The sequence below is a fragment of the Phymastichus coffea genome, unplaced genomic scaffold (genome assembly GCF_024137745.1).
Source record: "Phymastichus coffea isolate CEN01 unplaced genomic scaffold, Cenicafe_Pcof_1.1 PCOF00045, whole genome shotgun sequence".
Classification (NCBI taxonomy): Eukaryota; Metazoa; Arthropoda; class Insecta; order Hymenoptera; family Eulophidae; genus Phymastichus; species Phymastichus coffea.
Window position 1 is genome coordinate 1,311,685 of NW_026706856.1, and position 144,179 is coordinate 1,455,863.

Here is a 144,179-nt window from a genome sequence, read left to right on the forward strand (position 1 = left end):
AGAAAATTCATTTTTAAATTTTTGTAAATCATGAAGTAAGTTATATTAATAAGCGTTGAATAACTATAAATGAATAAGCTTTTTAGAAATAAATAAAGTATTCTACAAAGTTCTTTATTATACTGTATATATACATATCAAGAGAATAAATGAGGAGCTTAAGGTGAAAATTAAATGTGTAGGTTTTAAAGAATACACTTTATCATTGTTTGTATGAAAGATTTCAATAGCAGTATTGATAGAATACTCTTGAACCTTTTTCATTGACATTGCTTTCGTTGGATTTTTAAATGTACTTTTCATCTTTTCGCCAATATTCAGTCAATTGCAACTTACATTTATTGTGCTATTCTAAAGTGAGACTTGCAAATATCCCTTTCACATCGCTGTGTCACGTGCCTAATACATACGTGATCGCCAATAAAAGTTTTTACATTTAATAATTGACATAGATTACAATTTTACACCTATATTATTGTCACATATGTCTAACCATTTAATACTAAATACTTAAAATAAGTTTTTAATAATAATATTTACAGAGAGTTTCTCGGATTACATGGAAGAAACAACAAGCAAAAACATAATTCGAACTAAAGCGTGAAAAAATTATTTACATCTTCAAAACTTTAGGTCGGATTGGAAAAACCAGTAAAATATTTTAAAATATCCGTCGAACAAGATAGTATAGCTTACCCCTGCAGAGCAGCAAGAGTTGAAACGGTGCGCCGGCGTCAGAGGGCAGTTAAGGCGGGGCTTGGGGTACGAGTGGTGCGCCAGTCGCGAGGAAACCGCCGCGACGTTCGCGTGCGTGAAGCTCGTCGCTCTTCTCTTTCTTGTGGTGCATCCGCGTGCGCGTATACTCAGTGCTTGTGTGGGTTCACAGTGATTAAACAGTGACGGCAGCTAATATTACAACTTCCAACCTTAGTCTGTCTGCTGTGATTGTACGTGTTGCTTTCATTCCTTTCTTTTTGCACTTCATAAAGCAGCTTCGTGAAAAATAGTGATGAAGGAAATATTGTTGGCTTTGTGTTAGAGATATTGTGGAGACTCTTTGATTGATACTTTTGTAGACGATAACTCAAAGTATACGTTGTTTAAAACAATTGCAATTCAATTGCTGACTGACTAAACGAGAAATAACTATGAAATATTACCTACGGTTTACAGTGTGGTATACAAATGTTAAAGGCTTGACTTATTACGATTAGATGATAAATCATTCTTGACATGCCGGTATGAATTTAAATTGTCAATTAAACGGGGCGCTCTTGATGCTCGCAGAGCATTTAATCGAGCTAGGCAATGAAGCTATTTATTGGAATTACGTTGGGAATCCCTTTGTTAGACTACAACGTGCTTCCTCAGACCTTTTTCATTCAAATATAAAGTAAGAATGGTGTTAATTTCAATGAGTTCTATATTTCCTCTAACGTTCAGTAGATAATACAAGTTCCCGATTAAAATTCTTTATTAAAATTTTAACAATGATGAGAGTGCGATCTTTTTTCCGTTCATAAAATCTTTTCCCAAATAAAGTATATCAAGTCTTTAAGGAATCAATTCATCAATATCTCTTGAATTTGCATTATATTGTTTGCTTCAGTGAAACCGAAAAGCTACGCAATACTCAACAATCTAAAACTTTAACACTACAAATGTTTACTATTAATCCAATAGCAAAAATATAGATAATATTAATTGTATTATTTTTAAAATCTGGAGAAACATTTAAATATTTTCTATAAATAAACCAAATAAATTCTTACTGTGTAATTCAAGGTATTGTACGTTATATTTTTCTCTTGACAGTATCAATACGTTCATCAAAATGCATACTTATAGTACACCTTATTGTTTTTAGAAAATTTTGTTTCATTTATTCATTCATATCATCCACAGAATTTTTAAATCAAGTCGGAGTATTGAAAAATAATACATTGTAAGCATCGAAGGAAAATCAGTTCAATCTCATATTGAGCGAATGTGTCATCTGATATATTAATTTTTAACATCCAATTCCATTAGTCTTTATCAGTTAAAGATGCTACCAATCACCTGCGGCAGTTAAAAACTATGCAGTCTCCATGTGTACAAAATAATTGAAATTCTATCCATTTATGCATTCCAATATACGTTTTCGTAGATGGTTCAGTTCAAATATAGAGCAAACTTTAATTTTTAAATGACAAATCGAATTTTTACAATTATAATAATAATTATCAAGATATTTATGAAATCTTAAGCTACGAATAATCAAACTTTTATGTACATTAAAACTGTCGAAAGTACGTCTTGTTGGTGATTCAATTAGCAAAATTCACGAACAAATGAAACATCCAAAAGAATAGGAATAGTCTTTCGAGATAGAAACATTAAATAATTAAATGTTAATTATAATAATTAACATTTAATAATTTTTGACATACATATTTCTAATAGTTGAAAGAACGAGAAAATACATAAACACAGGTATAAGAATTTAAAGACCTTGGCTATGAATTATTATCAAAATTTTTGATGATGGAGTGTAATATATGAATGCTTGATAATGAGAATTAATTAATCATATTCTTCAAACGTCGCGCATTATTGAATAAATATACTTTATATTGTACTCAAAAAGATCTGTGTATCTGAGTAATTTAATTATTGCAAGTGGGCAGTGGTAAAATCCATGAATTAAAAGTAAAAAGTCTATGCAAAAAGTAAATCGAATCTCCAGGCATTAATTAATTTAGTTAATAATAAATATAAAAATCATAAATTATCGAAGTAGCTTTTCTTGCTCTAACTTTCCTTCAGTGGAAAAAAAAACCGAACAAAATCTACCAAATTGAAATAATGATCAATTTGTAAAGTTTTCAATGTAAAAACGACTGCTCGGGATTGTTATTCCCACTTTTTGATCGTTTTCAAATCAGCTGTATAACTGTAAACGTCAAAATTTCTTTACTGCTATGTGTAATTTATAAGAAAACTACAAAACTATCTAAATGATTAATTTTTTTAATTTGGGTTCTATAAAGGTCATTTTAAGTCGTCTTATATTGTACTAGCTTGTTTACTTACCATTACTTTATATTATTGATGTTTCTTGGACGAACTATTATTTTTTACTGTGTTCATCCTCAAATCGTGCACTCTTTATTTTACCTTTTTCTAGAAATGACCCAAAAACATAATGTCTAATTTATATTTGTTATAGTTGTTATATTAAATTATAACACTCGTCGATCATTACTTTTGCAAGTTAATCCCTCACAGGAGTGCCTCAGAGGTGACATTAAGAATGCAAAGATTTCTTGTTTTTTGAAACTAATCATTTCAAACCAAACAATAATAGATTCACACTACCACCATTGTTTTGTTAAAAAATTCTAATATAAAGATTTCTTCTTTTTATCGAATTACTTGCTTTAAGGAATAATTTAATTAAAAGCATAACTTGAAAGTATATAATAAAAAATGTTAAAAGCTTTATAAAATATACTTTTTTTAAAATAAAATAAGTATCAATAAAATAAATCGTACTTGGATTTCTGATTTTTATTAATTACCTTTTTTTAGTTTCTTAAAATTGAATGTCTTACTATAATATACAGAATTTTTTAAACCAATTTATTCTATTTAATATTCATTTTAATTTTAAGAAAAGAAAATTGTTCAATATTTCATTATATTTTTCCTTTGTGAAAATACTTCAATCAATTTTGCAAAACATCAACATAGGACTCCGTAAACTATTGATTATTATAGAGATTGCCTAAGAGCTAATTTGAAATAATGCAATAATTACTGGATTAAACGAAAGTTAATGGATTATATAAATAAATATCATAAGGAAAGAAAGTGGGTTATAAAGAAATCTATGGTCTATATAAAATTCTATAATCAAATAGCGTTTGAAATGGTATTTCTGCATCGTTTTCGGAATGATTTGGTCGCCATGACCGTTACATTCATTTTCCAATCTTAATTGAATGCCACCCTGCCTATAAAATCAATCGCGCGAGACTCTTCTAAGGAAATTGCTTATGCCAAGAAATGAAATTCCAGGCACGGATTCTGTCACGTAACAAAAATACCGCGAGCTTTAGAATGCGTGTGCCCGAATTTACGATCACTTCTTTCGTCACGTGCGACTTCTCTGTAAAAAAGCAAAAAGAAAGAAATAGAGAGAGCGAGAGTGAAAGAGAGAAGCGTGGCAAGGTAAAATAAGATGGATCTTCCAGTGGGATTTAGTTTTGAATTGGATTCTATTTGACATAAGATCTTGCAAATAAAGAACTCACAGGTTTGTTAGAAAAAACCATTATTGAGTATTTGCATATTTCGTTAGAATTAAAGGAAATTAAAAGTAAAGTAAACAAACTTTTTTGTAATTGTTTTTTCTATTTTTTGGTATCTTATAGAGAAAAAATAGCTGAGAAATATCAAGACTTTAATATTGAGAAAAATATATTTTTTGAACTAGTGTTATTTCAAAATTAATTACCACCAGAACAATAGTATTGCAAAATAAGAACTGTTAGTTGAAAATTTTTTGTAACGCAAAGATGTTCAAGGAACAAAACTGAATAATAAAGATAGGAACATTTAAATTTCCATGTTTGATCTTGACCAGCTTCTCCGCTGTTCAACAATTTCCAGTAATTATTATATTGTTATATCAATGTTACAACTTTAGATTGTTGAGATTCTTCTTGATGCGATGGGATTAATTTATAAAATTGATTTATTGAGACGATAGCAAGAAATAGGAAATACAATTATCTGAACAGGAAAAGGAGTTTTTTAAGTGATTGATCAAGTTTTTCCCTTTTGGATCCTTCCGAGCCGATCTTTATTATTAATTTCACCAATGTTTTAGTGACGTTTTAAAATCACCTTTCTCAAGGCTACAATATATAAACGAACGTACAAGATATATTTGATTATTTCTTATCGTAAATATTGAGTGAATGTCATTCTTGTCAAAAATATTTTTTATGCATCATATCCAATAGGAATCGTGAAAGTAATCAGTAAACTTTAAACATGTCAAACGGAAATACTGAAATGTATTTCGATTTGCACTAATAAATTAATATTCTAATAATTAGTTTCCGTTGCTAGCATACATCTTAATTTACAATGTACAAAAGATAAAAATGCATTTTCTTCCAATTTATTATATTTACATTCTTTCACTTCCAATGAAATTTTAAAACAATAATATTAATTTTAATGTCAGATATCAATTTATAAATTTATACTAATAATTTCAAATCATAACCTTTTATGTTCTCAAAACTATTTATTAAAGACGTATTTCCAATTCTCACAGATTATTATCTGTATTAATCATTTATAAATTAAATTTACTGCTGAAATATAAATCTCACACTTCTATATATATAATAAAAATATTTCAAAGTACAGGACAATTTAAATATTTCGTGCTCTTTTTTAGCATCAACCAACCAGAACGCTGGGATCTAATTGATATACAAGTATCTAGTCAAATTCTAGTGACATCTAGTTTTAATTCTATTGAATTGCATGCCGAATGTTCTGATACTGGACAACTTTTTATTCATATATTTTTATTTAAATTAAAAATATTATGAAATTAAATTAATAAAACATTATCAAATATTCAGTTCAGAATTGAATTATTCTATTACCACAATTAATTTACAATTTTTCAATTGCAAGTCTGTGAAGTTACTAAACATAATTTATTTAAATAATTTATTAATTATATAACCATGTTGATATAAATAATTGTATGCATCTGTAAAAAACACCACTGTTAAAAATGAACATTTCTACAAATTATGTAAATTTCATCTTCATTAAAATATAACGTCATGTTTGTACCTTTCAAAAATATCGTCTACTTTTTGTACCTATATATGTCACAACTAGTAAGTTAGCATATTCAACATAAACCTCCAAATTTCGATGATCGAACATGATTAATTATTCTGCTTGAATCTATTTTATTGCTCAAGTTCTATCAGCTAATTTTTTCATATTTACAATGTTCATAATCGATTCACATATGATGCAAAAAGCGTTTAACACACGTATGTGTGAATAATTGATATATGTATGTGTATTACATACATTATTTAAAAACTAAAACGTCTTCCATATTTTGTTAAAAATGTACTTCTTTTTTAAATATAAGCTAATAAAAGTTTGTTTTATTAACCATCAACATTTGACTGATGCATATAAATTAATTTATATGAACATAGTTATTCAATAAATAAATAGTTTTAATGAATTATATTTAATAACTTCGCGGAATATTACAATCTTAAAATATCAATATTAATTACGTTAATAGAGTAATTAAATTCTTAATTAAATATTTTACTATTTTATTAATTTAATTATATAATATTTTAATTAAAATAAATGTGAATAAATAGTTGTTCAGTATCAAAACATTCGGAACGTAATTCACTAGGATTCAAACTGGATACTTCTATATCAATCGGACCCCTGGATGTCAACTCATTATAATTTTTTAAGATAGGATAGTATGTTCGCTAATGCGCACGGCCCATTGGCACTTTATCTGCCATACGTACAACATATCGCAATCATTACAATGAATTTTATAAATTACTCCACATGCTTTTTTCTTATTCTTAACCGTTAAAGGACGGGAAAACCACTATAGTGGCTCAAAATAATTTCTCAAGATAGTCTGTAAAATAGGTTAATTCTGGGGTTTTTGGACATACTGATTACGAATTTGATATCATAAGTTCAAAATTACGAAACAACCATAAACCAACCCTAAAATAAGGTTAAACTATCCTTTTAGTCGTGAAAGTCAACTTTCTATAGTAAGGGAGTGTGAATATAGTTTTCTGAGGTATTTTTCAACGCTGAATCGAATTCCAAGGTCAAAATTACGAAAACTTATCATATCAAATACGATAACAGACAATATTTATTTTGTATATTTTGCTTTATTAGAAATCTATTTGGTGACATGATGATTTAGTGAGATACAAAGTATTTTTAACTAACATTTTTTTCATATAATGAAAACCTCTTCCATTGCCATTTTTAATTAAAGTTTTTTAAAAAGTTCTTTTTACAATTTTTTCACAAGTATAAAGTGAACTTTTACAGAAGTTTTTTGTTTTTATTTCTATAGATTTTAATTTTTGCCGTGCTCTACTTCCCCGTAACTTTTTATTAATCTTTATAAATAATCAAATGGTATGAAATTTGCCTTGTTTAATTAAAATAAATGTTATCGACATCCGCTTGACGCGGAAACCACTTCCACGATTTTTTGACTTTCAGTTAAAAAATCAAGTTTCTCTCGTTCAAATGTCATGTTCGACTTTTTTCAAGAACTTTCACATGTGGAGACCATGCTACATACATATTCGCTTTGCTGCCCGACTCGAAATTCCCCGGGCGGAAGGTGCTTGCCGAGCTGAGACTTGTGGCTCCACATTCCTTTGATACACTGTACCTTAGTTGCTACAGAGTACTTTAAAGAAGTTGGCGAATGCCAGGAATTTGCGATGAGATTGAAATTTTTATTCCTTCTTTAACGTGTCTATCAATGAGACTTTTAATTATTCTTTGTGTCTTCTTAATAAACGCGCATGTTGTTTCTCTGATAGCAAAAAAGAACTGTATTTCTTGCTATCGATATATTGCTTTGATCTAATTGCCGGAAACTTTGACAGCTCTAGAACAATCAAATTTAAAGAAATGGAAAAAAAATTTTCAAATTAAATAATATTTGTAAGAATAGAATTATTCATAAATTTTCAAACACAGAATTGAAAATATTATGGCTATAACTATATTCTCAATCATTTCAAATACAATTATTACTGTTACCTGCAATAGTAACAACATTTATAAAAATTTAATACTATACAGTAATTCAATGGTGATATCTTTAGCCGTGATGAAATTATATGATTTTACATCCATAAACACATTCAATGTTTGCTGAAAGGGATGAAGAACATTGAGGTGGAAAAAGTAATTTTATAACTGCAAATTTTCGAAAAGTCATCAAATGGAAAGTTTTTTTGTTATAGATTAACTTTAGGTCACGCGAAGCTTGTATTCCTAGTAATTTCACGTTTTGCCGACATTCATATCTCAATGTAAAAGCATAATTTATGGTCAGTTAAAGTTTGTTATTATATAGGTCGCCCTGTGCTTTTACGTCAGTGAAGGGAATTTCATTGTAATTAAATACAAGTACTCATACCATATTCTTTGCTCTGGTACTCTATTACATTATAACTATAATATAATTCCTAATAAAACATTTGTAATTGCTACTGGGTCATGCACAAAAAATACAAAATAAAATAACGTTATACTAAAGAAAAGCCAAAGCAATAAAATATGGAATCAATATTAATCAGAGTTGAGGAACAATGTACGACCAAGAAAGAAGGATGAAATAAAAAAAAACAAAGCATAAAATTAGACGAAAATTAATTGAAGGATAAGAAATGGAAAAAGCTACGACAGGGAAAGAAAGAAGTGGACTAGACTATACAACGTAGGCAGTATAGGACATTGGGAAAGGAGGGAGAGGGAGAACTAGCACAGTTAGAACGTAATTGCTAGAAGCTCGAACGTCGGCCATCCAGCTTTTCCATGCAATGAAGTCCGGCTGGAGTTCCTCCCTCACCACCCCTTCTCTTTCCATGTCCGTGCCAACTTTTCGATCGTAATCGAGTCAGCGAAGAGGCTCTCCCACTTGGCTCAGCACTTTAATCCAGGCCCATGTGTGTGCCGCCGACGCGAGCGCTCGAAAATTGCTGGGGCTACGCGAGAGGACCCAATTACATCCCGTCGCTTTATAGAAGCGCGCCTTTCGTATCTCTCGCCCCCTCGGGGACACCACCATCGCGTGGATTCTTTAGCTACGTAATACTCGGATTCTTCGTGCCGCGCAAATTGCTTGTGTCCCTGCTGGGACTCGCAACTTTTTTTCACCCTTTTTGTTTCGCACTGAACTACACATATACTTATTCATATCTCAAATATTGTTTTCTTTGCTTTTGACGAATTCCATGATATTTTTATCAAGTTTTGACATTTCCCCCCGAAAAGAGAATTATTTTAAGATATCAAAACAGATCTTTTATAGGTGATTTCTCTCTAACTAGCTTAGTTTGCATATCGGATACAAACAAAAGTAAAAACTGTGGATTGAAATGTGTTTGTTCGGTGGCTTTATAGATTTGATACAAGAGGTCACGGAACTAATACTGGTTAGCGCTAAACAAAACCTTCAATTCCAGTGAAATGGATTTATACCTTATTATAATCTGAGATACAATTACCATTAGCCAGTTTATCAATAATTTCGTTGTTCGGTATTAATAAAATTGTTTGACGATAACTTGATTAATGAAAAGAAAAATATTGTTTTTTTTCTCTTGTAACTCTTTCGAATCAATCTAAAAATAAAAAGCTATAACAAATAATTTTCGTTATATTTATTGCTTAGAAAACTAGTTAGTAATTATGAATCATTATTTGAAAATCAACGTTATTAGTTTGAGAATGGATTTAATATTACTGTCCAAGGATTTAATTTTCAAATAAACACGAGAGTCATGAATACATGTAATTATCTACATCCTTATTTCAGTGCGCTTATTAAACATTTATTTGAATAAAGAAAATTAGTTAAAAGTTGAGTCCAATTTACAGGTACTATGAAAAATACAATTCAATTCTTTCATTAGTTGGTCGTAATTAAAAAATAATTGTTTCCGTTATACACCCAAATATTGGAAAAATCTTTTTAAAAGAATCATTGTGATCTATCTAATAAAAGCAATTATGACTATCAACGAATGGGAACATTAAAGCATAAAATATAGTTAATTATCAGTTAAATAATATTAAATTTGTAAATTTTTTTTCGACCTTTTTAAGCCATCCATCATACTACGTTAGTTCTCTCAGTACAGTTCTTTTTATCTTGATGACCATCTGATCGTCTTCGACTTATATTTTCTTCTTGTTTCTCTCGTTCTCTACTCTCTCACGACGCACTTCCGTTTCTGTCTTAATGATAGAGGGTAAAAACAGATATACTATCTGAATTATCTTGTCGGGTGTGGCTCTTCGCTTAGACATTCAGTTTGTCTTTTCTAATAGATTTGTCAAGATTCTCGAAAACTTGTATGTAATTTCCCGATATATGATTGACGTTCACCATAGAAATTCCCAATATGCGTCACTAGGCTTTATTGAGATAAATGGAGATTTCGCCACCTGCGATCTTATTTTCTTTGTCTAATACCAACTCCGTCTTTATTTCTCTAGCCTCTCTTATTTTATTATACATTATGGTTGTTTTAATAAAACACGTGGAATTGCTAAAGTTTCAATTCGAAATCTTTTGTATTTTTTTGTTGCTGATTTTATTATTTATTTTCGCTATTTGTACCTGAAAAAAATGAAGTATATTGCATCAATATTTTTAATTAAAAAAATCCAGCTAACCAATTAATTAGTACTTTTCAGTGCAGATTGAAATTTTAGAAATCAATAGAATATTCTTTGCAGACAACATTTCCTCCAACACATTCCCCCTATACAATATCATTCAAGTACCAAACTAAAATCGTAAAAATTGATTGTGTTACAGGTTCACAAAGGGAGAAATCGAAGCGTTGAGATTTGGCATGATGCCCTACAAAGCACTCGAAGCCAACAGCGAAACCAGCTCCAGACGACCCTTCTCAATGACAATCTCCCGGAGCTCGTAGTTTTTGTGTGTGAATGAACTTGTCTTGTTCGATATATCACGGAGTAGCAGAGGGAGAAAGAAAGAAGTATCGACATACACATTCACATCTAGAAAAAGAGACTAACAAAGTGATATGTATGCAAATGTTTTAATGCGCCAGCTCTGAGTCGAATTTGTAGTGTAGTGTGACGCTCGAGACATTGCTAAAAATGTAAAGGTGAAGGTGGTGTATTAACAAGGTAAAAGTATTGCTGCACCTACTTGTTTTGACAAGGAGTAGAGAGTGAGCTGCTAGGAACAAGTGGGAGCTGAAAATTAATATATCGATCGAGCGCGCGCACACAGTTATCAGTGAAAAGAGCAAGCGTTTAGTCAGCCTCAGCGACAAAGTGCAATTGTAGTAGTACTAGTGTGGTGGAAAGAGAGGGAGAGAGAGAGAGAGAGTGCGTGCATGTGTGTGCGTTGGCAATGCCGTAAAATTGAATGCCCGGCTGATCGACTACAGACTAAGGACTCTGACGTCTTTACCAGTGAATCGAGTCAGGATGGACGGAAACCGACGGAGATGGCTGTGCGCTCTATGGTCGTTGATAGCTCTACTCTCGCATCAATCAGGTAAGCTCTTGCTTTCTACCCTCAGAGAAATTGCGCGCTGCACGATGGAAAGAAGTACATTAAGAGAGAGAGAGAGAGAGAGAGAGAGAAACTGAGAGGGAGAGAAAGAGAGAGAGCAAGTTTAATCGTTTTTCCTGTCGAAAGACTGTTGATAGCTTTCGGACTTCAGGCGCTCAGGCTTGAGCTAGTAAATATAACTCAAGAACTTATTTCTCTTGGTTGGCTTAAGTCTGAAAACTATTGAAAATCTTCCTGTTAAGTATAACTCGAGTACGTATAGCGTTTAATACGGTAACCTATAAATGTCTATACATGTATATGATTGTCTTATTATTCGGTGAAAAAGGTAGTCTGTTAAGTTACTTACCTTGTTCATTGTTGGATTATTTCCGGTTGTCCAAGATCTCGGTAGCAAAGTTTGCCTTTGAGCCGTGCACACTGCCACCTAGGCTATCTAGCAACAACAGAAGCAGCTATATATATACAGCTGTCCAAGCTTGTGCGACACTAGTTGCCTTGTACATACGCGTACACTTGCTTTTAACGAGTCGTCTACGCTCGACTTCACAAAGCTCTAGAAGTCGTGACCCTTTAATTCGTTGTCGAGGCGCTATCTCTCTAATACAATTTTCACTCGGCTCCGACAAATTCAAGATTTCAATCATCTACGTTTGTCAAAGAGAAATTCAATTAATTGCAGTCTGAATAATTGGTAAGCTGCTTTCAATATTCTTTCAATGAAATTCGATACGAGATATCCTCAACCATATTATATACCTACAGTGTATCCAAACGACACTTGTTATCATATGCACGCGTTCGACATAACTACCTAGAGACAATTGCATATAATAAGCGCAAGAGTACAATGCAAGTTCATAGCTGCCTCCTGGATTCGTGTCCTATTGGCTACAAAGTTCTGGAGAGCAGTCGGAGCAAAACGACACTGGCCTACTCGCCTCTTCTTCTCTCTTCTCTCTCCGTCTCTTTCTCTCTATGTATATAGCATCTCCTTGCAGTTGTGTGCGCCCTTGGGCATTCATCTTCTCTCCTTATGCGATTACGCCAGACTTGCCGCAATCGCGCGGTGCTTTGCATAATTGCCGCGTGATTACCCGTGTCTCCACGCGCTGAATTGCCCAAGTTTTTACCGATTCAACAACCTGCTGCGTCTGCTTTAATCGTTCTCAAAGCTCTACTCATCTTGCTTATAATGTCTCAATCTGCTTAGAAATTTAAGACGACGATACTGGCCGAATGCTTTTTACACGATATTAATTTTCAATAATTTCGATGCTTCCAATACTATTACACATTACATTTGACAAATCGGATTAAAAGAGAAATTTTGTGCACGGGCGATCCTTTTATAAAATTATAAAAAAGAGATGGGCCTGAAAGTGAAGCTAGTTTATTCATGATTTGATTGACTAAACTATAGTCATGTCGTATAAGTAATACATGATGAATGGAAATGAAACCACATCAAAGGAGCTCGCAGTACGCCTATGTTTGTCTTGTTTTAAAAAAAAATATTAATCGTTTGGCACCACTTGTTACAAATATTCAATTAGTGCTCTTGCCAATTTCAATAATGCACGCTCTTAATTTTCAATTTTATTATACGAAATGTTTCTTACACCATAAAAAATTCTCTCATCGTTACGTATGCTTCTAATGTCCTTTTCTTGCCTATAGAAATGTTGCTATCGTTGAAAATGAAAACATCATTTTTATGTTTCCTGATCGTTTTTTTTTTGCAATTTAATAAAATACAAAATAGATAACATTAAACTGTTTTTCCATTCGAATTTTACCTATGAAAATACATCAAAAGACCTATTTTTGATTATTTTCTGTTCGAAACGTTGACCCTTGCATAGTTTTGAATACATAAATTATGCTTAAGGTAGCTCAACCGGGACGGGCTGTATCACATTGGAGCACCGTTGGGGGTTTCATAAAATTGACATCTTTCCAACCGAAATATATGTTAAAAATAGTTTTATATTTAACTGCTCCTTCAGAAATAAACCAATTTAATCTTAATAGTAGACAAATAATGAAAAAAATTTTTTCGCGTCGCTATTTTCATGATTTCGCGACAATTTGTAATATATTTCTTCAATATTTTTTTTATTACTTCGGAAACTACTACTTTTCTTTTCAGATACATTAGTTCAGTTTCAGATACATTATTTCTTTTTAGATGTATTAGTTTAGTAGTGGGGTTCGACAACATTATGATTTCTGAAATAATCTGTCATTTATTATTAAAATAATTAGAGAAAATGTAAAAACGCAAACCTACCCTCCTATGTCATCGATGTATAACGTGTTCTCTATGAATATCATAGATGGATGAAACCGAAAATTTAATATTGTAAATTCAATTTGAAAATTTGATAAAAACTACGTTGATTATTTATTGTTTAATACAATATACACGTTTTTTAAGATAATATATATGCTGTTGTAATGATCGTGAAAAATATTTATTAAACTATCATTTATTCTAGTTAGTCAAAGTTATGATTACAAAGATGGTCTATTTTATAAACTTACTTTAAAGTTTTAAAAAACTGTTTTTAAAACTTTGAAATAAATCAGTTTATATGTAACGAATTTACATATGCGAAATTTTGTGAAATGATATTACAACTACCCAAAACTTTCGGTAATGACACGTAAATGTATGAAAACTAGGTTATTCGTTGCGTTTGCTCAAGTTATCAAATTTTTTGTTAGACACAAAAAATATACCGCATGTCATTCCACGAATAAATGAATTTTTATTTCAAAAAATGAATACTTTGCTAAATGAAAATAATTGAGACATGTAAAACGTATAGTTTGTTATATTTTTTTTATATATATTTGTAATATTTGACACATTACCTATACTAATTCGATTTCTTATTTTACGGATTGCTAGTGGAGTGAAAGTAATTTTCGCAAGACAACAAAATTTAATTGGAAATGGTATCATTTTTAAGGGCGAACAGACATTTGCTGCTTACATATTATCTTATTAAAGAATAAACTAACCGTGGAAACACAAATTGTAAAATAAAGAATGCGACCGTCATAAAAGACCTGCTGCAAAGCACAGCGGAGAACTCATTAATGAAACATAAAAACGTAGACTCATAACTTTGATTTGTCGCACTTAGTCGCGTCAAAAAGCAAAGTGAAAAAAAGCCTGCATCGTAATAATCAACGACAGTGGTGTTAGCTTCCAGCTGAACGCCAGCGAGTAAAAAATTGAGTAGGAACGAGCGCGTACGTGAACCGAAGCCGTGTGATAACGCGCTTTTTCTGTCTGCCATATCGACCCGCCCCCTACAATGCTGGAACAGTCACATATCCGTTTTTTTTCTCGTTCACAGCACAAACTGATGGACACTCTGTATTCCATGCGACGCGCGAGTTTTGATCGTAACGATGATCCCTGACCTCGAGAGAGCGAGAAACGAGCCAGTGAAAAAAAACGAGAAAAAGCGAAAAATGGAAGACGTTTGGAAAGATCGCCGTCACAAAAATAGATAGCTCCAGCTGGGATTTATGAATGCTACTATCATCGCACACTAGGTTCAGAGAATTTTACGAGGCTCACTCGCTTAAGTAATTGCTAGCGATTATCTTGTCGCTTGCACTCTACGAGCAACGTTCTTAGGATTTCCGGATTATACCGTAGTTTTGGGGGAAAACTGTTCAAGAGTGCTAATTATATGATAGAGCGTATTGATTATTTGTGAAAAAATGAAGCGATAAAGTTGGTTGCTTTTTCATTAACGGCGAGGCGCATCTTTTCTTTCTACTAAATTTAAATTTAGTAGAAAGCAAAAAATGCAAATTAATTTCGTATAATCAAAAGTAAGCTGTTTGTATAAACTTACGCCACATCTCGTATTATAATCTTAATTGAAATATAATAAAATGAATATTACTTTATGACGCCTCATCAAAAATGCCATTTATATCCTATTCAGTAAAAATCGTTAAAATAATAATCGTTTTCTTTCTTTGTCTCTTAAACAATATTGTTTTTCATCGAATACTTTAACGATTGTCGTTATATCGATCGTAAAAATAATTTGTTCAGTTTTTCTCTTTTATATCTACCTTCTGCAAAAGCTTCGAATAATCGAATCACATAAAATATAATCATCACGTGATTATATCTGTGAATTAGAAATGTAAATTTTTAGGTAGAAACGACTAGTTTTCAAAAATAAAAAAAAACAAAGTGAAAATTTTTTATTCGATAAACTACTTGTTCGGGAGTCCGACAGACAAGGAAAAAAAGGATGCCAAAAGCGTATCATCGTAAATTTTCCGTAGCGCTTTGACACAGTGCTATCGGGGTGCGAAACGGCAGCTCCCCGATAACTCAGCTCGATAAATTTCTCTCTTAAAACGACGAAACGTCACCTTACATTCCAAGTTACGCGCTGCGACAGTGCTGACGAAGTGCCTTTTGCTAGCTTCGACGAAAGGGCCGCTACTCAACATTTTGACGTTGCGAACAATTTCACGGAGAGTCGTTTTAGCGTTTGCTCTTTCTACTAGTCCCGACATTTACTCGTAAAAGTACGGATGTACCTGCGATATAAACAGAAAATATAAAAAAATAAAAAAAACATGTTTGTACTTTATTGTATAAGGATTGAAGTCTTCTTTTATGCATGAGCTTATTACATCAGATTATTGTACTTTAAATTATGTACTAGCCATTAGTCCAGTGCTTAAATAACTTATTTCAATAACAGTAATGAAAAGTGGTGAATATGAAATTGTTTTTTATTTAAAATCCCGATTGTCTTTCACGAACAACTTTTAAGAAGGTTTGAATAGGAACTACTAATTTTTTTGAACTACATAACGAAGATGTCGCCTATTTTGTTAGTAGTACTGACGGGCTTAGCACATTTTCCAGTATATCTAAAAATTATATGTGTATATACTAATTGCTTGCAACAATCAAGGACTTAAAAACGGTTCTGCAGCCTACTTACGTTTATCTTTCTGAAAAGGTATTTAGGAAGAGGAAGTTGTTTTAGATAAGTTCAAAAAGGAGACTAGTAGCCTCGACTAGATTATCCTACGTGTTTGTCACGTATTTGTGTTATATATTGTATATTCATTAATGACGTCTACGGCCCAGCCAATAATATACTACTTATACCTTTTTAATTTGTAATTCATGATATTGATTGACATACTGTTGGTAAAAGACGCGCCGTAAGCGATGTTTAATAGAAGCGAAAGAATATAATGATATTGCGAATTAAACAAATGCATTTGAAAATCGTACCTCATAACTCGAATAATGTAAGGAATGAGGTTTGGAGCAGAAGGTTCTATTATCATTATTGTTCTTTGATTTGGTCTCTTTTTATTAATAGTAATTACCGACACAGATCTAGTAATGATAATAAATTACCAAAAATCTTAGTCTAAATAACGAGGCATAAAAAAACCCAGTGAGAAAAAAGCCTTCGTTGTTTTACAAGGATGGGACAGTGTTTGTGAGAGTGATACAAATTCGAATAATGGCGAAAACAAACTTGCCTAAGCGAGTCAAGAAGCCCTACTACTGACTGACTGTTTCATCTTACTCCTGTTCGAATTTTCGTTAGCCCCTCTCATTTTCTTTCTCGCCCCCGAGAAATTTTTCACGACTGGCCTTTTCATTGGGCCTTCTATTTGCGAAGGCAGTGCCCCCGCCCATGCGCTTTGTTTTTCTCCCCCCTTGCATTCTCTCTTGCTGGCCTACTAGACCGGAGTTCAACCTCGTGACTTCCCATCCCTGTAAATTCAGCGAGGTGACCCACAATGGCCCGGGAAAGAAAATCCCTCACGGGGTCTGAAGCCTCTAAGGACTCATCATTCGGAGCTGGAATGTTGTTACGGCGACAAAAACACATTTCTCGACGCTCTTCCACGTTGATGGCAAGTCCGAGTGCAAGGTGGTTGTTGGCTTCTGGACGTGTCACAGGCTCTTTACGCATACATATCGCTTTTAATTAGATTTACTATAACCGGTCTTATAATCTACACTTTACAATACATGTGACGCGACAATCGGATATTGCCGCGTTTTCCCCGCGTTACCTACCCAGTACAAACTATTTTTAGGTTTTCCCCAACCGGTCGCGCCGCAATACATTTTCAGATGGTCCTGATGAAAATTATCGGCTGTGGCAGACGGGGAACATCGCGTCTACACGTACTCGACTAAAAAAAAGGGAAAAATTCTTGTGGTAGTGAGCCAGGTGCGTCTGGTCTGTTGCTCATCTGTTTCGTCTCGCCATTTGCTTTTGGTCCGCGTTGAGAGTGAAAGCTCGTACCCTGAACGTTTTCTACAAATAACTTTCTCAAGATTTCATTGATTGAAACAGAACCTACTTTTAGATAATAGCTGCCCGCATGAAAATGTTGTATGAAATTCGTTTTATAAAAATTTTATAAAAATTATATAGAGAAATGTTATAGAATATTTTTTGTATGTAACTTTTTTAGCATATACAGAAAATATATTTTTTTAATTTAATACATTATAGATACAGCAGTCTTCTTCAGAAATTTGGCGTACAGAAAACTTTTTATAAGTGGTACGAAATTTAATCGTCGATGCAACCTGCAAAAAATCACCTAAGTTCTATAGATTATAAACAAATTGCAATCGTGAAGTTCATCTACGTTTCTAAAAATTTTATGGCTCAGTATTCACGGAAAATGCAAACTGCATTTTGAAATCTAACGACGTTCAACTGTCAATAACGCATGCGGTATGTAAGCGGCTTTCACTTGAGCCTTTTTGTCAAGAGCTCATTACTCACAGATAAGTATGTAAATTATTGTTTATTCGATCTATGTCTCCGCATAATATGAAATTAACATTTTTTGACCTCCACTTATAACGAACTCTCTAAGCATATTTTATGGAGCAATTGTAAAATAGTGAAACTGAACGCTTATTTTAATTTAATAATTAAAGTTGAACTAAATTTTATTATAAACATTGATACGATGTGGTAAGATTATTAGGTTTTCGGCACTTCTGCATTGGGTTTGTTAGCTTACCGGGGCTGAGACGAAAAGTCTACTCAGGTGAAAGCCGCTTATATACCACAGGCTTAATTAACAGTCTAACATCGTTGGATTCCAAAATATAGTTTGCACTTTTCGTAAATACAAAGCAATGAATTTTTACAAACGTAAATGAACTTCACGATTGCAATTTGTTTATAATCTATAGAACTTAGGTGATTCTTTGTAGGTTGCATAAAAGATCGGATTTCGTGCCACTCATAATTTTTTTTGTACGTCGAATTTCCGAAGACTGCGGTACCTAAAATATATTAAATCAAAAAAATATATTTTCCGTGTATGTTAGAAAAGTAAAATACAAAAAATATTCTATAACATATATCTTTACCTATATAATTTTTATAAGAATTTTATATAACCTTTTCATATGGGCAAATACATAGCTTTTAAATGTAGTAAGTAAAAATATCCACAGTAAATACGTGAAAGATATAAACTAATAAATTGACTTTCGTAGGAGCCCGGCCTGACCCTAGTCATATATTGAAATATGGTATTTTGTCACAGCTACGTTGTACCTATTCGTATCTGGCTCGTGACTATACTCTCAATGAAAATATTGCTTAATTCTACTACGAAATTACAATTATTTGTACAAAAATTGTAAAAATAATAGCGAGCGTACAGCATGTAGGTATATAAATAGTATTTCAACGGAATTATTAAAATAAAATATGGTTTTAGTAATATAACACGAAAATAATTGGAAAAAATTTTTAGCAAATTATTATTTGCCATAAAATCTATAATATTTTCATTATTTCTTAAATCAAAATGATTTCAAATTACATGGATAATCATAGATAGTTCATAGTTTTTAATACAATTGCACATTATTTCCTTTGCAATTTGATTAAAAAGAAAATTACATAACTAAATGTAAGTACACTTGTGAATTCAGAAACCCGATAATATTAAAAAGAAAAGTAGGTAGGTCTCTATCACATTATGAATACGGCGCTAGTGACACAATTTTCACGACGACACGTAGCTTGCAAATAACCTTGATTAAGGTCACAAGTAGTTGATGCTTGTGGAAACTGCTCGAATCAGCTAAAAAAGAAATGAAGGAGAGAACTGGCGGAGAGAAAGACAGAGAGAGCGAGAGAGAACTGTACAAGTAGCTTGAGCTCTTAGTGTGAACGATAGTGTCTCGTTCCGTTAGTTTACCCTCGACGCGACGTAGAAGGGGAAGGGACGAGGGTGAAACAATACTTTTTCTTTCCGTGCCAGAGCACCGCCGACACGGTTGGACTAAGAACCATCGTGGAGCGAAAGAGAGACAGAGAGAGAGAGAGAGAGAGAGAGAGAGAGAGAGAGAGAGAGAGAGAGAGAGAGAGAGAGAGAGAGAGAGAGAAGGAAGAAGGAGGAGAGAGAGAGAGAGAGGTAGAGAAGAGGAAAAAGAGAAGTTATGTAGACCCGGAAAAATAGGCACTTAACCCTTGCCAGTAGCGGGACAAGCAAGAAATAAAGAGTGTAGCGGCAAGTGCTTATGGTCGAGTTGTGAGTTAGCCCGTGAGAAGGGGCACGACTAACTTTGCACTTAAATGCCGCTCTAGCCCATCGATGCCTGCTTGACCCGGAGCCTCGATCACTCACAAAACTTCAATGCAATAAATTCCCGAGGCAATTTATTTTCAATTTTTCCCGTTGCTTTCCAATGCACCATTAATCTGTTCTTTCCGTTCTAGCGTAACTAGATTATTGTTACGCTAGATTATTGTTATTTTTCATTACTATCTTATGATTAAGGTGAGCATTAGTAACCCATTATCGCATCATAGTTGTGATCATAAAAATCGCTTTCATTTTACGAATTAATAAAAAGGAAAAAAATAATAAACTGTTCGGACGTTAGCTAAAATAGTTGAAGATAGAAGTAGTGCAAACATTTATGTCAGGTATATAAAGATTAAATCATTGTATGTGCGACATCATTTTTATATTGAAATTAAAAAGAAAAAAAAAGTATATCAGTTTCTTCCAAGATGATTCTGTAATATTCGGAATAAATAAAAACACATATCCGTGAGCTTTTACCGATCCAATAAGTAAAGAATAACTACCGTAGAGTTCAAAGATTTCCGTAGCGCGAGTGAATACGACAGAGCGCTCGAGTGAATACTTGTCGAGAGGGAAAATCGGTGGATCTGGCGGAGTGGTAAGGTTCGTGCTTCGTGTAAACACACTTGTGCCATAAGAAACAGCCGTCCAATACTTCGTTTATTTCAATGGTTCAAGGTATCCGCTATATGTGTAAAATTAATTTCCCCTTTGAAATACATCAGTTATAATGGATCAAATTAACGGTTACACAAAAATCCTGCTGGCATTTTCTCAAAGTATAACTGTGCTTCTAGTAAAATTATCGTATGGCTGCATTGAGCAATTTTCACAAGCTCTTATTGACGAACATTTCTATATCACTGAACAACGAAACTCTTATATTACAATTCTCTTATCGATGCTCTGTAATATTATCGATTCTATAATTAAAATATTTATTTATCATAGATGTGCAACTAAATTCAAATTCTTACAATGAATAGTAAGGTACAATTATTAATCTTTGAGAGTGTTAGTAATGCTGGAAATATTTTTAAAACAAAGCTGCTATTTTGAATAGTTACTTCTAAGTCTTTTTAACTTTGCAATAGCCAAAAAAAAGCACGAAGACAATCCAATACGAATGAAGAAGTGGTAAAGAAAACTCCAATAAACGTACATGTAGCTTGTACATAATACACACGTACATCTCGAGTAAAGAGGTTATCTCCAGCGTATAATAGATTGTACATACTTGTATCAAAAGCTTGTGCTCTTGTTTCTTACATTATACGGCTATTGCGCGCATGTGCAAGTGAGAAAGGGAGAGAGATGTAGCCTGAAGAATGGCCGCAATCTCAAAATGTCCAGAAGCAGCGCAACGGTATGCACTCGCTAGCTACGTAGAGATGCTGCCAGTTTAAAAGCTACCCGCCTCTTCCATCTCTCTCCTGCATTCTCTCTCTCTCTCTCTCTCTCTCTCTCTCTCTCTATCTCCTTCTCTCTTTTTCTTGCAGTTCTCGGTCTCGGCCAAAGTTTTTGCACTTCTCGTAACAAATTGTCGGTGCTTTTTCTGCGGCGTAATTTGAGCTGCTGTATTCGCTGAGAGCTTTCCGCAAAAAATGTAGGCCAGCAGCCTGTAGCTACTACGCACCTCCTACACTCATTACGCCTCAGGGTTATGAGCTTGAGTAAGATCGTACAAGAGAGGGAGAGAGAGAGCCCTAACGTCAATTTAATTACTCGTCAGACTTCTGTTCTTTCTTCTTCGTGAAATGTTGTTATTCGAGCAACGAACTCTCCAATATTATAATAATAAACGATTTCATACTCAGTTTTCATTGTTTCTCTTTTGCTCTACTTTTCGAAATTGATTTTATTCCGGAAGTTAACTTTAGCTTTTCAAACATAGCACGAGTTAGTAGTTAGCACAAAATCAAAGTTCTACGCATATGTTGAACATATTTTTTCATTAAAAAATTCCTGCATCATTGAAACGTAACGCAACCAAAATTAAATTGACATCGTCACGCTTTGTTTTATGAAATTCCTTATAATATAGTTTTTACAATATAGGCAATAATTTTTTCCACGTAAACAGGAAACGAAACTTGCTAAACTAATTGTTAGCATTTTAATTACCTGATCATCTACAATAACAATATTGCAAGCCTAACTGTAATTAATTTTGAAAGCTTTAGTGCCAAGATCTATTTTTATCAGTAATTATTATTTATCATTTTTAAAAGTTGAATTATTTAAGGCCTAAATCTACGGATTTAACGCTGTAATTCTGCTGGCGACATTAAGCGCATTAGGCGCCGGCCTTATTAGGCTACACGACTCTGCTATAAAACTTTTTATTTATTTCCTCCGACATTTCTCAACAGCATATAACGAACAGCAATTTATTTTTCTCAATTCACATATTGTAAGCCATTATCTATCATTTTTCAATGTGAAAATTAAGAATAAAAAAGACGTTTGAATAAACTTTTAGGTCGAGATTGCATATTTTCGATCAAAGTGATGTTTATAGCGTGAAAATGCAAAAACATGAAGACTTTATAAAGCTGCCGAGAATTCAGCGTTTAAGAGCGCAGGGCGACTGTAATTGGAATGTGTCTAGGGAATGTGCATGCTCTCTCTCCTTTATAGATAGTCACGCTAGCGCTCACGCAGCGTTCGCCCGAGCGAGACGCGTTCCGGCGCATTGTACTAGCGTTTCAGTATGCGCCTGCGGATATCCATCGATGAGGCCGAGATTTTAGTGCGAACGTTTGCCAGACAATAAAGGTCAGTCCTATAAGCCTCTACCTATTCAAAATCCAAATTGCGGTTCGATCATCAGTGAGCGAAAGGGAAGGGGATTTTCATCAGTTCCACACGAGATAGATTCGAGTGCACAAGTGCAGAGTATTGGACGTATTCCCTGATTGAACATTTTTAATCAAATTCTATTTTGATTTTATATGATAGAATGGATTTGCTAAGTGTAGATATGTTCGCATATTTAAAAAATGTTACACAATGCAGTATGTGTTTATTAATCAATATGTGTTTATTGAAAACATACATTGATTAAATTACCGTCATTGTTCGTGAATATACTGACATTCCAAACAACATTCTAGAAATATCGTAACATCATACAAAAGATGCATTACGATCAAACTATTCAATCAAAACAATCTCGTTAGAATATTTTTTAAGAAACCTAAATATGTCTTCAGATGTATTAAAAAACATTATTATCTATCGCATCAAATCACATAAAATAACGCTAAGAGAGATAAAACTAATATTAAATTTTCGGTAAGCCAGATGATTGTGCACATAATAATTCTACACATAAACTACTGTACACAGTAACATAGAATAAGAATTGATTCATGTCATATTACTGCATACAATAATTTAGGTGTAAAATAATTATGCGCACGATCGGTGGCTTGCCGAATATTCTTATTATTATACTCGAATTTTGAATTTATATGTACATATTTTTATATATGATTATATCTGTATGGCACTGTGGCACTATGTTCATGATATCAAACACTGATAGTGAAATCGATTTGAATTATTTTCAAAATCTAAATCCGTTTTTAATCGTCGTTATAAGCTTCGATGGCCGAAATTTTTCTAAATTTCTTTTTGGTAAATATGTATGTCATTTAAGCTATCCAAATATTGTTATTGTGACTTCAAGAACTAAGTTCACGTGGAACGCTGTAGAGGTACACTAGGTACTTGTACGCATCCAGGTCTTGGTTCCTTATAGCCATGAGTAGATCCACATCCCCCATCATTTATTAAGAATGGTGTAAAAGGAGAAAGTTTTACGCGCATTATTACTGTAACAAACGCATGAAAATTTCATTCCTGAAAATCTTTTCATGCTCGGAGCTCGAACCCATGACCTCTTGCACAGAAGCCTATACTTTCAATTATACAACTATAATACACCATTCATGTAATACACTCATCAGAAATATTTTACAGAAATATTTTAGCGCATGAATAAACTAAATTCTGCTCCAAATACTTTTGTCGGTCGAATATACCCAATATAAGAATATACCGAAAATTAATAATGAATCATCAACAAATATTGCAATAACATTTTTCTCGTATTTCAATTTTTAATTCCTGTACATAGTTAAAAATAAAAAGTTAATTAAAGGAAATTTAAGTATTTCAGTTATCAAAATTAAAATATTGATTTTTGTTTTATTATTCAGAATTAATTTTTATGCGTAACGGCTACGTTGCCATCTCGTACTAATTAGCTAATAGCGTTAAACATCTCAGAAATAATGGTATTATAATTTATTTATATGTTTTCACATAATTTCAATACGTAAAAACGTTCTTTTCTGAGTAGTCTGATATTAGATGAACTTCCTCTGCATACTTCGAAAAGGGAGAGTTTTTTTGGAGTGCCCTTCCTGAGATTAATGATCGTTAAAGCAATTATGGAATTTTCGAGGTTTCCTTAAACTATCAAATGAACCCCCATACGTTAATCGATTTACTTTTTTGTTAAATTAATTGTTAATCGATTTACTTTTTTGTTAAATTATATGTCAAAAGAACGCTAATACATTTTATAGCATTGCGTGACTCAATTTAACACTTAAACTTAATAATAATCCATGACTTATGGATCAGTTTTGTCCTGTAACGACAAAACGCGTTAAACGTCAAAACCCTAACAATAATAAATATGGAGATAGTTGTATACACGCGAAGTACGCGATAAGCAAATAAGTGAAATAAGGCTGTTTCGGACGAGTGACCGCGAGAGTGCGGGAGAGAATGTTACCACTGGGTTTACGACCTCCCGGCATCTGTAAATCATATGCTACCCTTGTGCGCGGTCTCAAATAAAAAGAAAAGTAAAAACAGACTCTGAAATGCGAGCGGTCATCGAGCGCGATCGTGTCGAGGAAAGGTCGCGCCATACTTCACCAAAAGATAAGGTGTGCACGTAGAGTACATCTGTGCGTCTTCCCTCGCTTTCAACTGTCTTCTCAAAAATATGAAAATGTACCGTAACCGTTCATATATAAATGTATCCAGCGTGAGACTCGGATGCTGCTGCTCATGCAACGAAAAGCGAGCGAGAGAGCGCAGGCGGCGGGAAATCATCTCTGGCGAGGGTGTAAAGTAGTTGAAGGCGGATGTGTGTCGACTGGACAGGCACCTGGGCGTTGGAAGAGTTGGGGGGGAGGGGGGGGGGGTGCGTTCAGCGGGTGGCTGTGCCGAGGGAAGTACGAAATTATTAAGAAAAAATGTCTGCCCGAAACTCGTATGAGCAACGTCGCCACCACCGCCCTCGGGAATTGTGCACGAGCGCTTACCAGTAAGAGGACTCATACACAACATAAACAAGACAAACCAGAATCGATATAATTCCACGAAAAAAAAAAAAAAAGGGACAAAACATATCTCCTCAGCGGGAGTATTGGCCGCATGGTCACAAATCGAGCCACAAGAACTCACTCGAGTAGCGGGATAGTAGACCAAGCGGCTATTGGCCAAAAGACCCGGGAAAATCACGCCCTAGACCTTTAGGTCCGAGCAGGAGTAAAGGTGGAAAACTTTTGGGCGGCCGCGCGCCGGACGCTCAACGGCAGAAGCTCTCTGATGCCCGTTAAGATAAATACCTTGTTTTTCGCTCTCGCCTTTGACTATTGCTGTCATCTAGTTTGCATTGTCAAGCGTTCGCGTTAATCGAAATTATACTCGCGGTATTTAGTTAAGACGTAATAGTAGCGTTAAGTTGCATTTGTTTTTTCTCGTACTTATTACTTTAAAATTGAGTTTGTTTATGCGACACTTGTAAGCTACATTAAAAGGGCATGAGCGCTTATCTCTTAAACATCATTTTGATTAAATATTATTTTGTTATTATTATTGTGTTGTTGTCATTCATCCATCCCGGAACAAAGACATCTCCACTATTAAGTGAAAGTGAAACGAACTCCAGCTCATGTAAAGTACGAGCCGAAGCGGACACTCTGACATAGACCTCGAAACTTAATAGAGTTCAAGCTGGAACCGGCACTCAAACAACAACGGACCCAGTCGTGCTTCTAATCCTTATATATTTTCGAAATCCAAACCTGACGAAGTCCTTAGAGTAACGACGAGTCGCTCCGCCGTTCTACAACGTAAGGTGTAGCCACGAAGTAGCAGTTTCCTCTCAACGAAGTCACGAGAGTTCTTCCCCTTTTTCCATATTAATAGGGTCCAGAACCCAACATTGTAAAGTAGCAACGCTACAGGCCCGTGCTTAGAGCCCTCACTAGCACTCGCGCCCGGAGCTCACGGTGCAAAACTGACACATCTCAGGTCATGGATAGACAAACCTTTAGTGCTGATTTACGATCGACAGTACTATAAAAGATTGTACTATCCTTGTGACTTCAATATCTCATTGTTGCATGATATGATTATCGCCGTCACTTGCACGGGAGCTATTATCATGCCGTGCAATAATCGACTACATAAGTCACACGTATTGTAATATACTATATTATAATTTAGAGATTGCAAGTATAACCTAGTAAGTGCAAATTATTCAAATAGCTTAAATATATTTTTTTTAATTTTTGAAACGTTTTTTGATCTGTCACTTTTCTGATCTGCATTCTATGAAAATACTTCAATAAGAATCAAAATCATCTTCTAGTGATAACGTATTCTCAATATTGGTTGGTGAATTTATCATTTATGTAGAATACAACACTTTTCCGAGCGGAGCTTCTCGTGAAAGTTTCTTGGAGGTTGAGTCTCCATTCGCAATTCTATGCTTTTCAAAAAAAGCATAATGACAGTTAAAATATGTTCCACAAAGTATGTCGAGCTTTCCATTCACGAAATGTCAACTCCGATGCCTATGAGGGCTTTCACGTTCTTCACATGCCTGATCAAGGATATGTCACTATATATGCCTCAACTCAATATTGAAAAAGTTTTTTGATTCAATGACGTAGCCATTATCAATAATAAAACTTGTACCATTATATAACAACACGTTGGACCTTAATTGTGGATTTCTACACTTGAATAATGGAGTAATCATAATGACAATTCACAAATAAATAGAAGAATATTTTTCATTAAAATTTTGCAGCAAATTCATATCAGCAAAATTTCTGATGTATTGAAAGATTTCCAAAATAAGACAATAACTAGAAATAATTTTCTCTTTTGTGAATTTACTAGATAAAAAAGATAGAGAATAGCAAAACTGCGACTCCCTCGCGTATGATTTTACGAGCATGCATTTTTCAAGCAACTTGTTGACTTGGCGCAGCAGCAGCTCCGCACTGGTCTGTTGATTGTTGTGGCTCGTTGGTCGAAAATAAATGTTCAGCACCACATGCGATTCGAGTATTTTAGCGCCTTTTTTACGCCTTTGGTGAGGTGCGTCCGAACGGTGCTCTTGTCTCTGCTTCTGTTTATTTGCTTTATGAGCGCTTGTTTTCCTTGCTCCTCGTTATTTCTATTTTATTCTTTTTTTTCAACATCTATTTGCCGGAATAATTTTCGTCATTTTCATTGCGCGAATTTCTAGTTACCTAGTGTACTGAGAATAGTTTCATCAACAGTAAATTTTCATGAAAAACTTATTACCTACGGAGAACAATTGAGTAAAAATAATTAGATTCAGTCAGATGAAATGAAAGTTGTAAGCAAATTTTTCATGTTGAGTGCAAATAATTTGGAGAAATCATAAAGTAATAAATCTGACAAGTTGTATGCATACTAAAGCACTAATTACCAAAGTTTACGTAAACTGACTGAACATTTACCTTATCAATGCTTCAAATACTTCATGTGCATATATTCGAGCTTATCAATTAGAATAACTCATTCGCTGAATTCTAATACAAAAAAATGTATAAAGCTAGAATGGAAAACTACAAGAAATATATATATATATATATATATTTCAGTTCAAAGGAATCAAAAATATCATATACATCCTTTCGGCTCGCCTGACGCTATTAGTGCGTCGATGAGCAAACAAATTTCCGCTTTGTTTTGCTCGACATTGCAACCAACAGAACTGGCACACACGTATACCGCGGTGTGTTTTACCATTCGTTACGAAAAAAAAGCGCACGTACGCACCGCGCTTGGGGTATTTTATCATGTGTGCTTGGCTAAATTCCAGCACCGCATTCGTTGGTTTCCGTCTCGTTAGGCAGCAAATCTATTTCTTTTCCGTCGCACGCCCTATAAATCGCTAGTGAACATAGCCTCGTAGCTCGCGAAGCAACAACTGTCGCACGAAGATTTCAAATTTTTTATGCGTATATGCAACCAATATCTTTCAAACGATTGTCCATCAAATAACTGCTTCGATGTAGTATATCCAAGATATCTGAATATTCTTTCATCATCAATGAACAACGAATTCCCATCGTACTCTGTGAAATATAAAAATGGCTATCCGTGGGTGCAATGAAACAACGAAAATTGCATGAAGCTTGCTTGGCAGATGACATCGCATTAGAGTGATTTAGCATTTGGCCAACTTATACGCCAAAAGTTTAAACATGAAAGCGCGTGGCAGACTTGCTCTGATTCTATATGTAGAGCATACAATGGACCTTAGGAAAGTCGTAGCTGGCGGCGCGTGCAGGTGACATAACGCGGTGCGCCAAAAGTAGGGGGAGGGCGAGAATATTCTCCAAGCGAAATTAGCGACCACGCGGGCTCTTTCTCGCTAGGTCTTTATTCTCTCTGGCTTGGTGTGCTGGTATTCCAGGCACGTAGTTGGCGAGTGAACGGCCGTAACGCCTCTTTCTTCTCGGCAGCTCTTCGACTGGCCTTCGGTGCGGCTGCGTTCAAATGAAGATCCCCCTCCGCAGGGGCTTGCTTGCTCGCCAGATAGACCCCGAGCTTGCTCCTTATTTCACTCTCTCTCTCTCTCTCCCCAGCGTACTTTTTATCTCTTCAGTTGGATTTCTCTCTCTGCCTCTCTCACTCCCGCGGTCGCTCTTATTTAAAATCTTCTTTCCCACAGACCCGTGCGGGTGCGGCTTTGTAGCTCTCCAATGCCTTTCTTCTCCGGGAGCTCTCCTTTCTATTTATAACACGCATTTTCCCGCTCGTTTAACCTCGGGCACAATGAATGCACTTGAAATAAAACATTTTTCAAAGATATCTGCTTGTCTACTTGCAATCTTCATAAGAATCTTTGTCTCTTAGCAGGTGAGCGGCAATCCATATCGCTCGCTCCACCTAACTTTCTCATGAACATTTCATTTTAGTCAATGCAATAACGTTTTAAATCTTATGTGCCGTACAAAAATAGACTGGCAATCTTATCTTATTTCTAAATAATATTTTTTCCGCTTAATGAATTACATTCGATATAATTCGACTCTATTTCAGACAAGACCATTTTTTCAGTAGTTCTGTATTGTATGAAAAAAAAGTTTGTTTAGCCCATCCAGACAACAAAATTTTCTTGTAAAATTGATCGAGGCACATAATGATCAAATTCAGCGGAAACAATATCACTTGACGGAGGCACATTTCTATTCGGCGATGCGGCGATAGGAATTTATGGTAGGAGGTGTAATACCGACAAGGCTGCAGCTCGACCCGATAAATGACCACTTAGCGTTGACGTCGCTCGGTGACGAGCAGCAGGTCTCAGGGCAACTTGAGAACGCAATGTGCGAGCGAATGAGCGTGAGTACGACGATTGCGACGGAAATAGTTGAGAATGGATAAGCCAAATTGCAGAGTAATTACGAAAGCGAATCTGGGTCGTGTAGCGACAGATGTGCACGAGCGCATGCGCACTGCATGATTTCGATACCGAAGCATCAACTACATGCACCTGTCGAGATATTACTGCCATATGTACTATCTTTATTGCGATCAGAAGTATGTTAAGTATTACAACTATTTGAATACTAGTAATGCTACATTCATGATTTTATCATTTTTATCCTCCATACAATGTAACCAAAAATAATGGACGAGCATGTACGACTCCTAATGATTTGAAAAGAAATTATGAAATTTATTTGTTCAAAATTTGTTGAATCATCATTTGCAACTTGCAATGATTTTTCCAATTGTTTTTTATAACGATTTTGTTTGAAAAATACGCTAACATATTATTTGTTTTCAAAATTGATGATAAAAATATTTTGATTTTAGAGTTGGATAACAGTTTCAAAATGTACAAGCAAAATACCTGATCAGTGCAATAGGTAATTTGCTGTATTCGTGATGCATAAGTTGGATTTTGTTCAAAATGTTTAAGCTACGACCATAAAACAAAAAATTAGTTCATCAAAAATTCAATCAGTAATTGTGTCATATTTTTAAATTTCATCAATGAACGTAAAACTGTACAAGTAAAATTCAAAATATGCAGAGCATCATTCAAGTAAAAAAACCAACATATTTGGATAACTTTCATAGCATATAACATTCAAAATGCAATAAATTCAACATACAATCATTTTTACAAACACTTATAACACATTTATTTCATAGATTTCAAAGTAACATTTCACATCGCAGCTCTTCACGTGTTCGACCAGATCGAGACCGTGCCGACCCGTGTCGTTACGGGAAAATACTGGATTTTTTGAGGATTTTTCTCAAGTCATTGAACTGTTGCTATCAGACCGGACAGAAAGAGTTCAAGCTCTCGAAATCTACTGTTAAGAAATTGGACCTTTAAAAATTACAGCCAGAAAATCCTGACGTTATCAATCATATTTTATATTTACATATTCAAATCTTTTATCGCAGCCGAGATTACATCATTCTTATATATAAGTATCATCCAAATATACAACCTTTATAATAACTTCTAATAAATTTTTATATTGTTATATCTTTCAACTACAATTTCTTATTTTTTGTTAATAGTTAGCAAATCGCAAAAAAAAATTTTATTTGAACAATTTACTTTTTTTACGTGCTTTTCAATTTTAATTATCGCGATTTAACAATAAATATTTTGGAAATCATTTAAATTATTTTACCACTTCAAGGAGTGGCAATGGAAATTTTTAAGTTCGAATATTTTTATAACTCGAACAATTTATTAATTGATCTGCAATTTCAAAATCAATTCAATCATTTACAAATAAATTTCGTGTTTGAACTAGAAGTTTAATCAAATTAAGCAAATTAACAGCCGCTTAATCAATTCAATATTCAAAATTTAAAATACACTTAAATGTCACGGTAGTATTCTTAAATATAAAAATCTGTGTTTGTAAATTATGACTGAAAATTAGTTAACCCTATATAAGCTAGTCGAGTAAGAGTATAAAATATTGAACGCATGGTTGTACTTTTATTTTCTACATTCTTACTTATAAGAGTAATTCCAGAAAAATAATTAATCCATTAATTATTAAACAACAAGCGCTTGTTGCAGAGATCTAATGAATCATCATTAATTTTAATTAAAGTTAAGTACCGGCCATTTTAATACGTAATTGCATTATCCGTGTAACTCTTATAAATCAGCTAACACTGGTACATACAAGTAGAATAGCAATCTCGAAAAGAAGGAAAACAAAGGCTAGAAGGCAAGTGCTAAGCATCTTGATCCTCTTGACTATATAACTTGATGATCCGCGGCGAAAAATTTATATGCGCAGGGGCAGATGCGCGTGGAGTTGTGCCAAGATAGATCCAGCCGACATTTCTCTCTCCCTCTCTCTCTTTCTCCCTCTCTCTTTCTTTCTACCCGCTAAATTTAATCGCGCGTGACCCGCCCGTTCGTTACGTGGACGATCAAGTCAACAACCCTAGGCAGCTATAGTGGTTCGTCGAAACTGGAGCGACCTGAATTTTTGCCGAATTTTATCTTCCGGATTACTTCCCTCGTTAAAGCTATCCGTAAAATACATGGATCATCTTTTACCGATGAATGATATTTTAGTAGTGATTGTTAACTGTGAATGCCTAAATTTTTGAAAAATTAAATTAAATTAATTAAATTAAGCCCATCTATTGAGCAGTTGAATTGAAGTGCATATAGAAATTACTGTAATTTGACAGTTAACGCCACAATGAGTTTGACTGTATTGATACCTCTAACCATAACTAAACCAATAACTCAAAGCTATTTATAGGATTTATAGTATTTTTTCAGTATATTTTCAATCGTTTTAATAAATATAAATAACAACACTGGCGTATACATAGTAGAAAATTAAAAATCTATTATTTCAAGCAAATAGAAAGAGCTGAAGGATGGCGGAGTATTTCAATATGTGAATTGCAACTAATTCTGGTTCAAAATATTTTACGTGAACGTATCTAAAATAATTTATATATTTTCGTAATATTTGTATACATTCAACATAATTTGTCGAGATTACATTTGTTCGTTATCACCTTGCTATGTATACGCAAAAAATAGGTCATTAAGTGTAACGAAAAAATATCTACAATTTTTTATTCAGACAAACACCAAATTTTCATGCAGCATTCAAACTAAACAAAAATATCTAACTTGTCGAGTAAAAAAGATACGTCCAAATATACAACCTTTATAATAATATATCACAATTTTTCTCAAAAGATAACAAGCTTCTTCTATAATGCAGAGTGAAAGATATAAACTGAATATACATTTAAACGTATCACTTACACTTAAAAAGATAGATATGTTTGGTTAATTTAGAAGTAGCATGAAAAATTGTACGTTTCTTGAATTCAAAAATGGAGGTATAGTTTTATCCCATTAACCGGATGAAATATTTATGATATACTAAAAATATTTTTGTAAAATATTGCAAATTATTTAACTCATGATGGGTAGAAACGTATGTCTCAATTAATCATGGACTTCAAAACATTCGGAAGAATATCAACCGTTAATGCTAAAACTAGCTATACGAAAGTTTAGAAAATATTGAATCCAATATGCACCAAGTATTGCTGGATATGTGATTTTTCTCGAAAACTTTTATGAAAGTTCAACTTTAGGTGGGTCATGCAAAAGTATTGACTTTACAGAAGTTTAAATAACACAATTTCAAGAGTTTTAGATATTGTAATGTTTTTTTTCAATTCACCAAAGTGACTTGGAACTTTAAACTAGAGAAATATCAATAAAACATTACACATATTTTATTAATAATTAAAAATGTTTTAAATTATCATGACTCGGGCATAATTTGTATACTTTTATAATTATAAGTGTAATGATTTATGGAAATAATGAATATTGTGTCATCCATTGTGAATTTGTAGGCAGCTAAAATTGTACAATTGAAAAAGATAAAACATGATATATCATATTTACTGTCAGTATATATATTTTTACCTAAAAACTCGTAATTCGAATATTTGCATATTCGTCACCAATTTTTCTTAATTAATATTCAGCATATATACTAGATGTGTAAAATATTTATTTATTTTTATATTTTTTTCTCACTTTAGTCAAACACTGATAACTACAATGCCATCTTTAAAATTAATTTTAATCGATCTAGAGCTTTTCTATAATTCTTTAAGTAAAAAAAAGCCTTCGGAGGAATATGGACCAATAATTATTTAGGTAATATTGATCATCAACAAATTTCGTTACATCCAATTATACCATATTTCATAGCGTTATCAAGTTTTTTTAACTTTAAATGATGCAGATAATTCAAAATGGCGATAAGTGTAGACGGCTTATACATACATTGTTGTGATGCGACGAGGCAGTCACAAGAATCTGATAGTTTGTGACTAGCGGCTGCTTATTTTTATTTTCAAACAAGTGATCATATATTGATTATAAGTTATTATATATTTGCATAAATTATGATTTATTTATACTACTAACTTGAATAAGGATGAATGGTATTTTCCTATGCAATATTTAATGATTTTTGCTTTAAACTATATTTTAACTGAATACTTTGATGTAGATTTTTTATTACTTAAAATAGCTTTATAATCTGTTTATAATAGATATGAATGTATATATTTTGTTTATATCATTTTTGTGTGAAATAAATTTATAATTTGTTAATCAAAAAGTTATAATTGGTTTTCTGTACGAAAATATAGATATACACACATTTGAGTAAAATTAATGTACTATTGTACTTTTATAAGAAACACGTAATATTCTTAATAAAAAATGTTTTTACACTTCTTACGTAAGAAATAAAATAATTTTATCATTTGATATAAATTTTGGAACAATTTATTTTTGACTGGTCCATATTATCCATACCTTTTTCAAAGGCGCATTTTGGAATCGTTTGTAAAATACAAATTTTCGATATTTAAAAATGGTTTAGAAAAAAAGCAATGTATTTTATCGTTGGGGGACTAACAATACAATGACCTATTTCGAAATGTTTCAAAAGTTATTCCTAATTTGCAGGCTTGTTAAAAGTCTAGGTAGGCCATATTTTCATAATCTTCTCTACGACAAAACACATTCTTATTGAAACTATCAACAGTCTTGTTTCATAAAATCATGAATTGAATAGAAAAAGATGTATTAATTGAATATCATCACTTCATCAAATTGATTGTGCAAAACAAATATTACATCATCTGAGGTCAGATGTAAAATTCTGTGTACAATTTCTATTCAGAGTGCTTTCTCGCGAAATACGTCGTTGAAAAGTTTAAATCTCAATTATCGAAACAGTATTCTCTGTCAATTTTTCTACACCAGATCGGAAAACCTTGCGCGCAAAGAAAGACAAATATAGAGCATTGCCAGCAGAATAAAAATTTTTTTTTTTTCGTTTCATGTCACCTTAAATAAATTTAATTTGATGCGCAGAGTCGTGCTTAACAAACTATGAACGATTGCGATGTCACGCGCGATGAGTTAGCGGTCCGGAAAAAGTGGCAAACGCGCACGTATTGCGCGAGTCTTTGGTCATATCCGGAATTTCACAGTTGCACACGTTACGCACGAATGCACTCGGCTCTTGAACTTTATATATATACATGTATTTATATATATGCATGTATGTATGTACAGTCCAACAACTAGACCGAATTTTTAATGGAAAATCAGTTTAAAAAAATAGCATTTTTGTCATTTCGTATAAGCTGTTAATATTTTTTATCACTTACATATGTATTTAATGAATACCATATTAATTTTCAAAATGACAATCACGTAATTACTTGTCAAAACTTACGATCTATTAAATTAAACCTGACCTATTTACTTATTGCTACACAAACATTTTTGGTAATTAAGTAATTATCTTGATGCGTATCAAATGAATTGCGCTCGCGTGTAGTTGATATTTCGTTCGTATAAAAAGTATTTACTTGAGAATATGTCATTAATTGCCTGATACTCATGACCAATGACATTTATTATTACGATGTCTCTATAAATTATTTTGTCTATTTGTTTTTCTCTACAACAAAAATAAAACCTTACTGTCTTGTAGTAAATTTAGTGCATTGTGAAATAGGACCGTTGCATAACTGTATTCATAATTTCAACATAAGTATTACTGATGTATGTATACTTTACATTTATTTTTATATTGACAAAACGAAGGAAGAGCTTTCAGAACTATTACGACTCGTTCAATCGAAAGAACTTTCATTGAATGACTTTAAGAAGGCCTCGGCCAGAAAGCTCGGACAGAAAGACATTCGCAATTGAATGGTTTTTATCGAAAATCTTGTTGAGCTCTTGAAGCTTCAGTTGAAGGAATACTTTTCGATGCATTCAGTTTGATAAGTAATATCTTTTACTGACTGTAATGATCAAAATACGTTTCCACTCGTCGGAGTTTTCTTTACTTTTTTATATATATATAAAGGATATTACAAATTTACAGTATCAGCGATATTTTTTCTTTGGAAAAGCTACTACTGTAGCTATTGTATTTTCTGCTGACGTAACTGCCAAATAGGCATTTTACTATTGAACAATAATAAAACATTCTTTCCCGAACGAAAGGGTATTACTGGATCATTCCGTTGTTGAATACAAATTATACAATTGAAACTTACGGTGTACCATATTTACATTGAAATGTAATTACAATTAAGTGAATGTAACTTTAACTTCATTTGGAATTCTAAACTGAGGAGATAAATTGAAAACTTTCGATATTCTGTTGAATAGAACATTAATCGATAATCGAAATCGTATTCTTATTATGTCTAGAAAGTAATGTTCCACAAATACTATAATTTTACCGCTTAGTAAATTAAAATAATTATGTAATAATTAAATATAATTTACTAGTCTTTATCAATATAGCCTCTTCAAAGATAAAATTTTTGTTTGTTTAAATTTTGATATCACCTCTCCTATTTTCGTGTGTAATCATTACTGTACTTAATCCAATCAGTGTGGACAATAAACAAATGATAACCTTTCTTAACATGTTGTTAACAGATTTGTTAACCATCTCGAAAAACTTATCGTAAAAAATTAGAAAAGAATGAAATACATATTAGAAGATAGTTAACAAATTATTCAGTGTGGCATTTTTCAACGATAAGTGACGATTAGACAAAAAAAATCAAGTCTAATTATGTTGAATAATGCTTTATGTTTACTTACAAATCAACATCAATCAACTACAAATTTATTACATTTGGAATACCATTCCTTTATAATAAAAAATCAATCGACAAGTTACCAAAGACTTGTCGTAAGTTTGTATCAAAGTTTACACAATGAGCGAAAGAAATTATTCGACAATTTTTCGACTCAATGGAAGAAAAGTTTCTATTCCATAAACATTCTTACACCCAGTCTGGATTTTACAAGAAATACACTATGTTACAACTTAATTGGCATAAATTTAACTGGGCCGGATGACTGATATTTTTCTGCTGAAAGTTAGTAGCTAGCGGTTACATGCACGACAAATTCTTACTATCTATATTAAGGGGAAGAGGATAGAGGGATAGGCAAAGAATACGCGTACCTTTTTCCAGTCGAGGAATAAACTTAGGGTGTATTTTGGTTTCGTAATGCTACACGGAAGCTCTTACAGGAACCAATTGTTATGCTCGAAAATGCCGGTAAAACTCGCAACTTTACCTATATACATTATCTTTCAATATGTATATACATTTTCAGCTTCGCGCGTTTCTAACGCTTCGAAAACTTGAATTGCAAACGCGGATCTCTTATCGAATTGTCTTAACGAATGCGCTGATTAACAATTAAATATACATTATTTTCTTCTCAGCAAAGTCGTTGATAGCTAAAATATTTATTTTTCAGTTATGAAAATCAAATAAATTATGCGCTTCATTACATTTTATCTGTAAATATTTTTAATTCATCATTTTTCCATATATTAATCTTTTTAATCATTATGCCATATATTAAGTTTTTAACTAGGACGAATTCATAATATTTTTTAAGATATGCATTGCCAGAAGAGAAATCCAAGTTGATATTAAAGGGTTACGTGTGTCTGGTATTTGAATTTGTTAAAAAAAATCCAGACGTACACTCGCTAATTGAAGGGTTATTATCCAGGTTATAAAAAAGACATGCCACGACATTAACATCAGTTAACAGAGACTGGGTAACGCAGTTGCGTTGTGTTCGCGGGTAACACTTTCGACCTTTTTTGATAGTGTGCAAGACGCGAGAAGAGAAGACGTTCTTGTACAGACGTGACTGCACCGATAACGCAGACGGAGATTACGTCGCGCGACCACAATCTAATGCCAATTAAATAGAAGCTCTTTCTCTCTCGCGAGTGCGAGCTCTGCACGATTAAATGTGGATAAGACGACAAAGCTACCTCTCCTTTTCTCTTCTCCTTCCTGCTAATTGCACAATTAGCAATGCGCCCGTAAAAATTGCCAGTCTACACGTCGCTAATTACGACCTCATTAGTTTATACGACTATCCTCCTCTACCAACCTTTCTCATAGGCCCTTTTCTATTAAAAAAGAGGACGCTTTGGGCTCGAGTACGCTAATGCGCCTATCTACAATGCTTCAAAGAGGCGAGGATATACATATTTGTTGTAAAAAAGAAGAATCGACAGAAGACTGAAAAAGTTTTTATGATTCTCTTCAAAGCGCCTGCTGGATAAATTCTATAGCTTATAGAGAAACAGAGAGAGAGAGAAAGAGAGAGATCTTTTTTGACTTATCGAGATTTGTTCAACTAGATTAATTAGCTATATTAGAAAAAACTAAAATTATTCAGTCTTCAACTTAAAAAATAGAGTTAACGGTCTTAAAGTATGGGAAAATAGCTTCTTTTCGTAAATAAAACTTAATTACTGATTTAATTAAAACTTTTACTCAGTATTTTTAATTCAATATTTACAATACCAAAAGAATACAATAATTTTTAATATAATAACAATTTTAGTACAGTTACACTTTTTCATCTTTCACATGCGGTCAATAAATCTATATCATTTAAGATCACATAAGCTTTTTCTTTTCGAGATCGAAGCTAATATCAAAATCATTTTTGAGAATTCGCAAACTGTTAACAAATATCCCGATTGGACAGATCTTCGGGGGAAAATATTGAACAACAAATAATGTTATCCGAGAATTCATATTTTTATCATTCATACATGGTCATTTCCCCTTTCAGTTATTTGTACATGTGTTAGTCAGAATCTTTTATTATTCTACGGCATTTCTAGCGCAAAAGTAAGCTACACTAAATGTGTCTACACATTTGTTGAATGCAAATTTTATTGGCTAAATTTGCAACAGTAAAAAATAATATAAATAATCGTCTGCTTATGCTATTATTTGTTAATTTTTTATATTTTCCACGTCCTTCATGTGCCCGATTCCGATGATACTTAATTTGAGAAAATATTCTTTACGGAAATTGAAAAAACGCGTGTTTTTTCATTTTATCTCAAAGGCTTTCGATCGAGATTCAACATTTATCTGCTTTAAATGTTGCGGACTTATTAAATTAGTTGAATGGGAAAGTTAAATGATTCGTTCCAAGTCTGTTCGGCGGAATCATCAGCATTGCTGTGACGAGCAAATACTGCTATAAACGCCGACATCGCTATAAATACACTGATTTAAATTTTGTTATTCACGTTGAATGAATCGAAAACCACTCGGGTCGCTATTTCCTGTGGGATCCTTCTCGTTTCATCGCTATTGGGCGAAAGAAAAAGCCCGTTGCCGCCATGAGCCATCCCCTCCAAAGGGCTGTAGACGCGGCCTTTTCGGGTTTGCTCGTATCACTTTCCGCAGGATTTTTTTTGCACATATTTCAACATTCAAGTTATCCCAAGGTTTTTTTTTTTATTTTCCTTAAATAGCGGTTTGTAACAGCTTTATATCTGATGTATTCTATAATCAAATCCTTCTTTAACGTTAGATAACTCTTGAAGAAGTAGGTCTACCACAATTAAAAGTCGTCAATAGAAAGCAAAGATTAAATCCTTTAGTTATTTGAAAAACAAGTAAAGGTTGGAAGAGACCTCTGGAGTCATTCGAAATCTATGCTAAAAATGCTATTATAGAAACTCGGCTTGAGAATAGTGTTAGGTATGTAATGTAGGCATAGTGGTGTGCATTCAGTCTTAAGGGTGAACTAAATCTTGACAACAGAAAATTCCACTTGTACAAATTTCACATGGGTGTATGATGGATTATAGTAGTAATAAGTACATAACTCTTGATGACTATATATATAGAATTTTGAAGCACTAAAGATGATATTGAGTTGGATATATAAATAATCAGTTAAAGTAATTTTATTTATGATTATTTCATCAAACAAAAATCAGTTTACATTTTTTTTAGCGTTACTTTTACACGAACTCATATAGAACTTGTACATAATATAAAATCTGAGGCTTGATATTGTTATAGTAAAGTTGGTCCTGATAGCGTCGCAATTGCTTTCTTTAGTGAAATACCTTGTTTCTTGTCGAGGGAAGCGCGTAACGGACTGAAATTTCAATCCGTCATGTCACGCGGAGCGCCACCAAACTTTCAAGCTCGGAGGCGTAAAATCCATCGAGTTTGGCGTATGCGAACGCAGGTTAGCTCTTTCACTGAATATGGTAATTCAGGAAGGGGAAGGCTCTACCTCCGTACGGTTCGTTAGTCAAAGCGGTTGGATGCCAGTTGGTGGGGGAAATAAATGGTCTCTACTTTTTATTTCTGATCCGTAAAACCCTTCCTCTCGCGCCCCTCACCCCCCCCCCCCCCAACCTCTCTCACGCAAACAGCTCTGTTAACACCTTATGATTTTAATAAACCGATTCAAATATAATGTCATTCGATCATTTACTCTGCTGCTAATTTGATGAAAAAGTCTTAAAATAAATGAAGCAAAGTCATTATCTCAACTTTAGAGTCATTCATTATAATTATATTTTAAATAATCGAAATAAAGTCAAATGATTCATCATTTAATGACAACCAGTTATGTCTGAGCGATTCATTCAATCAAACAAACAATGATTTCACTCGAATATCATTATAAATATCTTTTAAGTATGATCAACTGTATACAGAAATTGTAGTTATATCTTGATGAGTAGCTAAGTTGAGGCGTTGACGAAACTTATCGAACTAAAATCCATTTGTACATAGGTGCAAGCTACATTTTGAATGCTTCCATTAGAGAAGCTAGGTAACTCCTCAAATAGGATTCCCTAATGCAAGGAAATTTCGTTAGACTCGAATTCAGTCAGCTGTAGAGAGCAACAGACCTATCTAATCCATAATCGAAGGACTTGGCGTATTGATCAATTGTTGTGTATATAAGTATATACATACACATACATAGGCGGACAGTCACACTGAAAATTGGGTAGAGACAATTCGTCACGTTGGTCATATCTTGGGCACGATTAGCTGACATGAAACGTATGCTCAAGAAATGAGACATATTTAATCCGCTTATACTGTTTGCTGAACACTCGTGCTCACCGAAGATGGGGGTGTATATATACCTATGCGCGCGCGCGCGCGCGCGTGTGTGTGTGTGCATTAAGCAGAGATGAATAAACGAGCGAAAGTCTTTGCCTTCTGAATAATTCTACTCTTCTTGCTATCTACGTGGTGATGTAAGTAACAAGAAATTAATCAAATAAATGTTCGAATCGGATTCTTCAATGCATGTTTTCGTGATTTGCATAACAAATTCATGAGTGAAAAGACTCAATTCAAAAATATTACACTAACTTTTTACGAAGCGTTAATAACGCTGTTATAAATTGTTTTATTATCTTATACAATATAATTAGATACATAGCATTTGTGCTTTCATTGTTTCGCATTTATTATGTAAACTTTTATTCTTCTTGACTGGTAATGAATGCCAGCATGACATTTCAAATCAAAATATTCATGACACCGATTCAAAATAGCCGTTACAGATATGTCTAATAGTTTTAATAAGGTAGATTTCATAAATGTCATTAAATTGACACACACTCACAATAAAACTATAAAGCAATTACTTTAGTTTAATTATAAATACTCGCGGATCAACTTTACCTCTTCGATTTCGTGCTACCCGGCAATAGCGTTGGATTATTCTGTTTTTACCGAGCACATATTTCACGGTAGCTCATGCTTCCTGCATGCCAGGAATCCACTTCGAATTTCCGTCGCCATGCATCCGTTTTTCGGCTTTTGACCGCGCGAGCGAGAAATCATGGGAGAAAAGTGGGAGATAGCTGATTCAAAGAAACTCTACGACCTCTTTGAACGCGTGACTTAATCTTTACCCGTTGCTCATTGCGCATTACATTTTTTACATCGACGGTATATTTTCCTTGTCTGTAATGCTGGGTGGGGAGGAGGAAAATACAGTTTCTTTCAGTGGCGCGTACACTCACTTTATCTTTTACTTGCACGTGCTCGCGCAGCGAAATATGCGAAACTCTTTTCCCCAAATCTCCTTCCTGTATTATTCAATGGTACACACTGATTTTCGCCCACCTCGCCAAATCTTTCAATACCTATACGCCATTTTCCGAAAATTCTTCCAATAATTGATGTCATGTAGTTCAATATATTTACTCATTTACTTGAAAATTTATTCAATTGTAAATTACAAAGAGTTGATTCTACACCCAAATAAAGAGAAATTATAATTATAATTTAATCTCTATGATACTGTTTAGACAGATTTGGCATATATATAAAACAATCAATAGTAAAAATAATTCTATGCTATACAATTCATTAATACCCTTTAGGATTCAAAAATATTTGAAAATTCCATAATTTATCTGTCAAAGCCAGTAATTACGGACAAAAATTTTTTAATCATTATACCGATATCCGTTTTTCCAGATACACTTCGTCAATGTAAAAACAGTCACATGCACATTTTTTATGATAGGCACTACATATCCAGTCAGCATTTATGTCGTTTGCACCCCACTCATAACAAACTTTTTAGAATTTTATTTTCATCGTGCAAGGCAAGTGGTTGAGTGCAGACATGAAGTATCATGCGTATTTTTGTATGCATTTTTATATGTGATATCATGTTTATTGATCAGTGTAGACAATGAAATGAAATACAAGTCAAATGTTGTTAACTTATTTTTCAACGTTAACGTTGCGTCGGCGGGTCTTTCAATAGATTCAGAAAGTGTTATTGAATAAATTTATATAAATGAATACATTCATACATTTATACACTACATATATTAGTGCTAGATAGTTATTCACTAATCATGACAGTGCGAAAGCATCTCTGGTCAGAATGAATTCAAATCGTCGACTGATTATGTTATTAAATATCATCCACTATGAAATATTAGTATTACACAAATTATTTTCAATGATGAAGCGTGGTGAAATTTATCAAGATTTCGTTGAATCAGCTGAAAGTGTAATCAAAATTCTGATAGATATTTCAGTAATTATACCAGTTCATACGCGCAAGTCATATAAAAGAGCCGATTTATAGTTAGGTTTAGCAGCCTAGCATGGAAATGAAACTCGTTGCAAACTTTTGTATAAATTCATTAAGTTGCCCGCTTTTATCTATTATTTACGAGAGAACGGTTACGTGCGTGCCACTGAAACTTTATGAGCATTGAAACTTTTACAAAATGTTTATCGCTTTATACTTTGTACTTGTTTTCTAATGTCTCACGAATTATTAACAAATCAATTTAATGATATTTATTTCCGTAATTTAAAAGTATAATAATTTGCACAGTTTGCAAATTTTTTGCAAAATTTTTGTTTTCATTTGAAAATGTTATAGTTTGCGAGAAAATATATTCTTGTATGTTTGATCGTTGTTTAAAAAGAAAAGTACTACTATAAAATAGAAAATCCTTCATTTAAATTTATATTTTAATAAAATTTAATTTGCTCTTCTTTAAAATTTATTATAATCTCTTTATTATACGTAAAAATGAGACTATATATACATATATATAACTTTTAATTTCACCTCGTAGTATTTACAACATTTCTTTGATATTTCTATACAGTAAATTTTTGTTGACAATTTGACTGATTTTTATTCAATTAATTTTTTTATGAACTGTCAAAATCTTATGCTCCTACATCAATATCAATAACTTAATCTACTATTTTGACGTTATCCATTGTATATACATATATAATCTACTTAATTGATGTAGCGACATAAAAGTATCAAATCGATCGTTCAAAAGAAATGAAGGTTTCATATCTCGTGGAATAGTATGGAAAAATAAATGAAAAAAATTCTTATAAATTTTCAATTCAAGCGATAATGACTACGTTTTATTCTAAAATAATCGGCAGAAGAAATCCCTTAGTATTAACGCTAAAGTAAGAAAAATACGTATTTCATTGTCGTGTATAGTCAAGGCAGGCCGAGATTCTGACTAGGACCTTGGCTCGCGTACCCGTCGGTCATTGTTCAATTTATATTCGAACTACCGGCAGAATCAGCTGCATCGATCATCCGCGGCTATCGGCAAACTGTCTAAGCGATATACCTGCGAGTCATGGCCACCTGCTCACTTCAAGAGAAATAGTTTCAACGTTCGAAGAAAAATGCCAAGAATCATACACAACGTTTTTGTCGACGTGCTTGCTTTTGTTTTATGCGGTACTCTGAAACTTGGTGCCATGGAACTTCAATATACTCTTGTTCTAGATTTTTATCTCGATGATGATTTAAATTTCAATTGACTGACGATGCACATACTTACTTATTAGATATATGGTATACCAGTCTTACGTCTTTTGCTACATAAAATATAGATGAGCAAATTTAAGAATTTTTAATTTATTTGTTATTCTGAAATTCGACTACATTAAAATCATTATGAACACATTTTTCTAGATCAGGTTTGTATTTTCACGTTCTATTTTATAATTAAATCTAATAAATCATAAAATTCTTTCAAATGAGAAGTACGTGTATGAATTCAACTGAAAATAATAAGCTATAAATGTAATCAGCACGATGCTTACCGAAAAATTTGGTATTTCATTTTTTAGTTTTGAACTCATTTAATTTTCTATAATTATTCTACTCCAATTTATCATTCATCTTATTATAACTTTTAGATAGAAACTTCAGTAGCTTTTTTGTGGAGTATAATTTGATATACTTATTTTGTTAGAAAACAATAAAGAAGCTTTTATATAATTCTACATATGCAATTAACAAAAAGTGTGGAAGCATTATTATAAAATTAACTTATTACAGATTTCTAAAATTTTGCTGTCGTTTAATTATATCCTAGTTTATGTGATATTAAATAACATTCTACAGCAAAAATTTTAAATCTGATTCTTACCTCAAATTATTCGTTTTTCCATGGTATATGAGTTCAGAAACGAAATAGGTTATTATGTATATGAATAATAAAATGAAAAGTCGATAGTTATTATATTATATTGTCCAATTATATTATGTTTCTCGTACGTTTCTAGGAATAAACAATCAATGGATATGTTTAAGCGAGATATTCCAAATTTTGACATTAATGGAACAAAGTAATGAAATGAAATTCATTTTTCTTTACGTGTGAAAAACTAAATGTTGTTAACAAATGTGTACATACGAACAAAATCATTTACGTGAGTATTTGATGTTTACTTATCGTAACTGCGAAAATCTGTATTCCACTCTCACAGGCTTAGCGTTAATTTACAGATGAAGCACGACAAAGCAATGAGAAATTGAATTAACAAACTAGCAATGCTTACAAGTATCAGCAATTGAATTCCATATAAATCCGAATCGTCTAGCACAGAGAAAGTACAATATTACAACAAAGCTTCTCGTCTATGGGCAAGCGAGAGAATGGAGCGGCGCTGCACGCAAAAAAGAAAAAAGTATCGCAGCAATCCGCGCTGACCAGGGCGAGAATCGAAACTCGCCTCGCTGGGCAATCCTTGTACAATGAAAAATTGCCGGCGGTGCTTTCTCTCATTCCCTCTCATGCCTCTTGTATCCCCGAGAAATCTACTGAAAACGCTGAGGGACCCGTAAAAACTGGCTACTGGCACGCACACACTCGCTGTACACACGTATATAAATGTATAGTACAGAAGAGAAAGAGCGTGCGAGCGACAGCAATGAAGTTCAGACCGGTTATTGTATTAGAGAGCAACAGAGAGCTGGCGTAATATAATTTTACAGTCACTGGATCCCTCGTCAACAGTTCGAGGCTTGCACACTATGCGCGCCTCTTGACTTGGATGCGGCTCGAGCAAAGCTAAACGCCGCGATTTCACTACATTCGCTATATATCCAGATCTCTCTCACTCCTGACTGACCGTGATGGTGTGTATACACCGATTCAAATTTTAAACTTCTTGCTTCTGTTTAATGCTCTTTCTTTCTATCTTTGCGCAATCTCGTCGCTGCCATCCACCCAGCGACCAGTGCTTTCATTTGTATCCACGCGCCCTCGACGCCCGCTTCCTTTCAAATAATAAACATCTAATCTAATCCAATCTCCACTGTCACCGCTCGCAACTTTCATTCGGACTTTTTTTCCATTCTCCTCTTTTCATTTGTGAAATTTGATTTATCGAGCTTTTTTCCGCGCGCTCGCAATTTTATTTCCTTTCCATTCATTTTACGCAATGTATTTACTACTACTACTTCTCTCCCCTCCCCCTCTCTCTAACTCTCTTTTATCTCTTTTATTTACAGAGTTTTTATGACTTCTTTTGTTATCTTTTATTATCTTTGCTTTACAAGCTCAATCGACACTATGACTTTTTATTTAAATGTCTTTTAATTGCTTTTTTCTAACTACAATTTCTAACAATGAATTTGACAAAAGGGGCAAACAATAGAGCACAACGCTAAACTCCTTGTCAAGGTGGTCTTCTATTAAGCCTACAAATCTAGCGGTCTTCTTTTAGGCCAAAAATCAAGGAAAAGGGAATAACAAAAATACGTATTTTCAGTTGAAAAGATAAGACGCTTCAAAGCGTAAATACCACTGCTCAAAGTCTATCATGACATTCTACAAAGAGATCTCAACCATGAAACAAAGACTAGCTGATTAATGCACATTGCAAATTAAAAATACTCGTTCATGCCAAATAGCTCAATTATTTTTCCCTTTGGCGCTCTAACTTTGTCTCTGACGAGTGAAAGACTCTTTATCTGTTTGACGGTATTTCTCCTGTCCTCTTCTCTCGGCCGATTCTCTACATATACATACATCTTCCCAAGTTGCAAACAGCAGAGCAAGCGACTAGCTCTTTCTCTCTCACTCGTGTACAATCTCTTTCTGCGTTCCGCGCTATTGCATAAGTTACCTGAGCAGCTTTGGCTCGAGCCCGACAAACAATGAACGCCCAGCGAAAGCTTCGGTGGCGCTTATACTTTCATGAACTACATCAGGTGTGAAATTGACTCACTTCATGGTCTAGCTAACGACTTTGCCACTGGGAGAATACCAAAGTCTCCACACATCGCCTCACAATGTTGGTTCAGATTATTCTTTTTGACGTTTCTGTGCTTTTCCGCGACACGAGGCACAGTGGAGATATAAACTTTGGACGTGTGCAATCTCACACGTAAAATTTCACGTTTAATACACCACTTCATATGTACATCTGCTCGCATCGGTTTTTAAATCTTGCTCTTTTGAAATATTAACTTTCGACTCGCACTTTTTATCTGGTTTGTACATTATTTTCCATTAGTGACTCAATGTACTAACAATGAATTTATTAGCGTTCTTCTGACTTATAACTTAATCCACAAACAAAAATAAAACAAAATTATTAAATAAGTTAGGTGAACCAAATATGAAACTATTATGCGCAAGCTGTTGTAACTTCGATTACAAAGGTATTGGTTAACTATAAGGGCCCACTTGATGCCTTATGAAAGTATCTTCAAAATTATATATCTAGCTGAAGCTAGGGCATTCCAAAGTAACCCTCCTTCTTCCAGGTATGTGACGCGAGAGATCTAATAACAGTCTGTTCGGAAAAGAGCAATTTTACGTATCCGAATCATGCGGAAACATATAAATAAATTACAATATTACTTTTTATTGAAAAAGAGTTAGAAAATACTATAGACAATGATTTTAAATAGTAAAGATGCGCCATCTAATGTCAAGATTATATCACTATTTTGCATGTGTGAACTAACATATATCAGTCACTAGTGAGTGAGTCAACGCACAAGTTTGCACTTCCTTGTAACCTTGTCTTCAAATAAAAGTAACTTCAAATAATTTGCGTTAAATTAACTCACTAACTCTTCAATAAACCTTCAAAATGTTATAACCCCAGGCCAGTAGTGAATATAATTAAAAAAATCAAAGCGACAATGGAAAGTGAAATTTTTAAAGCAAACCATTTAAAAGATAACGAGAACTGGGAAATGTGTGTGGAAATTCAAATTACGAATAATTTTCATATCGAAAAGGGATGTATGAAATATTGACGGGAAATATCATAAAACCAATAGCCCCAACGGCAAAAGAAATCGCAATAATATAAATTACAAAAAAAATGGATCTATAAGTGGATGATAATGGAAGGACTCACTCATAGATTCATTGCAACAACAATCAAGAATACCCCGACGGTACATATTCGAAACTGCAAGACAGCACATCAAATGTGGGAGGAATTAAATGGTGTCTAGGAAAATAAAATAGAAACAAGTGTGCATTTACTTTAACAAAAGTTGTTCTCATACACCAAAAATCTAGATGATGAAATGGCCACACGCATCTCCAAGTGACAAGACTTGTGCTACAAATTAAAAGTATTTGGTAAAAGCGATCGGACAGTATGCTCATGACAAAAATCATCATGACACTTGCAGAACAATACAACTACTTCGTATCAGCTTGGAAATCTACCGAAACCGCACAACATACAATCAACAATTTAACAGCTAGACTATTGATGAAAGAATTGCCTAGGAAAACGCAAGATAAAAATCAAGATATAGCCTTATAACAAGGAAAATTAAGAAATGTTTCTCTAAAAATGATGTCTAAAATAAATTCAGGGAAAAATCACAGACAAAATCCAAAAACATTAAGTATTTTAACTATAAAAAGAAAGAACATATTAAAAAAGACTGTTGGTACCTGAAGAGAATGCTCATAAGCGACCAACGACGAATTCGAAGAAAGAAACAGTACAAATAACGAGGTAAATAGTAACAACCCAGCTCTTATCAGCGAAATACTGCTTACCGTGGATCCAAGCATCAGCATAACGGTCTGACTAAGAGACTCGGGCGCGTCTACGCATATATGCAATGACAAAACGCTTTTCCAGAACTACGTTCACATGAAGAAAGTCATCCCTGTCAAGCTAGGCGATGGCAGCTTCGTCCTAGGAATAGGTCAAGGTAATGTAGAAATAAAAGCGTATGACGGAAACCAATGGGTAAGCAAATACTTAAAAAACGTTCTGCATAAACCTGGCATCAAATTTAACATATTTTCAACGGTCACTGTGTTATCTAAAGGAATAACTTGTAAATCTACGAATTTTCAAAGTATATTTTACAAAAATTAAGTAATTGTCACTGCTAAAAAATCGACTAAGAGGAAATTATTTCAAATGAAATTTAAATTGCCCGACTATACTGAGAAATGGAACGTTACAAATCCGTCTAAAAATATAAACACTAACGCCAAACGCAAACGTAAATAGTATCAAATAATGATGTAACCATGTTACAATGTAGCACGAACGTATAGAGCATAAAACTTCGCATATGTAATGAGGTTTTTAACTCGAAATAATATTAAAGTGAATTGTTCTGAACCTTCCTGTGACGCCTGTGCATTAGGCAAAATACATCGATTACCGTTTTCAAAAAGCAAATCAAAAACAGGTAGAGTTGGCGAAATATTTCACGCTGATTTATGCGGGCCTATGGAAACCAATTCAATAGGAAATTCAAAATACTTCTTACTCAAAGATACTTATTCCAACTATATTAAAGTGTAATTTTTATAATACAAAAATGAAGTTGTTAAACACTTTGAAAATTTCGAACAAGAACTGAAACAAATACAAAAATAAATATTTTAAGAATGGAAAACGGCTTTGCATTTTGTAATAAATAAATGGCTGAACTAACAAAGAAAATTTCATCAAACAGAAAAGCACGGTTAATTATACGCCTGAACACATCGGAAAAGCAGAACGCAAGAATAAAAGTCTTGTAGAAGCAGCGAGAACTATGTTGATCAGAAGTTCATTAAATAAAAACCTATATAAAAGCGATTAATTCGGATACATGTATTTTCAACAGAACAAGAAAATCAAAAATAGGAAATAAAATAACATACGAAATTTAATTCAATAAGCTAATTTTTGTCATTTGTATGTACATATACCATGTACTTATATATGTATATATAAGTAAAAAAAGCTTAACCCTTTCGCTCCGACGGGCGTATATATACGCCCTCGAAGAATGACCATTCAGGTACGAAGAGCGTATATATACGCTCTGGAAAAGGAACATTATAATAAAATATTAAAAAAAATAAATTTTGTTTATACATTTTTATATTTTAGAAAGTAAGATGATATTACTGAATATAATAAATGTCATTGTAAAATTTAGAGACCAAGAAACGACTTCCAATTACTTCGTAGCACTCCGTACTCCAGTGTCAACTACTCAGTAATGCGGTCCGTTCACAGCGATCACATTGTGGCGTAAGCGCTCCGTAGCGAAAGGGTTAAATAGGACGCAAAGGTTAAGTCCGGACAGGTTATGATGAAAATGTAAAAGCATATAAAATACTTATTACAGAGACAAATAAAATGGAGCTATATGGCGATGCTATTTTAAAAAATAAAACCGAAAACGTTAATTTAAAAACCAATTTAAAAGGAAAATTTGACAATTATCTTAGAATTTTAAATAGTCAAGAAAACTTACAAATAACAAACTTAAATATTATAAAGAATCAAAGAAATAATGGCTTAATCAACCGCAGTGACATAGGCGAAGGTCTCATAGAACATATTGAAAACAACGAAATAAATCCGAACATAGACAATAACATTGTAAACAATGATCCGAATCAAAACAAACTATGTGACAGGCGTAATATTCAACCACCTCAAAGTTACAGTGACCCATTAGTATTAAACGATAATATTGACATTGAAAAGTTATTTTTATCACTTACGACTAAGCCTATCACATATAACGAAGCAGTAAATTGTGAAAATTCAAAAGAATGGCTAAAAGCCATGCGCAATGAATATGGCTCTCTACTAACAAATAAAACATGGAATCTTGTTAAAACACCATACAATACAACAATTTCAAAAAACAGATGGGAATATAAAATAAAAAATGGAAAAGAGTGTGATGCTAAATTATTCAAAGCAAGGCTCGTAATAAAAGGCTGTTCCCTACGTCCAGGTATAGATTTTAACAAAACTTAGTCATATTCATGATACGATTCAATCAGAAGGTTCTTATCTATAGCCATTACAGATAAAATATACATAAAACAGATTGATGTAATGTCTGCATACTTTAACGGCGAATTAAGCGAAACAATATACGTGTATCAAGTTACAGTTTTTTCAAATAATAAAGATTGTTCTTAGCTTCACTCTCTCTCTCTCTCTCTCTCTCTCTCTCTCTCTCTCTCTCTCTCTCTCTCCTCTCTCTCTCTCTCTCTCTCTCTCTCTCTCTCTCTCTCTCTCTCTCTCTCTCTCTCTCTACATGCGCACCATTATATTTCGCGTTTCTTAGCCAAATATATAAATTATATATGAAAATAAAATATTATATATAATATATAAAATTATATATAATATAAAATTATATAATAAATTATATAATAGAAGGGCTAAATCCCCGTTACAAAGCAAGCATATTATCAATGGAAAGTTTTGAAAGATTAAGAAAGATTATATGAGTCATGTTATTTTATAAGTGGAAGTATTGAAAGGGAGTTAAAAAAACTACAGACAATGAAATTACATAGTAAAGATGCGCTCTCTGATGTCACGATTACATCAGTATCTTGCGTGCGTAAACAAACATATCAGTCACTAGTAAGTGAATCAACGCGCAAGTTATTTTGGCGCACTTCTTTGTAACCTTGTCTTTAAATAAAAGTAACTGCAAATTACTTTTGTCATATTAATTCATTAGCTTATCAATAAACTCTCAAAATCTTTCCATATCAGCTAATAGTTGTCTCTTTGATCATTTGTATATTCGAACAATATGAATAATTTGACTCCGCTTTTTGCTTCTTTATGCACTAGAAAATGTCTGACGAATATTTTTATAATAAAAATAAAAAACAGCGAAATGAATGGTTTATTGAAGTTATATGTTAAAAATATTTGGACAGCTTATATGACGCATATTCGCCAAAGAGGTATCCAAAGAACTAAAAAATTTGGTCGACTGAGAACAAAACAACTGCTGCAAAGTGGATTTGACTTTTAGGAATAATTTAAAATGAATGCAACTGTTATTGCTTAATAACACAAATATAATACCACAACGCCGTGCTTCTATAGTATAAATAAATTCAAAACCTGACAATAGATCCAGATTAGGTATAGTCCGATAGTAGTTCTACCTACCCTTAACTATACATAAAAAAGTACATAAAAAAACACATTCCCCTATATATTTCTTTTACGACAGACAGTGACGTAGTCATGTCAATGAATGTCTCGTTTGCAAGCGTTATCAATTACTCGTCAGTCGACACCATATTCAACGTTTAATGACACCCATGCGTGAACATGCATATTGAGGTAGCTAGACAACGAAACGAAAGATATGTCGTATATCTATAGCTCGTAAAAAGACAATTCCATTCGGCTTTTCCATTCGTTTATATTAAAGTACTAGTTTGCACTCATGTTTTCTTTTTTAACTTGCTTACAATGTCTGACACGCATTACAAAGACGCATAACACGAACAACAACGTTTCAGTCGTTATTACTGTTTAGTTAATATATCACAAGTTTCAATTATATTACTAAACCTATAAAGTTTTTCTTTGACACTGCGTCATTGAATTTTCATACTACTTACATATTTTTAATCTATTGTATAGTTTATCGTTAAATTATAACTTTACGTTATTACAGTCCCAGTAGTCTCGAAGCACGCTGGGTACGCTGAATCTATATTGGCTTTATAATATAATAAAATTCAATAACTATAAATTCAATGAATAATTCTTAACTTACCAAAATTCATCTCTCATTTCAGTAAGTTTCCATTCCATAAAAATTGATATACACGAGTACTATCGTAATTATCATCGTGTACTTTATTTTTTATAAGTAAAACATTTTTCGATTGAATCATTTTTATATGTACATACATACAGACTTTCCTAAACATATTGTGTGTCAAAATAATGCGTAATAAAACAACTCGAAACACATTTCTACTTTTCACTAACAATTTTCGACTGTTAACAAAATTTACGATTTCAATTAGATGGTGGTAAATCTATATTACAATCTCGAAGTTTACAGTCATATTTTCTTTTTTTAGTAGCTCACATGTCTTATACGCGTTACAAAGACGTATGATACGAGCACACGTACAGGTCCTTTCCAATAGAGCTAAACTCCTCGATTGCGTGCATGACATGATGCAGGTAAAAGCATAAGAAATGCATACGCGCGTTTTGCATCGACGTTTTTTCTTGCGCATTCTCTTTTTCTCTCTCTTTTCCTATGGCGGGGTACATCGGGTACATCGATAAGGAAGTTGAGAGCGTCTTATTGGTTGCGAGCACGCATGTCCACGCGGACGCGCGCTAGAGCAAGAGTTAAGCCCTCCTAAATTGCTCAGGGCATCTGATTGCATTTAATTGCCCGGCTAATTAATTGCAAAATTTATCGTATCACACTACGATAAGGCGTGTACCTGATTTAAGGCGCTATACTGCGAGCCTTCTTTCGTTTCTTTCCTCTCGCCTGGCCTTCCTTTCCTCATTCGGACAGCACTAATTATCGTTTCATTCACCAAGTCTCGCCAATTAAATTACGCGTAACTTTGTCTCTGACGGAGTAACGTGTTTCAATGCTAATGAGAATCAGCAGAGTATCTCGGAAAAGAAAAGTATTTAAGTTATAGCAGCTGGCGTTGAGAACCTTACAAGAGAGAGAGAGAGAGAGAGAGAGAGAGAGAGAAATTTAGAGAGAAATCTGGCATCTTGAGTTATCATTTGAGCGCAACACGCAGCTGCGTCACACGGATTAGAAACTATCCCTCCCTAGGTTTTCCCCGCAAATAATCAGCTGCAAAATGAAAGCTCCTTATTTGCATACACGCGAGTGGGACGCGCAGCAAAACGTTGCTTTGCGCCGAGAATAAGCCTCAGCCGTGGAAAAGTGTACTCGTAGTCGTTACCATCTAAGAGGATTTCTTCGGAAAGCCATCAGAGTTTCCGCATGCAAGCGCACTTTCCAAAACTAAATTGGCTGGCTGGTGAAGCACCAACTTTCAACCTCGCACTCGTTATTTCGATTTTCATTTTCGGCTTTTTCTGCGTTTGAGTAAACCTGCTCTGCAAACTAACGCACTCTTAGCAGCGCTCGTGCCCGTGCAAACAAAAAACAACGAACTCTACATTCAATTTCTAATATGATTATTTCAACTTAAGCGCCGACTCTATTCCCTCTTGCTTTCTCTTCGGATCTCTTGAGTCTGAAATCCAGTTAAGACTAGCGTATTTTCTTCAGACTTTCTTTCGGAAACGTTGAATCTACTGCTTCTCTATAAAAGTTTTTAGTCCATCCAGATTCTCAATCTATTTTAGTTTGCAATCCATTTCAATTTTTACAGTAATCCAATATGACGATTTGATTCTGAGAACGACAGCTATATTTTCGTTTCAAACCACCGACTAATTCATTATCTATGTTTCATTACAACCTACTAGTAATCAATAAGATGGAATAATAGGATTGTATGAAATGCAAGTTTTATCTTAACGAATTAACGTAGATAAATAAGTAAAGTAGTTATATTCAACTAAAGTGTGTCTAATTCTCCAATCTCAATCCAAGTTTAAGTAGAAAAGCTTTTAATCAAAGATATGAAAATAATAAGTATTTATCCAGTAAAAAAAAAGCACAATACAACGACAAATTACAGTTCCCAGTAAGTCTTGAACAGAACATTACAGTGCTGTCTATTTTACCGATCTGTTGAACAGAGAAGAACAACACCTCAGAGGCCTAAGAATGTCCCAACGCAGCTAGTCTCCCAATAGTTGGGTCTTTTGCAGATGCATCGCAGGATTCACCGAGATAATGTTACAGATCTACCCCGCGCGTTTCCAGAAGAAACTGATTTCGCTCCCTCATTTTATAATCAAGAAAACGCGCGGAAAGCTACTCCCTACTCTTCTAGGCCCCCGAAAAGGGCCAGTGACAGTTGTAGAAGTGCAAAAGGTAAGGCGGGCATATTTTTAGCAACTGTAAAGACAGTCAGCGTAATAATTGAAAATAAAATATTATTATTCATTGGCGTGTGGTTCCTCTTTCTCTTTTTCATTCTCGGACAAACACCAACCCTGGAGTTTTATATAAAAAAGACATGAATGAGAATTGCTCCGCGAACTATCGAGAAGCAAGTCAGAAACACAGATTGAACTCTCGAGAGCAAGTACGATAACAAAAGCTTGAAGTAGCGCATCAAGCTGTTATCAGTCGAAAATAAGTAAAAACAAAGCGATCTCCCGCTGGCACTGAAAACGCCTGGGTAAGTCCTTAAAAAAGCAGACACTGAGAAAAATAAGGTCACGATCGGGAGCCAATGTTGTTTCGTGGTACACTGAATATAAAACATTTCGAAGGGAAAGAGTGAGAAGGAGAGGGAGAGGGAGAGGGAAAGGGAGAGAGAGAGTTTTTTTTCAGACCGATTCGTTAACGAAACTAGATAGGGGGAGAGAGCATGGTTACTTTATTTTGGGCCATGGCCCAACAACGCAACGCAGAGTAAAGAACTCATTGTGCAAAAATTGTTTTTTACAATATCACGTGTAAATCTGCATACATGCGTGCGCATAAGATGTGCTCGCAAACAAAATCAGAGCTAGTGAGAGAAATGGTTTATAGGTCAAGGGGGATTCTTAGTTGGAGAGCGGCGCTGCGCTTCGCTTTGTTGCTCAACCTTTTAAAATCTTTTATCTGTCTATTTTTTGGTTTTTATTGTTGTTCTAATTTAGAATTAGGGTATTTTAAACTTCAACAAAACCGCAGTATCCAGCTTCTAAAACTGCTCCGCTACATGTATTAAAGAATTTGCGCCCGAGAAGAGTTTGTTTCTGGGAAGTTTTGTTAGTAAAGTAAAAATTACTCCTATTTATCTAGAAAATTTAGTTTATGAACAGCTTGAAATTCAATTTTTTTCACTGAACTTTTCTACCTTTCGTATAAAAGTCTGCATGGAACATGGAAAATTATAACGAGTTTTTACTGTCATTTCTAAAGCATTAATTAGGAGTGAACCAGATGAATCAATTAATCAAAACTTTAATTAATTGGATAATTGTTTTCTTCTTTGATCTCTTATCTCAATATTACTATTATTGGCATGCACATGACAAGATTTAGTTAGTTGTATCAAAATATAAACGATATGTGAAGAAGCGCTAATGAATTTTTTTACGAGGATCTTGTCATCTTAAGTTTAGATTAAAATATTTCTTATATGTTCAACCCGACAAGTGAATGCTTCAAACAGAATTCAAATTCCTCAAAGGAGTAACATTTGCAGTCGTAAACTCCTCGCAACCTTTGATACTGCCGGCACGTAGAAGGTAATTTGAGTGCACCTGCGATGCAAAACTAAAGCAACTACTGAATTTCAAGAAAGTATTTCGCTACATTTATGCCTTTCTAACTACTACGCTTAAATATATCGGCTTGAAGCAAATTGAATGCCGAATGAGACATGCAATTAAATACTTTTATTAATGTAAAATAAAATATGCACCTGCATAAAGAAACTTCAGATATCATTTCAGTAATTTGTAAACGTCTTATTTATCATTATAAAAATTAACGCACACTATAGTTTGCCGACTCATTCAGTAGCAAGCGATATTTTTATTCGTGGATGAATCTTTATTAATTCTGAGATTCGGATATACTCAAACTTTAATAATCTTAAAAATGTAAAAGCAAGTGATCATTAAGGCCAAGGAGTAGAGGCATTGATCTCAAGGTGCTGAGTGCATTAGATCCTTTTTAAGCAAAGACTGCATAGCCTTTTTCTCTGATTCTCGGCAAAATTCGCAAGAAGACCGCAATCTTAACCACCAATAAGAGTTGCAGGAGTGCTCTCTTGCAATTACCGCGCGGGCAACTTAAGAAGGACTCCATCTCCTTGAAACATTTCGCGAGAGGCGTAATAGCTTACGCGATAAAAAGACAAGAGCCGCGGCCGCGGCACGGCGAAGCTCTGCGATGAAATAAAATGGCGCAAAGGAAGCCGCACTCGACTCAAAAGAAGTGTGCTGTAATGCAGCTATAATAAGAGTTGAATATCGAGCACAGGTGGTAAAGAGTATTAAGCTTTCTATCAAGAGGGTACATTTTTATAATTATGCTTATTTTCAGCACGAGGCTTCTGTCTCTCTTTGCAGTTACTGTAATTTCTTTCTACCGTTAACTCATGGTTTGTTTACCAATTACTTGAATAAATCTTCCAACGTATTTTCAACCTCATCCTATTAAACACATTTTAAGAAAGGAGAAATTAAAATAGTAGGCAGTAGGTGTTTAGGGACTATTATCAAATCTTTTTTTAACTGCAAATTATTAGTATGTATGTTTATTTTTGGAACTTTAGAAGGCAATGTTTTAAATAAGTAACACTATGTGATTACGTAGCTTTTTTATTTTATTATATGTTTTTTATTATAACTTTAATGTATTCATGATAACTGATTCAAATGTTTCAACATTTTACTACGTTGTCTTATTTACAATCTCTTATTTCTTATAAATGCAATTTTATTATAAGTTAACAATGAGTATTATTTATTGATAATAGAACACGTTCAGTGTGCTCTAGGTGCTTATATAAATTTTTTCATTTCTTTGATATGTATATTAACGTGCAATACATATGAATCAAAATTTCCATCAACAAACTTTAAAACTCTAATAATCGAAATACAGCAAATAATTATACAATTTGAATAAGCTAAAACCGTTGTATTTCATTAATAAATAAATATATATTTAACTGAACAAATATTTCAATAACTAAACAAATTATTCAAGTTTCAAAAACATTCATACAGTAAAAGTTAATAACCTTTACCTTTCTCGATACGCCTTCCCAAGCGATTTGTGCGCCCAACACAACTCTGTGACACGTATAAACATATGTACACACTGTACTGCCTTATACCTCGTGTCCATCTCTCAGCCAATTAAATCACAAATAAAATGCAATACTAAACAGTCCATTTCCTTTTTTATATAGGAAAATGCCACTTTCGCCAGAATGGAAATATTATAGCTTGTCATTTTCTCATAAATTACAATTATTTGATCTTACGAACTCATTAGTGATAGTAGATTCATTTTATTGTCTGAATTTTGAGATGAATTCGTAAGACCGAATAATTTTTGTAATTTACTTTCGTAAAATTTCAATTTAATGATGAATTTGAGCTGACTGTACTGATGCTTGATTCGTTCTATGACATAACATTTTTTAATGTAACTAGAACTCGCAAACCCCGTTCCGCATATGTCAAACGTTATTATACTGTATCATAATTTCAAGAATTATATTATCTTAAAAATCTCCTGTTTTTCGTAATAATTTCAATTTAGATACGTACAATATCAATAATTTATGTAAAAATATATTATCGAAAAAAATTATTTTAAATGTTCGGTAAAACTCAGTACTAGAACAAATATCATTTGTAAAAATAGAAAAGTAACATTAAATCTATTTACAACAGCAAGATAGATGTTAGCTAAGTATTAATAACGTCCGTCAGAAAATATAAGAATACTGCCAATATGTAGAAAATAATGTACGTAGAAAATAAGAGTTTACTGCCAGCATGACATTGTATTATAGTAGTCACTATTTGGTATGAAGCTTGTCAGCAGAAATGCAAAAATTATATTTAAAACGGCCAAAAAACTTTATAATAGTTTTTAAATTTAATTAAATCGGAAAGATTTAGTCGTATGACATCACTAAAACCTTCACATCTGGTTATCGTTATTTTAAGAGAGGGGAAAAAATGAAAAATATGAAATCCTCAATATAACTACTAGATCAATAACCAGAGCGAGTGAATTATTACATACTAACCGATCAACCTAACGATTTTGGTGTGACTACAAATGATTTTTGAGAAGATAAGAAAAAAAATGTCTTGTGACGGTGAGGAAAAACTTATTATGCGCACAAAAATTGTATTCAATTTTGATTTGTGTGTAGTTTCCTTCGGTTTATTTCTAAAGTTCATATATAAAAGTTGATACTAAACAAAACAGGATTTGTGTCACCGATTAAGAATATGAAAGAGTTACAGAAGCCTATATGAAATATGTAAGAATACGTATAGTTACATATAAATATACTTATAAATTTCGTTACTCTTAATTTTGAACAATTTATAAATATCTGCCCGAACCCCTCCCCCTTCCGTCTTAAGAAACAACAAAGGATGTCGGGAAAGAAATTTGTCCTGCAATTTATTTCTATTTGTGACGAACCAATGGATATCTGGCTGAGCCGTTATAGTATAATTGATAATAGTTTCAATTTTGTTTACTCAGTTTTCAGTCTATTTCTTCAAAAGACTTAAGGTTCCTTAACAAATATCAATAGGTTTTTCGTGGTGAGTGTACTATTTGAGTCCCTTTATCCAAAGCTTAATGGACGTGCTAGCCTCCGAATTTCACAAAATTTGTTCTTTTCTCTTTAAGCTATTCAAGCTATTTTACAAATGCATAAGTAATGAAAATTACTACGCTATATAGCATGAACGTTCAATGAAACAGGAATCTCTCTTTTATTTGTTTGTCATAATCACTTCTTTATTATATTTCTAAAGTCAGCTAGTATATAATTTCTACAAAGCTAGTCATAGGTGGATACATCAATCCTTATGATATTTGTCACATTAAGTAAGTTACTTTATTTCTTTCATGCTGTAATAATTGGCAATAAATGAATTTAACTGTAGCGTGACACTATAATAAAATAAATTATAAAACAGGTTTAAAAGATAAAAATTAACATCGAATTGCTTTCTTGATTTTAAATTACAAACCACGTTCAATTGGAGCGAAAACCGTTTCATAAACTTGATGCTAATCTGTGAGAAGGCTTCTTAGCTAAGCACTATCTTTATTTGTGAAAATCAACCAAAGGAGAACAATGAAAGCCAATTACTGCGTTCACTTCGCAACAATGGTAAATGCAAGCCACAATTATTCGTGAAGGTTTCTCTCTCTCTCTCTCTCTCACTCTCTCTGTCTTTCTTTCTTTCTAACGCCACCGCCATTGTTTTCGATTTACCGCTGCGCACGATCACTATTGATAACAAGTTATCTTAATAATGAAGTCTACCCTTTTTTAATTCAAATGCCACCTATCCCTTATTACTAACCTATGAATACAATTGAGCTAGTTGTAGAATATGGAGTAGTGACGCGAAAATAGAATGGTTAGGCGTAATGGAAAATTTTTTCAACCTTATGAAAATATTTTATTTACAATTACTTCAATCTTCATTATAATAATCAAATCCAGAAATTAAAGTTAAACCTGCATTATTTTTAGTTATTCAGAGTGAAAGCAATTCAATGTTTTTGTTAGGATAATCAATCTACTATAAATAACAAAAGTCATAAATACTGTAAATTACCAAAAACAACGTTTGATTTGTTTTATATATATTGTATTTAATTTCCACTGAACATTTCCAAAATATGTTATATTGTTGTTGTTATTATTGTTATTACTTCAATAACTACGTTCATATGCAACATTCTAGGGATATAGTAGGTACCTGCACGCATTAGTATTGGTTCCCAATAGTCATTAGCATGTAGACTTACCTTTCCTGACACTTTTGGTATGGTGAGAGGAAAAGTTTTTACGCGCATTGGGACCTACAGTTAAAGGTGGAATCCGAATCAACAATTATATCAACCTTATCATTTTTTATCGATTTTATTACTTCTAATACAACGCTTTATTTACGGTTGGTTATATCTGGTTTATATCTTATACATTGAAAATTCGCAAAAACGATACGTTTCACTTTTCATAAAGGACCCTTGGTCGGAATATAATCTTTTATTGCTACTGCAATAGTCACATTCATACCATAAAGTTAGCTAATGAAATCACCTGATAACTTATCTCTTCATAATTTTATTATATATGTACGTCAAATAAATAAATAAATAACCTAGATCTTCTAATTATACAATTAATGCTTCATCATCGGTTATACAAATTATAAAATATTTGCATTTTTACAACAAAAAATATATAATACAATTGCATATTATAAAGTAGCTGTTATTATTTGACACATTAGTGTTTGAAATAAGCTAAGCATTAATCAAATATTGCATTTTCAATAAAAATTGAAAAAGTACCTTATAGAGTTGAAAAATAAACACACGTACATAAAGTACTCTAGTTTTCTCATGGCTACTATAAAAAGAACACGAGAAAAAAACTTATTGATCTACAACAAAGCCACTTATTCTCGTGTGGCGAGCAAATTCTTTGCTTCGAGGGGTTCATGCAGGTAATTGCGCTTGTAACTGGAAGTACTGAAGAAAAGAAAGAAGAGTCTCGAGAGGCAAGTGATAGAAAAAAAAGAATGTAGTAACAGTGAAATAATGGAAATTTGATGTTGAAAAGCGTAGTATAGGAAGATATAAACATATGATGCTAAAGCAAAGATACTGCTCTGATATCATAAAACAATAATGAAAGGTAAATTGCAGTTGATTTCAAGAAATAAAAAAAGAGTAACATTAGAAATGATAACATATATGTTTGTCATTTGTGATGTTACATTAGGATAAAAACATTGATTAAGAATAATAATAACTGGTTTATTTTAATGAACCAACGTTTTTAAATAGAAATCCTTGAAATTATTTTACTAAAATGCCAATCAAAGTTTTTTTAATTGAACTTGACTTCAATTATCTTTTTTCATGTAGGAATATCTAAAAAACAAAGATAAGTGAACGCAGAATAAGAGTTTTTAATACGTACTACTAGATGCATCACGCGCTCTGTACGTGTCTGTTGATCTTTATGTTATTCATATAAGTTTTTGATCTAAATTGAATTCAAATTCAAAAATACATCGAAGACGAAAGTTTGAACTCCAAAAAGAATGTATCGAATAGAATGGATTCTTTTATATTTAATAAATATATGAATGAATTCCTATGGTCATGAATGAATTGTGTAAAAATAATAATTAAAAAAAAATTTGTAAAATATTTTTCGAAAAATCAGGAAAAACGTAGTTAAAAAAATATAGTTATTGAAGTTATCTTGTAGTACAGCTTTTTATATTTCATGTAAAATGACATTGGAAAAATTACACTAAGCAGAAGTTACTTATTCAATTAAAAAAATCAATGGCGGTGTCAAATTGTCCAAGAAGGTAAAGATACAAAAATAGCATTTTCCATGCCAATTAGATTCTAATCAATACTCGCGATCGTGGAGCAGCTTATACGAAAAGGATTGCGTGCGAGGGTAACGTCTCAAGCGAAGGTGAAAAACGACAGGTGGAAGGCAAAAGGAAAAAACCAGAGTAAATCGCACGCGCGAGAACCGTCATTAATAAGGCTTATTCGCTGCAGCGCTCGCGAGCAACTGGCCCACGGGGAAAAATCATCCACAAATTGCCGGCAGTCCCGCGGCGTTAATCTTTCGGCTACGAAATTGGCGGCTCTCTTTCTCTCTCTTCTTCGTGTACCTATTCAACCACGATCGCATGACTTTATTATTGGACTACCAAGCGTGCTTCCTATACGTATTCGCCGACTACTCCCAGAACTGCCACGGTGCTCTGATATGATAACTTTTAATTCCTTACCAATATTCTCACGTCATCATCTCAGTGCTGTTTTTAACCGCTCAATATTCGAGAGCTGTTATTTTGAATGTATGTAAAGTATTTTTTGGATGAGCAATTACACTTTTTCAAAATTATAACACCTTGGATATAAAATGTATTTTTAATACTTTGCCGGAATGAAATCTGTAGGTGATTGTATTTTGATATTGGAAAAACTATCATTTTCGACAAAATAAAATATAATTTTAAATTCAAGCTGCAGTATCACAAACAATATTAAGAAATTAGCAATTCTATTATTCATTTAAGCACCCTAGTAACTTTACCCCCAGAGCGTAACTTTAATTCCCTTAGCTCATCAAAACCACAGTACATTCCAGACTCAACCAAAAGAACTTACCGGCACTGGGGATCACAGTTTACGTTCGAAGTTATTATTAAGTTTATTCTGATTAATTGACTTTTTTGCATCTGGAAACTCGGCCTTGGCCAAATATTTTTTGATTTACAAAATTTAGTTTATTAGAATAAATGTACTTTTATTAAGATTATGGCAGATAGGTAGAAAATATTTATTTTATGGAATATCTATATGAAAATCAGAAGTATTGATCCAAATCATATGTCATGTTACTCTTCAACAACGTTTATTATAAATCAACTTTTGATTTTTTTGTTACACGTGGGTATTATCATCAATCAAGTCAAATATGTAAGTTATTCATACTAATCGTTTCTTTTAACGAGTACATTGACGAAAGATTAGACAATTGTGTTTCATAATTCTATAATAAAAAAAATTTTTCAAGTAATTATAGCTGTCCAATTAACGTATTAAAAATGTACGTCCAAAAATCTATATATATATATATATATATATATATATATATATATATATATATATATATATATATGTATCTGATTAACGTATTATGAGTGCGTGAATGTTTCATTTCACTAATGGTAACTTTTTGCCAGAAAGAACAAAACCATAAAAGTAACGAAGCAAATAATTATTTCAATGCTAAAGTTCTACAACGTGCTGCGCTTAATAAATGAAAAAAAACATACTTTAGAAACAAGCTAATTTCATAATAATAGATTAATAATTAATGAAACATTCTTAAAATAATGTGTATCTTTCTAATAAGTATGTTTCAAACATCACCCTGATTCATTTTACCAATAAAATATATCCGAATATCAGAATCAGACATTCCTTCTTTATAAATTAATACCTAACAAGAGCAGTATCAGGGTACAAGTCACTGATTTTCTTGGAATTTGGAAAAATAGTTTGCTTTAGCCTAGAATATATAAAAGGAAGCGTTAGAACCATTTCATATACTGAGATCATCATAAGCAATTTCTGCTGATTTTTTTTGTTCATAACTTGACCTTGAATCTATTATAATTTTTAATGATAATAAGTAAAGAATCAGTGATATAAATAATATGAATAAAGAACTCATATTTTTACGACTAATGATATCGATTTTTGAAAAACAAAAAAACAGCGTTAATGTAATGTTATATAAATATTCATAATCTCGGCCACATTCATAAGGACTGCCATAAAATCTGTTGTTTTTTCAAAATCTTTGAATATATAAAACTGAATTCGGAACAGGAAATTGTCAACAGAGTACGATTATTTTTCAGCACTTTCGTGTAAATTAAATCACGAACAAATAGTATCCGTATGGGCTGGAACTGGAAAAAATACGTGACAAGGAATATACAGCGCAAGCTATAACCGTTAACACTCCGAATGAAGATAAGGTTGTCACGGTCGTAAAAGACCCAGAAACTTCTACACATTCACATCCTTCAGATCGTGAGATGTCCAAAGCTGAAAAAAGACTGAACTTAAAACGGTAAGCTGCTGAGGATCCCAACAAACCTCCAACAGCAATGTTACGGATGGAACTAACAGAAGTAGCGTCGAGAGTAATTAGCCACATGCCAGAGAGAGAAAATTTAAAGCAAACGATATGTCGAATCAGTAAGAAAAATGTTCCTCCCAATCCAACTTCAATCGCAGAATTAGAAGCAATTCCAGTGAAATATTGCAGAGCAGACGAGAGACGAACCATTTTTTATGTATGACTCGCGAGACTTTATCGAGCTGAGAGAAAGCCGTGTACTAGTTTTTGCAATAAGGAGAAACATTAAGGTGTTGATGGCAAGTTTTATGTAGTTTGTAGATGGAACGCTCAAGGTTTGTTTTCCCATGAATTTTACATTTCGTATCATGCATATTCACAGGTGGCTACGCACATTTTTACACAAGTTTTTATAATACAGTTTCGAGAACATCTCCAAGTGGTTATTGGGTTAGAAGGAAGTAGTCATATTACTGTTTAGAAGTTAGCAACGTTCAGTCAATACCAAGTGAGTTCTTCAAACGATTGTTTGAAAAGCAGCAAAGTATAGCTTGAAAGATCGTTAACCGGAAATGATAATGAGTGACTTTGAGCTCGTATTCACTCATGGTAAATAAAGGATTGTACATATATGACAGCAGCTTTACGTTCGTGCCGATAAGTGACGTTGAATGTTATCTTTCTGGCTTAAAAGCTGTTGCGCCTGGAGAAATGAAAACTTTTGTCGATCACTTCGACCCCTCGACGCCACCTATGTAAATGGCATTACGGCACGAGCTAGGCAACGAACAACGTTACCACGGTATGCGACTCCTATATGGAATCAGTATGATGCGGCTGTGAAAAATGTGGCAAAGACAAATATCGGATCGCAGGTTGATATAATCATTTCTACTCACTAATGGACATAAAATATGCCGATACGTATGCTTGCATAACCAATTTTTCGAAAGAGCAACGAGAAACCGGAATCGCACTAGTAAAGTCACTCGGAAGGAAAATCAAAGCTGCACCAAAAATAAAATGGCATGGCTAATTTCATCGATATTAAAAAATGCACGTGCATCCCCGAGTCTGCCCACCAGGCTATATCAGCAGTATTGTTGATATACGTATAAGTAAACCTCAAAGACCTTCGCTGATACATATAGTAGATTAAAATAGGAGAAATTTGTTACAATTTCTCCCCAATGATTTACCTAACTCAATAATAATCAGCGTTGACAAAAATTAATTGAAGTGATTGTAATCGACAGAATAAATAAAATTGTATAAAATGTCAGAAAAAAATCGTAAAACATTCAAGAGTATAACTCGGTAGGTAACTGATGTTTTTTAATATTCTACGACAAAAGATATTTTAGGCTTAAATAAAGTTATTCGCGACCTGTGTAATATAAAATAAAGACGATGCATTAAATTGAGATACGAGAAGTATCATAGCCTGCTAACCGCAAAACTTTACTAGAGATCGTAGGCTCACAAGAGATCTCACTTATCTTTAAAAAAAATTGGCAGAAAATAGAATGCTGGACTCTCAAAGATCGGCGTCCTCGAGGAAAGGATAGCGCTTGGAAAGGCTGCTCGTGTCTTCAGACCATGTCGCTACCGCAGAAAAAGGCACTGTGAGAGAAGAGATTCTTTTTCGAGCTCTACGAGCGCCTCGGGCAACAGCTTCCACGCTCGCGCGCCTCCAAATCGCATTCATCGATTCGACCCCCACCTCACCCTACTTCTCTTACTTCCTTTTCATACTATCATCAGAAATAAAAGCTGTGCTCACCCTATCTCGGCTCTCTTTTGCTTCATCTGTAATATATCCTTTTTATATATTTTACCCATGCTTTTATTAAGCGAGGGCGCAAGTATTTTTTATTTAAATATCGACATTAATAATCACTACTACATTTTTTAACATTTTAAAATATGTATTTATAGCGATTTAACAAAAATTTCTTTTTTCGCCAAAATGAAGCTTTCTCTACGAAGAAACAGAAGTCTTCAAGATAAAGGTCAACCTTTATCTTGAGATCAATTGAATTTATAATAACACATTTTTACGAATTAATACGGTTTCGTAATATTACATGAAAAGTCCCTTGTACTTTTTTTGGATATTGAATTTTGGATAATTAATATACCTGAAAAAATATGATTCGTTAAGAAGATTCATAAACTTCTAGTGTATTATGCTTATTTAAAATAATATTAGATCATGTGTGTGATATTTGGTCTCGTGTATTACTCGTCATAATTGCTAATTTTCAAGAGAACGTCCAACACTGAGGTCGATATATTGCATTTAGTTAATTATGAAATGACCCGAGTAAGAAGTATCTAGTTGTTTTTTAAATCACATATTACATCATAAGCTTTACGCAGTTTCGATACGTTGAAAATATAGTAATGATATATATTCAAGTTGATTCCGTTTGTAGGCAGCCTTAATCGATGCCGTGAATCTGACATGTTTGAAAATTGACAGATGACATAAATTTACTGTTCGCTATCAACTTTTCTCGTACTTAAAAATAGATTTACATGGTATCTATACAGTAGGAATAGAAATTATGTAGTATCAAATAATTCGTTACATTTGCCTTATTTTTGAATGAAATGTCTTAAACTATTGATTTTGTTTCAGTTCTCTAAGCTTCAAAGCGCTTACGACTTTTTGTTTTCGACTACAGAATTGAAAAATATATCCCTTGTTTTTCACGGGACTTTTCAGGAACCTCGCTCATTTCATAAGTTAAGCCTTTCTGTTCCTAACGAGAAATATAATATTTTTCAATTCAAGAATGAAAAAAGTTCCTAGATTAAGAACATACGAACTCCAGGCAGTAATTAGTCACCACTTGGCACGCTGCGGCAGCGACAGACAAGAGAGCACTTGCAGATGAAAGTCATAGTGGCAAACGAACGAACAAAGCAATAAAGTCGCGGCAAAAAACAAAAGCCATCATACAGAAACGTCTACGCGTGTGTAAGAAACTGAGTGAGTAGACGCAGAATGATACCTTTGTGATAAAGCAAGAAAGCTAAACTCGCGATTCGTCCGATTAGTTATGTTATAGGTATACAAATGTATAAATGCATCAATGGCCGCGAACTTACTGGTGGTATTCTATATGTATATATACATCCGTGTCCTCTACGAAAACTATATGATCCGCGAAATTGTCCTCGGGTACACGCTCGACTGAGAGATAGAGAGAGATCCCTATCGTGTCGTTGTGTGCGCTGTACACTTTGCTGTCCGCGCACCCGCTCGGGGCTAACTAGCTTGGACAAACTTTCACTTGCTGCCTTTCGCTGATGAGCCAATTTGTTTCTTGCATATATTATCCTACTGTTTTCTGAATTTTCACTTTCTACAGATTGCCGGTACCACGCCGGTTTTATTTCACGAGTTGCATAGAGAATAGCACGACATTGTGAACACTTTAGAAATACAACAGAACTTTGAAACTGTTTATACTATTGCATTTATAATTTTTTTATTTGTCGCTTTGACAATATTACAATGCTTTCGCTCTGATAACATTGACAATGTTAGCTAATTACACAACTAAACTCAACGCCTTATTAATGTATCTTTGTTAGATATTAACAATATCTACATTATATACTCAAAAAAAATATTTTCTAAATCTCGGAAAAATGTATAAGTGAAATAATAATATTCTCCCTATTTTTTAAACCAAAAGCTAGGTATACCATTAGTTATATAAAATAAGCTTATGAATACTGTTTTATTGAAACAGCATAATGAAATAATTTGTTTATATAGTCATTTTTATGTTGAAAACATTTTTTATCATTATCAAAATAATAAGAAATATTCTGAAGTTTTTCATTCCCATTAGTAGTATCAACGCATTTTTCGTATATTCTTCCAATAAGCTTAAAAATTGTAATGAAAGTAACTTATTCTGTATCATTCCTAGATTCAAGAGATATATTCAATTTCTAAATTTGCAATAACCAATTCTACCGACAACTAAAACAGTACCAACAGTTTAGTCAAAAGTTTAAATAATTCAAAAATTAAAATCTTAATATCATATTAGAGTAGGCTTCTACTGAAAATGGTTTTTGTCATTTTTAAACCTAGGACTCTAAAACTTTATGCACGTACGCACACACACAACTCTGTGTGTGTGTGTGTGTGTATTATTCTTTGTAATCAAAAATATTTAAACTTATTTTATAAGTGCATTAATGAGTTCTGCAAGTCTAAATTCAAAATTGTTCAATAGTCATATTAGTTTGATTAAACAAATAAGTAAAAACATTCACTTTCTTAACATGTCATGATTTATTCTGATTTGAAACAGATTTTGGCAAAAACTTGAATTATTCTTATAGGAATTGCTTCATCGAAGGAAATGAGACTTCGAACCGCTTTTCTCCATTCAGTTCATGTGCATAACATATTTGATAATAAAAAGTGATAATTGAATTTACATATTCATAACTCTGAATAAAACTGTACTAATTGGTCTGATGGTCTTTCAAAATGTCTTTTTTTTTAAATAACTCATCATAATTTTGTAACTACATAAAAAAATTACGTTTGCACATATCTAAAAACATGTTAAATAGAAAATTAGATATTTTTAGTAAAACTCATATCAACAAGGCACAATTTAATGTCAAAATCTATAATACATATCGCTTGGTAAAATGCAGGAGATGAACAGTTGCATGTACATGGATGCGCGTGCGTGTTTGCGTAAAGGTTCTCTTATCTACCTATACAAGTTGTTTCAGCGCGACACAGAAATCTCACGGCGTAAGTTATACCTCCCGTTTTTCATTCGCAGCCTCGCTCCGTCCTCCTTCGTCGTAAATTCAGCGATCGTCCTTTCTTGCCCACCTAGTTTTATCCCTAAGCTAGGTGAGAGCCGAAAGAAGGAAGAAGAGAGAGAGAGAGAGAGAGAGAAAGAAAGAAAAAAAAATATATAAGAGAAACTGAACGAAAGCGCCAGTATCTGGAAGTCTTCTCAGAAAAGCCGCTCACGTCCCCAAGCAACTTATAATTGACCGAACGTTTGCCTCTGACAGCTCACCCTCTATCTCTCCGGCGCTCTTTTGCACTTTTAGCTCTACTATATGCATCTCTTCGTGCCGTGAATGTCGAGCTTGCGCGCGTACCGCTGATTTTTACATTTTTCTCAAAGCTCCAGCTTTCTTACTTGTCTACTTCGTTTGTCACTTAATTCTACTAAATACTTACATATTCTCTAAATGCAAAGAGCCCATCAGTTTCAGACAAAATCCAACTTCAACTTTTCAAATAATACAATTTATTAAATACGGCACAGATTATTGCATTAGTCTAAATACAGTTTAGACGATGAAACACATGAAAAACCAAATGATTAATGCTCGATATTTATCTGGTCTAGACGATCCACATGAAAAGTATGCCCACTAATGTTACACTAGGCTGTAACTGGGTTATCGTCATCTTTTACAAACACAAGTCTTAACCACACGCGGTACACTTACAATTGTTAAATCTGTACAGGCAAACAAAAAGAAAATAAGAATGAAACTTACGGCATCATCGAGAAAGAAAGTAGTTTGTCTATGTCGAAAGAGATTGAATGCTGCTGAAAATGATCGTTGCTGCGGTTTTTCGGTATTCCTGCATCGGGCCAACGATAACATCGGTGAGCAGTCGGTAACGAGAGTCTCTCGTGTTCGGGGTCACATAACGATGCGGGACACGCGACGTTTTGTAAAATTCAACACCCCGAGATTGATAACTCAAGTGACTTCGTCCAGGGTCGAAACCTCTAATAGATCTCGGATTATCGTTAAATATAAATGACATCATGTGCATTGACTTTTGTCTTGATTCATACTAGCTATATTTTTTTCTTTTATTACAATTGTGGAATCTATCTTTGTGATCTACGTAGAATAATTTCGTTCTCTTCAAAACTAATCAATCATATCGTTGGAAAAAAATTTTGTTTGTTATATTTTATAAAAATGAAGAAATCTAATTTATGACACAATAATGAAATAATTAAAAATATATTAATAAAACAAAAAAAAGAAATTTTTTATTGAGAAATTTATAAGATGGCCCTTCATTACCACCTTGAAAGTTTAACAATCAGAACTGAAAATCGACTCTTACAAATTCACTCAGAAACTGATCTTTATTATTTTTTGGAAAAAATACATTTACACTATTCATAATAAGTATGTGAAAACTTAAAGTAATCAAAATCAATAAAGTGATAAAAGGTTTGTAACCATAATAAAAGGTAACAATCTATGTAATAAAATGAAACTCGGTCAATACTGAATATACCTTGTAAAACATCGATAAGTTTGAACTGACATAAGGTCGTAGGGCAAAGTGACGTCTAATCGACGAGGGTGTTAAGAAAAACCGACATTACAGGCCCGTGTAGCGTGAAGCGCGGCGGCCTCCTTTTTTCCTTCATGGCGTGCATCAACTTCTTTCCACCCATGCGCTTCAAAATTACTCGTTATATACAACGGCAGCAACAGCGGTAGCAGCAGTTCCTATAAAAATTCATCGCCGCAGGTGAAAGCATCGTTGAGCGCGTCTATGTACGGAGCAGCTTCGATCAAAGGCTTACGATCAGACCAAGACTCGAAGAGCCACGAGAAAGATTAATGGATTGCCTGGTTTAGCAGCGCCGCCTTCGTCCTCCCTCGTCCTTTTTTATCTACGATGACTCTACTGTTGCAGCTGGTTCGATATATGTAAGACTCTGTGATTAGACTATTACATGCTACTTTTTTGCTATAATATAAAACATTGTTACGAGAATTTTCAATGAAACATAAATAACGAACGAATAAATAATAATTTAAATAATCTAATTAGAACTGAGCAGTTTCTGTGACAACTTTTATACAAAAATCAAAAAACTAACTTAGTATTTGTATTTTCAAATAACAGTATCATTTCTATTTGGTGACCTATCAATGAGTCGCATATGAGAAATTAATAATATTATTTATGAGAAGATGCGACAAAAGATAGATAAATACATTGGATCGACAATATTTTTTAAATATAATCTTCATATGATGTTACTAAATAAACAACCAGATAAACAGATAGAGAAGCTGCATTTTTATTACTAGAATAATGACCGTGTTATCATGTATGGATATTGATTTTCTCATTTCATACTGTAGTTACAAGAACATCATATTTTTTATAAATTAGTCTAAAATACAAATTTTCATGTTGAAAAGCAAACATCTCAACTTCCTGTCCATAATTATAGAGATCGATACAGATATATTTCATAACATAAACAAGTCGTTATTCCACATTGCTTGCCTAGATGTTATTTTATTCAAGTTGCAATCGAGGTTATATTTTATTTTTTTCCATTATGATATCATTTCGAGTATCGCCAAATAAGATAAAAAGATAAGTTGAACGGTAAACAAACTTTTTACTATTTACTAAACTAGCAAAATTAAAAATTAGCTCAAAGACTCCAACTGACTACGTAACGAAAAGTACTTCAAAAAAGTAAAACAAGTTAAACAAAAGTTTTAATTTCAAACACCGCCCAAGTTTAGTCAAAATTTTGTGGCTTATCAGAGAAAATAATTTGCAAACCGTCGTCCCTGCATTGCATGTGTAGCATTCCACATTTTTACTTTCTTGATAGAAGTAATAATTAGGATATTTTCGAAAGATAGCTGGAATTCAACATTAGTCTCTCTTGATAACCGATTGTATAAATAAGCGGGGATGGTTATGCCAAATAAAATATGTATAATACGTATGAAACGAGAAAGAGAGAGAGAGTCCCTTAACCGAGCCAGTAAGCGATCCGTCACTGTCATAAGGCCGAAATTCCGGCGGAGCGTTAGCTCGTTAATAACATTGGAATGCGAATTTCGGGCGACTCGAGGATTATACATCATCCAAGTCGATGGAGGAATACGCTCGGTTTTCACCCTCTCTCGCTTCACTCTCTCTCTCTCATTCTCTCTCTCTCACACACACATACACACACACACACACACACACACACAAACTCATACACACTGCTTCTTCGCGACCAGGAGGAGGGTGATGCAGCTTTTGCGGCAAGAGACCCAACTTCTCGTAAACCCTGAATTCCGATTGGCTATGCTATATACCGAGTAAAAGGGAAGCGTACTTGTCCATCAGATATTGAAGTTTAATGAGCTTCTCTAGTTTATATTCATTTCAATAGATGTACACACTAACTTAAATGAACCCCTTGCGAGGTTTTTACATGCAACGTTTAGTAATGTAGTATAGTTTTATGGTATAATCTTTTGATTACAATAATCCATGAAAAATAAGCACAACCGTAAAGTGGTAATTGCTTTGAAATCAAATCCTGTTAGGTAAATATTTTCTCTTTATTTTTATTCAACAATTGCTGAAATGTGATACATCAAATCTTGTAATTAGTATGTTAATTTAATCATATTTATTATTATTATAAACTTCATATCCGAAATAGTATTTTCTAAAATTTAATTCGAAAATTTTCTGGCTGACTTAACCTTTATATTACTACTAATTTTAATGAACAGATGAAATCTATTAATTTAAAATAATATTTTTTACTGTTTAAAATATTCTATATACTTCATTATTAATCTAAATATCATAACTTTTTTTTCAATGTTTAACAGTGTACCTTCCCTCTTCCCAAAAAACCAAAAAGCTAAACTTGTTTTTCAAATTCATACGATTTTAATCACTGAATATTACAGCAATATTAAAACAGAGTCTACGTGATGAATAAATGGTAGATATTTACAATTGTTTTCACATAACTAATTCCCGGAATTTATTTACTTAGTGACGACAGCAAAAGGGGATATATGACAAGTCTTCGACCATCGTCTTATCAATCACATGACTAAACCCCAAGAGTTTCATTGTTTGACAAGAGATGATGGCTATGATAGTCCACGGGCAACGCAACTGCTTAAACGATCCTCAGACTTGAGATTAAATCCTTAGTCTACATTAGGGTGTCGCACTCGTGGCTCCCACGCTGCGGATAAAGCTTTAGCTCTCTCTCTCTTTCTCTCTCTATTTCTTCTCTCACCCCCTTGGCCACAAGTAAAACGCTACAATGTTTACTAGATGTTTGAATTGGGAGAAGAAATTGGAAAAGTTTCCTCGTTCACAAGCGTGCGCGCGCGAACGCTCTTTCGCCTATATATCCCGAAGTGCGAGAAAAATAGAAAGATTATGGCTGAAAGAGATAAACGAAGGTAAGGGCTTAAACGAAAACGGGACAAGAAGTCGCCCGCGCTCTCGTGCGCACGATGATAGTGGGAGGGAAAAAGTTGTAAAAAGACCCCAGTGAAAGGGAAAGAAGTAGAAGTGAAAAAGAGGAACAAAAAGGTGTTGGTGATTGGTGCCGCCTCCCCATGGCTACAAACGAATGTCTCTCCCTCTCGACTGTACTCCCCCTTCCATCTCTTTTCCTCTCGCTCTCAATCGACAACTGCATCCCAAGCTTTTTTGCTTTCAGCCGAAGTGCTGCTCCTCCCGTCGATCATATAACTTCACAAAAGACGCGCGAAGATTATTCAGATGCCGACAATATTTGTAGAAAATAGGTCAACTGCATCCACTTCTATCATGCTTATCGATTATATATTATTATAATAAAAGCCAAGACGATATTCAATGTATTTTAGTGTTCACTTGTATGAACAATAATACTGAAAGTTAATGTAATATTTCTAACGAATTAATCCAGAATATAGGCAGTAGTAAATCTAATTCTAATTGTACAAACCTGCAAGTTTCATGAAAATATTGAAAACTATTTATCCTTGAGTCAGTGTAACATACGACAAAAACTGATACGTCGCTTGTCTTCTCGGCCTTTCGAAAAGTATCTGTTTTATCATTAATACGTTTTCTTTTCGACGCGATGGTAATGTGATAGCTTAAGAACTTCAAAGTCAAATATACATAGATGTATGCGTGAACGATTCATCTGATTCTGTTACACAGAAAATGGATTATAACGATACACGTTACTGCCAGAAAAATGGCATGCAATCCGATTTGAACTAACGATCGAGCATAAAAACGTATCGATAAAATAGTTTCACATGCACGTGTTTATCAAGCTGATCGCCCTCCGAGTGCTGCGTCATAGTACAGAAAAGCTCGAGCCCAAACCTCGGCAAGCGAGCACTCTATTATCGCCTAAAGGCTACGCGCATAAATATTCGAACGCGCGACATCTATCATTCAGTCTCGCTCGCGTGCCTCTTTCCGAGAGTTTGCGCAAGTGTACAACGTCGCAGGCGCGTTCACGCTTCTTTTCCTTGCATTATCATCACTTCTATCTCCATCTGCGTACGAGCATCCGAGCGATACACATCATACCAAGCTCGCCTGCGTGCCTGTTCGTTGCTATTTATTTTTCTTCTCGGATTACCGATAAACGTGCAAGACCATATCCCCTCTCGCATGGAAAATTTACGGCGACATCTATCACACGCGCGCGCGCACGTTCCTTCGACGATGCGATTTCGCCGCGAGGTGGGCGCGCGCGTTACACACACCCCCTCCCCTTATCAACGAGCCGCCAACTTTTCCGAATCGACTGCTCCAAGCAGATCGATTGCCTTCTGCAATTTATGTACAACTCGCAAACAAACCTCTATTTTCTTTATTATTTTTTTTATTTTTATCTTGTTCTTTCAAGTTTCACGTTTTACTTACTAATTTCCGACTGAAATATACGACCTTTTAAAAAACTAGCGTGGTGAACTCCAACTCGATTTCTGTTCTTACAATGCTTGCCTTTTCTTTTTCAAAAGAAAGTTACTGCTAGTGAAAATCTTTTACAAGTTTTGGTTTTGGAACGATATTTGTTTTATTATCTTTACGCAAGAGTCACATATAGATAGGAACTCGTACAGCAATTTATTTAAAGTTTTTATTTTTGAACAGAAAATAAATCTTCGTTTCTTGTCTTTGACGTATAAAACAAGCCGTCCACTGATGACGACAGAAAGTAATTCTGAGTTCACTGAAAAATGGGTCGTGCTATTCATTATATCGAGACTGCGTTAGAGAATATTTCACTTTGAGTACAGACAGATGTAGGGGCGTAACAATTATATTGTATAAAGAAGAGGAAAAGAAAAAAAATGTAATCGTAAGATAGGAATTTTTAATGAAAAATTAAATGGATTCCAGAAGCGTGAAAAGAATTTTCTTTCACAAAATGCACACAATAACCGTTTATGCGGTAAGCACCTTAGCTCTCCTGGAAGAGAAATATTCGCTCGGCGTGATGCTGCATCGTAAAAACTTGTCTGTGCTCGCCTTTGGTCTCTGATGAAATTCAGTCTTCAAACTTTTACTCTAATTAAATTTGTATCTATCTTTGAATGCGACGGCATAGTTGTATATTTTTTTGCTCTCTCTATAACTTTATAACTTTCAGTTGAAAATTGTTAAGCGCTACTAAAGTTTTAATCGAGAAAGTTATTTATCAAAACCGTCATTTGTCAAAAGCAAGTAGGATGAAATCCAACAAATCTTTGTTCTTTAACTCGTATGTTTCTGCTTTCAATCACAATGAGCCGTTGGAATTTTTGCGTAGCGAAGTTCCGTCTGTGTATACAATATCATCCAAACGAACATCGTGTAGTTAAAGAGAGAGAGAGAGAAAGAAAGAGAGAGAGAGAGAGAGGGACAGAGAGAGAGGTAAAGGATTCCTTGGAAAGGAAGAAAGTGGCAATAAATACCTTTCTAAAAATGTATATGTATAGTTGGTTGAATAAGTCGAGATCATTATGCGTAAATCTCACGACACTTACCCAAAGAGCAAGTAGGACAAAAGCAGCAGCAAGCGAAAGAGAAAAAATTAATTAAAGGAGACCGAAAGAATGGAAGAAAGCTTAGAGTCTACACGAGGAAATACGAGCTGGCGAAGAACCAGGCGTCTTTCATTCTGCCTTTGGCGGGCGTGCGACCTAGTGCCTTTTGAAATGGCATTGGTGACCGAGGCCGCGTGTCGTCGTACACCGCTAACGAACAGCCAGAGCCGCAGCTGTAAAGAAGCAAAGAAAACCAGCTAAAGACACACGCTGCGGTATTTGCATAAAGAGACACTGTACCACTAGTCCTCGGGCCCTTCCGCCTTGTGGAGACAGAGGACGTGAACGAGAGAGAGAAGCCTTAATACAAGAACTGGATCTCCATGAAAACGAAACACGTCATGTCATTGTAAAAAATACCATGACGTTTGCAAAGAGCTTTTCTTTAAATATTTATATAAATTTTACTTTATGAGCTTTAATCGAAGGCATACATAAATCTTCTTATTTATCTATATTCAAAAGCTATAATAACTGAAATTCTAAATGGACGCTAAGAAAACAAAATCTTCAAAGTTTGGTTGAGTATTACTCTGCTGATAGTAACACTGTATAACTTTGTACTTGCTTGATATATAATGGATCACTTTGTACATTAACACGATGAATTTAGATGTGTTCATGACGGGAAAACTGAGTAGACTAAGATAAAATAAAATAACAGATATGACAGAATGAATTTTCAACTAACTTTAATGTAAATTGATGGAAAATTATTTTGTGAGACAATGGTCTTTGACAATTTGAAAAACAATGCCTTTTCTTCGTAGATTCCTATGGTGAAGATTAAATGAAGGAGTTATTTTTAACAATAACTCGACTAATAAACTCAGCTGCTTTTGTACCTTAAACCTTTTTCATTGTACAAGAAAAATGGTTGAAGCTGAATATAATCGGTATCTAATTAGACACTTCACTACTGAATTCACATTCCAGGATGTCACTGCAAGTAATGAAAATTAACAAATAACGCTAAATATGGTCGTGGTTGAAGATACATTAGTGACGTAAAAATAAAAACAATTAAGAACGCAAATAATAACTAATGATTCAGTTGCAAAACTATTCTTGAAAAATTCATAGATAAGAGTTACTTTTATAAATAAAAGATAGTTTTACATAATAAATTATAATTGGCAAAGACTAAGATAAGAAAAAAATTAGTATTCAAATAACACGTGAAAGAATGATCGATATTACGAGAAAAATCTGGTTGCACGAGGTCGTTAGGAAACGAGTCAGCGAGAACGCGCGCGCGGAGAAAATGGAGTGGGTGTGAGTTTAACGAACTCGGTTCCAATCAACGCGAGAGGCTATCTCTCGTGTATTCCCTTCCCTCGATCCTTCCATTAACGACTTATTCTTCAAGTCATCGCTCGCAATGTCGTGCATGCCACTCTAACGCTCAACCATTTCTAACACTTTCTGTCTAGGTCGTTGATTACTACGATTGAGAATTGCGTTACGATTACTACGCCAGCAATATAAAGATTTATCGAATACTTGGTGCTCTTTGGAATAAAAATTAACGAGTGAACCACTCACCGAATACGGTTGTTTTCCATGCTATGTCTGATTGAACAAGGGATATTCTACTTAATCAGTAGTCGGTTAGTCCCAAGTAATATTATAAACGATTTTCCTTTGATATAAGGTCTAATTACAAATCTTATTATTGGTGAGGACTTGAACTTTATTATTAGAAAAAGTAGTTACTATAACTTTCTTTGCGATGAACCAGTTCAAGAAATTAATTTCAAGTTGAAGCTATAAATTTACACCTAAAGATTTATTCACTCCGCTGGAAAATTTTAATTGTTGAATAATCAACGGGCCGTAAGTTGCAAGACATTACCAATTAAGTTGTCCGAACGTCATATCTCGTACATAATAGCTTTCCAGTACCGCAGCCGTGAGTAAATTTATCATAGTTATCATAGCTAGCTAGATCAATATTACTTACAACAGTCATTTAAAAACTGTGAAAAAGTATTGGTCACGTTATGTGAACATCGCTTATAGGCGTAAACGGCTGAATCAATAAAACGCATGCAATATTACGATGTCGTTGGAAACAATCAGCGAAACGGTTTGGCAACGCTCGTTCAGGCTAATCTTGAAATTACAACAGGCTTATAGGCTGTGGATGCAAGCGATCTCGTAAACGGATGACTTTCGAATAACCTAAAAACACTCACAGTTGATCGCAGCTCTCTCAATAGGTTTTTGGATCGTATCGAGTAAACAGTTCATCGATCGTTGTAAGCACATCACCCGTCAATTTACCTAATCGTCGAGAGCGCGTACACGTTCGTAAGAGAGATGGAGAGAGCAACCGGATCACCAAGCTTACGTGCAAAACGCACGAAATTCACACGCTTAACTCGACCTCGTCTCATTTGCCTAATGTCGCGCTCGCGCACGCATTCACGTGCCAAAGCTATCGATGCCAGCAAGTGAGGCGTAAAGATCAATGTGCAATTAACATTTAATACGCTCCGCTACGACGACAATATTTTCGCCAGACTAACTCTCAAAGTACTATAAATATATATTTATTATAAATGAAAAATCGATCTGTTTATTATGCGACCTCGTACCGACCATGAGCTTGGATTGGAAGGCGGAAGAAAGGGTGAGAGAAACTGCCTGAGACTCGGGGAAAACAACGTCGAGCAGGTGATGGATCTGTTCTTTGTCAGCGTACAGAAAGAGAGAGAGGAAGGGAGGGAGGGGAGGAGGGAGAAAAAGAGGGAGGGAGGAAGAGCGAACCAACACTCGATCTGCTGCTACTCCAAAACGAATTATTACAAAATACATCACACACCGGTAAATAACTGCTTTACATAACGGGATTTTTATCGGAATGCAAGGTCCGAGAGGATTAATAACCAGTGGCAAAGATAAAAAAAGCAACATGATAGATTGCAATATCTATCTAAGCACTAAAATAAATTTGATTATTTGCCTTAAATGCAAGCGTTATCTTAGCAATATATTTTTAAATAAAAATTACCCACAATCATTTCAGCTATCATAGGTGCTTTGTATTTTATTTTTACTTTTGTTACTCTATCTGAACTTACAAATTGATTGCCATTTTATTCCAAGCATTGACATCCAAAGATATAAGCTTTAATGCGATACCTTACTAATTCACGTAAAAGATTTTTATTTCAAATTACAAGGGTGGTCGCATAAACAACTGACATCCGAAGTTTATTCAGAAAAAAGACAATTCAAAATCAGTTAAGTCAGCACACAGGAAAACTCGTTCAAATGAGGAATTCAACGCGCCAAACTCACTTCTAGCTCATAGGATGAACTGCGTTGTTCTCTTCCCACGTGCATTTACATTCGTACAAAGAGATGCGTTACCCAACCAAAATTTGCCGACATTCTTGTACACAACTATGTATGATATATGTATACTTTCGAGAACCCCTGTAATCCGTCTTTTATTCTAGATGACATACTATGTATACCTAAAATTACGACAGTTTGCTCTACAGGACTCTTTTCAAACACCATGCTCTGTTTACTATCTATTTAATCAGATACACTGGTCGAGTCTTGATTAGTACTACTCATTTTATATTCAATCTATAAAATCGTTTGACATCACTTCTCTACGTGGTACATTATTCAACAAACATTGATAATATACATTTTCATAATGAGAGGAAAAGAAAGGGTGTCGTCTATCTATTATCGATTTAGTTGAAAAGCATTTATCATTGTCAAAAAAGAAAAAAATACTGGATTCCCTTTTTATCTTGCGTATCGATCTTTCCTTGACAACTAGAAGCTTTTCATCTCGAATCCAGATGAAGACTTTACAAAATTACTATTAGTTTTTAAAACAAGAATGCAAAAATTGATAGACAAAGGAAATAAAGTGTTACTACATGGTGATTTTTATTTAACTTGTGAAAGACATTAAAAATGTTGTCTTCCGAAATCTTCGCCAGTAATTAGTTCCTATACAATGGTTAATATGTCCTAGCATTTTCGTTACAATAATTTCAAACAAAGTAAATACGTTTCTCATTTGAAAACTGACCTTGCATGCTTAACAGCACTATGTATTATGAATTATTTAAAAATATGTATCGAGATTCAGTAGCAATTCAAACTCAGAATACATTGATAAAAAAAATATCAATTATTTGTGAATTTGATTTTCTTGCTCCGAAGAAAACCATTGAAGTGAAATCAACAACTCCTTTCAATTCTAAACCTTTAGCCTGAAAATCATAAAAAAGAATGAGCAAGATAGAAGCCAAAAAAATATAAGAACTGATAAACTTAATGGTTCTTTGCAACTGTTACAGAGTGCGCAGCCAAGACGGAAGGTCGAGAAGCCAGCAATAGCAACTCAGTGGTCGAGCATCACCCGTCGTCCTTCTGGGACCAGCCATTCAGCCAACCCTACTTCGACAACGCGACAAGACGAGAAACCACCACGACTGTTGGACAGTCAGCCTACCTGCACTGTAGAGTTCGCAATCTCGGTGATCGAGCGGTTGGTATATCTTATCATACATCGTATCTAATTAACCACTACTGTGATCGTTTTCTCATTTCCATTTCCATATTGGACTTTTTTCTATATACTACAAAATGTAATCAATTATGGAAAAAAAAATTGCGGAATAATATTTTCGAGAGTTTAAAATAGATTCAAAGCCACAAGTGTAGCAATTTTTATTTAAAAATAAATCACAAGATTCCTAATTTTTATTCATAGCATTTTTGAAGATCCAAACTGTTATGAGCTTAAAACGTGTACTTTCAACGCGATATCGAATCGCATTTTATTTCGGTAAACAATAAAGCGAAAGATTAAAATATTAAGCTTTATTGTTTACATAAATAAAGTGCGATTCGATATCGCATTAAAAATATACTTTTATGCTCATAACAGTTTGGATCTTAAAAAAATACTATGAATAAAAAATGGAAATCTCGTGATTTATTTTCAAATTCAAGTTGCTACACTTGTGGATTTAAACCTAGCCTAAACCTTAATATTTTTCGAAATTTCTTTTTATCTACAAAATATTCTGAAACATTACAGTAATAAAATAATTAATAAAACTCGGTGATTGAGACAGAATATTAAACCTAAGTAAAACAGCGCAAAAGCCAAATAAAAAATCCTTTATTAGCTACGCAAAAATGTAAAATATTTATCGAACGATCATTTTTAATCACCTACTAAAATATTAATTATCGACATTTATAGTCACCTGCTGAAATATTAACTATCGGTATGCACTGAAATCTATCAAGACACTAGCACGGAAAAAATCAGAGCTTTATTGAAGTATGCCAAATATCCGTGAAAAGTAAAAGTGGAAATTTTGAAATGCGAATAATTTCATGGATGAAAATTAAAGCCATAGTCGTGTAAAACAAAAACGCTGTAATAGGATGAGACAGAAGCGACATCGTTGCACGCGCCGGCCGAGACAACCACCGTACGACGAGAGTTAAAAGTTTTAAATTGAAATTTTCTGGTACGAAAGGGCTGTATCGATATGACTTTAAGACCATAAGCGCTAGTCCTGTTGCTATTTTCACCGATAAAGCTGTCGCAACCTCAAGTCTTCCTTCCTTTCTTCGCTTCTTCTCCAGTTCAGCAACTTCAATCAATTATGTATCTAAGTCCAACATCCCATAACTTTAACTTTCCAATAATGTCTAGTTTCATATATAACTCTAATATTCCAACAGTTTCATTTTATCGTATATCAATTTCATTTTCTAAGGTTCCGCTATTAAATCTACTAAATGAAATTTAAACAATTGAATTCGAATCTTCGCATGTTATTCTTAAAATGTTTAACACAAACTCTTTGTATAAATGATTTACAAATATGATAAATATAACTGATACACTCAAGTCAAGTAAGCAATGTTCATTAAATAATAATTACCCTCTTCAATATGTTTATTAACGTAGTAATTTTCGTTGCCTCCAGTCCGACTGTAGGCAACAAATAGCAAGCTCATAATTTTTCCAACGAAGAAATGAAGTTACTTGCAGCCTCGTAAATTAAATTTGCCAAGCTAGCTAGGATAAAGATATAAACATGTAGCTAATGCACAGTGATATAGGCGAAACAATAACGACACACTAAAAAATGTACCACGTAATTGGTACTCTCTGTGTGTGTGTGTGTGTGTGTGTGCGCGCGCGCGCGCGTGTGTGTAGTTGTTGCCGAACGATTTGGTGGCTTGGCAGAGGTCACAGTATTGGATATGAAACGCTGCACTCGTTATCTCGAGGCCTTATCGCTCATCGACGGCGCGACGGCAGCAGTGGTAGCGAGGGCGAAGCTACTACTATACCGCTGCCGACGCCGTTATACGGCCCATGCGTATCCCAATTGTGAAGCGTAATCGGCGATAAATCAAACTTGCACGCCTGCAACCCATCTATGAGATGCGGCGCGTGTGCTACGCTCTATATGCATACACACGTTGCCACATGCCCGCAGATAATACAAGTACTCAAGTAAAAATGTAGCGCGACGGCGTACAGGATAAATCTTTTTTTCAGACATCTATTTCAGATCTCGTGCTAAATATATTCAAAGTCTTTGTGGATCATCTGATTTTAGAATTTTCAAGTGATTAAAATATTTCGCGGACAACGGACGAATATGTTATTTTGTGCTGTTGCTTAATACGTGACATGACAATATGATTAATTACCTTACAAAACTTGAGAAGTTTTTTACCAAAAATAGTTTGAGTATACTTTCTATATGAGGCGTTGTAAGATTAATCTTGTTATTCAACATTTCTATCACTGTATCATTAGAAGACACTATAACTTGTGGATCATCAATGACTTGTAACTTTGGAGAAACTTTTTATAAACTTTTTATTCGATGATTCCATAGTTACACGCAATTTTTGTTAAATAAATAAAAATACACGGCTGTCTTTTAGTGAAAATAGTTCAGAAAGATTATAGCGTTGAAAATCTGTGCTATTTTAAAATTTGTTAGTGAAGTGATATCTATAGTCTTGAGAATTGGATTTAATGGAGCTGTGACTTTTGCTACGATGCGAAATCGTTAGCAAATTGCAGATGAAGTAGATTGAACTGAATCCGCTTGAAAACGACTTAGATAAATGCGCAATGAGTATCGACGATGAAAGATCAAAGCTTGTGAAAAAAGGATGGATAAACAGACGGATAAGAGCAAAGAGTGACGAGTTTAACGACTCTAAATCTGTGGTGTGTGTGTGTGTGTTCTCGCTAGTATGTATGTCAGGATCAACGACGACTGCAGCCGGCACACGCCCGAATTCTCTACCATATATACGTGTCCAGTGCGCACCCGCGTAAAATCAATGCTGGTGGAAGCTGCGATTGGGGCTTTATTGGATTGGTCCGTCGCGTTTGTTCGGCCGCTCGTAAAAGTAGTGGCCGAACATGCGCATCGAATTTTCGCGCACCACAGCGCGATAAAAACGCGACTGTGTGTTGACCAGTTTCGCAAATTGATCTTTGCCTCTCCTCTCCCTTTCCTCACCGTATTCCTCTCTCTCTCTCTCTCTCTCTCTCTCTCTCTCTCTCTCTCTCTCTCTCTCTCTCTTTCTCTCTCTCTCTCTTTCTCTCTCTCTCTTTCTCTCTCTCTCGCGTCCTATCTTCTCCCTCCCATCGTTTCTTCTTTTTTTTCCATCAATCCTCTTTAAAATACGTTAAAAATTGAATATCTATGAAAATATGCCTTTGTCTTTTTGAAAAACTGTTTTGCGTTGTTAGAACATAATTTATATCATTACTATGAATTACAATTTCATGACTTTTTACGTATACTATAACAATACTATCTATAAATTATTTTTAAATTTCTCCACTAATTATCGAGCGAATGCAATTCAAAGAAACGGAAAGGCCACGTGAACGGTGCGATCGAAACTTTAGTTTATGTCGGTACATACTAAATAATTCAGATCAATAGCAACAAAGAGACTTTGTTTTGAGATGACTTTGAGATACATTGTTATTTGTTGATAAAGAAACCTATCGAATCTCTGGAGTAAATAATAGTTATCAAAATATGAAACTACACTGAACTCGAGCTTCTCTGTATATACGAGCGTGTGTTTCACGTCAAAAGCCTTGCCAATAAGCAGCTCGAGACGAGTCGTTGTTGAACAAAAGGATAGGCTTGTCGATAAATCCCCAATGGAACGTCGAAACTTGAACTGAGCAATGCTTTTTTTGGGCTGTCTGCAGGTGTCGTGGATAAGACAACGAGACCTGCATATCCTGACTGTCGGTATACTCACCTACACCAACGATCAGCGATTTCAGTCGCTACACAGCGACGGCACCGACGAATGGACCCTCAAGATCAGCTCACCTCAGATACGCGACAGCGGCATCTACGAATGTCAAGTCTCGACTGAGCCCAAAATTAGTCTTGCTTACAAGCTCAATGTCGTCGGTTCGTACGCATGTTTCGTCTTTATCTTTTTCTCTTTTCGTGTAGCGTTATAACGACCGTCGAAATATATTTCCAAATATAGCAAACTTACTATAATTACTAAATAATTACGTGCTGCTCAAATTTGTATTATTCTACCTGTATTATTTCGCGAGATTCTATTGCTAGCGTCTATGTTGCCAGAGAAAAATAGATAGTATCCTTTGACTAGTCTGCCACTGGCATATATCATAATTGCTATTAATTAGTTTTCTGAAGTGTTTCAATTATTTCGAAAGACTTCATAGCGCCTATCTGAATTCGCTTATTTCATTTGCTTGAAACTCAAGCTTTAGTTTATTTTCTCCGTACGCGTTTACTTATCAGTGCTTCGCAAACTTAACATTGTAGGTTTGCTAACTTGGTTGAGACTAACAACTGATGAAATATTATTTATAAAATAAAAGCTTTGCGCGTGTTAGAAGTACATTCTACATGATAATGACAAAAGCAAGCTCGCGACGGCCTTTGCTGCAGGATAATTCTCTTTCTCTAACGAGAACATCTAATGTTACAGTGTCGAAAGCTAAAATCATGAGCAATTCGGAGTTGTACATAAAAAGTGGCAGCGACATCAACCTGACCTGCGTAGTAATGCAAACACCCGAGCCTCCGTCTTTCATCTACTGGTGAGTTTAATTACATTACTTTTATCCCTTTTTACCATTTTGTTTACTTGGATCGATGAAAACGCTACAAATATCATTCGTACTGCCAGAAGTTTCAGGGCTGTAGTACTAGCAAAACCGATTGGAAGTTTCTCCTCTGGAAATTATTCCTCACCGGCTCTCCTTCTCTCTGCCTTACACTGCTGATTCTGTTAACGAACTTTTCTTAAATTACGCGCCGTAGTACTTTAGCCGAACGCTTTGAGCGATGTACATAGCTGAGTGACTTGAGCGCGTCGGTGTTTAGCGAGACAATGTCAACAATTCTCGAAGCGCATGCGAGCGAACGAGGAAAATCGAAGTTGAATGAAAAATAACTCCAACTTTTGTAGAGTACTTTACAGTCTGGAGAGTTTTATTATAACTTCTTCGGTATCTCTTGCACTTCAATCTTACTCTAACATTTTGTGTTTGCACAATTTTCAAACAACGCAAAAACATTAAATAAGTGAATGCAATATTTCATTCAAGGAAAATTCAATAACGATACGCTCTCTATACTGTATATTTTTGTGCTTTGCAATATTTCCAATAAAATCTCAATTTTTCTTTGAATCTATCGGGGGCCGAGGAACAAAATAACAAAGGCAGGTTCAGTTACGCGTACAAATTTTAATTAACTTCAGAAAAAAACTTAATACAAAAATTAACTCCAAGAAAGATTTAATACAAATAGAAAACGGGACCTGTTATCTAGACGAAATCGCAAGTTAGAGTGTTGCACACTTACTACTTTCCTTCGACGAAATTTCTGTCCCCTCTAGGCCCTGCTCTTTCCTTCCCACCTGATACCGCGGCCCAAAGCTCGCCTCGAATGCTGTACAGTTTGGCGCCCCTTTTGTCTCCCTTCCGCTTTAGCTGGCACGCTACCGGGCAGCCTCAGTGAGACCCTTGGACACAAATCCAAAGCCGCATGACCTTGGCTCTCTGGACTTGCTTTGACGGGGGCAGGGTCATGGTAGCCTCGAAAACGATCCTCGAGGCGACGTTCGGCTTCGATTCCGCGATGCAGCATTTGTGTACGTCGTATCGAACGCATAACCAACGTGTCATTTCCTTCTCGAATGGTCAAAACCGAACTCCTCTCAACACATCGCCTGACCTCGAGTTGCCCCCTCGAGTTGGTCGCTTCGCTCGGTGTTGCCGTGATTTTACGCACGCGGTTTACAATTATACGCCCTCGCAAGTTACAAATGTACTAAAACTAACGCACGCGATGGTAAAGGATGACCTTTAAAAATAGGTTTCCCGTGACATTATTTTTTGCTCGCTCCAGCATCTCCTTCCAAAGCTTTTTCTCTAACATTTTGTTTGACGCTTACTTCGGCTCCCGGGGATTTTCAGACATCTGGTTCCTAATTGTAGGAACGTGCTCCGCAGGTTTCTCAACGCTTGCGCCAATATCCTAAATTAAAGGGAAATGGAAATGTTCTTGATTGAACCTTGGTTGGTCAATGGCGCATCACTTTTACGACGTTGATGAGGATTGGTACCTGACCAGCCGCGCCTTATCGCGGAGATCCATCGACGCCCATTCTGCATATTTCCCCAACAAACGTACGGTCTTTTTATATTTGTCAACACTGCCTCGTTGTCATGGCTGTATACATATCAGATATGGGCGAAAACGTCCTTCACTCTCGCTCGTGACGCGTTTGCCATCCGGGACCGAATCAATGACAAAGATAAATTGAAAATGCATTTTGCAGTTATATTCTTGATAATTTCTTCGACCATGCCAGATACGCATATCTTAAATTATCTTTGATCTCACGAACAACAATAGCAACAATAAATTTTGATGTGATACAAAATGTTGTTGCTGACCTGCTGACCTGCTTCATTTAAGCATATTCTCACTTTTTTTGCAATACCAACTGATATAAAATAATTATTAACAAGTATGATTGCCCTGATATTGCAGGTATAGAGGCGATCATGTGATAAACTACAGTCAACGAGGCGGCATTAGCGTAGTGACGGAAAAACAGACACGGACGTCGCATCTGCTGATCTCGCGTGCACTACCTGCGGATTCCGGCAATTATACATGCGCACCATCGACCGCCGACTCTGCGAGCGTACTCGTCCACGTACTCAACGGTAAGTAAATACTTTTGATCCTTTTCCATTTGAATTTTAAGGATCCATTATGCATGGAAGAGACCTAATAAATACGAACAACAATGGCGCTCGAAATTTCCAAGCTTTCTAGAAATAAGGGAGTAATATATTTCTTATACAAGGTATAGAAAAGCCTTATTTATGAAATGGGCGATTATCAGATCAAAGCAAAGGCAAGCCGAAGGCGAAAAATCCATAATGCCTTTACGCATGCGATAAGGACAATATTTTTCAGTTCGGCAACCGAAAACAATTCGCGAAGGTGCGACTTTGAGGTTAGACTGAGATAAATTTTTATAGATTACCTATACTATATAGTATAAAAAGTTAATTTTTTTATCACTACTTGGTCTAATGAAAGTCAGATCTTACAATGTCGTTCTTCTCGGATAAACTCTAATGGAACCATTTTATTCTACATTTCCTAACATCAATAACATTTTGCAAATCGAAAATTATTATTGTTTTTCATGCATGACATTACATCACATTCTTGATTTTTGTTAAAAAAGTCGTTTATAGTAAAATTACTTGAGTACATAAAGTCGTTGAAACGTGTATTTTCATCGCCATTCGACTGCGAATTTACAAAATTGTTATATATTTTTGTCTTTTATTCATTGAAAGCATTTTAAGAAAACAAATTTCTGTTTTCTTTTTGTTTATTTATTTGTTGTATAGCTGTAAATTCACAGTGATGAAATAAATGTACTTGAAATAATACTATGATCTCATATTTGAAACTTCTTCTAATATTATAACATAGTTATCTAACAAATAATGGCAAAAATGGCAATATTCATCACTAAATAATATCACTAAAAAGATCAGAATGAGATATAAACAGAAAAATTGTTTTTAAATAGGCTTTTGTTTAAAAAACTTAAACAGATGAAATATTTTCTTGTATAATTTATATGAACTCCAGTTCATTCATAAATATCTACATTAAAAGCGTAGGACATGTGTGAAGTGGAGAAATATAATAGTAAATTTAACAAATATAGCGTGATTGTACATCCGATTCATTTACCAATATTCTAATAATTTAATATGCCAATAATATTTTACACAAGTCTATATTATGACGTCTTCATTTCGTTTATTACACGTTGTTTTAAATTAAAATCAATCGAAATCGTACAAAAATGGTTTTATCCTGTTTAAATTTTCTTAAAATGAAAAAGTATTCAAACAATTTTGTTATTAGATCAGGCTACTAACGACTAAATATTAAGTGTATCCTGCGAAATCATATATGCGCCATCTATTGTTATTGGACGCTCACGGGTGGAGCCCTGTGTTGTCTGCATGATTGGAAGGAACTTCCTTGCTCCTGAAAGCTCGAGCGTCCGCGAGCACGAGCACGAAAATGGTCGTGTCTCTGCTCATTTTTGTGCTCGCGTGCGTACAACTCGTACACGCGTATACGTACGTGCAGCGCGGCATTCGCGAAAGAGCTAGCTCTTACTTCCATGGCAGTCCGCTTCAGCTACGCGCCCCGACCACCGCCGCGCAAATAGAGTCCGACTTTATGTGCGCCGTAAATCTGGCGAATACCGATAAACTAAACGGTAAAAGTCATAAACGGGGAGTGAGCGAGAGGAGGGGAAAGGGGAGGGCGCGAGGTAGCCTCGTTTATCGCCCTCTTTTCCGCCAAGCGATGCCACCGCCGCCCCACTGTTGCCATTGCACCACAAGTATAGAGAGAGAAAGAGAGAGAGAGGCAAGTGGCAAAGAAAATCCGAAAAGCAAATAGTTAGGAATTACTAGTAGCACTAGCTTGAGAGAAAAAAAAATCGAGTAAGTTTTTTCATTTTGATTGTACTATATTAAGCAGTAACACATATTTCCCAATAAGATTACCACTTCGCAAACGAGCGCATTCGTGTTGATCGACAATTATGTTACTGCACTTTTCTGAAACTTTTGCATTGTAAGCGAATTCGTGGATTTCGAATCTTGCCGAACGATATTGTTAGAATTCAAACAGTTTCTCGAATCAATAGCAATTAACGTAAACAAATTCTTTTTCACTCAAATCTAATTATACTGTAATAAACCAACATACAAAAGATATAGACGCGTTTATTACGGTTGTTCTCAGTTATTTTAGTTAATATTACTTTCTATTGAAACGTATATACTTTGCCGATGAACTAAGATGAAACGTTTACTTATCTTACATTTACTTTAATAATTACACATTTTCATGGTAATAGTATTTTTAATTTTATAAATGTATTCTAATATAATTCACATCTACACACTTGTATTATAGTCGTAAGAATTCCCTTTTTTTATTTTTATATATACTTGTGACTAGAGCGTTTAAAAAATGTACCTATTAATCCAATTAAAATGTAGATAACAAATATCAAACTAAAAATCCCATGACGTTTAATAATGAGAAAGACCGTTTGAAAAAATATACGATAAAAGTAGAACGTGAGACTGAAAAATGAAAAAAAATATATGGTTGCGATTCTCGAAGAATATCCTTTCTCCACGAGAAAAAAGGACATAGTAAAGAAAACCCAAAAGAAGTAAAAGAGAAAAAATCCACGGAGTTAGCCTACTTTTTGATGCACCTACGAGAAAAAGGCAAGTATATGAAGGAGAGAGAGAGAGAGAGAGCATGGAAAAAAGGATTAAAAAGGTAAAATGAGAAAATGAAAACAAAACCAACTGACGGCTAAGAGAAGCTTGGTAGTAGTGAGGTGCTTTCATGTACGTGGAGGGGTGAGGGGGACAAATGCCAAGAGTGTATTTCAGGTTGAGTCTTCGTCTTATTTTCCACGGCGGCACGTGCGTAAAGCACCGAACGTATAAATCCTCGTGGTGTAGCTCCTTGCCTCTGCGATAGATAAATCAGTCGAGATATTGTCCTATGCAAATCCAAGCTGGGCTGGGTGCTTGCCTCTGGCGCATGTTCTGTCTCTTTCTCTCGCTCGCTCGCTCCTTCGCCTTTTATGCTTTACGTCGACGACAGCGCGTCGTCTTATTTTTTTTTGTCGCTTACTCTCAAGGATTTTCCAGGTTCGTGTGCACCTAGCGTTCATGAGATAAACAGTCTTTACAAATATTCAAAGGTCTCTGCTGTTTTTACCTTTTTTATCTGGGAACGGAATTTATGTTAGACAAACGCATTTCTGCCGCGATAATGTGACTCAATTTATATAATACAATCATTTTTCGCGGACATCTATTTGTAACCACAATCTACAATGACTTTGTAGTTTTATTTTCCAAATGTTTTAATCCATCTTAATAATGATTATATCCTCTTAATATGAATTCATTTGATAATTCAATTTAATTGATCTTAATTGAGAATTTATTATAGCATGAGAATTGTTTTTTTTGTTGCAAGAGAGTTTGTTTAAAATTACTGTTCGCCTGTTATAATAAGACCATTTTTTTCAGTGTCTAGATTAACTAAACTACTGGAGTAGAGTAAATGTGTATACGTGAGCATATACACGACTAGAAATGAGTGACATCACCAGAATCCTAGACTTTCGGGAAAGCGCATGAAGAAGGAAGTGCCCTTGAACGAATGAAAGCGTGTGCAGCGGTAGTGATTAGAATTGCAATGCACACAAGCAAAATGTAGCCAGTCGCTGAGTATTTATGTCTTGGATAGTTTTGTAATCAAAATTAGTTATTAATATTATGTATGTTATTTACATCTCTTATTTTTTAACACATATAACCTTTATTATCCTGAAATTTTTATTGTTGCATTATTTTTTATTTCGCTTGTTCAAAAAGAGCTTTTTTATCCTTACATGAAAGCACGCGAACAAAAATTTTTTTTTAAGTTTCCTCTAAAATTTTCAAGCCACGATAGAAGTTTATACCACACTAAAATCTGACATTCAAAGGTTTAAGAGTGAAGTATCCAGTAAAATATTTTGAGTGCATCCTCGTCTTTTTACTTTGACTTGAATTTTTCATGAATTGATAATCAATGCAACTGGTAAAATCATGTTTTCAAAATATATTGCAAATCTAAAAAATTGCTGCTTAGTTTATCTGCCGTACGTATGACGAGCATATAGGTATAGGTGAAAGAGAGGAATAGGTATTCGAAGACAGTAGAGAGCTAACTCGCGGAGGTATAAACGATGGCAATCAAGGCCTCGTCTAACGAACAAATAACGTATGCATTACACGCTCTCGTATAAGACACGTCAACTCGTCGCCTCGCGGGCGCGTAGTGGAGGCATTACGCCTGTCGGCTTGGGGGATATGATTACTTAGCTCGTCGCACGCTCGGCTAAAAGGCATATACACACACACACACAACACAACATGCGATCATGCTGCTGCTGCCAAACGCAGAAAAGCACGAGCCGTCGAGAGGGAAGCAATGAGAGAGAAAGAGAGAGAGAGAGAGAGAGAGAGAGAGAGAGAGAACGACACAGGGAAGGGATTATACCGTCATTGGCTGCAGGGAATTCTCGCTTGCGTCTTGGATCGATTGCACGGGCCAGTCGCGCGCGCCGCGTGCCGAGTGCCAAAGCGAGAGAGAGAGAGAGAGAGAGAATGAGGGGGGAGGGAGGGAGAGAGAGAGAGAGAGAGAACAGGAAGAGGGGAGTATAGTGCACACGAAACAACATAGTTGCCAAGGTGGAGTTGAAGACGGCGAGTCATACTCCCCAAATTCCACATTTTGTTCGTTAAATTTCCGGATTATTGCGGTTGCATTAGCGGCTCGAATATTTGCGAGATGCTTGAGCTCGATCGTGCTTCCTACTGTTGGTCGATCTTATACGTCATTCCTCAACTTCGACTTTCGTCCCCCCGTCAATTGATCACAAGGTAACAATATTTTTGAGACTAACTTCGAATAATTTATAACTCGATATCTTTCTCTCCTGCCTTCGAAATTAGATAAACATTTAATTTGTCTGGCAAGACTCCATATTTCTTTAATGCTAATCGACCTGATTTAGGTACCTTTCGAATTCGATATTTCGTTAGCACACTAATTGTTCAAGTTCGTTTCCAATAGATATTGTAATTATGTAAGCAGCAAAATTATTATGTCGCTGTATAATTACGCGTCGATCAATCTTAGGTATTTTTAATGAAAACTGCTTTGACCGAAACGACATAACGTTGTAGTCGTGGTATATGTAGCATACTATGAAAATCATTGTGAACAGAGAAAAGTTAACGAGTATTCTGCTTAAAAGTAAGGAGTTTCCGACACAGAAGTAATAATACTACAGTTACCAATTGAAGCAAAAGAAAGCGAAACACTCGTTACAGAGCGGCAAAATAGACCGAAGATTATTAAAAAGAAAAATAGTCTAAGAGTGAGAAAAAGACGAGAAAGAGAAAGAGAGAGAGAACAACGGGCGGCAAATAGCGTAGAGAGCATACACGAAACACGGAAAGCCATCTCCGCTAATTCGTTCCGCAGGCTGCAACAGACGGTTTCTCATAATACAACAGCCAAGTATAACGCGGCAGGGTGCGCAACAGCAGCAGCGTCGACCGGATAAACTTAGGTAGGTCGCGGCGTCGAGTGCACGAGTGCACGTAGTAGTCTCTCTGTCTGTCTCTCTCTCTCTCTCTCACTCTCTCTCTCCAATTCCTGAGCGTTCAGCCTTCGTGTATCTTAAGGCTTTCGTCAGCGTTCCTCTCGTGCGCGAGAAAATTGAACTCGCGGAAATCGCTAGAAACACTGGCGTCGCTGTAATTATCACGCTCGCTCGCTTGGGCAATTTTCCCGGGTCGAGCTCTCTCTCTCTCTCTCTCTCTCTCTCTCTCTCTCTCTCTCACTCTCTCTCTCTCGCAAATCCTGTGACAGCCTTAATCGCTCTGGGATCTCTCAATTTGTGCTCTGTTTTGAATGACATGTAATTAGGTCGCTCTGTCTCTCTCACTCGATTTGTCTTTCTGTCGTCGCAGCCAACGCATTTTCAGCGTAAGCGCAAATGAATCATTGGCCCTGACAGCGAGCCGCTGTGATTGAACGCGCGCCAAAGTACAAACTCTATGTTGCGCTTTTACTTTTCCCTTCAGTAGCTTTCCTTCTTGATTTCATTTTCGTCATTTCAAATGGATTTTCTGCCCCCCCCCCCCCCCCCCCCGCCCCTTATCGGACATGTATACCAGTTTGGTGCGATCAATTTCTAATTATATTTTTTCTGCCTCGAGGTGATGGATACACGAAATTTGGAAATTATTTATCGAAAACTGTACCTACATGGATCTTATCCATGTAACAGTAATATTTTAATTTCCTGATCACCGATAGTCTCAACAAGCTCTCGTTTGTCGATTTTTGGTAGTCAATTATACTTTCTACTGGTGATTAAAGAACTGAAATGTTACTGTTCGGAAGAATCTCTATATATTTTCGTACAAATATAATTTTTTTTTCAAAATACTCCAAACACTTAAAACTGTAAGCCGTTATTGTTGTACACTGAAAAATTCTTATTTTAATAATTCAGAAAATTTAAGAACTTTTTTCTTTATCGTTTTTCTCGTAAGCATTTATAATTATTATTACATTATATTTTTAAATTCGCGGCATACTTATTTAAAAAACAGGTCTTCTTAATTTAAGAACATGTTTCGTAATGTAGTTAGAACGTATACTTGTTCACATGTGTGCACTACAATAACTTTATCCTTATACGAATGCTAACGTTTCCACAAAAATGAATTCTTTCTCTGGCATGTGCGTGGAATCCTTGATTTTGATCCCTCAACATATACCGCACAAAAAACGACAAAAAGTACTTAAACAAATACATATTTCCCTAAAGATCTAAAAATCATCGGTCATACTTTATAAAGCATTTCGTTTTGAAATCCCATGTAACGTCCGTTGCCACTCTGCAAGTGTTCGGTGAAATATATCATCGTTGAAAAGACCAAAGTCCATCAGCGTCAAGAAGCGAACAAAAGCACCAACTTTTAGGGGTGCTCTATATTTTTAATTTCTAATCGGACAAAAGGGTGGTCGAAGCTTTTACGATGAAGAGGATGAAGATACGGTGATTGCCTGCGCAAAAAACGACATAGTCGCCTTCTATTTATCTTCTTCGAGTCCGAACTCTCGACAGCGTTTTATTGCAAGCTCCTCTTTCTTCCGAACCAACACAGATACAGCGCACCTGCGTCTCGTCATCTAACCAATGCATCTGCTTCTATCGATGTAAAAAGAAATAGGAAAAAAGAAAAAGCACACTCCACTCGACCGAGCCGCTTTTATTGCTCGGTAGCTATTGAATGCTGGAAGACGGGATTGAATGATCGAGATTAATTCTAATTAACGCTTTAAATTTTCAAGCAAGTGAACCAGTTTAATAAATGCTTATCTGGTTTCAAAAACCATTGATTGCCAATGAAATAGAGTGTTCGTAAAAATTAAATAATAAACGAGAAATACTGTTTTGAGAATCAAAGTCAATTGGCAGAGTGATTGTGTATTCCAAGCTTATAGTCTGAAGGAATAGTTGTTCCGTAAAATCTTATTAGCTCACTGTCGAGAGAAAGGAAAAATAGGAACCGGCGGCAAATGAACAGAATGCTCAGAACTCTGTCCTCCTTTCTCTCACTGCCTGTACTCAGTGTGCAGTGGAGTGATTTGTGGCTAATTGCCAGGATCCCGTCTCTCTCTCTCTCTCTCCCTCGCTCTCGCTTACTCTTTAACTTAAGCTAAAAGGGCCCGCAGCGCTAAGTCTGTCTCAAGCAAACGTTGCGCCTTGGAACGAGTTCAAAGAGTTGTGCAAGCACGTAAACAGAATTAGGCCAAACGAGAGAGAGAGAGAAAGAGAGAGAGCGCGAGCGAGTGAGGAAACGAGAGAGAGAGAGAGAGAGAAAGAGAGAGAGAGAGAGAGAGAGAGAGAGAGAGAGAGAGAGAGAGAGAGAGAGAGAGAACTTGCAATGCTTGATTTACCTGCCGAAGGCTCGTCTTAGATTTTTCTCCAGATTAAACTTTCTAATTGTGTACACGTACCTGCGTACTAAACTTCAGATATATATATATATATATATATATATATATATAATCGTAAAGGGACACCGGGTAGGTATTCTCTCCCCATTCTCATAAATCCGGCTCCTCCCCTTTTTGGACTTATTTTCAGTATTTTCGTAGATTTTTTACTAATGTTTTACTAAGCTATAGATTTGGAAACTGACAGAATATATTTAATTTGTAAAATGACAAAGTTTTCTAATGATGAAACAAGATGTGAAAGACCGTTAAACAACACAAAAGATAAAATTATAACGATTGAAAAATATGAACAGGGAATAAATTTTTTCGTCTTTAATCGTAGTTTATTAAATAGAAATAAATACGACTGTGATAGACAAAATGAAGATTTGAATTAGATCGTAAATTTGTCAAAAAAGTATAATGAAGAAGATGAATTTTTAAATTTAAATAGTTATTACGAAAATAAAAATTTTGATGTACATTTACAATCTATTTTTTCATCATTCAAATCGATAATTTAAAATATACCTAATATATGGCGTAGAATGGACACCAACTTATAATAGACCGTTACAACACAAGTCGTAATGAAAATAGCCTAAATATTGAAGTCATAACATTAAAGTCGAAAGTAATGAATCGGAAATAAAATATAAAAATGTTGATATAAAAAATGCTTTATTTAACAAATAAATATGTATCATATTGACACCATAAGAAAAATAAAAAAAAGTAATGTGTCGATGTATCGACTTCATACTAGGCCTACTGGGGGGGATACGACTATGGAAAACGCACTATGATATTTACCTCCATGGTGGTGTATAAAATATATACTTTATATATTTTTTAAATATAATATTTGACGCATTTGTTTAAATCATTTTTTTTCATTTGAAATGTATAGTTTAAAAATATTTTTGAATGTGAGAAGGGGGAGGGGTTCAAGAGCGGAGCAAGCAGGAAAGCGAAGTCTCATTATTATGTATATATAGTGTTTGGTGTACGAGTTTGCGCAAATAGAGCACGACATGCACCACCTATCTCGCTGTCTTTATCTCTCTATGCTTATTATATTTGCACGGATGATATACACCTGAATTTAAATCAATGACGGCTGGCTGCTGCCAATCGCTTGCTTATAGGATCAACAAGCTTCGCTGCCAGCTCACCCAATTGCCAATATTGTCGGATATTTTTTTCTTTCTTCCCAATCAAACATCAAAGATAAATAAATATCAGGTGATATAACTTTAGTATTGATTCATTGATTGCTTTCTAAGAAATTTTCTGATTAATCGAAGCTCATACATATACAAAAAATGTAACATGCTGAATGTAATTTTAAAAAGTAAGTAGAACTAATAATCGATACCGGACTGTGCACGGATTTTGAATGTACGCGTGCTATAGTGGTACAGCGCTGTAAATATTATATTCATACTATCTAACAGTGACAGTTTAATCGATTTTTTATCATTTCCGAAGATAAAATCTGTTTATGTGCAGCCGTTTTGTATTCAAACAACCGAACTTTGCAATTTTCCAAATTTTTTTTTAGCGAATATATTCGTATTTCAAAGATCATCTTGAAAATACCATTTGATTTGTCATCTTTTACTCTTCCATAAGCATTCATTATTGATTATCTAACACGAATAGTAATCGTGCATAATCTCATTTTAAAGCTAATTTTAAAGCAATTGAATGAGTCCTCGTACAAATACATTCTTGATTACAATTTACAGCAGTTTGCGTATAATAGTCTCATATTAAGGTTACCTACCTTGTATTACAATCATGTTTCACGCATGAGTACAAAAAGTTCTCGAGATTAATGTACATATTCTCCAAAAGGAGATCGTGTAGTCAGAAATCCATTAAATAAAATAACTATCTATACCAATATTCCTCAAAAGTCTCAAGACAATCGCATTACATCCTTAATGATCTTGCACTAGTGTTCCTTGATCGCATCAATAAGATAGAGAAATAAAGAACAGCTATGTAAATGCGCGCTTCATATACTTGAAAATGCTGCAAGAGACACGTGCGCGTGCGAGTAAAAGCTTGTTAACTCTAACTAAAATCAACGGCCTTATCTGCGCTACGTCATCCATCACGCGCGACAAGCGAATTACGCCGTGTCGCCGGGGTCGCGCTAATCTCAAAGTCCAACGGAGCGAATCGAGTGAAAACGGTGGTTCGCACTATATACCAACAGTCAACGTCAAAAATGTGTTACTCTGTCTCCCCATCTCTATCTATCTTTCTCTCACGTACTTGATAAAGCTCCCTTCTGACTTACGGATCTACTCTTTCATTCTTCTGAACCTTTAACGAGTGAAAACCTTGTCGTTTGATTGCACTTACTAGAAATTGTTGTCTTTGAATAAAATTTCTTCAAACATCGCAATCATATCTAGCCTTTCAAAGCAACTTATTCAAATATAAAAAAAAAATATCAAAAATACAATATTATATTCTTCAACAATATCTTTATTCATAAAACTGCTAATGACAATGTATAGATAATAAGCTTACCTCGTAGTTAGTTAAAAGCTATTAATAACAGTATATACGATAAGTCTACCTCGAAGTTAGTTACGAAGATATTAAATATTATACACTAAATATCACATTCATTGTATTCATACTTGTGATTACTTCCAAATAGCAGCACTGCTTATGTCTGACCATATCAAAATTATACTACTTGCAAATTATCGGAGTACTTTTTTACGCGTAAAATAGTTTGTGTTTATTTGTTATAGTTATTCTAATTGCTTTAACACTATAAAGAGCATCAAAAAGAAAAACTAGTTTACAAATAATTTTTATTTCATGTTGTAACCAAATAACTATATATTATACGCTCTTTGTTATTTCTAACTTTATTTACAATCTGTCTGACCATAATAGGTAATATAATTATAAGAATAATAATTTGATTTTGAATCTACACTAAATGAAGATACTTCACCATTTATTCGTACCAACGTGTTTATTTTATAGATTTTACTTTTAGCATGTACAAAAGGTGTTTTATAATTAAGAAAATTTCGAGACTCTTAGTGTTAAATTATCCGCCGAACTATCAAGATATTGCTTTAGCCGATTAATAATCTTGTGCAAGCAACTTATATTTTTTTGGTCGGTGCATTGATATTCTTCCTAATTATCTCATTTGTAATAAGCCATGGTCTATATGTGAAGGATTTTAAAGTTCTATTTTAAAGTTTTTCTATAATATAAATATTTGATCTTGTAGCTGTACCTCAAAGTTGAATATTATATATTTGTACTAGTTTAATTACACACTTGCATATTAATAATTTGTTGTTGATTGACAATTTAGATTTTTTACATAGTACCTAGTAGTATTTTTTCAGCTATAGATTATTTGTTTATTATCTGTTTACGTTTGCTACAAATATACTCTGTCCACATTAGTCAGCAATCTAAGTGCATCCCAAGGTATTTAAATATTTAGTTTTCTTTACCTCCTCGTGATATTGGTTGGCTGTTTATCTGTACTAAAGGATAAGTTTTTTTGTTAAGGTGTAATTTACCTGAGTAATTTAGTATCATTGATTATGTTATTCTTCATTTTTTAAATCTAAATAGAGATGTAACTAAATATTTCAGTATATTACGAAAGACCGTTATTGTATTTTTGTAGAATGTTAGGATAACTGTGTCATTTATGTAAATGTCGATATTAATATTTTCCATGCTTGGAAGATCATGTGTGTAAATTAAATATAATATAGGACTATGAACGCTTCCTAAAGTAATGCCAACTTTTATTAAATATAGTTTAGTGTTTTAATTATTTATTTTTACCTTAAAAGTACTATAGTCTAAGTATTATTCTAATACTAGATAGATATTTTTGGTGGGACTTTCTTAAGTTTATACAATAAATTTTTGTACCATAATTTATCAAAAAGTGGTAACTCATACCGCTAAATTTATATCATGCAATACATGCAATTACTAAGTTGCAATCATAGAGATATTTTGTATCTATAATAGTGCATGAATGTAAAATATTCGATAATAATATTTATCAAAAGATAAATGCTCGTAACATGATTATAGTCATGATTATACAGCTAATGGAAGATATAATTATCGTAGAAAACATTGATCGAATGAACTAATCAATGAATACATACCTCAATGATCACCATGAAAGTATACTGTCTATACCGTTAATGATAATATTTAATTTGATAATAACAATGAAACACCACAAACATTTTTCAGTTAAAATATGCATCAAATTTATAACTTTTACATTTTTCAGTTTTTAACTTTTATTCATAATTATGAGGATTTATTTTCTTTTAAAAACAAATAATTGTCGATTTAAGTAACAAAATATACTAATTTTTAAAAAACATTTGCGCTCCTTTAGATGGATGAAATAAAAATAATAATTGATTAATATCTCTTAATCATATGGAAGAATGTAGTTAATTGAACAGTTTTATCTTGTTGATTTAAATAACTAAAATAAAACTTATTTTAGAGTTCGATAGAATGGATTGAATTTGTGATTGGACACAAAATAATAGTAGAGAACCCCGTGTATTCGGTGATATGTTAATTACTGGATGAATCAATAAAGTTTAACTTAAAATAATAGTGAGATTGCGATTAGCGTTATAATATAGAATACTATTCGTTAGTTTTCGTACGCGTAGACAGAGAGCGTTATAACGATACTTGCATAATTGAGCGTAGACTTCCCTTTGTGAACACCGCGGCTGGGATTATACAGAGGGGCCAAGCGTATCCGCCACAGACGTAGAAACTATGTGACGTTTGTACGGAATTTATTAGCGCGAGCCACCGGATGACTCCGACATGGCCGCTTGCGTTCCCCCTGGGAAAAGTGCGTATATTTCGCGTTGCCACTGCTGCTGCTGCTGCCACCAACACCGCCCACTCAGTACTCGCAGTGCAAAAATAAAAGAAAAACGAATCGGAAACTTTTTCGGACTTTCGACTCATTTATTCTTCATTTAATTTATTTTCTGTTTGCTATTTTCCCGGCCATATTTTTTATTTACTTATTTTTATTTCCTAAAAAAAATTGATTTCATTAGAATTATCGTGCAATTGTCATTTTCATTTTTTAGAAATAATGAATTATTGAATTTGTAATGTGAAGAAAAATGTATTTATATATAAAACGTCTAATTGGACATATGTTGTAGCAAGTACATGAAATGACGAAGACATAATAGAATAGATAGACGCAGATTGGAAAGTTACTAGATTTAAGAGAGAATAGAGAATACCGTAGGTATCGTATAATACCCGATAAGTTAGTAATTCACGTTGGGGATCCAATAACTATAAGTTAATTACTTGGTACAGATGAGAAAGTTTTAGCTCTGTCCTTGTACTTCTCTTTTTTTCAATTTTTTTCTTGTTTAATCTTTCTCCCCATAAATATTCCCTCCGCTTTTTCGTCTCGACAAGATATAAAAACTTTCCAATTCTCTTCCATAGAGACTTAATCTCGTTAACACTCGAAGATAGGCTTGTTATACCCTTTTCTTTCAACGACATCAAATACTTTGTTCAGCGAAAAATTCTCTTACTACAACAAACAAAACGTTCCAATTACGGTCTCAATCAAAATAATCAGTCTGAAATATCTTCTAGAAATGTACTCTAGAACTAAAGTATTTGGCTAATTTAACTTCATGAAATCCGATTTCTAACTATCGAATCTAAAAGGAATAAAAAAGCTACGTACCATGGGGTTTTGCGGAAGACGGAGAAGTAAGCAAAATTCTCCAACGAGGGACTAGATCGCATGAGGGGGAGGCGCGTGGAGGCTGTTCATTACGTAACTTTGGTGCTTGTGTTTTCCGTGAAGCCATGGCATTTGCATAGTTGGATCTCACCGCTTTGTGCTAGCAGCGAGTTTGCGGAAATTTTTTCTTCGGAAGGTCGTCAGTTCTATACTCAAGGGAGAATCGAAAAGTTTGCCGGAAAATTCTACTTATAAAAGAAAAAACGGAATATCATTGATGTAAGGTTTCAAATAGTGGTTTTAAATAATCATGCATTATTTAGGTACAATTTAAATAGGATATTACGATACACAAATTTAATAGTTTAGCGGTTAATTATGCTATAACAATAAGTTTGCATCCACTTGAATTTTTTCAGTTACGATGCACTTCCCGATTGAGCATTTTATAAACGTATGTACAAGTTCGTGAATATGTTCTACTTTATAGACATGGAATTTGAATAATGACGACTATGGTAATGAGAATCCATTCAATGATTTCAAAACGTTTGTATAAATAACTGTATAGTCAAGATTATAACTGTGCAACTGCAAGCTCGTTGAGAATATATAGCTCTAACGTGAGTTTCATATGTGGGCATAATCATCAGCTCATCTGAGAGACGAATTTCAAACGATATTTACAGAGTAAAACATTTGAATGGTGAAATAATCATGAACGAGTGCAATATTAACCAATATTTCAAATCAATAGAACCGATATTAAAATTATGAAAGAATTGTACAATTTTCGAGAAGAGATATTACTCGAATTTTACTGTATTTAGTGCATTTACTATATTTCAAATATTATATAGTTATTTGTGAACGAAATAATGTGCATTGTTAACAATATCTTTTTTTTAAATATAAAAATCAATATTTCTAGATCTTTGATCATTGATAAGGTTGATATTTTAATATTAAAAATTCAGATCGTATGCTATGTAATATTGGTAAGGTAAAGCTTTATTTATAACAAAGTACGAATTTTATTACTATATTAGTTAATATAATGAGATTAATAGATAGTAATAAGGTTTAAACGTAATTGTCTTAATATTGTCCTGATCGGATTTGTGGGATTTTTTATTCAAACATATTCAAACATTATCATAATTGGAATAAGGTTATTCACCATTTGAATTATTATATAGTATTAACTGATTAGATTGTTGGGATCGAGACGGTAAATCTTCATTCTACGAGATTGCCTTTTATTTGTTGGTTATCAGTCAAAGTTAGCGAATCCTAGCAAACTCATGCGAAAACACATCGCTATTTAATCCACCGAAAGGAATTAGCGATGAGGCTTGTCTGGGGTCCGGTATGTAGGAAAGCTCGTCACACGCTCTCAAGCTTGGATGATTAACGGGTATTCGAGTATGACGGTGACCTGCGTATAATTAAATTTTTCGGCCTGGCTCGATTTGCTCCGACGATCCGACAAACTTTTAGCGTCGACAAACTTTCGCCATTTTTATCCTCTGTCCTCTTCCCTCTCTAGTTCAGTCTCCCCCTCTCTTTTCCATCTTCTATCTCTTGTGCAGCCCTCATTTATATACCAAGTTGGCCGAATCGTTTTCCGGTTGAGTATCTCGCGGCGCCGACTCGACAATTATCGTACCCTCTCGTTCCGCGACACAATATCATGAATAAAACATGATGCTCCCGCTGGACTCTTTCGAAATAAAATCTCCATGACTTATTAACTCGGTTTGCGAGCAATCTAACTACTGAACAATTTAATTGTAAAAATTAAATTTCGCACCTGTAATATTCCTGGGGAATGGCATTTTGATCGTATTCGAAATGCTTGCCGTATGTACCTGACCAGAAATGCATTCCCAAATAAATTTTTAAATGTACTGAAATATGATGCTAGATAGGAATTTTATCGAATATTAAAATACCAAACTGATTGAAGTAACCTTTCTTTGAATGTGGGAAGGTGGGAAGCACCGCTAATACAGAATACCTTAGATAGAAAGCAACATCATGGCTATTAATTTCGAAACCGTCCAAATTTTGCTGAGATGACTTATACTGGCACAAGGCAGTACAATCTGAACTGACCTATATTTTCTCTAAGTTACTAGAAACATGCATATCCATGTTATTTCCAGCAAGGCAGAAAAGTCGAGATAACCTGAAATTAAACTTGGAAATGAAGTGACGTTGAAAGCTTTCATATTGCAATTTTAAAAAATAGCCAAAAGACCTTCTGAGGGGATGGGTTAAGCTTGCAAATTCGCATCAAATGAAAGGCGGCGAGTCCGTCAGCAGCAGCAGCCGAAATGAGACTCCTTAATCAGGTGTCGAGTAAGCGCGAGCGTCCGCTGCAAAGAGTCAGGTCGGCTGATAAAATATGCGCGAGCTATGCGTCACTGGGCGTTCGAATTAATCAGTCGTTTTCTCGCGCGCCCGCTTACTTTCTCGGAATCGTAGTAACGATGATATAGCGCCAGCGATACTTTTTATGCTTTTGGCCCTGAGAAATGGTGGTTTCCTTGCACTCGCACGAGCTCCCGAATCGTAAGCCGTAAATTAACGGCCTACCGGAAAAATTTGGTCCATTCGGTACCAAAAACGTTATCGTTTTCTCTCTCTCTCTCTCTCTCTCTTTCCTCCTATCTTCCCAGATATATACTTACCTGCATTATATACTTCACTGCGTAGCGATGCAGTTGAGATAAATGGTCACGTGCGATTGCATGGGTGTGTCGCGATTCGCGAACCCTCGCAAGCCTGTGTATGATAGCAATTTTGATCGGAATTCTCTTGGCATATTGCTCTACACAAAGTTTTGGCTGTAAGCCGATCTCCGCCTCTCTCTCTCTCTCTCTAGCCCCCCCCCCCCCTGACGCTAGCGCTTCTCAGTTTCGAAAGCGCGCGGAACAAATCTCCCCTAGACATCGCATGTAATACTATATATATTCTTATATTCCGTTACATCGAGGTAGCGCTAGCAACAATTTTCGTGTAGCAAGGAATTCTAATAGCTATCAAAATATTTTGATTGTTGAGGCCACACTATATATTTGATAGCTTTTTCTTTTCAATACAGGTTCTATTTTTAAAACATGTGTTCAATACTTCAATCGTTGGTTTGAATTGCTTTACTGTCATATATAAGAATGTTTTCATAACAAATTTTTTCTATAGTATAGAGTCATGAAAAGACGCAATCGCATATCGAATAGATTACCATCTATCAGCCGAAAAAATTGCAGTTCGATCGATGCCATTTTAATCAAGTTAGTCAAGATACAATGTAATATCACTTTCGTGTCTTTCTTAAGTTTACCTAAGATTTGTATTATTTTTTTTATTTATTAGAAAGATTTGTATTATACATCAAGTACCCTGTTTCATCTTTCTTTAATACATCAATTATCAATCATATAGTGTAGAGTGTGCAGTCGTTATACGTATTGAGTGACCAGGATCAACTGTTATTTTTGAAGTTATTACAAAAGCTTGATCATCAGATTTATAAACTGAAATATTTTTATCTCTATAAAATAGTTCATGATTGTTATGCATTACGTGGAATCTCTCTCCCCACTACACCACTTTCAGATACATCTGGCATGCAAATAGGCTAAAAAAATCGGCTTACTGCATTTAAATCAGTTACCTAACAGTGAAAAATTAAAATAACATAAAAACTATTATTTTTACTGTGACTATGAAGCTCTCATTTTGAACATTTTTATCGTTACTAATTGCTTGTATGTTGAAAATACAAATAGGTTAAAGACGTTAGACGATAAATAGTTAGAAAGAAAAAACGAGTCTGTGAGACACGTGGGAATCGTAAAACAATTCGGGAAAACTCCGACGATGGTACCGAGACGTTCGACATCGTAAAACTGGGAATGTACTCGCGGAGGGTGCAGCGCAGCACGTGTGTATCGTAGATGCGCATTATGTATTACCCAAAGTGTATACCCAAAGCTTTGGGCCGCTTTCTTTAACGCATTCATATTGGTAACAAGGCTCGGCTGTTTTCGAGAGCCGCTTATAGAAACAACTAGAGTTTAAGCGTTTTATTCGTGTGCCGGAACGAGCATTAGATTAAGAAAGCGAATGGTAAACTTAAGAAAAATCACTAAATAAGGGATAAGCGACATGCGTGATTGCGAAACATTTTTTTATAATGGAATAGCGTCGTCTTGTGGACGTGGACGAGCGCATTGTGGTGTTGTTGTGGCCGTGAAGCCCCTTTTCAGCTTCGAGGAGGCAACTTCTCGAAGGCTAAAGACCTCACGAGGGAGGTGATTCTCCTGAGTATTGCAGGTCGCCCAGAGACGGAACGGTTGTGCCACGAGGCTGAGACATGTACCGGTAGGCAGGCGAGCAAAAGCGTGAGCGGAAGAGAGGAAGATTGTGCAATAACGGCAAAGATGCCTCGGCTATTGAAACTCCAAAAAGGGGGTTAGACTACCAAAAATTGGCCGCAGTGAAAAGTGCAAGTGCAGTAGTAAGTCATTAGATCACAGTTAGGGTATTTTGTATAGCGACATTCGAATTTCGGCATTTATTCTTGCGTACTTTATACATTTTGTATGACTTTCTCCTTGCTCGCCATGAGATTTTTATGCCTTTCTAAAGTTCAAAGCCTAGTGTTTGAATAAAATTATCTTCATTAATCTTATTTTCATTCTTGCTCATCAATTAATTTGATTGCAGTCTCTGTTATCACTAGTATTCATACACAGTATAAGCCGTTTTAACTTGGTATTACGTAATTGGTATTGAGTCTTGAGAAAAAAGAATAAAAACTAAAACTGAAAGTGGCTACAATAAGCAACATGCAAAACAAAAAATAAAAGCGGAAGCTTGAAAACATAATAACGTGAGACCGATTACAATCGATTTCGAAATAATTTTACAATTGTATTTACAATGTGATTCGTAGAGTTAAAACAAAGTATAGTTTGTAATCGTTAAATTCGCAGTCTTTGTTATTTATTCTGATAACTTACCAAATCCAAATGTTTTGTTCTCTCAAATTTTGTAAAGTATTTTAAAAAATAATGTACGTATAAAATGAATTTATATTTTTATCATTTTTAATCGGGTCGTAATAATCTCTCAAGTTATGGACAGCCTACTTGTATCTCAAAAGTACTTGTAAGGTATACAGTGGAGAGAGATTATATTCTAGTGGAAGCATTGGTAGTTTTATTATTTTTTTTAACCACTTAGCTTTTCTGATAGTAGAGACAAAAGATTTATATTTCTGCATTTATTTTGATATATGAATAACAATAACACGGGTGTTCATTTTTTAATTTATATGCTATATTGATTACGAGTGAAAAAGTTTGAACCCTTTTTGATAATTTGTTTTATTTAGTAAAAAGAATTTTATTCATACAATCCAACGATGCATGTGATATAAATTTGTATGGTACAGTAACCGACTTTAAAAGTCGATAATAACGATAAAAATGAACTCGATATCAATGAGAATACTTTTGAATTGTGAAAAGCCGAGTACTTGCGCTAATAAGTATTTCAAATCTGAAAGGAAACAGCTGCTTTCCGAATCAAATTTGCTCAAGTGATCTTCACTCTCAAAATTTTTTATACCATAGAAATATAGAAAACATTAATAATATTTTAATTATTTACAATACTTAACAACTAAAATCGTGTCCATTCTGTTTGATTAAAAGGCCTACTTGATAGTCACTCTTTGTCCTGACTAGTAGTAATTAAATGTTGATGAGCTATGCAGTGATTACGAACCTTTCAACGGCTTTCACTGAAATCTACTCTGAAAAACTATTTCATCGCTAATTTGATTGGTTCTCTCTTCCGTAGATTACGCTTTTATCGTATCGTATCGAACGATCCACTTTAATTTACTTTGTCTTTTAATTCCATCGTTTTGCTAAAAAGTTTGTTTTCTATACGACGAACAGTTTCACTTGTACAGTTTAGACAGCTTGACATGAGTATTTAATAATCTTTCAATCTATGAAGTAGCTTATCTGAAAGCTACTTCCACGTGATATATGAAGTAGATTATCTTAAAGCTACTTTATATATCATAATTTTACTATTATGTGTCGTAATAACGGTCTAAATCATTTCCGTACTCTACAAAAATCATAAACTTTACAAATAATGCTTTAAAAGCAATTAATAGTATTTTGTTCTGACAGTAACTTAAATCTTGTTTATTAAAGAGCACAATATATGAAATGTATCTTCGAATAACAGTTCTACTTAAAAATAAACTTATCTCTAATAAAAAGTAAAACAGATGAAATAGCTTTATTTTTTGTCTTGAAACATAGAAGCCACAAATACGTAGCATCAATGTTACGCTATGTCATGTATAGATTTAAAAAGTAAAATGTTAGAATCGACGGCTTTTGAAAGCCATCGACCAAAGTTGAAACCGTACTACTCAACCTTATCGCAGTGGCATTCTCGTGATCGATGATGTGTACTTGAAAGCACCCAGCCTCTTATCACGCGAAGCGGAAACGTCCTCGTGACACTACGGTGACTCTATTTTCCATGCAAAATACGAAACCAAATATCCTTCAGAGGATCCTTTTCGAATTTATAAAAATGTGGTCTTCTTTGTTTTTGTTTGAAATTTATTTTTAACTAAATTATAAGCATCGATGGCGCAAAATAATAACTATATAGCTAAAAAAAACATTAATCATTGTACTATATTTGTAAAGTTACTCTTTACTTCTGTATATATTTTGATTAGAAATTATATATTTAAAATATATCAAATCATTAGAAATATTTTAAAACATCTAATACTTTATTACTAGAACCATCTTATTCTAGGCTCTATCCACGAACCCGGAATATATGAGTATCACCATTAATTTACAATAAATTTATTACTATCATGCGTTAAATGTTTCAGTTAAAGAAAAAACTCCTCAAATTTTAAAGAATGCAATATTTTTTTATATATGAAATCAAGTTTAGTCGAAAAAGCATACTTATATCCTTGTCGTATATCTTTGAGTTAATTTGTAACGATTACATATCTGATTACAGGTGAACACCCGGCTGCAATGCAACATGGCAATTCAAGCAACAGCGGCGCAACTACGCGCACCCTCGCACTCTTGCTACTACTACTCCATGCAGGCTCCTTCACGAGGTGACTGCTTGAGCGCTGAACTCATTGAAGAGAATAAACGGAGGTAACGCCAAGGACGATGAAGCCTCGCAACATTTTTCACGAAACTCCTCTTCTCTTTCTCTTGGAGTTATACACGCGTAACGAGGCCCTCGTTCATGCAGAAAACCCTCGACTGAAAGTGAGTAAATGTGGATGTAGGTATGGATGTGTGTGCGTCCAAGTATGTGCATGCAAACATTTCCGAATGAAAATATAAGAGCAGAGCGAATGCGGCAGTTATTTTTTTTAACGAACACTTTCCTCCTACATGTTGTTACGTAAAACTCCGCGTACGCTCGGACAATTTGATATTTTGTCTAATTGCTAGCTCTAGCCTTCGTGGTTTGTTTTGTCATTTGTAAATGCATGTAAGAGTGCACGAGCAAAAAAACAAGAGAGAAAGAGAGAAGATGATTCAAATCGAAAGGAACGAGTAGATTGTCGCAACTTTTTCTTTCATACGGCTCATTTCCATTTATGGAAGTCATTGTGTAGTTTTACTTTTCATAGTACGAATGTTTTTATTAATTCCGGTATATATGCAATATACATAACTGCATAACTATTGCTTGAAGTACGGATCAATTACCAATTCATTCTGGAATGTTAAGCGATCTTTTTTCAAACAGTTTATAATGACTGTCGGCAACAAGTAGATTAATTGTGTTTTGTTCTACCGTTCTGATCCTTCTGCAAACTTTGCCTCTAATTACGATTTCAGCTGTTCGTATATATTAAATAATAAAATGTCAAAGAAAAACAAGCGTAACTACCTGACTCTTGAATGAAAAACGATCTTTGAAATTCATATGGATTTCTGAATATGTTTGTATTGAATGATCATTTATCCTTAAAAAACAATATAATTTATCGACATCAAGTTACTCTCTGTCAACATATCTTCTATCGATCACATGAGTAACAGGTGCTGTTATATTGAATGTATAGAGTATAATAATAATAAAATAATAATAATAATAATAATAATAATAATAATAAATATAATAATAATAACTATAATAATAATAACAACAATTATCTAATACAGGAATTTATAAATGAAATATAAGTACACATGAATGTAATATATCAGTTACATGTTAAGTTGATTGTTTGATTTTGTACAAAGTGTTATGGGCTTTCTAAATACTACATTTATTAAGAATGAATTAAGTGTAACAGAAATGTTAAGTTGGTGTAAGTTATCATGTTCGTCGCTATGTTAAATGAGATGTACATAATGATATACTATTACTTTTGAGTTTTCTTTTTTGTACCGTTATAAAATAAAGCTATATAAATTCTGTTGTATGTGTAGACACACAATAATGAATAAACATGTAAAATCACCAATAACTGTTGTTTCGTTTCATTAAATTTTTATTAAATTCAACGAACTTAAGTAACAATGAATACTAGTATAAGATATATCTTTTTAGTGATCATTCGCTTTCATTCAAAAATTCTGAAACAGCACTCCAAGAAGAAAATAGTACATTTATTTTCAATAGCTTAAAAAAGGCTTTACTTATTTTTGTATAACTGCAGTACAACAAGTTAGAAGCGAATGGGATTTATACATACTGTACACTATATATTTCGTAGCAGTCGCATTAATAATCGTATTTATTGTTTTTTAAAGTAAAGCTGAATTGAACGTTTTCTAACATGAAAGCCACGCGTGCTTTAAAAAAAATATTTCTAGCATATCATTCAGATTTTATAGATACCTTCCTCGTAGAGAAAGTTCTTTCATTTGCAGCTTTCGTCGACTGCTGGTAAGTTACTTAAGCACGTTTCTGCCCACTTCACTGACCTTTTCTACATTCTGCATAATTTCAGATTTTTCCTCAACGCTATTATGAAAATGAATAATACTCGTGGATTATAAAAATGGTCCTTGTATGCGACGGTCAAACGAATACTGCATATTTTCCATTTTTACCAGTGCACGAAAGACGTACTATCTTTTATAGCTATTTTACAACCTTATATAACTGGAAACAATGGTTCACGTATATCTATCATATTCACATATATGTATCATATTCTACCTGATGGGAATTTCTATGCGAAAATGAAGAGAATATGTTTTACGTCGCTACCAGTTTTTCAAAAACAAATTCTTCAAGTCATTACTGTTTAAATTAGAACAGTTACTTTCATTTCTGTAAGATTTTTATTATATAAGTAATTGGACTAAAACTTACATTAAAATAGTAAATAATTATTATTTGTCTTCGTGATCCTCTTCAAAAGATTTGAACTATCTAGTTTTGACAAAATAAATGTAATGCTACAAGTTTATCCTACAATGGATCCAAAAAGAATTACCAACATTTGTGAATAATGGTTTGTTGATTTAATATAGCATTTCATTAAAATTCTTTTGTCGTATGGCTGTCAATTTGAAAATAAGTCAACGGTCCTTTTATATTTTGTTTAGCAGTAAGCGATGGTGAATAATAGCGAAGTTTTTCTCGATTTACGATCGAAAAATATATAATAAAAAATATATAATACTTCTGCAACGATCATTATACAACTTCATTTCAATGTAACTTGTTTTTCTCATAAACTTTTGCATTACGTTTCATGCAATATTTCATAATGTTAAAGCCGAGTAATTGCGTCTGTCATAATTTCAAAGTTCTTCGAAGGATACTATATCTCCAACATAATTATCTATGACCTCGTTATTAGTTTTGTATGTAGAACTGAAATTTGTTATGTAATGAAAAATATCTTTTACAATGCCATATCTCTGTATTACTGTAGTCGAGATTGTCCGAGCTTTGTAGACGATAAGTGTGATCGTGAATTGAGAAACAAAGTCCACAAACGCTGTCCCATTCGAGTTGTATCTAATGGAAAGGATTAGAAGGAGGGTCAGATGAGCTTATCTGAAGCAAACGCAAAGTCTCCTTTCGCCGTAGCAACAACAGACCGAACAAAAAGGGAACCAATAAAACTAACCCATTTCGAGATTCGACGTTTCCCGTCGTCGTCCAACTTCTATCACTCTCGAGGTAGCAAAAAAATTACGGTCGATGTATTTCCTTCGTCAGTGTGAACTGCTTTTCTTCTATCAAGATACCGGAATTCTGGTAGAAATGCAGCTGTTTACAAACGTGTTTTCTTATATAAATCACAAAAATTATAGTAACCTAAAAAAAAGTCAAAATTATGATTAAAATTCTTTACAGACATTGAAATTTTCTACTTATATTATTATTGATAATTACTGATTTTTACACATTTTATTCCCTTGCAAAAACCACACATGCAAGAGTTAGGTAAAATCATTACGATTCACCTAGAGCGAAAAAATTCAAGGAAATAAACTAAATAACTAAATATTTCAAATGACAAATACCTTTTCTAACAGAAAAATTTTCATTGTTTGGCTGAGCGACGAAATCTTCGCATCTTTATGAGTTTTCACGTCCATACGTTACAAACTTTGAGCGAATATTCACGTGCAGTTCAAGAAACACGTTTTCGCTTTCGTTTTTTTGCTTTAGATCTTTGCAAGTTTGAAAGATTATCGAGAACAAGTTTATTGAAGCAATGGACAAAACGCATCATAGAAAGATCATAAAAAGCCTTTCCAACGAGAGATTGGAAAAACGTAGAGAGCATCACGAACGCAAACATAAAGGATAAAATTCTTCCCTTTTTTTACAGAGGATGGCTGTTTCTTGACAGTTTATTACATAGTTCAATTACTTTCTCTGTCTACAATATCTGTCACTGATATCATGAACGCTCAATCTTTACACCTCTGGAAAATAAAAAGTAATGGATTTTTTCTCGGATTCGTATACGTTGTATTTAATATTGACAATATTTGAAATCGAGCTGGTACTATCTAATATATCTTGTACTAAAAAGAACTGAAGTAAAGCCTTTTCGATATAAAATTATCGTTCTTGCATACCAGAATAATTTTCTTTTACAATAGAAGGATTCCTATTGAAACATTTATTACAAGCAGAATCATTTTATAGTTACGTTAAGTGAGAAATCCTTTAATAGGCAGAGGTTTCCTCTTGTAATGAAAGGTCTTTTTCAATATGTATGTAATTTTTCAAGATGCCTCTTTTATTGCACATATTATGTCAAAAAAGTCGACTTTTACTCGTCTCTTTCTATTATAACCTCAGAAAAAGGACAAATACGCTATTGGACGTATGCCACTTATTAGTCGTAGATGGTATCTTTGTTAGGCAGTATAAAGAGAGCCACACGCTCCACCTTGCAAGAGCCAGCAAACCATTATTCTTACTTATTTTATCTGCGCCTTGTGATTAATTATCAGCAAGTTTTGCTGGGTAACGAATCGATTTTTTTTTATTATGATGACATACTAGCTTTCTCTTTCAGCTTTGGAACTTGTTTTCCTAATGATTAATTATAGAGAATACCTACATTGGCTCATCAATATTATAATCTCATTCCATGTTACTATCTAGATAAATAGACTATTTCTTATTCAAACTATCACTGATATTTAAAAACTCATCATAGTTCAAATAATTAAGTTCAACCTCCCAATTATATTGTAATATAAATAACAAAGGTAAAAAAATCTATAGAATTTTCAGTTTTATGCAGTCACAATTAATTTTCATTGTGTTTTTTATTTTATGCGAATGAAACTTCACTTACATCTACCAGTCACCGCTAAATTAATGAAGTTAACAATTGAAAATTATGTACAGTCACCACCAGATGAAATCAGTTATGTTTCTCTTGCAAATTTTTTCAAACTTGAATTAAAAACGAGCATGATTTCATCACCATAAAACGAAACTTATCAAGTAGTCATATTTACACAAGACAGACAAATTGTAAAATTATTGTTTATTTATTTCGCAAAATGAGGAAACGAGAGACTTAAGGAAAAAAAGGATATAGTGTTTGCCCAGGAATCCAGCTTGAGGTAATCTTCTAGGTGACAAGATTGTAACAAAGAGTCAATAGCCTTTACTTCTATAATATTTGCACATTCATTTTATTTGCGTACATATGAATTTAATATGATTTCTCGCAAATATCTAGGCCGTCAAACTCAAACCATAACAACTTACTAGAGATTTCGCACAACTATAATTCGCGAACGCATGGATTTACAATCTTGTCCGCGGCCATGAAGCCACGATCCCGCATTCATCAATATTTGTATGCTGCGGTGAGCTCGCATGCGAACGTGGTACGATTTTCGGTGCGCGCGCGTGTGTGTGTGTGAAAGAGAGAGAGTTCCGCACGACAGCCAAGGCGACGTTGATCTCAGATTGGTACAGCGAGATGCCGGGGCCCTCCTCAAAGGTGTTGAACCTGAGCAGATGTGATCAGGCAGGCTGTCGGCGGATGATTAAATCGCGCCGCGCCGTGATGCGAGCAGCTGCGGCCGCCGTACACGTGGTCAATTTGGATCATTGATGTAGTACCGCACTCGCTAAGCGCGGCACGCTACTCAAATCAGCTCATTACAAAATTTTCAGCCTAATACCGTAAGTATATGCAGTCGTAGAATCAGAAAGCTTGGTAAGTTACTGTGAAAAGGGAATTAGGGGTAGAAGCAGGCAAAAGATGGAAGATAATGACACGTCGATTCGAGGAGAAACGTCAACTTTTCGTAGGCCCAACGGGAAAACACTGGATAGAAAAAGAAGATAAAAAGAAAAAGCGAGGAGAAAAAGAGGGGACAACGGTATAATCGTACGGACCAAGTTAATCCGTAACAGCTGGGCGACAAAAAATATTAAAAAAATTGCAGGAGACAGAAAGGGAGAGAGGAGCACTTTGGCGAGGGAAAAAGGAAATGCAACGGAAACACGCTAGCAATAAGAATAGAGAGCTACATTGTGTGACTATGCTTTCGCACACGTGTTTCTTCTTCTGTTTCGAGAGAGTAGCCGTGCTAGTTGAGAGCCAAGAACAACAAAGGAGATGAACCGTAATTGTCGCGAGAACATTGCTACGCGAATTATTCGTCTTAATGCCTCTCGACGCGTTTTAATGTAGGTTCTGCATAAGAACGAGTAATAACACTCATCAAAATCGTATATGTAGTTCTATTTCTGAAGTCTTTTATCTTTTTTACGACATTTTTTAAATGGAATTCTTTCTTGCACATTTTTAAAATGCGTTCTGCCTTCAAACCCTTTTTATCCTCTGGACGCCATAAAGCAGCTTGCAAAAGCAAGTGGGAAAGGATTTTAATAAGATTATGAGATCCACGAAGTAGAAAAAAAAAATTAGCATTCACACAGAGAAAGAGGAAATAATGAAAATAATATGCTCGATAACAAAGGAGTTCTATAGTAAACACATGATACAGTAAACAAATGGTCGATTTTTTCGATACATGTTGTAGAAAAATATATGCACGAATTGCCAATTATTTCTTTCTTCTTGCTTTTTAATATAAATAAGCAAAAAACAAATAAACGTGCAAAAAATATATAAAAATATCGTAATAACGCCCGAAATGCTGATATTACGTAACAGTTTGGAAGTAAAAAACATCAGTACAAAAAAATGTCAAAATAAAATTTTTTCTCTGCTTCTTTTTTAGGATTCTCTGTATCAAAATAGTATTTTCTATAAATGAAAGATATTATGAATGATTATTGATAGAATCAATGAATGGCATTGGTCATAAGTGATCATTCTATTTATGTAAATGAGGTCAAGTTAGTAGCATTTAATCATCTTTGCAATAATTTATTTAGTTCGTCGGATCAAACTATTTCCATAAATATAAACCATGTCTGAATTCGATGAAGATATAACTATTAAGGGTGAAGGTGTCTTTATTTGAGTTAGAATGTTGCAGGTATTCTTCTGTTCCACAAATTCAGCGAAAGTGATTGATATTATTAAAAAAGTTACATTCGAAATTTTAGTTAATTGAATAGCATTGAAATAAATTATGCCTTTTTTTTTAATTTCGCCTTTATATATGTGTATAATTAAAAATGAAACTAAAACAATAATTAGTATGCTCTTAGCTAGCATTATAATGGTAAAAGTAATTTTGCATTGAGACTTTTCAGTGACCAATCGTTAGTTTCTAACCAACAGCATCCACGAAACGTAAGTACAAATAATACAATTGTTTCCCTTTTCACAGAAAAAACTTACACATAGAAGAATACACGTCTAGAAAAGGAAAAACTAGCATTAGCTCGTTCATTAAACACAAATTTTATTTTAGTATAAAAGAATGAAACTCGTTACTTTAAAGTGGCTTTACGGACGCACACAGTCTTGAATTGAAAAACGACCTGGGAATATTCATTTGCGTTGAGCTTTTTCTCTTCCTATGTCGTTGCACTACAATTGTTCTTGTATATTAACTCGTGGCCACGTAGTACCGACCTTTCAACTCTTATTCTAAGTTGTAAGCTCACCTTTCACCAGGATTAACTTGGCTCAAAGAGATAAACTTGTCGTTTCTTTCATTACAAGGTGAATACGTGTTTGAGATAACATATTCAACGGGTTTTAGCTTCAGAGAAACGATTGACCGCTCGCTTAATACCATTTATTTTTTTTATTACAAAGTAAGGCACTGGCTTGTAATAGATCAGAAGTAATACGTCTCACGATTTATACTTTTACTCTATTGATTTTTCCGACTGTTTCATCGTAGTTATGTTGAATCTCTAGTAACATATGAAAGCTTGGAACTATTTACAATATATTACGAAAATCTTGACAAGAAGTATTTGCAAAGTGAATATATGAAAGAATTCTCATAGTGATATATTACGTGGTTAAGAATACGGATGGATAACACACGTACAAAAGCTAACGCATGAGCGCATGTAAAAGAACTTCCTCATCAAATAAAAGACATTGCTGTGTTTAAGTCCTGTGCACTCTGCAGGTTAAAACTTTTCCATTGAAAAACAAGAATTACGAGCAATTTGATTGATGAAAGTAACATAGTAACTTCGCTTGAAATATAAAAATACGAGCGCGAGCTCGACACGCAGGGGCCAATATCACCCGGCCTTGCTCGGCACTTTTCTGACCCGATTTTCAACTGATGTGATTGACGTTCGTAGCAAACTTCTCATTTCAAGCTCTTCTACTCATTTCCTTTGTAAATATTCATAAGCAGCTTTTTAGCTTTACATTAATCTTGCAGCGACGATCAATTTCATCACAGAAATTCGCTTTGCTATTTCCCTGTCAATTATCGAGTGCTTACTACAATGTTGACTTTCACGCCACACTGTTTTTCCGTAAAAATCTTTTTGATTGTAACCTTTTCAATAATTGATTGGTGTTTCAATAAATTACTCATTGTTAATTCTAAAGGCTTTGCTTGGATTATATTTTGAGTCTTTTTCAAATAAAGCGCAGAATAAATATTCCTGATTTCATGATAGTAATTGTCTCTTCATTTAATGACATCTACGATAAATACTTAAAATGAAAAAATACTTAATAACGTGGCTCTTCGTTTAATTTAGTTAAATTAAAAATATCTTCATCTAATAAATAATCTTACTATGACTAAAATGTATTATGAAACAAATTCTCTCACATTTTTTAATGTTTAATCTCTAGAAAAAAGAATTACGTGAAACGAAGTTGAAGCAGTACTGAAATTCCGCTAAAGCCTACCAGTTTCACATACTAACGCACGATTAATAATGAACAGTATGAAGCCAGTGCGTTTGGGTTAAGCAAGAGTAAATATATTCACAAATAATTTTCTAAAAGATTCAAACTATGCTCAAATTTTTATTCACAAAATCATACACTAAAAAGATCAATGAGTAAAGAAATACGGATTTAATGAATCTAAATGTAATGATAATTTCCAAGTTTAAGTAAATACTTAAATCGAAATACAAAATAAAAATTAATTAGAAGTTCAGAAAATCACAAAAAAAATTGATAAGTTGATGCAGATAATTGTAAAATTCTAAAATCACGATAATCTAATGTTGGAAACATAAACTTGCCTTACTGAACTCTCAAAGCATTCTGAGCGATTGCACTGAGTAAAATAACTTGTCAAATAATCTCTCTCTTTTTTTCCCGGGTTTTCCCTCTCTCGTAACTCCAAGATCATGGGACGTAACATATTTTAGCTTTGCCACAAATAGTGGAGATTAGCTTTCCGTCCCATTCGGTTCTTATATGTTTGCCTGGTTATCACGGTTAACTCCGTTGGCATACCTTTTCAATCTTCAATCATCTATTATGTCTATAGTAAAATAAGAAACAATTGCTTCCCACGTGATCCGTTGGTTGAGCTTTGGACGGCGCCACGCTCGTTCATGATTTTTGAATAAATATTCGATGAAATATGATTGATGCTTTCAATTTCCCTTGATAAGACTTAAAAAATCCAGTCATTTTATCATAAAAACCGAATACGTGACGGAATAGGAACTCTGCATCTCTTTCCGTCAACCGTCAACCTAATTCTCGATTTGTGTCAGTGTACTTCACCCACACTGCTCGTGAATTAAATCGCTTTTAAAAATCTTTTTATTTTTAAAATGTTTTACAAAAGATATGTCAAGACTCATAACGTAACAAAAATATATAGCTTTGATTACATATTTTCTTAAAGATTAAACATTCAAATCGCATTTTTCTTAAAACATTTAAGTTATATTTCTCGCAATAGCCTTTTCAAAATTCGTGCCTTTTTTTGTTCATTTCAAGAAATACACCAAATAAAAAAAATATATTTAATATTTTTCGAGGGGGCTAATGGAGGCTGGAAAGCAAACATCAGTGAGAGCTGATTTTCTCTGGAGCAACACTTGACCGGTCATAAAGTTCCCTTTGAGTACACTCGGCCTCTTGATACAAACGGTTGTAAAAATTGGACCTCGAATGGATGCATTGATACATAATCATGGGACACACGAAAAATACAGAAAAAAAGAAACTTAAGTATGTCATAAGCTAAGCATTTTATTTATCGCGATGACTGTTAATTTTAATTATTTTTTCGTTGCTCTACCTTGTTTATTGATCATTCGGAACACTATGTGTATTTAAAATACAAAATGTACACAACTTTTTCGCATTAACCTTTAGAGGGCCGGAGAATCAATATATTGACGCTGCCCCCGATTGACAATATCCCTATGATTAATCAATGATATAAGATACCTTTTATACCAGTTTTCTGAGGGCAATATGCCCCTTGAAATTCCGGCCCTCTAAAGGTTAAAGGGTTCACTAAGCTCGTTTGCGGCTCATCCGATGATTATTATTTTTTTTAATTTTGTTAAACGTCGCACTATTTATCCTCTATCAGTGCTAATCAGCGACGGAGGCTTGCAAGGTGTTTGAGAACAAAACACCTGACACTTTTTTCAGTGGTGCTTGTTATAATCAGCAGGGACTGGAAATCGAAACCGGGCCTGAGTCCATCGCCATACAGACCGAGCCATTGCAGGCCCCAACGACGATTATTATTGCTGGGAATACAATCACAGATAACTCATTTACCTTGCCGAAATAACAAAAGGCGCGCATTCGTCTATTCGTTATTCGTTCCATTTACCTAAATGGCTTCAATCAATCTCACAGAAACTGTAATCTCATTCTCTATTAACACTGTAGTAAATTAAATATAGAAATAGTTACCAAGATCACTCTAACTTCGTTGGAAAAACAAATGAAAAATATTTATGTTGAATAATGAATCATTCGAAGCAACATTTTTCTTCATTCACGCACGATTTTGAAAGCACGAAAATTTTATATAGCCAGGTAAGCTCCCTAAAGCTTACATATATGACTTGATATTTTGACGGCAAACATAGCGACACTTATCGCTAACTATAAGAAAATATTACGAGCGCAAAGCTTTTTCGATTCCTACACGCATGAGCAAGCTTCTACGCGCATACTTTTTCACAAGATTACCCCTCACTCTTGTTCAAAAGCACATTTCCACGTACATATATAGGTATCTGACTGTGAATCGTTTCGTGCGCTAGATTGTCAACATTTGCGTGTATACGTTGAAGGATGAAACAGCACCAATAGAAGCGGATGCAATAAGTCGTTTCAAATACTCGGATTCTCCTGAAAGAAAAGTCAAGTGTATAAGAAGTACAGAAGTTACTTTTGAGAGAGGTCGAACACACGACTGAAAGCAACTTGTGAGTAAGACATATTGCGATTTTATATAAAGCTAAAGGTTCAGTTTGTGAAAAATTTTGCTAGAAAGTATACTGCGTTATAAGACATTTATTCTTTGATCCTGCCTTCAAACTAAACGCAGTAACATACCGGGTAGCAAATGAAATGAACGTTGTGCTATTATTGAAAATCAAATGACGTAATTTGTATTGAAAGTGTGGGATTGGTGTTATGATTGGTGTAGGTGATGAGGAATAAATGAAAGGATTACGATAAAAGTAGAAGTTCTATTAAAAATTAAATAAATTTACAAGGTGTAAAGCGTGCATCTGGACTATACAGAGGCTCTCTGAAAACTAACGCCATTTGCCCTTGTCATTAAGGGTTTCACTCCTTACGCTCAGCGCTTAACATTCACTTCTACGGTTTTCCTCTATTTTATGACTTTTCCCGAAATCCAGCTCAAGCTCGTAACACATGCTTACGAAATACAGTTACGCTCGCTCGAAAACACTTGATACTCCTTTGTGCCATCCACAACCCGAAAACCATGTTTTAAGAAAAGATTGTAAACGTATAATGGTTCCAAATATTTTGAACATGCCTTAAAACATGTTATAAATTAAATTTGGATATTGTCATTGCTATCAAATAAAAAATTAAGTACGCCTTTTTAGTTCTGTAATGGGCATTCATTTTAAATGTATTTGTAATTTTTTAATCTGAGTACTATTTCAATAAAATATTGAAATTCAAGCTGCCGTGACTCGTATGCAATAGAATTCATAAGCATGAGAAAAATTTTAAGAATATATAAACGTTTCTAAATAAAGTTTCTAAATAATGTATTATAAATGAGAATATAGTTTATATTTTAAAGATAAAGAAAAATTCAGACAGAAATATCGTGACTGCGTATTAGTCAGTCAGCAAAATATTATATCATTTGTAGATCTTCGATAAAATCGGATCTACTGTAATGTCAAATTTTATTTATTAAAATCATTCGTTGGTTATTTTTGTTCTGTATATTTCATCCTCAACGAATAAGATATTTTTATGTCGGAAAATGTGATATTCCGATGGTTCCTATTACAGCTATAGATTCACCGGAAATTATGTCTCTCTCTCTCTCTTTGTCTCGTTATATCTACATTTTTATGTGGAGCTTATATGTATAGAAACTCTCAATATTTGGATGAAACAGTAATTGACAACCTTGCTTTGTGATACGATTTATATTAAATTTGTTAAATTGAGAATTTGATATTTCTTATTTATAATAATTTTACTATTGTGATGAATAAAAGAACTATTCAGTATAATTCCATTACATTTTATCTCCAACTTTAATGTGATCAATGAAATAACAGAATCTAACGGTAAAAATTATTTGTATCAAAGCATTATCTGAGTTGGTGAACAAACTAGAGTATGGCTAATTGATCAGCTCGATGCAGCTGACCAATTTTATGCAATAATGGCCAAGTGCTGGGTTGCTCGGCATCGCTTCGACGCTTGTAGATCGTTTAAATTTTACGAGAAATGCGCCAGGTGTACAAGAGGTAGAGAGAGAGAGAGAGAGAGAGAGAGAGAGAGCGAACGTGACGTCGACTGTATGTACGTTATTACGTATGTGTATGCGCAATCTGTGCAATCAAAGAGTATGGATGCGAGACGCTGCTTAATGTACACGTATTTTAATTAATGAACAGTCACATCCGGTGACTATCCCGGGAACACGTGCCACACGTGACGGCAAAGCCGCGGCTCAGATAACGCAATTATAATGAAACCTTTGTAAAAATCCTAGCTCGTTTGTGGTAATTGATTTTCAGTACTGCCTAGCCGATTGATTATTTTTCCATTTGGCTGCGATTAATCAATTCTGTTTGTTACGTCTACCGCTTCGTCGACGCAACTGATCACGTTATTATTAAATATCTTTACACATTTATTTTATACATGTTGGATATGGTAAGGAAAGAGCGACCAAAAACGGGTATTTTATTAGGTTATTTTTCCCGGTATCTTTCGCTAATGCTAATATATGCAAATATACATCTATCTACAATATAAACTATCGATAATTATCCATTTTTCTTAACTACTCTGTTTTAACTGAATTTCCGAAAAGTCTGATAACAAAGTTTATCGATCTTTATGTTCATTCGATTTATTTAAGCATTGTATCGGATAGCTTCACGACGAAATATTCGGTTCGAAATAGCTTCTTTTAAAATGCCAAACATGTACTGCAAGCAGCATCGCTATACACGCCTCCAATGCACTTTGTTCGCTTTCTTAAATTTTTTTTGTCCAATGGCCAATGCGTCAAATTATTTTATGCTTGTCCGGTCGACCGTTGGCAAGTCGATGCCCAAAAACTCTAGGAAAATTTACGACCGAGTGCTCAAGTGTCTGCGTGATAAACGCGGCGCATATCAGTCGCATACGTCTAGATATTTCCCTTTCGATTCGCCATCAGCTTTCTCACAAAAAAAAAATCTATGTCGAAAGTAAAAAATTGTGTGTGTATGAGACAATTAAATTTATGAAAATGTAAGCTTTTAGTTTTCAAAACAAAAAAAGAAGAAGAAAAACTTAGACCTTAAGCAATAATATCAAAAACTAGATTTAAGTACATCACAATTAAAGTTAACATGATTTTTACTCTGACCCAAAAAATAGAATATTTTTTAATAAAATCCTAAAATAGCAATAGAAAGAAGGAAAAATAAACTCCAAACGCGTGCATAGCGTGCGATGCTAACGACTAGTTAAAAGAAAAGAACAAAAACGAGTCCCTTTGTTTCAAGTTGAAGAAGTGTAAGCAGAGATTCAGCCCAGTCTAAAATAACTTCGCGTAAGTCTATGTAGCCTGGACAAACATCCCTTACAAGCCGTTCGAACAACTCTTTCTGTGTATCGACAAGGTTAGCGCTTAAATTTAGCGCTGTATATATCTGCATATACTGATGCGTACCGCCAGAGCAATACCTGAGGTGTATGGAAGGCCGCGCGTAAGCATTGCTCGCTTTTTTCTGCACCATATAGTTAACATTATTTGCTGATGTTGATGTGTATCGTGCGAGCAGAGTCGCTCGGATGGCTAAGTTTTGATGGCCTCTTATGATATGGGTCTTCCACGACGCGCATGCAACGATCGATTATATGTATAAGCTCTACGGCTTCCAGTATATCAGCATATCAAATAGCCAGAACTATCTAATGAACGCATTTACCCATAACTGATGTTTTTTCGTAGCTCTACCCTAACTACATACGCTCATCTATTTTTGGTAATTATACATTGCTATTCTAATATTGTACTTTGACAAAACTTTCATTGCATTATTACGAACTGATTCAACTAGAGTAGTTGAAACGTTTATAATTCAATAGTTATTTCATATTCTTCACAGGTAAATGAAAGGTGAAATATCTGCATTTTCAATGATTAGTCTTATGGCACCCAGGTCATCAAACTTAATGGAATGTAAAGGGTGATTCTAGATCGAAAAGAAAGTTATATGTATTTTCTTATATCTCTAATTGCATATATTTTATGGTCTATTCAAGTAATTTGTAGTAACTCATTTTTTCTGACAGCAGTATATGTTTCTTCTAAATTTTTCATTTATCACGTAATTTTAACACTTTTTTTGTCATATAGATTTTTAGACATATATTTTTATGTTTTTACAAATAAAATTGAAAATTGAAAAAGAATGAAAAATATTTTATGTTACCAATATATATTTGTAATATACGCATATTTCAATTATATATCGTGCTGCTTTTAGTTTTAATAAAAGGCAACGAAAATCTAAAGAAACTTTACAATTTTATACAAATGTATTCAAACGTTATTAATGTATAACTATTAATTTTTATATTATTGTTTGAATTAAGGTTCACTTCTGATTTTACATAATAAATTCCAGCCATTAATAATGTTTTATTTTCTAATAATTAAGTAATATTTTATGTTTGCTATTAAATTAAAAAAGTAATATATTAAATAAACTAAGTAAAAAAATTGATGTAGAATCGAAACCTGCATGATATGGCTCCAGTTGGAAATCAATGGAAAAGAAAAGTTGTTCGCTGAAATAACGAGGAAAACGACAATCTCTAGTTATCTCTTTGCCGTTACCTCTTGAAAGCTACTATTACCCGGATTTTAGTTTTAGATTTGCATGTATAACGCAAACAGAAGTTAGAAGTGGATAAGCGCTTGTCTTCGAGTGGCTACTCAACTCTGCACCTTGATAATTCAATTAATGTATTTGTTGAGTTGGCAAAATTTGAATGCCGATCTGCCACTATTGAGCTATGGTCATTATGACAAGTGATTTTACCTTTGTTTTAATCAATTTCTATTTGAACTCACGTATAAAATCCATTTAAATCAGTAATTTTGAATACTGAAAGACAGGAGTCTGTGAACACATATTCGACGGTAACAGCATTTTTAGCAATAATATTATGTTTCAGAAAACGAAAACATATTACAATGTTAGTTTAATATTATAATCAATACTAACAATGCAATTCTCTTCTTAGAATAGGAAATATTTTTATTATAAAAAAAAATTTTAATTCAAGTCATAAATCTTATGAAATTTTCGGAGAAATAATCAAAATAATAATAAGTATAACTCATTTGTGCTACAATTCAAAATGATGATTATATTATATACGAATTCTGCAGATAACGACCTAGAATGATTTCAACGATACAACTTCAATGCAATATGTTTACAAATATTATTGTAAATAGACTCAGTGTGGAGTAAAAATTGATGTTATGCTTGCTTGATTGCGCTTTTCGTATCTGTATTTATCGTGATTTCAACACATCGGTTACTTCATAACTAGTGAGTAAATCTGATATTCAATTATTGAACAGCAAATGATTAACAATCTTCGATGCTCGTTTATTTACGGAGAATAATCCATTAGCCTGCGTATTTTGTAGGCCTAAAATTTAATTACCTCCTTGCTATATAAAAAAAATTTAATTAACGTGTACTACAATGAAGATGTTTACTTTATCATTATTATGTACTCATATACTAAAAAGAATATCGTTGACTCATCTTCTAAGACTAAATGAAAATAAAACTATTGTGATTCTTGGACATGGCAACATTGATGCGAATATTGGTTACATTTTTTATTTTTCTTCATAGAATTCTTCTCCAGAAGACTTTGTAGTAGTAAATATATCATTAACGAGTATTTTATAAGATTGAATTTGAACTAACATCGAATTGAATTGAATTGAAATAACGTCGAATCTAAAAATCCCACTACTACGATTCCTAATGTAAGCAACATATGCAAAATTCATCTTAAAAAAGTAAACACGCATTATTTGGAAAAAAGTGTTTGCATTTTTGCAGATATTTGCAAGTGAACACCATCTATGTACGCGCGTGCATCCTGATTGATTAATTCGAGAGATCGTTTCGCACTCTCACATGTCCACTCTCGTCGTACGTTTGAATTGGCCAGCTGCCAGTTTCAATTTTATCGGTGCAAAATTGAAGTTTTTGATTACTGCTACGTCGTAACTTTTTATTTGGCCTGCAGTACTGATGAGATTAAACTTATTAATCTGCTTTAATAAATCAGCTTTTAATCTAAAATTTTATTATATGAGTTTGATGAAGTGTCGGAAAATTTTTAACTATTATATGAGACCCAAAAGAATAAAACAACCGTACAATTATTTTAGATATGAAATAAGGAATCGCTAAACTGGTCTTTAACACATCTCATAAGTTCTGAGTAGCTCTAAGATTTCATTGTTACTTTGGTATTATATTTTTTTAGTCGTAGTATTTTTGTAGTTAGTTGATCACAGTAAGAAAGTATATAGCAAACCTCACTTAGCATCGAGCGAAAACTCGAACTTAGTTTGGAACTTTGTCTGAATTGTCACTCTTTATATAAAACAATAACAGTCATAGTTCAAACAACGCAAAGCGAATTCTTTATTACTAAAACCACGTGAAAGAGACTTGAACAACAGCTCTCTCCCTTCCTCTCTCTCTCTCTCTCTCTCTCTCTCTCTCTCTTTCTCTCTCTCGTAGTGCAGCCTCTGTTATCTAGAATCGCAGGCCGAGCTATGCTGCGGCGTAGTCTAATTACGCTCTTATGCTCGCGTATAGCGGTGAATTTTGATTTACATGTCGACCCAACCGCGAGACTACAAATTACCGGCCGAAATTCTCTCTTCCTCTCTCTCTCTCTCGTGCTTTGGCTTTGCGTAATTTCATTTTTTTTTACCAAATATCGACGATAAGTTGCTTGAAATAACTACCATTCAATCGATTATATTGCGCAATACTTATAGAACAATTCCCTTGTTTGCTGTTAAATATTATGATATACAATTATTTATAGTAGCCTCAATTGCAACACGGCTGTCGCGATGAACCTAACTCGAGTGATTGTACTATTCTAGTAATTAACTAGATCTATTCACGCAATTTTTCAATTGACTAAAACCTACATGTCGTTCTGTCTTTTTTAAGAGGTTTTGATAGTAAAATGTTAGCACACCATATTAAGCATAGTTCGGGAGATTGTTGAACAGTCTCAGTTCCAATTCTTACCATGCTTCAGGTTCAGGCAAATGGTCTACCAAGTAAAACACTTTCTTTTTAGGACTGTTTTCTGATGGTAACTCGCAATATCCCCGCATTCTCTAGAATCCACTGGCACTCCTTTTCAGTATTATTTCGATGGGACCTATTCTGATCCCTGAGAATCCCTTTAACGGTGCTGCAATTCTTCGCCTAAGAGTCTTTTAGTCACTTCGGTCTCTTCTTCTCATTAATCTCTCCTTTTTCCTGTGGTCTTGTTGCTTTCCTGATGAAAGAGACTATCTGGTTCCACTTATCTTGTGACGTAAGAATCTCTGTGATTATCTTGTCCTTCCTAGATGTAAACACTTTTATTTCCACTTCTCCCACTCTTCGATTGGGCTCATTTACAGAGCATACAGGCAGACTGCGTTGCTCGTCGCCTCTTATTTTTTAGCATAGTTGCTAATTACTATCTGATTTATACCATTTCTTAAATAGATACTTGCAATACTCCCGAATAGATAACACACGGAATGCTTGCATGAGACAGTAGTTGATCATACTTTATTTCCGAAGTATCCATTCCTTAATTTTTAGGCTAAAAGTTCATATCCATTAACCATTCTTTGACCCATCCTATTATTTTTGCTATCTTTCAAATAGCATGTCTCTCGCTTTTCGTCGAACGCTGTTTTCGTCTCCACCAGGTTTTCTTCTCGCTATCCGTATTCTTTCTGTCGAGCTCAAACTTCTTCAGCGCGACAAAAACCTCACGGAAGCCACCTCTGTTAATACATTTGCTGCATTTCTTGATCGACTGTAGTTTGCCTCCCTCCACCCCCTCGCCCCGCCACTCTCGTATGCTTGCTCTCAAAACTCCTCTGATGCTGTGTAATAAACATCGTTGATCTAACTTATAAAGAAATTTACATTCAAAATTGATACTCATCTCTAAAATATAAATATATATACATTTTCATTTATATGATAACAATGACAATATCTAAATCTGACTTATAACAAACCGTAAAGTACACTGTATCTATTTAAAATTATTCTGAATTCATATTTACTACGTTGTTGTATTTTCAACAAATGCATATTTGACAATGAGAATTAGACAAGCACAAGTGCAAGAAATCTGGTAGGATGAAAAATATTCAACGAGTACGGCCGAATGAAATCACGATTGGGCAGGTGAGTTCGGGCACTCGGCCAATTACGAAATCGAATTATTTCTAATATGCGACCAAGCACAATAAACGACTCGAAAGCGACGGCAGCTACTGCAGCTGTACTCGTGAACATTATCCAACGTAGGGCATTATACCGGCACGGCGTGCATTCAAGAATTTATGATTTACGTGCGATTACTTTTACCCTTCTAGTTCCCATCGATAAACCTTCCACAATCGTGAAAATCAATGTGTATGTGTGTGTGTCTGTGTGCGTATGTGTTTGTGGGTATGTGTAGACGATGCTTATTTCTCAACTTGCCTGTGATGGCGCTCCCAACCCTTCGATCGATTTATTATTACTAAAAACTGAGAATGAAACTTAATGGATTATTAAAAACTAATCTAAACGATGCAATTTGCATAATACGATGTTTTTAATAAGTTTTTTAGTGATTAACCTTACACTTTTTCTAAGTTAAGGAGAAATGAGCATTGTGCTAAACACGTACTCGTAATACATGCTTCCGTTATATTTTGCATAGAATGTAATTTTACTAATGGTTCTATTGAAATTCTTGATTAGAAGGTACAAGAAGTAAGGAAAATCGAAATTCCAGTAGTTTCACGCTTCTAGACCATTAAAAGTAGGTTTAGGAAAACTATTAGCACCATCGTGCACTATACAAAAAAATATTACAAATGTTTTCTGTTTGTGCTGATTACATTCTCATTTATACGTAAATAAGCATAACTTTTTGAATGAAAGCGAATTTCTCAACATAGAAAGGTAGTACAAGCTGTAACTTTAGATCAGAAGACAATTTTCAAAAGTTTTGCATTCACTTTTTAAATGAGCCCTATCATGCCAAATTTGAACGTACCTGATATGAGTTATCGCATATTAAAGCTAAAAACATTGTTCGGCATTTAAAAGCATGAATACACATCATGTACATCGTAAAATGTAGTTAGCTTTAAAATATGATAACTTGCGTCGGATATATTAGTTAGTTTACTTTACCGTACAGCAATTTATTCTAAAGCTGCTATCATAAGCTTAATAAAAACTTTATACGATAGAAAATTCGCTTTCATTCAAAAGTTATAGTTGTTTTCATAATAAGCATTTAATTAGCATAAATTGTGAGTATAAAATTAGCGTAAATTGTGAAATCTAAACTTTTGTTCTCAGCTTAAAAAGAATTTACTTTGTACATTAAAATTCAAAAATACGTTTGTTTTAATTTTTTGCATTGAATAAGCTCCTAAATTTTCAAGTCAATTGGTTGAATTATTTTTAAAACTTTGATAAATGTTTTAAGTCTATTTTTCTATGCGAAATGCAAAATGAAAAAATCGGTTTTTAATTGTTTCTTGTGTCTTCTAATCACGCATTATGATAGAAACAGTAATTACTATATTCAACCCAAAAGAACACATTGTAATACTTGGTTCCTTTAAATTAGAAAAAAATACATGGGTAATCACTGAAAAAGCGATTGAAAACATCGTTTTTTGAAAATTAAATCATTGAGATCGGTTTTTTAATAGACCATTTAAATTGATTTCTGAATTTTTAGTGATAGCAAACAGATAGAAGGGTTTGGAGTAAATTTACAACTAAGTTAAAAAATCAGCACCATCTTAACATAGATGTACCATTCTTTCTGAGAAATAAAAATCACTACAAACTTTTCTTAAATAAAAGTGTCGAATCAAAAGATTTTGGAAGTAGAATTTCATTTTTAGCACTACAAATTCAATTATTAAAAAAATCGCGTCACCACAATTGACAAGTTATTCAACGAATATATAATAAGCACTGAAACTTAAATGAACTACGCGATGGCTCTCACCGATCCGAATCTGTTCAATTCATTAAAAGAGAGAGAGAGAAAAGAAACCGATGCAATCTTGATACGTATAAAAGCATTTGCCAATGTTGAACTTTCTTTAGAACGAATTTTCTCGTTTTCTCGGTACTTTTTCATCGCTCGGGATCGTGAGCGCATAACCTCAATTTGATCATATCAATAGAAGAATTCATAACGTTCGCGGCATGTATTTCTGTTATCGAATATATTAGCGCTATTGGATGTGTGGTGTTTGCAAATAGGAGAATGCATATTCGAGGCTCCGACATCTTGAGTATAGATTGGTTCTATGTGTTTAGCTATAGGGGTACAACTGTTAGCTGATTAATTGCACTATAGATTCGAGTGATCTTCATCGAATACAAAGGTACTCGTTATCAATATCAGGGGCTGAAGGCTACATACCAGCTGAAGATACTGTTCGCGTAGTATATAAACTGATTATTTATTCAATTTAATATTAAATTGATTCTACTCGGCCGATCTGTTTCCAATTTCATGCTTATTTATGCTACTAAAGAATCAATCGCTATAAAACATTTTTATTCTACACTTCACAATCATTATAAAACTAAATCTTGTAAGACTGGAAGTACGATTTACAATGATACTTTAAAGAAGTCAAATAATTAAATAACTTCTTTTTTGATGAATGTTAACTTTGAAAATCGATTAAGGAGAAACAATCATAAAATCTAACCGATATATCGTCGTATCAGCACGTGACTCATCGTAAGAGGCAACGTGCAAAGGGACAGACTTCTGTTTGACAAATAAAATGAATTTTCACTCAGTATAATTGTTGCTTCACTGGATTGTACATACAATCATCGCATTTACATTTAATGACCTTATTATATAGTTCATCCTCTATAGATAGCAAAATAACATGTAACAAAGATGCCGTTATTTAACGACAATTGTAGTCCATGTGAAAGAGAGGTAAAAAGAGAACTCATGGCCAATGAGCAAATTAAAATTTTCTGTGGCTATTTTTTGGAATATATTTAATGAGTCGAAATATCTGCAGAAGTAGCCAAAAAGATGACAGTTATAGAACGTGAATGGGAAGCTGCTTTGTGATGCACACCACGAGAAGTAGTTTCAATTAACGGAGAATCCGTTAAAAAGGTCCGAGCATCAGGCCTTCAATTAGTCACGCTCTCGCCTCCCCCCCCCCACCCTCCAGCCTTCTCTCACCTCCTCTTTCACCTCCACTCTCCTCTTCACCACGCTCTTTCACTCTCGCTCCCCTGTAATCGTCCGTTTGGTCTGCAAGTCACGCGCGAGATTTCTTTTTCAGGCTTTTCTTGCGTGGCAGTATTAGCAGCAACAGTAGCAGTACCAGCAGAGCAGCTGTCGTGTAAACAGCCCTCTCCTCTGTCGCTGCAGAACTTGAATAGCGGTCACGTAGAACGTGCGTGGATTTAGGACGCGTGCCTGTAGCGCAAAACGCTCTGTCTAGCTCTATTTACGATCGCTAAAGTGTTGTTAGTTATTATTGAGCTCGTCTTCTTGTCTCAAAGACGACCAACTCATCATATATACACGATACGAGCTGTAAAATATGAAGCACAATGCCATTCCCTCCCGCGATATTCTTGCTCGTGCTTACATGTTTCTGCTACACATTAAAATTACATTCTTGACGGCCTGTTCATGTTTTAAATTGAACAATGTATAACGCCTACTAAGCAAAAATATTACCGCGATTTCTTGACGGATAAACTTTTTAAAAAGGAAACCTCAAATTGAATTTGGAAATCTTAGATTATTTCGTAAATGGGATAGTAATATTTGTCAAATTATGCACAAAAAAAAGCCATCAATTTAATTTCGTAAGCAACAAAAATTAACCAACCAATCAAGGCCACATACACACGCACAGACACAAATCAGCAGTGGAAACGACGATAGACAAGGGTGCTTTCATTCAAGCTTGATCGTCAAGTGACGTTATGTTATACAAGATACCAGTAGAGCCAGTGGCCAACATTAATCAGCGATAGCACGGCTGCGCAATTGTTCGTAAATCAGCAACACACGGCTCGAAGCTAGTCGTAGCTGTCCCCTTTTGCCGTAGGCCAACAAGCTTTCTCCCTCCCCTCTCCCTTCCTCTCTTACCCTCTCTCTTTCTCTCTAACCACTCGCCCTTTCACAATCCCGTCTGTCATCCGTAATATCAGAGAACCAACCAGCCATTCAGCCAGTTAACTATACACATTTTTCAAGTTACTTTTAATTGTGCACCCGACCGCCCGCCTACGCTATTTCGCCTACAATTTTTTACCACCGTTTTAATTTTTCCAACCGCCGCGATGAGTCGAACTAGCTCAAGCTACGACTATCGCGTGCTACTGACAATTTTCGCTCGCACGTCATTTTGGACACTCATTTTCGACATGCAAAAAAAAAATAAATAGAAGAAAGTGACGCGTAGTACGATAACTTAGTTATATATACGAAAACTTTTCAGTTCTCAGTGTAGATTAAATTTCAATAAGCAAATGAAAAGATTATTTTTTCTGAAAGTCGAATCATTATTTTGCTTTTACTTTGTGCATTTCTTTTCTATCTAACTTTAGGCTGTTAAAAAACACAGCCAGCTGCTCTAACAGATGCATCCTTGAAGAATAGGACAGAAGAGAAAAAGATTTTGTAGAACTACTGAAATTTCAATTGATTTATTTATTTTATTGAGTAACTCATAGTTGGTACAAATTCTTTAAATTCATTAAATAATTTTACAAAAATAATAAAATATTTCGTAAATTCCAGAAAATATATAGTTGTCCGGACTGCGAGTAAACAATTAAATTCATTTTATTAACTATATAATCTTATTTTATAAAAGTGAATTTACATGCAATGATTTAATTAATTATTTGATTTCTGAGCTTTTCAATTAAATATTTACTTTCCTCAATAAAAGGTTTACTGAATTGAAAAACGCCATTTTATGACTTTAACTAAATAATGAAGGATTCAACAAATTTTGTTGAATCAATCAAATCGTAATTTATTCAATGAAATTTTATTCTCAGTGGAGAATACGGTAATTTTTCAAAATTTATAATCAGAAATTTATAAGTAATTTTATTATTAATATATTTCTATTTAGATTTAGGTCTAATTGTACCATACACTTGAAACAAAATAACACTATAAAAAAAATAAAAAATTTCAGAGAAACGAAGAAAAAGCTTCCTTAATAATTTTCAAAGAATAACTGTTTTATCATTCAATAAATCCGTTTTAAACCAATTTTTTATATACCTTTCGATATTTTAAAATGCATCTAATGAAAAAATTACACGAATTGATATAACGCTTACACATACTAGAATTATGTCCCATAAAAAGTAAAAAAGCAATATAGGTTTTTATCCTCATGATTAATTATATATATGTGTTATTTTTATATTATTCATTATTAAAAGCTGATATTCTTATCTAACTTTTTATTTATTAGATGTAGGGACTTTATCATAGAAACATTAAGGTTCAAGCTTAATAAAAACAAAAGAACTATATTGAAAAGTTGAAAAAATTTAAAAGCAAAGTCAAAACTTTCTTTCTCAAGAAGCTATTTTTGTTTACTTTTTACATGAAGTATGAACTTGTTTAAAAATTATTACAGTCGGTATTCATACTTTTAACAAGGTACATATAGTTAACTTTTTTATCTGTAGATACGCTATTGTCATTTCAGATCTAATTTTAAACATTTTATTCTGTAAATTATCTACTACCTGTAAATTTCTATGTGTTATGAAAATAATCGAATAACACTATTGAATTCCGAATGCTACAATTAATTCGTATCAGGATGTGAATGTAATAAAACCCCTCAAGCTAAATTTAATTATTATCGAATTTACAATTTTAGAATTGGTTCATACCGACATCTGAATATAATAAAATTGCTGTTACTTCATTTAGTTTTAATTGAATCTCAATAATAAACGCCCAATTAAATTAAATACCAATAATTAAAAAATGAAATATGACATTTCTTTTATTAGTGTTGAACGAATTTCTTTTATTAGTGTTGAACGAATTTTGTACGTTAAAATTGGTTCGTATCCAAATTAAAAATTGCTTACTTCGGAAATTGAATTTGCTTCAATTTGTTTCAGAGCTTGTCATCCAAATATGTAATCCTTGTATGACGCCTACTTTAGATACTACGTTTTGAGTTATTTCAAATTAAAATCGTTAAACTATTACAATTTTTGTAACTTATTTTAAGTTACTAATCTTTTAAGAGTCAGTAAACATACTTGTGAAAAGTAACAAGTATTTTTTTATGGCTACTTTGTATTGTTCTAATAAATTATATTAAAAACTGGAATGAATTTTTAAATTGAATACTTCAGGATAACATACATTCATTAATAATTTGAAAAAAATAATGTATGTGTTTTACCTGTTTATTTCTACAGTAACATAAATATATACATATAATTTAATCAATCAGTCAATAAAAATTATGAATCTAAAGTTCCTCCAGAATACAATTAAAAACCGTCAATACGACCGCAGCATTAAAAAAATTTATATTCTAACTTATATAAAGTGCGACAGTAAAAAGCTTACTAATTACAGATACTTACTTTTTCAAGTTGTGCGTGTGTAAATTTATATGTATGTATGTATGTATGCACGTATTTATGTATATACTTTTTCATCAAACTTTTATTTTCTGCATTTGAAAAAGTAAAGTTGAAAATAAGGGGCATGAAAGTGTTTGATGATATCGTTTTGCTCGGAATAATTATATAGTACTGTTTTTATTGATTTATCTGAAAGAAAAACGTCCAAAAATAATATACATTAAGTTATTATTCATAAGATAAAGAAGTTTCCAGAAAGAAAAAACATTTAATTTGTATATAATTCTTCATGGATGTTTGGAATGTCGACAAACTGTAAAATTATATTTTTCATTGCATTTTGTAATTATAAGAAAAATTCTCCATGGCACAATAATTAAGAAATTATCTCAGTGATAAATTGAAAAAGATTACAAAAGTTTTTGAGAAAAACTTCGAAACTTTTTCAGTGAACTATTGAATCATAATGCTAATTCATAATAAATATCTTCGTTTCTCGGTAACTAAAACTGTTATGATTTTCAGATTTATAGCAAGGAAAAAGTTTCAGCACGATGAAATCAGCTTTAGTGAACTTTCGGCATAAATTTAAACTTCTCAAGTGTAACATTATATTTTACGTTAAAACAAAGCTATTCAACTTTCTATAAGGTTTTATTAATTTCATTGATGTTTCACGTGGCTACAGTTTTGTATACGCCAAATTGCTCGTTCCAATATTTCAAACTATGCTGAATTCGCTATGGCAGAAGTTAATAATTAATAGTATAGCTGAAATATTTTTTGGAAAATAGAGATAAACTTAGCAACTGTGAATGAATAACCTATTCATTGAAATTATTATACTTGTAAATATTAAAGATATTACTTTTCAAAAAGTTATTAGTTATTTCACTTTGCGGACTAAAAGTAAAATGGTAAAATGAATATTATGTGCAATATAAAAAACTAACCTATTCAACTCATTCGGAAATTATAAATGTTGTTCTAAATAAGAATAAGTAAACCTCATTTATTAAATGAAAACTAAAAATTTATCTGCAATTTATGCAACTTCAGTACAATCTTCTTTTACCCATCTTTGAAACATTTTCCATAATAGCTCATATTTATTCTACTCAAGGCACTGTAACTTAATACTTTCAATAATCAGAGCAATTTAATTAAACAATTTCAGAAAATCATGAAATCCAATATCAGCTGCTAGCGGCTGTCTTCAATTTACATCTAATCATAAATATATTCATAAATATTTTCGTTGTTGGGCGTAGCGCACCTGCCTTTAGGAATTTTAATATGAGCTCTTTTAATTATGCAGCTACGATAAATATTATTATTTCTTGAATCCATCCGCGAGTATCGCTTTCGACGAGACATTTCCCGATAGCGTATCCTTTTTCACGGAAGCTATCAATCTGAAACTTCTCATTTATGAAAACAAAAAAATAAATTCCATGCTAGTGTTGCCGTACGGCATCAATATCTCGGTTTTTAATCGATAAATGTTGACCTTGTAAGATCGTGAGTCCTAACTTTTAATGTCTAGAACTGAGATGCGTTAGAAAAGATAAAGATATTTTAATAATGGAAATTGTAAAAATTTATTTTATCATTATAGATCATAAAAGGAACTCAAGTTTACAGCTTCAACTTATGTTCCATTGTTTTTTTCTTTTGTTATAGACGGCCAACTTTCCTCTCTTAGTAGCAGTTATATTTTCGTTCACATGAATACCAGCTGCAGTGGATTTTTCAATTTTGAAAAAATTTGAAACTTGTGTTTGACGTATGAAGATAATTGCATTTATTAAAAAAGTATACTCCTGGTATAATTTATCGTAGTTTTTCTAACTTGATATTTCTATAAATTTATATATACTACAAATGCATACTATATTCAGGCTACTGCAAGATTTCGATTTGGTTCAATTCAGCCTCAAGCTCCGAGTCAGCTCGAACTCGCAAGTCGGCTTGAGCTTTCCAGCATCTGAACAATTTTCATCATCTAACATATAAATTTTCATTACTTATATCAAATATTAAAGCCTTCGTAATTATTCAAGTATTTTAATTGGATGTGCTGATCTCCGACCGCTATAAAATTAACAAATATTTAATTATTTTTTCTAAAAAGCTCGTACTTAAATATTTAGAAAAGCTCCATAGTTCAAGGCACTGGAACAGTCGTAGAATATTCATTATATTATTTATCTATATGTTCACTATTATTATTAGAGGCATTCAGTAGATAATAAATAATATAAATACGGTTTTATGATAATTGTTGTTGTACTAAACTAAAAATAGCTAAAAATAAGACGTGGAAGTAAAATTTAAAACAAGAGTAGATAAAGAATGTAAAATAATATTAACATTCAACATTACGTAGCATTAATTTTGTCGCATAATATTATGAAGCATACGTAACGTTGTATTTTGTAAAATTAACACGAACGAAATGATTTATTATCTACCGAATGCGTATAGTATTACTATAATATTATTATAGCATTATTATAGTATTATTATACGTATTCGGTAGATAATAAATCATTTCGTTCGTGTTAATTTAACAAAATAAAAAGTTACGTATGTTACATAATATTATGCTACATAATTCATGCTACGGAATGTTGAATGTTATTATTATTTTAAATTCTTTATCTAATCTTGTTTTTAATTTTACATGCATGTGTTATTATTAGCTATTTTTAGTTTAGTACAACAACAATTGTCATCAAAGAGTATTCTTTTGTACATTTGCTATTCAATAAATGTAATATTTGTAGTTATGTCTATATTTATTAATCAGTAAAGTCACTTTTTTGACAATTATATTGTAATAAAAAATCTTATTAATAGACATTTATATAAAGGTTTTTATATCCGTAGAATTTATTGAAAGATCACACTATTAATTTCGCTGATCCAAAAATAGGAAATATTGGTGTAATTTAAAATATTACGTATAAAATGTGTACCGTAACAAGATTTGTCTTGAAAAAGCCGTATGTAATTAGTACGTGATTCAACTATATCAAACGCAGCTTAACTCATAATGATGACGAGTTTGTTTTGGCATGTTCTTTTTGTTGTTGAAGATTTACTAAGTGAAGTTATCCGGTAGTTTACTGGTAGACTAAATTAAATTAATTGTAATGTGTTACATTAAAAGTAGTTTTAAATAAATCACAAGTGTTTGAATTTTATTTTACGGTAATTGATTCATTTAAAGAGCTGTGATCGCGATATGTAAAACAATCAAAAATAGAATTCTGTATCTTCTCCTCACATAATCGAGTAAATCTGCTTTAATCATTACGAATTATCTGTTCTTAAAACCTAAATAATATATATAAGATTAATAAGTTACTTTTAAAAGACTATATGGTAAGGCTTTTAATTACCGGTAATTTTTTCTCGATATCGATTACATGATTGATTGACCAATGTAAGATTTTATTGAAATTTCAAAAACATAAATTAAAATTATAATAATGGATTTTAGCAGCTAAATCGGAAAGTCTCAAATTGTGACCTTCAGTCTTATATCTATTAGTAGACTTAGTATCCATTGATATTTAAATGAATTCTGAAGTGAATTCACAGCGATGCAATTTCTACATCGTCACGAGAAAGTACGATACTGTCTTCGAGTGGATGCAAGCAGAGTAAAGCAGAATCTATTTGTGTAAGTGAATCCTATTTTCTGATACAGCGAGCGGAAAGCTCAATTTTGAACACGCTTCTCTTCCCAAGCACGAGCAAACCGTGTATATCAAAAAAGGAGTTAGAGTGGGACGATTGAAAAAGTGCAATATTCATATTTCTTTTTCACCAACTTGTTTCAAAAATAGTACCTATCCCATCAGCCTGTACAAAATTTACATTTCAATTAAAATTTAATGCTTAATAGATATTCTTCAGGTCCTAAAAGTGCCTATATTCTGGTTAATAATATTTAAAATTAATATATGTTATATATCATTTTTTAATTTAATACTATGGCTCTGAGGTGTCTGAAAAAAGGCATGTTTCTATCACATTTACCTTGCAAAAACGAAATACTTTAATATTACATAAAAATAATCTACTGATGCATGTACATACCTTTTCCCGCTATACCTCTATACACCTACACACACACACATACACGCACACATCTTTGAAAAGAGATAAAATTATCATGTGATTAGGCTGCCAGCGATACTTATAGAAACTGTTTTGGCGCTTTGTAATTAAAATGGACATTATAATTTCTATGCATTAATTGCTTACATAAAAAATATTTATTTCAATGAAATTTCTCTAAACACCTGCAGCGTACTTACATGCCAATTTTATTTTTTCTCAAAAATATACGTACGACAAAATCAGAAATCACCGACACGTGGTTAGTCTAGTCACGAGCATACGGTTGATAACATGAACTGACCTATTATAAGTCAAAATACAGCTTTATTTATTATACTAGAAACGCCTGGAAAAAAATCTACGCTGATTAAAACCATAAATAGATCGTGTTAACAATTTTATAACCAGTTTTTCAAATTGTATCAACCGAATTGAACCACTTTTCGAGTGATATTTGTTAATGTCAGCTTTCCATACCGTCAATAGAAACATCACAAATTAATGTGTGAATGTGAGAGAAAAGATAAGTGACTGTCGAAAGGAACCCGGCATAGCCTTTTCACTGTAAATAAGTCTCGTGCTATCACCGATTCGTGACTACTCGCATTCGACTGATTAGCACTACTCTTAATTAGATACTATTATCAAGAAAGAGAAGTTTTTTAGCTGTCTGAGGAATATTCACTGGATGCTATTTTGTAGCTGTAATCTGAAGTGCCACTGCCAGGAGCATATTCCATTTGCTAAACAAAAGAGCATATAGCTAATTGACTAAAAGTATGAGCATTTTTTAAATAAGAGAGCTCATACGCAGTGATTGCGCGTCTACGACTTACACAAAACTGTCTACGAGCTCAAAGTTGGCGAAATTGCATTTTCTTTTTCAAAGTGGAATACGTTATTATCACGCAACTCTCGCATATTAATTACAAGAACAGCGTAGCGTTTTGCTCTCACGCTGAGCTTCGAGTGGCGAAAAGCTTGCAAGCTCAGCGTTTCGTTAAACGCACTATATACAGGAAGCTCAAAGTGCTGCTGTAGCAAATCGCTGCTCCGCGCGCCGCTCTCATTAACGCGGCTCGTTCTCATCTTGTTCCTCAATACTACAAGCATACACCAACGCACACGTGTACTGAGTCAAAAAGAAAAAAGTAACTTTTTTCTCCGCACCCGTGAAAAACAAGTCTTGCGAGTTAGAAAAGCTCACGTTACTCCTATAACGAGAGTATCTCCAACTAAGACTCCCTTTTATCTTTGAACTTTGATCCTTAATTAAGGGGACGGGAAAGAAAAAGAGTAGAGCGCTTCGAGGAAAATACACGCACTACACAGCTTTTTACATGATGTATATGAAAGAGAGAGAGAGAGAGAGAGAGAGAGAGAGAGAGAGAGAGAGAGAGAGAGAGAGAGAGAGAACAGCGTCCTGCCAATTTCGCTTGTGCTAAATCCGCATGCGATCCCTCCGCCCTAGCTTAGGATCGCTTAGCAAACACGAATACCAATCAAATGCCAGCCAAAAGATTGAAAAATACACTGGTTATACTAATAAAACCTTTTTATGTGACTGTATCCAACACATGTTAGTACACGCACACACGTATACACACAATGCTAATTAATCGTTTCATTAAAATTACCGAGGTCGAAAACAATCAGACAATCTTTAAATTGTTTGATTACTCGGAGTACGAGAGGAAGAAAGCTGATTTATTTATTTTTATATCGAAATAAAAATAAAAAGCTACCTTTCTGAAAATCATAATCATCAGAGTCATTGCAGTAAGTTGCAGACTGGTATGTAATAAAATATACGACAAGAGGTGTGCGCTACACTCGACTACATAAAAAAATTGCTGCGCACTATACCGCATTGATGTTGGCTTTCACGGGCAATGCTGATGCATATACGTGGCTAGAAAGAAAGTGGGGGAGAGAGAGAGTGAACATGCATACATATGCATAGACGATGGGGGTTGCGTAAACACAAAGCGGGGCAGGATGGTGTTGGTCGTGGTGTGGCAACTCTGCTCGGTCTCCCTCCTCCCGTCATTAACGCCGGTGCGCGCATGGCAACGTCGTCTCCGTCTCTCTTACTCATACGTTCATATCCACACGCACAGAGGGACTCGCATCATGTAATTACGATAGTTTTCACCTAACGTACCTTTTTTCTTTTAGCACTTTTAATATTGACCTGTAGAGATCAATCATATTATATCCATCTTATTTGTCGTAATTTCATGACTGCACCGGATTTAATTAATCTCAATTGTATTCATTCTTCGATAAACTCCTACGTATAACTCACATTACAGCATATCGTTACACAAGAAAACATGCGATTTAAGGTTTACTCACTAATTATTCGCTTCATAGTGCAAATTTATAGTGATGTCGACCAACTGGCACTGTTAAAAACAAAACCAAAATGTAATTATTGTAATGTATTAACAATTTTTCCAATACTGAAAAATTCATCGGAATAGAAAACCAATTCATTTCGTACACTTTGAAATCTGGAAACAGAATTACAAAATATCTCGGTACAATATAACTGATAGAATTTCTGAACGTTTTTGAAACTGTAAGTGAAAAATTTAGTTTGAAGAAAAACTACCGCACTTCCCTTATGGGCTCTAAGCTAATCTTTTCAACTCCCATGGAGTCTGATGCTTTCCGGTGTATAGATTAACAGTCACAATGGGCGCTAAGTCATAAAAACACATACTAAAGATATAATCCTTTGAAGTTAGACTTTTACGTTTTACGTGTTGTCATACAATAGTACAATGTTATGACTGCTTGCTTGCATTTTAATACAAGAACCGAATTTACGTTTATCGGGTTCCTGGATTGTTCACTATTTAGGTTATGATATTGTACTTTATCTAAAAAAGTAACAGAATTTTCATTTTAACGAAAACATTAATACACTTAACAAAAACATTATTCTACTATTTTTAATATAATTAACTAGCTCTTCTTGGTTTGCTTCATTTATCATATCTAATATTGTATCTGTCAATAACAGCTTCAAAGTCAAGTTGTGAGATTTCTGAGTTATTGGGTTCTTTGGTTATAACATTGCAGTATGGTATTAAACTAAGTACGTTTGCATAAAAATCAATGAAATATATGCAGAAAGGGAGATAAAATTGGGAGAAATGAAAGGAGATTAACTTTGGATAATATCTAGAAATAGAAAAATCAAAAATCATAAAAACCCAAAAATCTACCATTTCGAAATTTTCAGAGGTCAAACTGTTCAATACGGCAACGGCCATATTCTTTTGTAGTAGTAAACAGATGCGTATACACAAGGTATATATCAAACAATTTTTTTCTATCACTTGAGAAGGAACCCAATTAGTTAGCGGTACTGACGTGACAAATCTCGCACGTCTGTAATATGTATACGTGAACATGCGCAGCCGAACAACGGCGCATTTCCTCGCGGCAAATAACAAATGAATGGCTTTATTTATTGGCTTATGTATCGAGGCGCATTTCCTTCGCGCGCTTTAATGGATTTTCCGCTTTTTCTCTTGTCAACTCCTCTCGATTTATAACTACACTTCTATTTTGTCCTACCAATCTCTTTTTCTCGCACCTTATTACAGTTATATTTTCAACTTTCAGATACTTACGTTATTTTCTTTGAATAGATTATTAAAATAATTGATAAAATATGCACTTTGTAACATTAAGTTTTTGTCAAATTCCAGCATTTATTCATTTTTTACAAGTATCAGATAATTAGATAATGTATTTTTATGTAGTTCCGCTAAGTTTTAACATTCGAATGCAGAATCCTTATATTGCTATTCTTAATTGTTGAATGACTAAACAATTTAGTTAAATTTATACGATTCGAGAAACGATTTAATTTGTATAAATATATTCACATTTCTTTTATGAATTTTGATGAGCTAAATATGAATTTTGAGGATGTTGTGATCTAACGAAGCGTAATTTATTATGAACTGTTCAAATGCTTTAAAAAAATTATGATATTTCAACTACAAGTTATCAAAAAATTCGAATAGAAAATTTTTGTCCTTTTCATTTTCATACATAGAGAATATACATTCAAATTCTTTCTTTCTTTCTTATTATGTAATCTATTTGATATATATGGTGCATTTGGTAATTCTAAAAAATACTTTTAGAATCTTCTCAACAGTGTTATGACAATCGTAATTTTTACTTATATATACTGTTTTTTTTCACTTTTTGAACTTTTTAGAGAGTAATTCTCTTAGAACATTACCATTTTTGATTCTACATAATCTAAATTTTTTATAACTTTTATTATTCTGTGTAGATTATTATAATTTTGAAATACATTTTTATTATATTTAGAAGATTTAGTAAATTTTTTCACTTTTCTTTATCTTTACTTAAAATTAATGTTTTTTCAATAAAATTACTACTGAATATTTTAAAAAGCATTCACAATATAGTTTTCATTGGTAAAAACCAATAGTATATAAGTAACTAATAAAAATATCATCAATATTTGACATATTTTCGTCATCATTTATCTACATTTTCAGTCATACTTCCAATATTTATATCAGTTTTGATACAAATACTGGAAGCGTGATTTTTCCGATACATTACCAAGTATGGCATACTGTTCGTCACTTTATTTTGGCTATATTTTATATTGATATGACTATTTATTTTGCCCATACTTTTTTTTCACTGAATCACTTTTAGTTGAATAGTTATATCATTTGAAATTTTTAAATTGTTTATAACAAATTATTCAATACCTAGACAGCAAGCTTTTCTTGAATTTCGTTTTCAGGGATGGGGGAGGGGGGTTCATTTTAATATATAAAAATTGGTTTTACTTATATCAATATAAAAGATCATTATGAATTAACTTATGTTCGAATAAATCCAGAATTACAAAAGTGTACGTGAATCGAGTTCTGTATTGAACATCAATTTCAATATTCCAGGAACAAAAATTCAACGTTCATTCAACAGTTAATGAAAGCATCAATGCTTTTGTTAAATATTGCTGTACTGGAATTCGTTTTTTAAGAAACTGTGTATTTCACGGAAATAAACTCTTATTTTAGAACGAAAGTATCAGGAAATGTATGAATAAGATATATCGATTTTGCAATAAAGCTGCCTAACGCAAACGATTTTCGTTGTGAAGTTTTCCTCTGGCTGTTAAATCCCCGCTAACTCGAAGTTCAAACTTTTGCACCATTTCAAACTTACTGAATGTTCAGGTTAGAGAAGTGTGAGAATAAATGTTAACGAATCGAACTTAAATACAATTTAAAATATATTGGTACGATAAATTATAAATTCGATAGGATGATAAAATAATGACAAACTGAAAGACATTATAAATTAATTAAGAATAAATTATAAAATTTCAAAGTAATTATTTCCAATTCCAATGAAAGCGAAATTTACAAGCTGCTGCAGTTTGAAGTATACGCGAGTACCTAGCATTCGATAAAACAATTTACGTTGAAAAGAACAAAAACGATCTAGCTGATACACGCTAAGCGAGGAACTCTCGAATTTTCGCCTCTGTTATCACCTCTCTCTCTCTCTCTCTCCCCCCCTCTCTCTCTCTCTCTCTCTCTCTCTCTCTCTTTCTCATTCTCATTCTCTATTTCTTAAGCGCGCTTGAAAGTCGGTTATAAATTTTTAATTTTCAGACAGTAGCCTCACGGAAATCGACCGTATCGATATAAAATCAGAGTATCAGACGTTTCGGAATGTTCATTCCGACGGAAACCAGAGAAGAAAATAAATGAAGAGTCGCACGCGCGTTAAGTGTTTATTATTTGCACGTGCGAGATATCCGAAAAATTTTCATGGGACACTCGTGCATATGGTTAATGATAACATTGAAAATGCATTTTTGACACTCTGTGCGTAAAGCTTAATTTCACACACACTCGGAGAAATGAGCGTGCTTGAAATTTTGCGTCACACACGTTGTATAA

The 144,179-nt window shown here is 33.8% G+C and overlaps 1 protein-coding gene across 1 annotated transcript; it reads left to right on the forward strand.

Moving 5' to 3' along the window:
- Window positions 1-796: 796 nt before the first annotated feature.
- Window positions 797-109,997, forward strand: LOC131664821 (T-lymphocyte activation antigen CD86-like). The gene is made up of 7 exons (XM_058936217.1): window positions 797-947; window positions 10,664-11,380; window positions 80,718-80,908; window positions 84,647-84,857; window positions 85,414-85,525; window positions 87,489-87,667; window positions 108,526-109,997. Exons 2-7 carry the CDS (start codon window positions 11,311-11,313, stop codon window positions 108,633-108,635), a joined length of 873 nt encoding a protein of 290 aa, XP_058792200.1. The 5' UTR covers window positions 797-947; window positions 10,664-11,310; the 3' UTR covers window positions 108,636-109,997.
- Window positions 109,998-144,179: the final 34,182 nt, after the last annotated feature.

Coding starts and splice junctions, on each gene's coding strand:
- LOC131664821 (XM_058936217.1), top strand. CDS start 11,311: ATGGACGGAAACCGACGGAGATGGCTGTGCGCTCTATGGTCGTTGATA. Junction 11,381..80,717: donor TCTACTCTCGCATCAATCAG/GTAAGCTCTTGC, acceptor CAACTGTTACAG/AGTGCGCAGCCAAGACGGAA. Junction 87,668..108,525: donor ACTCGTCCACGTACTCAACG/GTAAGTAAATAC, acceptor ATCTGATTACAG/GTGAACACCCGGCTGCAATG.